Below are 144179 nucleotides of genomic sequence, written 5' to 3' on the forward strand. Positions count from 1 at the left end.
CTAGCAGTGTGGAATGCTGAGCCTTATAGTTCTACACGCCCCCCTCTCTCAGCAGCCCCCACCCTTCCCAGGCTCAAAAGTAAAGTCCTTTGTTCTCCCAGACTCTTGTGTAGATGCTAATTAGCCCAGCTACAAGACCCAAACCTAAGATAACACTCTTGGCTTTGAAGGTATTTTATTGTAGGAAGCCTGCTAATGTAAGGTGTGTAGTCGAGCAGGGCCACCTGGAGTGAAAGCAGACGTTATATTCAGGAAGCTTGTCTACACAGGCTAGTTGTCACGTGGCCATTTGCTCTGTTTAGCTAATGCAATATATCCTTTAGGGGAATTATAATAATATACACTTTATGCAGAGCACCAAAACTACGTAAAGTCATGAAATGGGCTTTTGGTGAATCGCCGTAACTTATGGCGATGGTCACAGATGCAATCGCATGATGCTAATAGTATTATCGCCACATGTGCTAAAGTGTGAGTTTATCTAAAATGGCGCTTTGGAGGCCAATCACTCCCACTGACATCACTAGTGATGTCAGTGGGGCCGGACCCAGACGGTAGGCGTTCCCATGGGAATGCCTCAATCTGGCAACCACGCCCCTGTCAGTCACCATCGACAGCACACCCCCTTTAGTGCGAGACCCATAACGACGGCTTGGCCGTCGTTATTCGGGTCTCGCGCATGCGCACGACGGAGCTCCCTCCGTCGTGCGCATGTGCATTTGGGTACCATCGACCCGCTTGCGAGCGTCCTGCACTCGCGAGCGTGTCTGAATAAGACCCTTAGTCTTTTGTTCCATTTTAAATTTCTGCCATTAATTAAACTTCGGCCTATATTAGGAGCACAGAGCATTTGCGCAGTACGAAGTGATGAGAAATCTGGAATATGATCTTTTACAGTGTACGACGCCTTAGGAAAACCCGCGAGTGGCATAACGAATGGGAACGTGGACCGGCTTGGATCGTACAGTGAATGCCTATCAGTGCAAGCCCCTCAGCAGAGTTTTCAAGGAGAATACTGTAAACTGCACGTGGAACAGGTCTGATGGGTTTAATCGTTGTATTACATCCCAGTGACAGCATGATTAAATTATTCTATCCTGATGATTAATATTCCATATGGTCATGTCAGCCCATTGTCACAGGGTTGCGGCTAGGTCCCCTTCAGTTACAGAACTCTGACGTCATCAGCTACTATCCACGTGGATATAGAGCAGGAATAGTGACCTATGGTGATCGAAGCGAGCCACTGTCCCCCAAGCGGGGCGAGCGTACAAGTTTCTACTATTGGTAGCCAGATACTACAGCTGAGACAAAATAACAGCACTGTCAGGGCATGGAATCACACTTCCGCCCTCACTCCACGACACGTTTGGGTTCTTTACCTGGAGGGGAACTAGGATCAACCGTTGTCATAGCAACCCACCAGATAGAATAGTGGAGACAGCCTTTGATAGCAGCAAGGCAGAAGTTGTCTTACTTATAGATTGCACGTTCTCCAGATGTTTGTTTCATATGCATTTTGCAACTTTGTCCTAGAAGTCGTAATTGTTGTCCCCCTCCCCCCTGTAATTATTTTAAAGGACGGAATACAGTTTGTGATTGGGATATGCGTTCCAGATTCTTGTAACAACCGAGATATTACATTGCTAGCCTCAATGGGTAAGTTACATTGTGTTCCTACCGGTCCTTACCGTTTATGTCTGGAGCTGCGTTATATGTTTGTACAGAATAAATAAAGAATTGCTGCTGCTGGTGCCACATTGCTGTTTAAGCTTCATATGGAATTGATGTTATGCTGGAGAGATGATTAGACTTGAAGCCACCATGGTCCATCTAATTGAGATAATAAAATATGTCCTAGTATTCTCCATATTATCAATGATCTTAGTATCATTGGCCTTTTGCAGCAGATCAAACTAGGCAAAAATTATTTATTTACATGATATATTCGTTTCATTTGTCTTCAGCAGATGGGTGATAACAGGAGTAAGTTGTGGCAGCTCAACCAGGTCTGGGGAACATGTGGTGGCCTCTATATGCCTTGTGGGTGCCAAGCTCAACCAGGTCTAGGGGGCCCTGGAGAACATGTGATGGCCTCTATATGCATCGGGGGTGCCAAGCTCAACCAGGTCTAGGGGGCCCTGGGGAACATGTGGTGGCCACTATATGCCTCAGTGCTGGCAGTTCAACCAGGTCTAGGGGCCCAGGGGTACGGCATGTAGCTAATATCCTGACGATCGGGATGCCAGCTGCTGAAATCCTATCCCCGGAATCCCTATTACCGAGTGAACACTGGCGCCATAATCCCGACATGACTGGGGACACCAATGCCGAAATCCCGGCAGCCGCCATCCCGATCGTAAGGAGACCGGGGCAAGGTAAGTATCAGCTGCAGGGACTTGGGATTAGGCTGCGGGAGGAGGAGGTTAGGGTTAGGCACTAAGGGGGGAGGGTTAGGCACTAAGTGGAGAGGGTTAGGCACTAAGGGGGAGGGTTAGGTTTAGGCACTTACCGGGAAGGTTAGGGTGCGGGGTAGTTAGTGTTAGGGTACAAAAAAGGAGGGTTAGGTTTAGGAGGTAAATAGGACAGGGGAACATTACTTACCATTCCCCTGTGGGGACTCGAACCATTGGTATGCCGCTGTCAGTGTACTGACAGCCAGCAAATACTCCTCATGTGGTGGCCTCTATGCCACAGGTTGGTGAACTCAACCAGGTCTAGGGGCCCAGTAGAACATGTCGTGGCCTCTATGTGCCACAGGGTGGTGAGCTGAACCTGGTCTAGGGACCCTGGGAAACAAGTGGTGGCCTCTATATGCCACATGGGTTACAGGGGTGGTGAGCATTAACCTGTTCTTGTGGCCCTAATTAGTTGGGGTGTTGGGACTGGATTATTACCAGAGGGAATCCTATGCATATACAGGGAGAATATAAACTCCACAGAGATGTGGACCAGGTCAGGAATGTAACTCATTCTCCCAGTTCTTCAAGGAATAAAGTAGCATTTTATAACTTTTTTCCACAGTAACATATTTAATTCATAACGTCTTGTTTTTTTTTTTTAAATCTCCAAACGTGAATACAGTTAAGTATTATGTTCTAAAGTATAATGACTACAGAGGGCATTTAATATGCGGAGCAGTTAGGTACCATTAGTTGCAGGACAATTAGGAGTTAATGCTTAGTTCATAGGTAGGGGTACCAGTTAATAGGGTGCATTTTATTGTTGCTAAGCGTGGAGTTGGGTCTTTATAGTGCTGGTTCAGACATGGATCTGCCTCTTTTGCTGTGTGTTCCCCTCCCTTCCCCAAATTTTCCTGTGTTGGCTTTTTAGGGTGGGTGAAGTACGGCAGTCCAGTGGCCATCTTGCTGCATGATTTAGGTACGCTCCCTTTCAATACACTGGGTAGGTTGATTTTATCTTCCTGAGGTCAGTGGCACTGACATTCTGGCAGGCCTGTGAGTGTATTGGCACAGGTGTCGGAAACCTATTTGCTTGCCGTTGTGAGAGGGAAGAGGGGCCCTTGCAAGCTGTTGTGACATCTCAATTTGCACGAGTGGTCACTAATAAGCTAGTAGTCCTTTCGATCACCACCATACTTTGGGGTAGATATATGAAGCAGTGAAAAGTGTGGAGAAGTGAGCCAGTTGAGAAGTTGCCCATAGCAACCAATGCCTATCATTTTATAGAATGTACTTGATACATGCAACCTCAAAGCTGATTGGTTGCTATGGGCAACTTCTCCACTGGCCCACTTCTCCAAGCTTTTTCCTGCTTCATACCTTTACCCCTTTGTTATTTTATAAAAAGTTGACCTTATGAATGCCACAAATGGTTATACATGTTTTCATTTTAGATACGTTTATATTATGTTATATTGGTTGAACCGCACTACAAGGGTTTCAGGCTGACATCTGCCGCTAGGGCGTTTGTGAAGAACAAACTATACAAAAGAATATAAGAACATGATTTTAAAGTGAATATGTTTGTACATTAGAGCAGAGTATAGTAGATTTATGGCCAGAGCCTATGTTTTGGTTAAGGACCCCACTAAACGGTTGCCAAGACTGATATTGGACTGGCTGCAATTGCGTTCAGCCACTCTCTGCAGTGTGATTGGCCAAGGGACAGTCCCAGCTCTGTCAGCCAATCATGCTGCACAAACACTGTTCAAACTGCTTCTATGTTCTTCAACAGTGGCACTTGAAAAATAAAGAGGCCCAGGAAGTTCCATTCATAGTATATTTAGGGAGAGATTTATCATACCTTTTAAAGTGCACTTCTATAAAATGAATGCTCGAATCTAATTGCTATCTGCAACACCAGTCTCCACTTGTCCTCTTTAGAAGGTTTGATATAATGGCTAAGGCCTTACTATATGAGCAGTGGACTTCCACAACACCGTTCTACTCATTTCTTGTTTAACTAATGTGGCAAGACCAGGGTAAGGGTCTCCTGGGGTAAACGGTTGCACTTGTCAGGCAGCAGCCAAGTAGCAGTACACCAGTTCAGGGCCTTGGTACAAAAATAAACAAAACATACAAGTAAATCCTGGCCTGTCCAGCTCTAACTAAACAAAATGGTTCCCTCTCTGAAAGTGGAGGGATATAATGTCTTTAGCGCAGCACTTATATTCAGTAATTAGTTACAGCGACTATCAACATGCTTCTGACCTGTTCCCCAGGCAGTGAGAGTCTGACACGCCCTTTATCAGCCTCTCACAGGAGGTCTGGAAATCAAGCCTGCTAATCTTCTTCTTTCTACCAGACAGAAGCTAAAAACCTGGGGCATATATATCTCCCTTGGACAACCTGTCCAGTGTATTTGTCAAGTTATTATATGTTACATGATTCTTCCCTAATTGTCCAGTACTAAGGAATAAGGGATCTATATAAATGCTAATTGTGGTAACAATATTTATTTCAATAGATCTATTTCAAATTAGGGGAACATCGTTCCTGGCCTCTCTACCTAATTTTGTAAACCAGAATGAAACCGGTTTCATAGTGGCGGAGACGGTCTGCTCCCGAGGCCTGTTTCCGGCTGATTCATTTGCCATCATCTGTCTGTAAGTATGACTCTAATGCCCATTACTGCTGGCAATGGTACTTTGTAATCTCCAGTTCTATAACCGTAACCGTGAACCGATGCCCTTTTGTATTCGGCAGGTGCCTCAGCGGCCTGTTAATCATCCTGCCGGTAATTGGATCCATTTACACTTTGGTTCTCAACTTCCAAACCTCATCATCTTCTACGCAGTGCAAGCCCATCCTTTCACATAGGAAGCAGAGAACGGAGGAGCAAGATAAGCCTGCAGGGACATCCAATTCTCCACTGGACGAGGATTACAGAAATGAGAAGACGCAAAGTAATGTATAGAGATTCCTCTATCTGCTTGTCGCACACAGAAAGGATTATGCAGTAGATTGCCTGGTGGTATTTACAGAACAGACACTTCCAGCGCAGCATTGTGACATTTAAAGCTACAATGTGTGTGATACTTAGGGGTATTCAATATGGGTGCGATAACATCGTCTTTTGCGTTAATATCGCACTTTTTAAAGTTTTTGCATTAATATCACTTGTTTTAGTTTTACACCGTATTCAATTTCAAAGACTTATCGCAGTTTTGAAATGTCTTTGTTAAAAAACGGTGATAACTTTTTACCATTGAATAAGTGTCGAAAAAAAGTGCAGAATTGGGGTTTAGGGGTGTAGGCTTAAAAAAAATAGCCTGCACCCCTGAGATTGACATTTAAAAAAGAACTGTGTCAAAAAAAAGTTTTTTAAAAAAATAGGGACACCCCAAAAAATTAATTTAAAAATTGGGGTGAAAAAAGAAATGGGAAAAAATTGTTAAACAATAGGGAATAGGTTCAGGGCTATTCTGCATGTATGCGGCAGGTGTTTTCTAGAATAGAATTATAGCGGCAGGTGCACAAATGCAGAATTTTTAAAAACTGACTTTAGGGACTTAAAAATATGCTAGTACCCATTTTCATGTACCCCAAATTTGATGGGACCACTTAAAAAAACGAAAAAAATAACCTAAGTGCTCTTCTGCATCACTTCTTCAATGTCGGAAAAAAAACACCTGCTGCGGCTATTTAAATCCCCGACTTTCAATTAAAGGCTAAAACGGGGGTACCCATAGTGTTCCCCCATGTTTTTACAACTTTAGGGGGGTCTTACAATTATTTTAAGGAAAAATTCGTAACTTTACGCAAATCCAACTTCAGAGTTTCCCGTTTTCGTTAATTTTATTTTGAATACGGGGATAAGCGGGAGCGCGCACCATATCTTTATGCAGAAAAAAACTCCGATATGAAACGTTAACTTCGCCAGGGAAGTTCACCTTTCATATTGAATACCCCTCTAAGACTATAATATCCCCAGTAGTACAGTCAGAAGGTTCTCAGGAGGGGATGTAGTCAGGAAGCCGATAATCTAAATCCCGACCGCCGGCTTCCCGAATGTCATATCCGGCAAGGTACAAAAGACAGTCATCGAAAACTTGACGCCCGTCATTAGACCTACGCCGGAAGACTGATGCCCGGCATACCGAATGAAGGTAAGTCAGGCGCGGACAGCTACGGGGGGTGGGATGGGAGGGTTAGGTTTTAGGGCTCCCGGGGGGGACTTAGGGTTAGGCACCCCCTCGAGAGAGAGTTAGGTTTAGGCTAGGGGAAGGGGGGTTGGGGTTAGGCACCCCCCCGGGAGACTTGGGTATAGGCTGCGGGGAGGGGGGGTTAGGGTTAGGCACTTGGGGGGAGGTTAGGGTTAGGCACCCCTAGGGAAGGATTAGGGTAGGGAATTAGATTAGCAATACTTACCTTATTTAGCGTTCGGGATCTTCACCTCTGCCGGGCTTCCGCTGTCGGGTTTTGAACCGCCGGCCGCCGGCGGTAATACCTACTACACCCCTCAGGAGAAGAGGTTACTTAGAAACTTCCAGCCAGATAAATGTGCAAAGTCATTTGTCTGTAGCTTTGCGTTTGAAATGTCACGTGTGTAAGACGGCATATGGGGAAACATTGGAAGAACATGTTATATGCAGTCAGATTGTTGATGGAGACAAAGTCGACATTTATGATATCAACATGGTTAATATTTCCACATCATAAATGTCGACATCTGGAGAAGGTTGACATGAGGAGAATAGCTACATATGAAACGTCAACCTTGTCAAAATGTCGACATTGGGGCTGGGTATTGGGGGACAGATTTACCTTAAAACCACAGTGCCGACATTCTCATGTAGACATTTTATAAGTATTGTCATGCTAAATGTCAACATGATGACATGTTCACTGTTGTCATAATGACCCATGTCGACGTTCTCATGTCAACATTATAAAGGTTGACCCATTATTATCCTGAATCTGAAGAATGCTGTTTATGACCTAGGGCCTGATTCAGAGCCGTTCGCTATTTGTGGTCGTTCGTTCAAAAACAAGGGGTGGCTATTCAAATGATCCGTTCGCAAATTGCAGTCTGTTCCCACCTCTAAGTCTGAACGAGCGAGCAAAACATACGCTCGTTTTTTTGATAAAAACGCCCCCTGGCCGCACGCACCATACGTCATGTCCGCTATTTATTAGATTAATCGAGTACATCGTACAGCGTATGAACTGCTCGCTATTCTTGTGGTTGGTGTTTTCAACCGCTATTTTGCGAGCAGTTCTGAGTAAAAAAAAAACAAGTGACGTGGTCAATGACGCTGCTGTATTAATTATGCACTCCCTTAAAACGCCCGTTTTGACCTTTAAGCACGCCTGCGTTCGGATCTCCACTCCCCGTTTTCAAGCACCTTCCCCTGTTACCACCCACATATGCCTCATTCTGTCACTCAAAATAGCAGGCCCTCGCTATATTGCGTACCAACGATTTTCGGCCGCACTGACTGGTTCGCGCATGCGCACTAAAAACCGTACGCATGCGCAGATGTGCGAACATCGCTCGGAACGAGCGTACTGCCGCTAGCGAGTGGCTCTGAATGAGGGCCCTAGTTTTCTGCAGTACTGTCTTACCATATGGGCACACTGGGCAGCTGTTCAGGGCCCCATGTTTCTGGGGACCTTTAGCAGGGCCGGGGTCATCTGACTGGTGCCTCTGGATCTTTTTGGGAGACAGGTAGAGAAATGCTGCCCGGCCGCTCGGGTTGTGTGTAATCCACAATCAGAACGGCCGGGGAGCATCTGTCTCTGACGGCCTCCCAACAGCAGCCCTATGCACAGAACGAGCGGCCACAATGACTTGCATAGGGCAGCCGGCTGAGAAGAAGGCAGAGAAAGATGCTCCCTGACGATTACAAACAAGCGACCGGGCCGTATGCTCTACCTGCCTCCCAACCAGCTGCCAGACAGACAGTGAGTAGCTGATTGGTGCGTGGCTGGAGCTGGAGTGTTGACAGCCATTCACTGTATGGAAGCATGTGGAGAGGTGGCGTGGCGCAGGACTGCAGGATGGGTAACATTTTTTTTTTATTAGGGATTTGGGGCCTCCTTTTATTAATGGGGGAGAGGGGGCAATGGGTGTCTGCTTTGGGGTATGATTTTATTAATAGGGGAAGGGGACAGTAGATGTCCAGTTATAGGGGCTACAGTGCATTGCTTTGTCCAGGGCGTACAATGCTGTTAAGCCAGCCCTTGTTTTATCACTTAGTAACGAAAGGGGCCCGGTGGTAGGGTAAAAGTCACAATGCCGGATTATGGTGGCATTCAAGTCCTACACCAATTATCTCAAATTGTGTTAAAGGCAGACCTAGTATTTTCTTTTAGGAGGGGGCAGTGTAGAAAGTTTCACCCAATTAAATTTCTTACACCCACTGCTCACATTGCAGAATAGCTGGTGCCATCCACCAATAAGTGTGCTACTGTGGCTACTCACTGGATTGTTGTGCCCGGGTGGCTGAGAAGCAGGCAGAGGGTGCAGTCTGAGTTCTGTCTGGCTGCTGCTGCAGTTGTGTTCATATTCCACCTTCTAGGCACACCTATTTACACTGGTGTCACTAGGGGGGTGCGGGCCGCACTGGGTGACACCAAAATAGCAGAGCACACATAAGGGGGCGTGGCTTTGTGAGGCCACTCCCCTTTCCACAGAGCCACACCCCCTTTCAGGCGCACGTGCGGAAGGCGCGCAATACAGCTGCTCCTGCCGCACCGGGTGCCATGGAGGTAAGTGACGCCTCTGCCTATTTATCCTGCATTTATTTACATGCTTGCTATGTGGGAGCTTTTACCGACAATATGCCTTCAACTCTAGATAGATAGCACCTCACATTCTGAATAGTATGCATTCACTTACAGTGGCAATGGCAACGCAGGATTTCTAGAGGGGGGTTTCCAAATGCTTGATTTTAGAGTGAGTGTGGCCAGTCCATGAAGAGGGTAGAATTAGCACTTAACCAGCGTTAATATATGTGTCACACAAAGTATATTGTGTGTCATAATTCCAGCATATAGAGGACCAGCAATCACTGTAACCAATTAGATGCAGCAGTAGGGCCATCCTGCCTGAGCTGAATGCTTTTATTTTAGATGTGAGCACCATTCCAGAGTATTAAAGCAAGTCTGGGAGTCTGGGAGAGCAGCAGAATAACCTAGCACTGCCCTGGTTATATATGTACATATTGGGTTCTATAGCATTGCTTCCCTAACAGTGAATGTTTTCCGGATCTCCTAGTTGGTGCACAGGTTATTTATTAATAGCTGATACATGTTAAAAGATCCACAGGTGGTGCTAATTATTTTATTTGTGCTACTGTGAAGAAAATGCAGCACTAGTAGAATTCTATTACATTACTATTTCTATTGTGGTCATCGTGTGGGCTGGGGAGGGGGGTTTCCCGGCAGACGGAAACCCCCCCTGCGTTTGCCTATGACTTACACTGATAAGCCCTATTAAGGGTGAAATAGTTTGTCTATAGGTGGGATCATGTCTCAGCAACATTCTGTTAAGTTCTAAATACCCAGTAAGTATAGAACTGTCTAAATTGCTGTTTTCAAACAGTTGGCTGTTCTTGGAAAGGTTATGATTGCTTCCATTTTTAAAGTAAAGCAAAATAACAATCATCATAATGATATCATTATAATACAGTAAGATCAAATGCAACAATTTGAACAATATAATTTTTGACTTCTTGTGCTGTTTGAAGTCCCCATAGATCGTGTGATGAAGAGCTTTGCCATACAAGAGAATCTCCCAGCTGTGATGACAGTCACCGCCCATCAGGAATATCCTGCTCTGAACGGAATCCGAGTACTCAGCCTACTGTGGATAATTTCGGGTCATACTAGCCAATTGGCAAGTGTGTTTAATATTGGTACGTGTGTTAGCTTTATAATAGAAATGAGTCCTTGATATGTTAGTGTGTTGATTCAGAGCATGCATAAGGCAATCTGTGGGTCTCCAGCCTCGCCCGACAGACAGGCCATAATGGAGCTTGTACATAAACAATAGCTTAAGACCACAGGCTGGCTCTCTCTGTTTTAGACAGTGACTTGGACCTTCTTTCCTTTCATAACAGAACAATGTTGTTTATTTAAGACACCATTATGTTTCCCGCTGCACACTGCCATATTTCTACAAAACTCCAGCACGGACCCCAAATTCCAGCAACAGCCTACCGACTATGAATTGACACTCTGCTGTCATGGGAAGAAGAGCAATAATTGCTAAGCAAAATAAAATCTTACACCTGTACGAGTATCTATCACTATGTTATATCTCCAAAACATGAGTTTATGGTGGGACTTGAGACCAAAAGAAGCACCTATGTCCAAGAACAGTATGAGCCTATCTAAAATGATTAAGGGTGTCATTAACGAGAACTGGCATAACCAAAATACCCAGGGCTGTGGTGGTTAAAATATAATGAGACAGATGACTGTGAGGAATAATAGCACAGCTCGATGGTACCTTTTAGAAGCCCTTACACTACTCCCATGGTTTTTCTGTGTTTGCTGAATGTAAATCCTAATTTATGTTCATATGTTGTGTGTAAGGACAACTGCACATGTCTGATTCACATATTCTATGCTCTAGGCTCAATTGTTCTCCTTTACTTTGCGGCCCAAACGATCGGGACCATGACCATATATAAATCATCGTCCCGATCGTATATAGTACATGACCATAGTCGCAAGCAGAGTGATTGACAGTTCAGGGGCGTTTGGGGAAGGTAACGTGGAGTGCCGCCAGAAATGCAGGCATGTCGCTGCCTGCGTCTGTGATTCCATACGCACAAAACATGGCTCTGGAGTCTCCGTTCTGGTGGCCATTCTGCGCGACTATAGGTTTACTCTGGAAGCCGTAAGGATGTACTTATGCAGCTGCATATTAGTGCGGAGTTGCTTGGATTCGGGATGGCGTCTGTGGGCGTCTCTATACAAATCCCGGTGTCTGTGACATTGGCATGCTTTGCATAACCTCTGCATACACACATGCAGCAGCAGCAATAGCGTACATCGCTGAATCAGGTCCAGTATTAGCAGATATGAGCAGTTTTCCCATTCTGAATGCTGCCCTGAATCCACACAGCATATCGGGGCCACAGAGGGATTTCTAGAGAATGTGGCGGGATTTCTGCACTACTGTAGTAGTCTGGCTGGCCCCGCCCCCGTTTGTTGGCCACGCCCCCCCAGTCAAGCCGATCTGGCTGCTCCCTCCCGGAAGGGGCAGCTAGATAGTCGGCAAGCATGCACTACTGTAGTAGTCTGTAGTACCTGCCATGTTTTATGCCAATATTATAGCTCTTTTCTTTTGGCATAAAATCGTAGGTTCTTTTTAATATCCATTCTGCAGCCCTGACATAAGCGCTACATTACATCCGCAATACAATGGGTGTATTTACAGTTTCACGTATATTAAAGATATGTGGACCTTAGTCATTTTTTTTTATCATTATTGTATTTTTTAAAGCCAGTCATCACCCTCATCTAGTTGATTAAGGTGAATGTTAGATTTTAAATATGGCCTCCACAAGCATTGGTTGTCTCTCACTAGAAACTTTGTGGGCCCCTTCCAAATTTTGTTATGGGCTCACAGATTTGTAGGTAAAACCTCCTTGGCCATTGTTCACCAGCAATGTCCATTGGCAGATATTCTCAAGTTCCTGTTTCTGTTGTAACATGGGCGCATTGAAAATTGTTCTATTCTGCCACCCATTGGCACAATCCTGCTGTGCTTAATGTTACATCTGGCACTGGCTGCCATGCTCAGTAATACCCCTTTTACACCAAAATCCCGGGTCCGACCCTGGAATTTGAACACTGGTCAATCCCGGGTCGAACTCGGCTTCAGACCCGGTCTACACTGCAACTTGACCCGGGTTATTCCCGGGTTTGCCCCGTTCACACTGAACCCGGGTAATCCCTGCTTTTCTCTATAGAAGTAATTAAAAATGGTCTGTTTTAAGGTCTGACAAAGATGGTCACAAAAGGCAACAAAAGAGAGGGGTGGGGAATGCTTACAGCATTGCTACAGACTGCTGTTCTGGCTGTGGCAGGCTGTGTATCAGCCTGCGTTTGTGGCTGCTGTCCTGGCTGTGGCAGGCTGTGTATCAGCCTGCGTTTGTGGCTGCTGGTCAGGCTGTGGTGCAGGTTGCTGTTCTGGCTATGGCAGGCTGTGTATCACCTGCGTTTGTGGCTGCTGGTCACAGGCTGTGTGCCTGCCTGCTTTTGTGGCTGCTGGTCAGGCTGCTGTTCTGGCTGTGGCAGGCTTTGTATCAGCCTGTGTTTGTGGCTGCTGGTCAGGCTGTGGTGCAGGTTGCTGTTCTGGCTATGGCAGGCTGTGTATCACCTGCGTTTGTGGCTGCTGGTCAGGCTGTGGTGCAGGTTGCTGTCCTGGCTATGGCAGGCTGTGTGCCTGCCTGCTTTTGTGGCTGCTGGTCAGGCTGCTGTGGTGCAGGAGGTTAGGCAGGCAAGCGATGGCTTCATGTGTATCTCTCTGCAGGGCACTGACAAATTACATCATCTGCCGGTGCCCCAGAAGCTCCAATCAGCATCTTTCAGAGCTAGCCGGGTCAAATAAGCAGGGTAGCACCCGTTCACACTGCCGCATGACACGGGAACAACCCGTGTTCAACCCTGCTCTCAACCTGAGTAAGATTCCCGGGTAAATCAACCCGGGAAATTTTTCTGGGAGCCGTTCACACAGAGCATCGACCCGGATCGACCTGGCAATAACCCGGGTTATTCGGTTGGTGTAAAAGGGGTATAAGTCAAATGACTGAATTTTAAGTATTCAGTGAAAGTGGTGATTAGGGGGTATATTTACTAAAGCGTTTTTAGAAGTGGAAATGTTGCCTATAGCAACCAATCAGATTCTACTTAACATTTAACTAACACCTTCTAGAAGATAATAGCTAGAATCTGATTGGTTGCCAGGGGCAACATCTCTACTTCTAAGAACTCTCACTTTAGTAAATTTAGCACGTTGCCTCTAGCAACCAAACAGATTCTAGCTAATTTCTTTTTTAAGGTGCTAGATAAATGTTAAATAGAATCTGATTGGTTGCTATGGGCCTATGGACATCTCCTCTTCTAAAAACCTGAACTTTAGTAAATATACCCCAAGGAGTCTCAGTTATGTTTTTTTTTTATGCAGATAATCCTTTTGAATGGAGATCAAGAGTACTAGAGAAACCGGTATATTTGTACACATTGAGTGGTCCTGTGTATCTCGGTGTGGACTCCTTTTTCTTCCTAAGGTAACAGCAATTTATGTGTTTTGCTTTCACTCTCTTTAATTTTATTTTATTGGTATAGAAGAATCTGAAATTACACTTTGAATAGGACACCGTCAAATACATCCCTCCAGACAGCATAAGGGGCCTACGTCTTTATGCAAATGTCGTGTCCAATTTGTAAACTGACACGCCACCTGTTACTTCCTAGGAACGCCCACTTACATTCTCCGTGCGTCCTATTCTCTGCTGGGTCTCTGTGCATAGGAAATAGGGACAAATGCGCTGTGCAACTCAGACACATGTGCAGACTTAAAACATCGGCTGTTTGTGTGCGATATCGACACTGCCCCACCTCAGAATCAGGTCCGAGGTGTGGTGAGGATGTGGAATGTTGTGTGGTGAGGATGTGGAATGTTATGTGGTGAGGATGTGGAATGTTATGTGGTGAGGATATGGAATGCTGCGTGGTGAGGATGTGGAATGTTATGTGGTGAGGATGTGGAATGCTGCGTGGTGAGGATGTGGAATTTTGGTGATGAGGATGTGGAATGTTGTGTGGTGAGGATGTGGAACTAATAATTTCTTCACTTTAGAAAATATTGGGGATACAACTGCAGATGTAGAGCTCAAAATAAATTCAGTTTTGGATGTCGTTCAGGTTTTTAAGTGTGAAATATTCAGCTGAGTAAAGTTCCAAGAATGTTGCCAACCATCTCCCATCCCTTCAGTCATTACAGATGAAGTTTATTGAACTAAAGTAATGTACAGCAATCAGGCTGAAAAAGCCATTCCCGGGGTTGGGTATAGGGATCCCAGCAGTTGGGATGCTGGCATTTAGAATACAGACAGCGGCATCCCGACAGTCAGAATCCCCACCCAATTAGGTAAGTGTCCTAACCCTTACCCCTAACCCTCCCCCTAACCATAACCCACCTTTCCCGCAGGCTAACCCTAACCCTCCCCCCCTAGTGCCTAACTCTAACCCCTAAACCCAACCCTCCCCTTAACCCTAATACTTACCATCAGGATTCTGCTGCCAGGATTCCGACTGTTGTCCCGGCTGGAGGTGGCGTTATCCAGGGTCTCCCCCGGTTACCGGCCTCCTGCTCCGCTCTAACGGGGAGACTTGTCAGTCTGCACCGCGGCCCGCATGGTACGCAGCTGAGGCGCCCTTCACTATGTGGCGCCTTACGCAGCTGCGTACCATGCGTGACAGGAGAACCGGCCCTGCATGTTGTATTGTCCAATATATGTTTTTCCATATATCGCCTATCTTCAATTCCCAAACAGGTTAAAACAAGACCCAGCGAATGTGAACCAGGCGAAAAGTGCAGGATGAATTGGGGGAATCACTCTGTACCCCAGAAAAAGATGGGATGACCTCGGAAATAATTATGGTAGTTTAGTATTAGCCCTAATTGGACTAGTTAGGGTAATTAAGTGGTGGTAATTGGTTGCTAATAGCGTCTTGGTAAAAGTGGTGAAGAATGGCATAAAGTAGTGTTTTTTGGAGCAGATAGGGCCGGCCCCGACAACATGAAAATTGTAATAAAATATAAAAAGCACCAGGTCAGGTGATGTTAATTAGGAGATCCAATAAGGTAGCAGTGTTAATCTCTTTTTGCCAGCAAAAGGTGTATTACAGAGAACAATAGGAAAAATAGAAAGTTAGGGGCGTCAAATTCAATACCGAGCTCTGCTGCTCCTTTCACACTTACAGTAAGTGGAGGAAAATTAGTGAGAGATCTGCCAGCATCGTAACCCCTAAAGATAATTAGTCAACACAGTGGTCTTGGTCATAAAAACCCAATTACTACTATCTGCTGTCATGTCTAGGACATTGGACAGCAAATGAATGAATAGATAGTAAGAGATGGGAACCACTGGGAGGTATAAGATATAGTGGAAATGTTTCCAATATTACAGGTAAGTAGTATGCTTCTTAGATGTAGATCATTTACAACCTAATATCATAGGTTTAGAGACTTTAAAGTGAAAAATAATGTTGAAGCATATTAAGGGCTCTATTTATTAACATTATTTTTACTAAAATAAAGTGAAAAAGGCTGTTTTCACACCCATTATTTTAGTATCACCTAAAGTTACTAAAGGGCAATTGGAGTAGAATTCGTAAAATTCTACTCCAACCCCTAAGTATCACTTATTTTTAGTAATCAGATCGCATTTCCCATAATTGTAATGGGAAATGTGATCTGGCCAGAGTTACTAAAAATAAATTGTAAAAAAATACCGGGGAAAGCCCTGTGATAATAACGCCACCTGGAGGTGGCGTTATCCAGGGTCTCCCCCGGTTACCGGCCTCCTGCTCCGCTCTAACGGGGAGAGCAGAGCCGGGAGTCGGTCCCAGTAATCAGCTGTGTGGTCTAAACAGACCGCAAGCTGATTACTGTAAAAAAAAAAGAAAAAAAAATTGTCAAAATTTTTTTTTTACTTACCTGACTCCATGGACCGGTGAACGGGCCTCCGGTGATGTCTCCCCTCCGGTCAGCTGGTCTCCCATAGTGCACTGCGGCCCGGTCATCAGGTGATCAGGTCACGGAGATCACTTGATCGGAGGCATGGAGGTCATCACCGGAGGCCCGGATCATGCAGGTAAGTGTAATTAAGGGGGAGGGAGGGTCGCGGGGGGGGGTTAGGAGTTGTGGGGGTGGGGCTTAGCGCCGGGGGGGAGGTAGCAGCGGTGGCTGGTCAGCGCATGTGCGGGCACTTTGTCACAGTATTTTTTGCGAAAATACCGTGACTAGTGTGCGTAGGGGATTCGCAGGGACAGAGCTTTATCACAAGCTCTGTCTCTGCAAGGGATTTGTAGTAAATCCCTGTTATATTGCCTGAATTCGCAATGCAATTTCAGTCGATAATATCACACTACAATCTGCATTCAATATGCGGATTGTAGTAAGTAGAGCCCCATATCTCAGTTAACAGTGTGATAGAAAAGTAGGGGCTAAAGATTCCACAACCAGGCTTCTGCTGCTCGGTCTCATGCAACATTGCAGAGTAGGAGGAGTGAGAGATCTGCTGGTGTAGTAGTCCAGAGAGAAAAAAGTTAAGAAGAGGTTCCCTTCATCAACCCCAATTTCTGCTGTTAGTTTGTCATACCTGCCAGCATTGGACAACAAATTAGTGAATTATCAGATTGGTATGGGAGCCTCTTAGAATTAAGACCGTAAAGTCACACTTAAACTGTTAATGTAATAATTATCACTGGTATATACAAAAGGTCATGTTAATGCGATCTCAAAATTGATATATTTGGTCGCAAGAATACATCAAAAGGGTATGTCTCATTTGAATGCGGCAATTTTATCCAGTCAGGTTGTATCTAAAACCCAATATATTCAGGCATCAGTAATATGTCGCTGATGGTGATTGAATCAACGTGTCATTATCAGTCCAACGCATAGGTAATCAGCATAACCAAAATAATGTTCTAATCTAGGATATCTATTAATATCAGCAAAAGTTGCTGTACATAAAAGAACATATTATACATCAAATAATAACCAGTGATAGATGGTCCACAATAATATATATCATTCCTATCAAAGAGCAATATGAATTAGCTGAAAATCAGTGTAATTCAGCTTATGTATCAATATAAAATAATCTCTGTATGTATGATGTAAAAAACCCTGTTCTTTATTGAAAGAAACAGGAAAACGCTAGGCAATGAGAGGGTGAATCCTAAATAGCCACCGTAGGTATTATCCTGACAAATAAATTAATCAGATTGGCATATTGGCAATGAAAGGGTAAATCCTAAATAGCCGCAGTGTGCTATTACCATGCCATGCAAATCAAATAAGGAGGTAACCTCCAAAGTACATTGTGTATGAATACATGACCTGTTGTTGGGGTGCCCCGTCCTGCGCAGTAACGGGACCACCCTGCTCCGTGCCGACGCGTGCTTCGCCTCATGGGCTTGATCACGTGGGATGCAGCTCAGTCTAGTTCCCAGTATCCAGGGTCTATGTACATTCCTATATGTACATAGACCCTGTACATATACATCATTCATATAGAGATTATTTTATATTGATACATAAACTGAATTACACTGATTTTCAGCTAATTCATATTGCTCTTTGATAGGAATGATATATATTATTTTGGACCATCTATTACTGGTTATTATTTTATGTATATTATGTTCTTTTATGTACAGCAACTTTTGCTGATATTAATAGATATCCTAGATTAGAACATTATTTTGGTAATGTTGATTACCTATGCGTTGGACTGATAATGACACGTTGATTCAATCACCATCAGCGACATATTACTGATGCCTGAATATATTGGGTTTTAGATACAACATGACTGGATAAAATTGCCGCATTCAAATGAGACATACCCTTTTGATGTATCCTTGCGACCAAATATATCAATTTTGAGATTGCATTTACATGACCTTTTGTATATACCAGTGATAATTATTACATTAACAGTTTAAGTGTGACCTTACGGTCTTAATTCTAAGAGGCTCCCATACCAATCTGATAATTCACTAATTTGTTGTCCAATGCCGGCAGGTATGACAAACTAACAGCAGAAATTGGGGTTGATGAAGGGAACCTCTTCTTAACTTTTTTTTCTCGGGACTACTACACCAGCAGATCTCTCACTCCTCCTCCATTGCATTGTTGCATGAGACCGAGCAGCAGAAGCCTGGTTGTGGAATCTTTAGCCCCTACTTTACTATCCCACTGTTAACTGAGATTTAATATGCTTAAACATTATTTTTCACTTTAAAGTCTCTAAACCTATGATCTGCATGATTATTTATATCTAAGAAGCATACTACTTACCTGTCATATTGGAAACATTTCCACTATATCTTATACTTCCCAGTGGTCCCCATCTCTTACTATCTATTCACTCATTTGCTGTCCAATGTCCTAGATATGACAGCAGATAGTAGTAATTGGGTTTGATGATCAAGACCACTGTTGACTAATTATCTTTAGGGGTTACGATGCTGGCAGGTCTCTCACTCCTTTTCCTCCACTTACTGTAAGTGTGAAAGGAGCAGCAGAGCCCGGTATTGAATTTGATGCCCCTAACTTTCTATTTTTCCTATTGTTCTCTGTAATACACCTTTTGCTGGCAAGAAGAGATTAACACTGCTACCTTATTGGATCTCCTAATTAACATCAACTGACCTGTTGCTTTTTATATTTTATTACATGTTTCAGTCCTTTTTATTTAATTGTTATATATATTAAAAGTTATGTTTTAAGTAATGAAATTTGAGCTTAGATATAAGTGAAGCTGTTTGAGTGCACCCCTTATAGAGATCTTCGTTCTTTTCTTTGAACCAACACATATTGCTTTTCATTACCCTATTCATTACTCTAGGTAGCACCACCATCCCACCTTATTTGAGGCATTATTTATACCGGGACCCACATTGGAGGTGGTTATAGCATTTTCATTACAATCAGGATATACCTTAATTTTGTTTACTAACATCCATCTTGGAGCAGTGCGGTGACATTTATCCCCCTCCTCTTTCCCTTCATTTTCGATACTTTTGGCGACCCTGGGCCAGATTCAGCAGCCTACGCAATTGCATCTACATACGCGGATTGGCCGTTTGTTCAGTACTGCGCATGCACCACACTGCGATTACAGATGCACATAGGAATCCATCGCAGAGCGAGCATTTTGGGGATGGTGACAGGGGAGTGGTCAGAGAAACACAGACATGCCTGTCCATTTGAACACCGTTGCCTGGGGTGCATAAGTTAGCCACTGCAATTGCCTAAGCAGCTTGAGAGCCCTCTGCCTGCGACGAGACTTGCAGATTCTGCGGCGGGTCAGACCTGCTGTTATTGTGCATGCTGGCCTGGTGTGCTTCCATGGTACCGATGTGTATGCAGGACTGAGAGGTGTTATGAGAAAGTAGCAGTGGGCGTCTCTATGCTGGCTGAGCTGTGCCAGGCATAGCATATTATCACAGCTGCATTGCAACAGATTACACAGCTGCAATTGCAGTTGCGATCCATACTGAATCAGGCCCCCTGTTCGCTAAGCTGTGACCGTTCCGGTAGCATTACAGTACCATGATAAGCATCGTACCACCTAAACCTCTGAGTTGGGTGTGGGTTGTCGAACACCCTGATCTATCTAGTGTCTTGGACATAGAACATGAATAAAACGGGAACTGTGAGCATAAGCTCTGTCTGTGCTATAGCAAGATGAGGCTGCAACATATATTGTTGGACGGACGTCTTTTCAACTATGGTCATGAGGCGAGTGATGAAGAAGAAGATGATGTCTCTATCCAATGAAGAATATAACTGTCAATCGTAAGATGAAACTAAATAATAATGGAGTGCATAATCCAATAATGATACTTAGGAGGATGAAGACAATGATGTTCGTAGTAGTCCTAAACTATATAATGTTTGGTAGCAAGACAAAGATTAGGATAAACACAGATAAGTGCAATAGAGGAGATGATTAGTCCCAGAAATATAGAGGAGTTTAAAGCCGAACCTGTAGCTCGGGCAGGACCACTGAACTGGTGGTTAGCACCATGTATGTGTCGTGCAGTATGTAGTGGTTACTCACACTTACCATGGATGCTGATCAGTTCTGTACTCTTGGAAGACGCTTGGGATGTGGATCAAAGACCCGAATGACCTGCTTGGTTCTCCAGTGAGTCTCTTCTGTAGTTTGCGGTGTCGAAGTAGTAAGAACAGTAGGCAGCTGGAACAATTTAAATAGAATAAGTCTACAAACAACTAGACTGCTCTTATACCTACTGTGGACCTCTGAATGTGACCTGGATCTCTGGTAGCTTGTTCTGGATTTCTGGCAGTTTCCTCTCCCGAAATAACAGACAGGTTGTCTGGAACTGTACCTTGCCACCAATAGAGCTGCTGCATAGGTTCTCGGAGTGTCCTGTGACAAATGCACCCTGCAGAGCCACCTGGAGCTTCCTAAGATGATGCTCCAGGCAGCACTCTTCTCCCTGGTGCCAGTGGGGCCACCCCCAAACGACAGGTGTTCTCATGGGAACGCCTTTGTTTGGGCAGCCACACCCCCAGCCTGCCCCCTCGCCATGATATAATGATGTCGCAAGTTCAGGGGGAAGGAACGGCACAGGGAGAAAAACCACCCTGCTCCAGCGCTGCAATAGAGGTGTGAAGTCTCTCTATACCGTCATCAAATTCATACATCTAATTTTTAAACTATAGCAAGTTTTTTTTTTATTGTTTGTAGCACATTGTATTACTTTAACTTATTGAAGTGCTTAAGATTTTTGAGTTTATTTATATAGTGTATAGTTCCTGCCCTGTTATACATTATTGGAATGTTAGAAATCATTAACGAGTTCTGTGACTACATAAAAGCACTGGACTGTAGCTGAGTGTATTATTCCTTATATATATACTGAGGTGATTATATCAGAACTCACCAATTATAAGTAGAGATGTGCGGTTTGTTTTTTTCTCGGATATGTTCAGACCTCAAAAACGGCATCATATTGGCTATCCGGCTGTCACGTGTTTTGGATAGCCAATAAAATAAATCCGAACTAACCCGAACTTGCGATAATTTGGCGATAAGAACCAAATAAAACCGAACCCGCACATCTCTACTTATAAGTAATGACATCAGAGTTCACTGTTTATATAAATAGTATAATCATTCATTTGTACAGAATTATTATTAATAAAAATCAGTTGTCTATTATAGTATTGTATTTCATATTAAACCATGAAAGATATAGCTGCAGTCTATATATTCTTTACATTAATTGTATATATTATTTAGTAATGGTTCCCTCTTTGCCACAATGTTTTACATTTTGCTCATATAAAAGTCACTTGTGCATAAGTGACACATTTATTACTTTAAGCTTAAATTCTTCTTTGCAATATTTACTAATTTCCTGGCAAAAATGACAGCACATTTTAATCTCCCAGTTGTCGAACGCTTGAACCCACCAATCGCCTTTGCACCCACTTATAAAGAGTCTTTTTTAATTATTAAGGTTTATTTGTGCCACCAACTTCAAACTTTCCCAGATACGGAGATGAAATGGGGACGGAATGTGTCCTGCTGTTACAGGGGGAAGTGATTATGTGCAATATGATAATGTCTAACCTAAAATGTCAGCAAACGTCAGTCTAACAGGGTCACCGTGGTTACTAGAAAAGACACACATAAGCTGCTGATTAGCCCTCTCCTGGGTAACCGTGACACCACTTGAAGATGGCATTTTGATAAATCTAGCAGAGCGGACACGGACATTAAAGACTTTCTAGAAAACACTAATTACTACCCTCCTTCCCCAAACTAAATTGAGAATGACATGAATCTGACTTTAGCACATCGGTCTTCACTACCCAAGCTGAATTAATTTATTTATTAGAGGTGTACGCCGAACCCTGTGGTTTTGGTTTTGGAGCCGGATTCTTCTTTGTGTACTGGTTTTGCAAAACCACCCTCACGTGTTTTGGTTTTGGTTTTAGATCTGTATTTAAGAGAAAAAAAAAACACAGCTAAAATGACGTAATTTTGACCAGTCAGCGTGCATGCCAAAAGCCGAGTTCGGATTTTAAATCCGAGTTCCGAGCAGCAGGAAGATCCGAACCGGAACTCAGTTCGACTTGGCAGAGCCGTAACCAGGGCTCTGAGCACACTGTGCCGGCCCCTCCCCCTTCTGCTCATGACATCATGCAGAAGGGGCAGAGCCACCGCTACGCAGTAGTACAGCAGTGCCTGGAGCGTCTTCTAGGAGCTCCAGGTACTGCTGTACTACCAGGTACCGTGGGCGCCGGGCAGCTGTAATTATGGCAGGGTGCGCCTGCCTGTAGCGTCCTGTAGCACTGCTGCAGTGATAGTGGCTGCAGAGTGGCGTTCCATGCACCCTCCAGCTAGGTTCGACTCGTAACCCCTAAATTTGGTTGTTGTCATTTCTCTTACAACCGGACCCGCTCATCAATATCATTTATTTTAATACTATGAAAACATTTACATGCAAAATGGTCCATGAACCAGGGGCCTAATTCAGGGATGTATGGAACTCCGATGTTAACGTCCATCTCCGATGGTTTTAGATCTGCACACGCGCAAAAGCCCCACTGCGAGTGAGCAGATCTCGTCCTGAGGCATTATTCGCTGTTCCCTGGACGCCGCACCCTGCTTGACAGGCTGCAGGCATTCCCGAGGTGGAGCTGGGCACTGTTTTCCAAAAACGGAGACGTGACACCTCTGTTTTGTGGGAGTACAGAGGATACTGATTTTTTTTTACCGCGGCAGTGGAGATGAAGCGGTCATTAGTCTTCGGATGCAGCCCTTGGATCTGCGATGTTGGCGGTAGGCGTCTTTTTACATTAGATGCCTCCTGCGTCATTAGCATAATTTTACACAGCCTCCGAATAAGGCCCCTAATTAGGTAGAGCATAGCTATTTTATTATTTATTTCTTTATTATTTTTAAAAAGCAAAGTCTATTCTTTTGACCCAATCTCCAATATTAAACATCTTTAATTGGCCAGTGGGCAGTGTGAATGAGCACAGTACGAGGAGAGCCTTGATAATCTGATTTTAATTGCAATGAATTTCGATCATTCAGAATTATTAGCTTTGGGGCTACAGGTTACGGGGTTGGTTTGGAAATGACTATAAATTGCCCTAAAAAATGAAATGTGTAGTTAGCTTTATTCTAAAAGGGGACAAGATAATGTTTATAGATTCGAGTTACCGGGCAGGATATATTAATAATTCTACAGGAGTATTCAATTAGTTATGATGGGCAACAGGTGCTGGTGTTCTGTCCATTATTCCGCCAGTGACAGCACATTATGGCTAACCGAATAGCCCCTTAATACTGAGTTACAATGTGTCCTTTACCTATACACAATGGATGCAGCCATTTTGTGGGATAACTAGCATTAAGCCATTTTGTAGGATGAACTAGAATTTTACTGTATTAGTCAATTGATGCAGCTATTTCCAGGGACAATGAATATGTGTATTCATCGATGCTGATTCTGCTGTATTTCCATTAGAGCTTAACACCATTATATTTTATTTTAGTGGATTTCTGGGTGCCAAATCATTTCTAAACGTGACTGAACAATCTGGAAATGAAGTAACTTTGGCTATGATGATGCGGTATGTCTACAAAAGATTAAGGAGGTAAGTTTCTGTCTCGTATGCGTAAGATAATATTTCAGGGATCGTGCTACAAAAGTTACATTTTGTCAAACAACATCCTTTAGAATTCAGTGTGTAATTCAGATTAATCTCCTGGCTCACTTTCACTCTGTATAGCAATTACACAATTATACCCCTTTTACACCAGAGCAAAAACCTGGGTTTTTGCTGGGTGTACCCAGGTCGCAGCTCAGTGTAAAAGGGTCCCTGAAAAATAACCCAGCTCAAGTGACTCAGCAATCCAACCCAGGTAGCTACCAGGGTTGGACCCAGGATGGATCCGGGTAATGGTGCAGTGTAAACGGTGCAACCTGGGTTATCTGACCTGGGTCATGCCTAAACTGAGCTGATTGGTGGTTGTGGGGCATTCACCTCCCACTTTTTATGACCTCACAGGTTTAGCAGGGCAGACCTGAGTTCAGTGTGAACAGAGCTGACCTGGGAGTAACCCAGATCGAAGGTGCAGTGTAAATGGGTCTGACCAGGGTTGGAACCATGTCCAAAAACCCAGGTCGGACCTGGGTTTTTGGTGGAAAAGAGGTATTAGTCTAATGGGTCTATTTACTATGCAGTGTTAGGAGACAGAGTGAAAAGTGATAAGAAAGTGATAAGGTGCCAGCCAATCAGCTCCCAACTGTCATCTCACAGACTGTGTTTGCAAAATGACAGTTGGGAGCTGATTGGCTGGCACCTTATCACTTTCTTATCACTTTTCACTGTGTCTTCTAACACTGCTTAGTAAATAGACCCCTAAATGTGCCACCACATGATGCGACTTTGAAGGGCGTTTAGGCCATTTTAGCGGAGGAAAATTATAGCATCCATGTTGTATGAGCACGAAGAGGCTGATTCTGGGTCACACGCAAAAGCGAAAGCAGTAGCGTGTATTGGTGGTTGCCCATCTGCGAGTTTATGCAAATGGCCCACAAACACCTTCCCTTGTGTACATCCGTGCAAGGACTGAGACGCCTACTTTTAGCACCCGTGCACGCTGTAATACCGATTGGTGCATCCTTATACGCTTCCATTGGTCGCACTGTCAAAGCTGTATATTTGGCTGAGACAAGATCAGTTTAAAATTGGATCGCAGCGACGCCATTTTGCGACTGGCCGCCAGACGCCATCTTGGAAATGAGATCGCAAGACGACATTTTTGCGAATGGCCGCCTAGGCGCCATTTTCAATAAACTCACTTTAGTACATGTGGCGATATTACTATTAGCATCATGCGATTGCATCTGTGACCATCGCCATAAGTTATGGCGATTCATCAAAAGCCCATTTCATGACTTTACGTAGTTTGGGTGCTCTGGATAAAGTGTGTGTATTATTATAATTCCCCTAAAGGATATATTTCAGAAATGGCTGTACAGTATGTCAAAATTGGATTGCATTAGCTAAACAGAGCAAATGGCCACGTGACAACTAGTCTGTGAAGACAAGCTTCATGGACATAACGTCTGCTCTCACTCCAGGTGGCCCTGCTCGAATACAGCAAGAGGGTCGTTTGTAGCACCTTACATTAGCAGGCTTCCTACAATAAAATACCTTCAAAGCCAAGAGTGTTATCTGAGGTTTGGGTCTTGTAACTGTGCTAATTTGCATTTACACAAGAACCTGGGAGAACAAAGGACTGTACTTTTGAGCCTGGGAAGGGTGGGGGCTGCTGTGAGAGGGGGGCATGTGGAACTATAATGCTCAGCATTCCACGCTGCTAGGTGTTCTCATACACACATAAATACGCACAATTGCGCTGTTAACTAGTCACATATTAGCGAATGCATAAGACCCTGTATGAAAACGCTGAATATTAGCTCCATGCACACGCATCTGCCCCAAGTTAACTAGCATCTTTACATCAAACCCCACATACTCACACATTACATATTTACATACAAGGTTCCATAAGCTTTAAGGTATAAGATTCGAGTATGCACATTTATTATAATTGCTATGAAATAAAGATTATTTCGTAACTAAGGTTTTATATGTGATAAGTAAGCCATGTTTGGTATTGTACTGATGCATACTCTCTCAACAGTATTCCGGTAATATCGATGGAGAGATCGCAACATGCATTCTCAAGTTATGGACCGCATAGACTTCAAGCAACAAAATGTACATTATATGAACAACTGGTAGGATTTGCATGAGGCGGGAAACCAGAGACCCCCAGTTGTTGGAGGCTGGATCGTGTCTATTTGAACCAACCTGTTAAATGCCTTGTAACATATGCCCTCTCCTTTAGGACCAATGGTATTAGCAACAAACTTCTCTATTGTGTTGTTTACTTCTGGGGGGTATAAATATGTGTGCTCTGACCCTGGATTCCTAGTCTTCGTGCTGAATGCTGATTGACAAGGGGTTTCTTGCTGATGCCTAACATCTGGACCAGAGAGCGCTGCGTATGTATAATTGTACTTAGGTCTGTATAATCTCTTTGTGCCAAGATTATATGAAGATCATAGCGTGTAACTGCTGTACTTTTACTTGAATAATACTTTGTGCTTTGGAACCACAGGTTCTAGGTCTGGAGTCTTTATTTACTGTATGACTGCGTATGCAAATTAGCGTAATCCTTAGAGGTTTATAGGAAGGATATTAGAAGGTATAGGCAGGGGTATTTATAAGGTTCAAAGGCAGTATCCTTAGTTGGGGGCTGATGGTGAAGTCACTTACCCACTCACACGGCACTTACGGTTATCGATTTCTCACCAAAGGGTGGAGTGGCCACATGCAGGGTTTACCTGCAACCGCTCGGTGCTGAGAGATCACTACCCGTTTTCGTGTGAGCCAGGGACGCTGACTAGAATCCAGGGACAAGAGAGGAAAAAGTTTGTTGTCCTTTGTTGATAGAACCTAACATTTAAAGGGGTGCCGCAGTATTGGACACGCGGCTGAGTCGCAGTTTTGCGCACAGTAAAGACGCACTTTTGTGTACGCAGCTAAAGGTTGTCATACGGTTGTGTGGTAGTCGCATTATTGTGTATGCGACTGGTCGCACAATAGCGTATACGTACTTCCGGTCGTGCTGCCACGTGTTTAAACAAAGCCGTTGAGGTTTACATTCTTTTCAATTGTTGTCAATATCTGGGTTAACGTGTATTTTTCTGCACAGGAAAAAAGTGTGTAACAGTGAGTATTTGTTGGTAGGGGTAACTTGTTCCCTAAAGTTAGAGGTACCGAATGACCTTTAAGGGCTAAGTGCTAGTCGCTCGGTAAGCAGCTTACCGTTCTATACACAGTAGCAGGTGTACATGTTGTCTTTGTTGTAGAGAAGGTGTGGAAGTTGCCTATTTAAATCTTATCCGGGTGGGTGGAGTAGCCTTCTTCAAATCTTCACAGGTGTGTGGGCGCTGCCGTTAAATCGTCCACATGTAAGTGAAAGTATCTTGACTGTCTTTCACCAGTTTAAATCTTTATTGAAAAACATAGGAGTTGTCTCAGAATGGGAGCCATGCAAACAACAGAGCATACTTGCCTACCCTCCCGATTTGGTCGGGAGCCTCCCGAAAATCGGGTGCTGCTCCCGACCTCCCGGGATGTCAGGCAAGTCTCCCGGCTGCCGCCGGCCCCTCCTGTCCCACCACAAGTCTCCCGGCAGCTAAGGGGTTGGTGACGCGATTTGCGTCATTTTGGGACCGCCCCCCGCTTCACACTGCCTGTAATATCGGCAGTGTGTAGCGGGGGCGTGGCCAGAATGACGCGCTCGCGTGGCTCCGCCCCCACCCCGCCTGCAAAAAACGTCTCATCTTGCCGGCCCCACCCCCTTCTGTTGGCCACGCCCCCCAGTAATGCCGATCTGGCTGCTCTCTCCCGGAAGAGGCAGCCAGATAGTCTGCATATATGCAATAGAGATGTTAGACAATGATGTGCTGCTAATGGAAGCGCCGTTTGGATCGGCCCGTCGTATTATGCATACTAAGTACGGTACTTATGCAATAAGGTATTGTGATGTATGGCTTAAAATGACGATGAAGAGTGTTAGACCGTTTCCCAGAATTGGTAGTTTTGATAAAGATGTATTAGAAAATGTCTGGGATCACATCAGTCTGATGCGCTCCCGAGATAAAAAGGTCAAATATTATGAATGTTTAAAGTTGTGGCAGCATGAAGGGGATGCGTGGCTTAAAAATGCACAAGCGATGCAAACTAGCGTTGCGAGCGCATTGCCAGAGAATACATCCGCAACGCTGAATTGCAGTGCGGGCAAGCCGCAAAATGGCGCGCATGTGCAGCAAGGTAGCATCGCGGAAGGTATTGCCAGCAGTTCACGTGCACCACCCCCACGTTATGTGGATGGAGGTGCAAGTACAGTTATCAAAAATACCCATAAAAATGTAACAAGCAATTTGTACCCTCTCTTAAGCAACTATAAAGAAAATGTTCATGATGTGGATGATGAGCCTATTGTAATGTCTGCCATTTCCCATGCTGTACAGATGATAGATGCTGCATCACCACAATCACGAGTGGTGCCGTCATCTCCATCAGTAACAGCAAGGGAAGTGTTAATGCCCTCTGCACCCGTAGAGGAAGTTGTTAATACCATACGTAGCAGTAACAGATTAAACCCCCAGCCAGGTAACAAGGTCAAAGGTAGCAGCGCTACCGGTCTGCATCCCATTCGGACAATAATTGTTCCGAATGGAAATGCAGATGCGAACGGGGTAGTGCCCACGATTGAAGTGGTAATGCATTGTCCTTGGAAAAGAGCAGAACTAAATTCCATCATAAATGATTTCCCCGATCCCAAAAAGGAACTAGCCAAATGTTAGAGATTTTTTAGGAATTTGGGTAGTTCTCATGAGCCAACTAATAAAGATTGGCGTGTGGTGTTAAGGGCCTGTCTACCACGCAATACCGACGTGACAAAAATTTGTCACGGATTGTGTATTGGATGGTGACGTTCCCTTAACAGACCAAGTAAACCAAGATAATATTACCCGGGTTCAGACCTCACAGCCTGGCTGGAGGGGAGTCACAATAGATACCCTCATAGAATCTGCCATAGAACATGATAAAAACAGCTCAAAGAAAAGAGAGACCCAGAGCGAAAAACTAATGGCTGTCAGTATCCAAGCTCTGGAAGGAATGACTGTAACATCACAGCCAGTAGACACACCTGCACCTGAACAGTTACATGTCCTCGCCAATCCCACACCACAGCAAACACATCCTTACCCCGCATATCATACACAACCACAGGTCCCATGCTACCCACAAATTTCATACCTCCCACCATACCCTTATCCTCCATATTCCTACCCATACCCACCATCTTTCCCTCTTGCTCAACTCCCACAACAATCCTTTTATCCGCCCCGTTCAAAAAGATGTTTTAACTGTCACCAAGTGGTACACATAAGTAAGTACTGCAAAGTGAAGAACACCACACATGAACACGGGTTTTCCATGGGTTCATAGGCAACCCCACTATCTTCTCCCAGGCCTTATATGACTGTTTACAATCTTTTCAACCTGCCAATGGATCTGTTCTAATGTAAAATGGGGACGATTTATTGTTGTATTTAGGTCATGTTTAAATGATATTTAACTGTTGTGCTTTATCTCTCACACACAGGACACAAGGTTGCTAAGGATAAACGGCAGCCATGACAGGCTAAGGTCAAATACTCGGAATATTATCCAACCCAGGGGCCCAGGCATTATTTAGAGCAGTACCTATTAATAACAAGATTTAATTGCAGGAACTTGTATGCAGATACTATGGGCTTTATTCAGAGGCGGCCGTACGGTCTCACCCCTTTGAGATACGAAGATGAATAAGAATAACAGAAATTGAAAGTGTTATTAACTAACATGTCTAATGCAAACTGTCATGACATCAAACCTGGGGAATTTGTTATGATCCAAATTTTTTTGTAGCTCAGGTTGTTTGACTGATCGGTGGAAAGGTCCGTATCTGACGATACAGCATCCTCAAAGGGTGGCCAGGGAAGATACATGGGTCCATTCCACTCACTATAGGGATGTTAACCAACTGGTGGAGATACAAGGCGGAGACGAGGCCGATAACGTGGACCTGTCAATTGCGAGCTTGTGCCGGAAGGATTAAAAAGGTGACGGTGAGATACCTGAGCTAAAGAAATGTGTAGATCAGTGCTCCCAGCAATGGAGTGGTCTGCTGTGGTCATCCTAGTTCTTTCTTCCAGAGTTTTTGTCGTGATGATCTGTTTGGGGATACCCAGTTTCTGTGATGGAGGACCGATAGAGGAGATGGGAGCTGATGGCATCGCTGATGGAGTGGAGTCAGAAGGAGTGCAATGCCAATCAGGGGAGTGTCTGACCAATCTTAGTACTGTTATTGTTAAGAGAGCTGTTATTCCGGATACTCGGGGATGGTGTTGAGGTTTATCATCTGAAGATTCCTGTATTTGTGAGCTTTGTGGGTCCCTAGTTGATGAGAATTGTATCCAACGGTGCCAGCCTAAATATAACCCGTACTGGGGTGGGTATCCTTTAGAGGATTATCATAGCATGGTAGGCAAAGTGGTAAATCAAACTGATTGCTGGGTGTGTTCACAGGGACAGCATAATGTAGGGTTGGTGCCATTTCCGCTGAATATCACGGAAATTTTAGAATTACAGAAAGGGAAAACATTGGATGGAAAATTCCTCTCATCCAAACCACCTCATTTCAAACTCTATCAACTCCAAGTAGATAGATCACTTTTGTGTTTAAACATAACCAACCCCAATAAACCTGGGATTTCGGAAGTTACAGGGAATAATCAGACGATGACCTTCTCACAAAGAGCTGATAATGAGTCCATAAACCATGATCTGTTATACTCAATTAAATCTAGTGGGAGACATTTTAGGTACCGGTATGCATTGAGTTCCACCAAAGAAATTTTTGGTAAGGTGCCAGATGGTTATTGTGCTAAAATAATACAACCAGAAACTTGCATGTACCAGATGGAAGACCCAGAAATAGGATTGTTTGCAAAGGAAATGTGCTTAATGATAATGATGCATACCATTCCTTATGTTCTACCTGATAATGTATATTTTATATGTGGAAGAAAAGCGTATAAGTGGCTCTCCCCGAGTTGCGAAGGTTTGTGTTACCTGGTAAGAGTAGTCCCAGAAGTTATGACCCTCACACATGTTGAAATGCTTGGTATACATAAAAACACACCGTCACCATATCTTCACACACAATATGAACACAGAGGCAAATGAAATATGATACCTGGTGACGTGCACAAAGCCACTCAGTTAATTAGTGAGACAACTGGCTTTCAAGTTTTAGTCACATTGGATCCCACCAGGATTGCTTCGGGGTACATTAAACTTTAGATATATTCAGGAACTTGCTAAATTGATAGATAATATCACCGAGATGTACGATGACACATTCAGGTATACAGGGAGAGAATTGCAAGCGTACAAGAAAGAACTGGTGCAACACAGGCTAGTGTTAAATTATTTAACTGCTGTTACTGGAGGGTATTGCATAACGTTGGCCACCCAATTTGGAGTAAAATGTTGCACCTATGTCACCAATGATACCAGCAACCCTAAGGAAGTGATAGACCGGAAGATGGATGAAATTCTGCAGCTAAAATGGGAATTTCATAAGAACCATAATGCTTCAGTGGCTGAAGTAAGGGAGAAGATAGAAGGATGAGTTTCATGGCTGAACCCAGTGAAATGGTTCTCAGGTCTAGGGGAATGGGTCCAGGAAGTGATTGCCAGCATCGGCAAATTCTTAATCCTTATACTGATTATCATCATAATAATTGGCATATGTGTCCGGTGTGTTCCTATTGTGTTGAAGTGTGGAAAATTTAAAAATAGTGTAAAACAAAAGAACGAAATTATGATAGTGGTCAGTATGAATACCGAGGTAAATACAGAACTGCATTACAACCCTGAACTAGGAAATACCATCATTTAATGTATTATATTTAGACATGCATAGAATGTATTATTGAAATGTTATTTTAAAACACCTCAAATAATGTAAGGTCTCAAATTTCCCCTCCAAGACTGCTTTTATAGGACTGGTGTATCCCCACACCTTTCACATGATATTCCAAGATCCGCGGTGTGCGTATAATAGTAGTTTTATGTCCCCACTCAGAGACACATTATTGATGGATTAAGAACCACCTTGAGCCATCCCATAATAACACTAAATAGTATATAAATGTAAGCCTAAATTATATTTTAAAATCAGATTGTGATAGCGTATTGTTCGCTATGAAAGGGTGGACTGTCAAAGCTGGATAATTGGCTGAGACAAGATCAGTTTAAAATTGGATTGCAGCGACGCCATCTTGCGACTGGCCGCAAGACGCCATCTTGGAATGGCCGCCTAGGCGCCATTTTAGATAAACTCACACTTTAGTACATGTGGCGATATTACTATTAGCATCATGCGATTGCATCTGTGACCATCGCCATAAGTTACGGTGATTCATCAAAAGCCCATTTCATGACTTTACGTAGTTTGGGTGCTCTGGATAAAGTGTGTGTATTATTATAATTCCCCTAAAGGATATATTTCAGAAATGGCTGTACAGTATGTCAAAATTGGATTGCATTAGCTAAACAGAGCAAATGGCCACGTGACAATTAGCCTGTGAAGACAAGCTTCATGGACATAACGTCTGCTCTCACTCCAGGTGGCCCTGCTCGAATACAGCAAGAGGGTCGTTTGTAGCACCTTACATTAGCAGGCTTCCTACAATAAAATACCTTCAAAGCCAAGAGTGTTATCTGAGGTTTGGGTCTTGTAGCTGTGCTAATTTGCATTTACACAAGAACCTGGGAGAACAAAGGACTGTACTTTTGAGCCTGGGAAGGGTGGGGGCTGCTGAGAGAGGGGGGCGTGTGGAACTATAATGCTCAGCATTCCACACTGCTAGGTGTTCTCATACACACATTAATACGCACAATTGCGCTGTTAACTAGTCGCATATTAGCGAATGCATAAGACCCTGTATGAAAACGCTGAATATTAGCTCCATGCACACGCATCTGCCCCAAGTTAACTAGCATCTTTACATCAAACCCCACATGCTCACACATTACATATTCACATACAAGGTTCCATAAGCTTTAAGGTATAAGATTCGAGTATGCACATTTATTATAATTGCTATGAAATAAAGATTATTTCGTAACTAAGGTTTTATACGTGATAAGTAAGCCATGTTTGGTATTGTACTGTTGCATACTCTCTCAACAGTATTCCGGTAATATCGATGGAGAGATCGCAACATGCATTCTCAACTTATGGACCGCAGAGACTTCAAGCAACAAAATGTACATTATATGAACAACTGGTAGGATTTGCATGAGGCGGGAAACCAGAGACCACCAGTTGTTAGAGGCTGGATCGTGTCTATTTGAACCAACCTGTTAAATGCCTTGTAACATATGCCCTCTCCTTTAGGACCAATGGTATTAGCAACAAACTTCTCTATTGTGATGTTTATTTCTGGGGGGTATAAATATGTGTGCTCTGACCCTGGGTTCCTAGTCTTCATGCTGAATGCTGATTGATGAGGGGTTTCTTGCTGATGCCTACATCTGGACCAGAGAGCGCTGCGTATGTATAGTTGTACTTGGGTCTGTATAATCTCTTTGCGCTAAGATTATATGAGGATCATAGCGTGTAACTGCTGTACTTTTACTTGAATAATACTTTGTGCTTTGGAACCACAGGTTCTAGGTATGGAGTCTTTATTTACTGGTTGACTGCGTACGCAAATTAGCGTCATCCTTAGAGGTTTATAGGAAGGATATTAGAAGGTATAGGCAGGGGTATTTATAAGGTTCAAAGGCAGTATCCTTAGCACCAAGGCAGGCGCAGTTTCTCCGTCTGACCATGGCCTCCTATTGCTGTGATTGTGCGCCTGGGAACGCAGCCGCTTGCATTGAGACACTCCCATAACACGCCCACAGAATGGCGCATTTTCACGTTCACTACTCACCACTACTCAATGTCCCGATTGCTACAGCACACGGTGTGTATGTCAGTGTTTAGCCGTTGTCGCCGGAAAAACGCTCTGTGCCACCTCTGCAGTTCGATGGGTTTGGAATTAAATAGGTCACATCCTGTTCAGTTTCTATATCAATTTTTATAAAGCTTACAAATAAAAAATGTGAAGTGTAACTTGGTTATCCATTTGCTGGTACCTTGTCATGCATTTTACCTTGTGCAGATCCATATTTTCCTCTATCAGTAGATTTTAGAACTATATTTTTTTCACAAAATCAGCTCTGAGTAGAGAAACATTCATTACGGCCTCATTGTATATGTAAAATGTTATATAAGTAGAATAATTAATACCTTTTTTCTATATGGCAGGTTACAGCCTCTTCACCTGGCCACCATTCCTTTATCGATTGGGCTGATCTCGTTGGTTAAGTGGGGAGCGTTTTGGGAACTCCCCAAACACCAATGGGATAGCTGCAGGCGCGTATGGTGGGCAAATATTTTGCTCATAACCAACTTTGTGTCTGTTTCAGATTCTGTGAGTTATTTATTTGAAATTCTTTCTCCCCCTGTTTATATCCAAATGCTTTTTTACACTGCTCTTTAGGGATCATAGTTAAGGAAATGAGGGCGTCATTTATCAACTAATGTTAGCATTCACAACGAGTGATAAAACTCGTTGCATATGATAATGGTGCTCCAGCCAATCAGCTCCCAACTGTCACCTGTTTGAAAAATGACAGTTGGGAGCTGATTGGCTGGAGCACCATTTATGAGGCACTTAGGGATCTATTCACTAAAGCCGCGTATCCACTTGCAGATATAAATGAGCGATTACGACATCGTGATCATTCAATCGCTCATTAATCGGGCATAAACCGGGCAGTTCAATGTCGGAAATATCCAGCGATGCGCACTCGCGTTGGTCGTTTCCGACATCAATCATCGCCTGAACATGCCGGTCAATCTGCCGATAACGACAGATTGGCCATGTTAAGGGATGAGGGAGGGTGCATGCACTGAATGACATATCGTTCAGTGTAGGCACTACAGGGGATGAGGAGCGACTGTACGCTTACGATGTTGTAATCGTACTGTCATACCACTATCTGCATGTGGATACGTGGCTTAAGCCTTGGAGAGAGATAAAATGGAGAAAGATAAGTCCCAGCCAATTAGCTCCTAACTGTAATTTTTAAAACCGATGACAGTTGGGAGCTGATTGGCTGGAGCACCATTTGCATTGCGCAACCAGTTTTAAAACTCGTTGTACATGATAAAACTGGTTGATAAATTATGCCCTCAGAGTGAAGGAGTGTTCTGTACACATAAGAACTTAAATTGCCTACAGAGTGACTGCAAAACTACTATATCAAACTTAATTTCATGTAGCCTGGATATGTCCATTTACTGTAATAGTTACTTTAATAGTATAAAACTAGTGTCACCTCCTTATAACCTCAGTTAAGTCATTTTGGGGCCCATTTAGTTTTGAATGCATTTGTGCTCCAGACCTATTCAAAGCGTATATACTGTACATAGGTATATTAATGCAGATGTAGCACAAGATACAATAGGTGTATCTCAAAAAGAGTAGCAATTGCACTAGGTATGGTGTACTTCAGGTGTATTATGGTCTGTAAACACGCCTAAACATAGCGCAGTGATGCCACTTGACAATGTTACATACGGTACTAGTCACTGCTAAAATTACATTACCTGCTGCGACCTACATAGCATCAGCAGCAGACCAGTTCCGTACCCTGGTTATTATTTATTACTGCGCAATCCAGTGCTGGTCACATAATTATTTGTAATGATTTTGCATACTGCTCATAGCTGTAGGACACGTCTGCTTTCCCTTATTATAGATGGATATGCACCTTTCTTTTTTTAAGGATTATTTTAATTTAAATATTAATGTTCAATTAAAACGGTTATTTGTATTTTTGGTAGACTTCACTGAAGGCATTTTATTTGGTCTCAGAAAGCAGTCAGCGCAGGTAGATTGCTGTTTTCCTGACGGACACTTTACCCTATACGTTCACAATATAATAATGCAGTCATGTTAGATACACAAGAGAGACAGATTATAAGCTCCATCTATAAGGTAAACTATGCATGAAAATTATTATTATGAAGATAATAAATTAATCAATCTGAAATTTTTATTTATCTGAAACAGTACAAGCATTGATAGTAAACATTGCACTTTCCATAGGAGAACATTTAAACGTGCTGTGGAACCTATGGATTTAAGCAACAGCCATAATTGCATTACTCAATTTATGTTCAGCTAATATGCACACATTAACCCAATCAATACTATCTCTCTATCTATCTATCTATCTATCTATCTATCTATCTATCATCTATATATCCATCTATCTCATATCTATATATCTATCTATCTTTTTATTTATAAGTCTGTTTATCTACATGATCTATCTTGCATCTCTTTAGCTCATATATATCTCATTTCTATCTATCTATCTATCTATCTATCTATCTATCTATCTATCTATCTATCATCTATATATCCATCTATCTCATATCTATATATCTATCTATCTTTTTATTTATAAGTCTGTTTATCTACATGATCTATCTTGCATCTCTTTAGCTCATATATATCTCATTTCTATCTATCTATCTATCTATCTATCTATCTATCTATCTCATATTTCTCTATCTATCTCATATCTATCTATCTATCTATCTATCATCTATATATCCATCTATCTCATATCTATCTATCTATCTATCTATCTATCTATCTATCTATCTATCTATCTATCTATCTATCTATCTGATATCTCTCTATCTCATATCTCTCTATCTCCTATCTATCTATCTATCTATCTATCTATCTATCTCTATCTATCTGATATCTCTCTATCTCATATCTCTCTATCTCATATCTATCTATCTATCTATCTATCTATCTATCTATCTATCTATCTATCTATCTATCTATCTATCTATCTATCTACATGATCTATCTATCTTTATCTCATATCTCTGTATCTATCTACCTATCTATCTCATATCTATCTATCTATCCATCTATCTATCTATCTTATATCTATCTATCTCATATCTATAAGTCTGTTTATCTACATGATCTATCTTGCATCTCTTTATCTCATATATATCTCATATCTCTCTATCTATCTATCTATCTATCTATCTCATATTTATCTCATATCTCTCTATCTCATATCTATCTATCTATCTTTCGTATATCTATCTATCATTCTGTTTATCTACAGGATCTATCTACACAAAAAAAAAAAAAAAAAAAAATATATATATATACATACTTGTATGTATGTGTATATATACAGTCAGGTGCATACATATTGGGATATTGACAGAATTTACATATTTTGGCCTCTATTCACCACCACAATGGCTTTGAAATGAAACAAACAAGATGTACTTTAACTGCAGACTTTCAGATTTAATTTGAGGGTAATTACATCCAAATCAGGTGAACGGTGTAGGAATTACAATGGTTTCTATATGTGCCTCCCACTTTTTAAGGGGCCAAAAGTAATGGGACTATCAACTCAAAAGCTATTTCATGGACAGGTGTGGGCTATTCCCTCGTTATTTCACAACAGTTGGCCAAATCAAGAACACTCTCAAGGAGGTAGGTGTATATGTGTCAAAGTCAACAATCAAGAGAAGACTTCACAAGAGTGAATATAGACGGTTCACCACAAAATGTAAACCATTGGTGAGCCTCAAAAACAGGAAGACCAGATTAGAGTTTACCAAACAACATCTAAAAAAGCCATTACGTTCTGGAACAACATCCTTTGGAAAGATGATACAAAGATCAACTTGTACCAGAGTGATGGGAAGAGAAGAGTATGGAGAAGGAAAGGAACTGCTCATGATCCAAAACATACCACCTCATCAGTGAAGCATGGTGGTGATAGTGTCATGGCATGGGCATGTATGGCTGCCAATGGAACTGGTTCCCTTGTACTTATTGATGATGTGACTGCTGACAAAAGCAGCAGAATGAATTCTGAAGTGTTTCGGGCAATATTATATGCTCATATTCAGTCAAATGCTTCAGAACACATTGGACGGCGCTTCACAGTGCAGATGGACAATGACCCGAAGCATACTGCAAAAACAACCAAAGAGTTTTTTAAGGCTAAAAAATGGAATGTTATGCAATGGCCAAGTCAGTCCCCTGACCTGAATCAGATTGAGCATGCATTTCACTTGATGAAGACAAAACTGAAGGGAAAATGCCCCAAGAACAAGCAGGAACTGAAGACATTTGCAGTAGAGGCCTGGCAGAGCATCGCCAGGGATGAAACCCAGCGTCTGGTGATGTCTATGCGTTCCAGACTTCAGGCTGTAATTGCGTGGAAAGAATTTGCAACAAAGTATTAAAAAGTGAAAGTTAGATTTAGGATTGTTTAGTTGGTCCCATTACTTTTGGCCCCTTAAAAAGTGGAGGCACATATAGAAACCGTTGTAATTCCTACACCGTTCACCTGATTTGGATGTAATTACCTTCAAATTAAATCTGAAAGTCTGCAGTTAAAGCACATCTTGTTTGTTTAATTTCAAAGCCATTGTGGTGGTGAATAGAGGTCAAAATATGAAAATTCTGTCAATGTCCCAATATTTATGCACCTGACTGTATATATATATATACACACACAACACATGGAAGGAAGACAAGCATAGGGCTCTGGATGCAGAACGTTCCTTACAGAGTGCATACATACAATAGAACTCCATGGGAAATAATAAGCGTCCTGTGTCATTATCATTTATTGCAGTGCGTTGGATGGGCCTGGTATCTCTCAAATGATTTCCAATTCCATCTCACGACACCTCTTCTTATCCTCCTGTATGTCAAGTAAGTGTGTCTTCAGGCGCATGTAATTATGTGGGCAGCAGCGATGTGTGTCCCCGGTGACAGTGTATATTAGTAACATAGATCACTGAGAACGTGGTGTCCGCTCGGCATTGGCACAGTATCAGTGAGCAATGTGTATGATATATACCTTCAGGCAATGGATTTATTGTACAGTATTTATAATAAGAAGCCAATGACTAATATGGGAGATAGACCTGAGACTCCTAAGAACGTCTGTTATTACTTCATTATAGAAATGTTACAGCTTAGATGTATTACGCTGCCCATCAATATACTTCACGGTCCAATGGCAGCATATAGATAATGTTTAAATAACGTGGATTAGGTCATCTTTACCATTGACATTTAGGCCTCTTATCCCCCAATTGATAATACCAAGGCTTGTCAATTATTAGTATTACAATTAGCATATATTTATTTTGTTGTAGCCTATCTAATTGTGAGCTGGATATTTCATGCCATTTGCAAAGGTCTCCGTTTGAGATCTAATATCTCTTTATGCAGAGTCTGAGAGCCAGAGTCTCATTCATTTTGACACTTATGGGTTGACTCTGATTTGGGTCTATGACAATAGCGCTACAAGCTCCTCCTGGTGTGCAATCATGCGTGTGAAAGACTGAGGAGGCCACTTTGAGCATCTTTAGATGCTGAAATACCGCTTTGTGCATCTATAGACGCCATCAGTGGTCGCACCATTAAAATTTGCACCAACCCCATGCTAGGTGCAGTATCTCCATCAGGGTACGGCCTCCAATGTGAGAGATTAAGCATCTGAGCTCGCAGCCAGTTCAGCAGCATGCCCACGTCACTCCTATAACGCCTATAAAACGGACCGCCTTTGTGCGTATCAATATCCAACTCCCAGTCACCATCCAACACTTAGATACCGTGCTTCTCAGTAGCCAACTCCCAGTCACCATCCAACACTTAGATACCGTGCTTCTCAGTAGCCAACTCCCAGTCACCATCCAACACTTAGATACCGTGCTTCTCAGTAGCCAACTCTCAGTCACCATCCAACACTTAGATACCGTGCTTCTCAGTAGCCAACTCCCAGTCACCATTCAACACTTAGATACCGTGCTTCTCAGTAGCCAACTCCCAGTCACCATCCAACACTTAGATACCGTGCTTCTCAATAGCCAACTCCCAGTCACTTAGATACCGTGCTTCTCAGTAGCCAACTCCCAGTCACTTAGATACCGTGCTTCTCAGTAGCCAACTCCCAGTCACTTAGATACTGTGCTTCTCAATAGCCAACTCTGTCACCATCCAACACTTAGATACCGTGCTTCTCAGTAGCCAACTCCCAGTCACTTAGATACCGTGCTTCTCAGTAGCCAACTCACAGTTACTGCCAAACACTTAGATACGGTTCTTCTCAATAGCCAATTCACCGTTACTACCAAACACTTCAAATACCGTGAATTTTAAGAGCCCCTCACCTCTGTGCATACACACCATGATCTGGGCAACACCTCTGTGCATACACACCATGCCCTGTGCGACACCTCTGTGCATACACACCATGCGCTGTGCGACACCTCTGTACATACACACCATGATCTGTGCGACACCTCTGTGCATACACACCATGATCTGTGTGACACCTCTGTGCATACACACCATGCGCTGTGCGACACCTCTGTGCATACACACCATGATCTGTGCGACACCTCTGTGCATACACACCATGCGCTGTGCGACACCTCACTGCATATACACCATGCGCTGTGCGACACCTCTGTGCATACACACCATGATCTGTGCGACACCTCTGTGCATACACACCATGAGCTGTGCGACACCTCTGTGCATACACACCATGCCCTGTGCGACACCTCTGTGCATACACACCATGCGCTGTGTGACAACTCTGTGCATACACACCATGATCTGTGCGACACATCTGTGCATACACACCATGCGCTGTGCGACACCTCTGTGCATACACACCATGATCTGTGCACACCTCTGTGTACAGACACACCATGATCTGTGCGACACCTCTGTGCATACACACCATAATCTGTGTGACACCTCTGTGCATACACACTAGGGGTGAGCGGGTTCGGATTTCTGAAATCCGAACCCCCCCCGTGCCCCCCCGTTCTGAGGCCGATTCGAGTCAGGCTCGACTTTTCCCGCCTGAAATCGAGGCAAAACGTCATCATCCCGCCTTTCCGGGTCTCGCGGGTTTTGGATCCTATATAAGGTACCCGCGTCGGCGCCATTTTCTCACTCGGCTGTGGACAGTGAAGAGGGAGGGTGGGAGTTAGGGCTGGCTGGGCTGTGTAGTGTAGTGCAGTGTAGTGTTGTGCTGTGCTGTGCTGCGCTGCGCTGTGCTGCTGTTGTCCATAGGGGCTGTGTCCACTCCTCCAAAGTCCATAGGGGCTGGCTGGACTGTGTTGTGCAGTCAGTTGTCCATAGTGGCTGTGTCCACTCCAAAGTCCTGTGCAGTGTCCCAATCCTAAAGGGGTGCTGTAGTGTTGTCCATCAGGGGTGCTCCATCCATCAGGGGTGCTCCCCCCAAGTGTAAAAAAAATAAATATTTTTTCTGTGTTTGTGAATTTTGTGCACAGTAGCCGCACGTGCATCAAAAAAGTAGTGCCAAGCGTGCGCCTGTGTCATAAGTAAAGGGCTGGCTGGCTTGACCGTTAAAGGGTGCTGTAACCCCCAAAGTGCACTCCAAACAAAATAAAAAATATTTTCTGTGTTTGTGAATTATGTGCACTGTAGCCGCACGTGCATCAACAAAGTAGTGCCAAGGGTGCGCCTGTGTCCCATTAGTAAAAGGCCGGCTGGCTTGTCCGTTAAAGGGTGCTGTAACCCCCAAAGTACACTCCAAACAAAATAAGAAAATATTTTCTGTGTTTGTGAATTGTGTGCACTGTGGCTGCACGTGCATCAACAAAGGAGCAGTGCCAAGCGTGCGCCTGTGTCCCCTAAGTAAAGAGCCGGCTGGCTCATTTCTTAAAGGGTGGTGTAACCCACAAAGTGCACTACTCTCCAGCAAAAATAAAAAAATATTTTCTGTGTTTGTGTGCGCCTTAGCCGCACGTATATATCAATATAACATAAATGGAGGACCAAACTTTCTCCGATAAAAATAAAATAGGGAAAGATCAAGAACCACTTCCTCCTAGTGCTGTTGCTGCTGCTAGGAGTTGTTCATCATCCCAGAGAGTAAGTAGGAACACCACTACTTTTACTAAACAATTGACCCTCCAACAGTCCCTAGCGAGGAGGATGAAATATGACAGCAGTCATCCTGAAACAAAACGTATAACTGAGGCCTTGACTGCTATGTTGGTGTTAGACGTGCGTCCGGTATCCGCCATTAGTGCAGTGGGATTTAGACAATTGATGGAGGTAGTGTGTCCCCGGTTCCAAATCCCGTCTAGATTCCACCTGCATCCTCAATGCAGCAGCGACAAGCGTGCGTCTGGGTGGTGTAACCCTCAAAGTGCGCTCCACAAACAATAAAAAAATTCTTCTTTTTTTTCTGTCTTTGTGAATTGTGTGGGCTGTAGCCGCACCTGCATCCTTAAAGCAGCAGCGACAAGCGTGCGTCTGTCTGTTAAAGGGTGGTGTAACCCTCAAAGTGCTCCAAAAAATAAAAAACTATTTTTTTTATGTGTTTGTGACTTGTGTGCGATGTAGCCGCACGTGCATCAACACAGTAGCAGTGCCAAGCGTGCGCCTGTGTCATAAGTCAAGGGCCGGTTTGGACATCTGGTCCGGACTGAAGGACATGCCAACAATTTCTGACAAGTCTACTGTCACTGCATATGATACTGTCCTCAAAGCAGCAGCGACAAGCATGCATCTGTCTGTTAAAGGGTGGTGTAACCCTCAAAGTGCGCTCCACAAACAATAAAAAAATTCTTCTTTTTTTTCTGTCTTTGTGAATTGTGTGGGCTGTAGCCGCACCTGCATCCTCAAAGCAGCAGCGACAAGCGTGCGTCTGTCTGTTAAAGGATTACATCGGTGACAGCATCCAAGTCAGACAGTCCGTACATGTACTGGTAGGAAAATGAGGCAATTTGGAGTTCCCCTGTACAAACTGGCTCTATTTTACTTGAGTTGCCCCTCCTCCAGTGTGCACTCCGAAAGAGTGTTTAGTGCAGCCGGGAACCTTGTCAGCAAAAGGCGTAGGAGGTTGCTTCCACAAAATGTGGAGAAGATGATGTTCATAAAAATGAATTATCAACTCTTCCAGGGAGACCAGTCTCCAGACCGTACAGAGGGACCTGTGGTGGTGGATTCCAGTGGGGACGAATTAATACTCTGTGAGGATGAGGATGTTCACCACACTGAAGAGGGTGAGGAATCGCTGAATGAGGAGGATGAGGACGACATCTTGCCTCCGTAAAGCCAGTTTGTGCAGGGACAGATTAATTGCCAGCTTGTTTTGTGGGGGTCCAAACGAACCAATCATTTCAGCCACAGTCGTGTGGCAGACCCTGGCGCTGAAATGATTGGTTTGTTAAAGTGTGCATGTCCTGTTTATACAACATAATTGTGGGTGGGAGGGCCCAAGGACAATTCCATCTTGCACCTCTTTTTTTTCTTTGCATTATGTACTGTTTGGGGCCTAGTTTTTCAAACTGCCATCATGTCTGCCACTGCAGTGTCACTCCTCAATGGTGACAGTATCATATGCAGTGACAGTAGAAATGTCAGAAATTTTTGGCACGTCCTTCAGTCCGGACCAGATGTCCAAACCAGCCCTTGACTTATGACACAGGCGCACGCTTGGCGCTGCTGCTGTGTTGATGCACATGCGGCTACTGCACATACATTTCGCACACAAACAGAGAAAAAATAATTATTTATTTTATGTGGAGTGCACTTTCGGGGTTACACCACCCTTTAACAGACTTATGGGACACAGGCGCACGCTTGGCGCTGCTCCTTTGTTGATGCACGTGCAGCCACAGTGCACACAATTCACAAACACAGAAAATATTTTTTTATTTTGTTTGGAGTGCACTTTGGGGGTTACAGCACCCTTTAATGGACAAGCCAGCCGGCCCTTTACTTATGACACAGGCGAACGCTTGGCACTACTTTGTTGATGCACGTGCAGCCACAGTGCACACAATTTACAAACATAGAAAATAATTTTTTATTTTGTTTGGAGTGCACTTTGGGGGTTACAGCACCCTTTAACGGTCAATCCAGCCAGCCCTTTACTTATGGGACACAGGCGCACGCTTGGAGCTGCTCCTTTGTTGATGCACGTGCAGCCACAGTGCACACAATTCACAAACACAGAAAATATGTTTTTATTTTGTTTGGAGTGCACTTTGGGGGTTACAGCACCCTTTAACGGTCAAGGGAGCCGGCCCTTTACTTATGACACAGGAGCACACTTGGCGTTACTTCGTTGATGCATGTGCGGCTACTGCGCACACAATTCACAAACACAGAAAAAAATTTTTTGGGGGGGAGCACCCCTGATGCACAGATCACCTCCTGGACAACACTACAGCACCCCTCTAGGACTACAGCCTTTATGGGACACTGCACAACACAGTCCAGCCAGCCCCTATAGACTTTGGAGTGGACACAGCCCCTATGGACAACTGACTGCACAACACAGCCCAGCCAGCCCCTATGACAGCAGCACAGCATAGCCCAGCCAGCCCCTATGGACAACAGCAGTACAACACAGCCCAGCCAGTCCTAGGTCCCACCCTCCCTCTTCACTGTCCACAGCCAGAATGAGAATCCAAAACCCGCGAGACCCGGAAGGCGGGATGATGACGTTTTGCCTCGATTTCAGTTCCGAGTCAGGCGGGAAAAGTCGAGCCTGACTCTGAAACGACTCGGATCGGGGGGGGGTCGGATTTCAGAAATCCGAACCCGCTCATCCCTAATATAAAGGCTATGGTGCTAATGTAGAATTGGTTGCAAAATAGACAGATATTGCTCTGAGAGAGTGTACGCAAAAATAGCGTCTTTATACTGATAGACAGAGCTCAAACTGCAACAGTCTCCATATTTTAAATGATTCCTCTGCCTACAATATCCAATTTTGTCGGTTAGATACCTCTTTAGCAGAGTATATGTGACATTGCCTGCATTATAAAAATGTCCTCTCTTCAGAGGACGAACTCTCTCTCGACAATACATGCCAAGAATTTAAGCATGCAGATGTAGTGACAAGGGCGGTGGAGAGAAGTTGCATTGAAATGTGTTCTTAAAAAATTCCACAACAATGATTTTATCCTTCAGACTTTTTGTAAATATGTACTCCTGTATTGCACTAATGCAAGTTTGTGCAGATCAACTTAAAACATTGAAATTAGCCCAAACATTGACCATGTTCATAGGATTACTCAGTATCTAATGGTGCATACACACAGTCAGATCTGTCAGACGAACAATAAACGATGAACGATTTTACCAACGATTCATGAACTATGAACTACGAACGATTTTTGACAGTATTAAAATGAATGAAAATCTGACAAATCTGACTGCAAACACATCAGATGTCATATATCGTTATGTGACTTGCAGGCCCACATGTCAGATTTTCTTTCAGATACTGTATGAACGATTTTTTAAATCGTTATTGTACAAATCTGAAGGAAAATCTGACCGTGTGTATGCACCATAAAGAGTGGTTCATAAAATGTATAAAGATACAACATATACATGTATAAACTGCTGTGTTTGTTTTGCAGAGTGAAACGCGTCACGCTTGCTGTAGTGGCGCTGATATTTCTTGCCTGTACTGTCACCACCACTTTGCTTTCATTCTTTTTAAAACTTTCAATCCGTTACCCAAGAGGCGAAAGGTACTTTTTAATAATGAGAATTATTGTTGTTGATATTGACCTCACATACAGTAGTCCTTAGTACTGGTGGGATGATATATTATATAAAGTGCTAGAATGGAGATACATCTCCATTCTAGCCCTTTATAGATGATATCATCACACTCAGTGGGCACTTTTTTAGGTCCACATTTCTAGTATTAGGTATGATCCCCCTCCTCTCGCCCTTTGCCTTCAGAACAGCACAAGCACCTGGATGTACTAAGCATTGCATCTGTGATGTGGTACATACTGCCTCTCTTCGGGTACATAGCGTGGTTGATTACCGTGGTATGTACCTAGAAATGCAGTGTACATTGCAGAGAACAGCTCTCCCAATAACAGCTATCCTTTGTGATACCCCCGGACAGAGAGAGTTTTGGGTTTAACACTCAGAAGTCCCCCTGGCATCCTTCTGTGATGGGAGGGATCCGATTGGTTCCCTCTCAGGGTAAGCGTCCCGGAAAGAAGCCCATAGGCTTCTATTGGGTAACACCACCTGAAGATGACGTTACCCACCGGGACTAAGCACAGGTATGCATCGCATTCCAGTGCTTAGTGGAAAATGCGGTAAAACCCCAGTTTCAGGGGTTTTACCGCATTTTACCCTATAGTACATCCCACCCAATATCTTTGAGGCATGTATTAAACAAGGTGCTGGGAACGTTCCTATTAGAGACTGTGGCCCATTGTGACATAATGGCAGTGATCGGCAGCATGGCAGACACTGGGGAGGGTACAAGGATGCGGAGGTGACGGGAGGCGTTTCTGACTGGTCACTTTGTTTGCAAAAATGTCGGAGAACGCACAGCCTGGCGTGGTCGCAAACGATGCGACTACGCCGGGCAAGTGGTTAACCCAAATAGTAATGTCCACAACAATCTGGTAATCCGGGTCACATCTTAGCCCTCGGGTGCACATTGGGGCTTTTAAAGTGTATACACAACTAGAAGTCAAATAGCGATGTTAGAACACTGATTTGTACATACACGTAGAACAAACTATGGGCCCCATTTAAGAATGAACGTAAATACCGGCTGCGTTTTTCGAGTTAGTATCTCTGTGATACAAATGATAATGTCACTAGTATTTATCAATACTTACCCCTCCGGCGAGGTCCAGCAAAGTCCTCCTTGTCGGCGAGCACCTCCGCTCAGCTGCTCGGGCTACTGTGTAATGTGCGTGCGTGCCGGTCCGGCAGTGCCTGGAAGGCTTCGTTGAAGCCAGAAGGGAAGTGCTGGGTCCCCATTTCCATCAATGGGGACCACATCACTCTCGCCTTCTAAAGATGGCGAAAACGATGCTGTGACAAACAGCGGTAATAACCGCTGTTTGTTGGATAAAGAAAGGATGACTATAACCCCTGTAGCGAGCGCTAAAGGGATTATGCTTCTTTATTATGGACCCTACAGTAGGTCTATTCCAAACAATGGATGCTTATGGACATATAAATGGTTTTATTTCACCACTGTAATATACTAAGGGGTCTATTTACTAAGCAGTGTTAGGAGACAGAGTGAAAAGTGATGAGGTGCCAGCCAATCAGCTCCCAACTGTCATCTCACAGGCTGTGTTTGAAAAATGACAGTTGGGAGCTGATTGGCTGGCACCTTATCACTTTCTTATCACTTTTCACTCTGTCTCCTAACACTGCTTAGTAAATAGACCCCTGAGTCAGGATGCTACTTCCCCTCCAAAGGGTAACTATAGCTCTCACTTTAGTGGGACTCTCTGCGTGGAACCACAAGTCTCAGCCAGTCTGCTTGTTGCAGTCTCTCCCGCTCAGTGGGTGACGCCACTGGACAATGCGACGCTTTTATCTACGTCCCACTAGCCCAGTGTCATCACCCAGCTCTGCTCTCTCTCCGGCTTCCCTCTGTCACCACTCCAGCTGCCCTTTTTTTTTTTTTATATTAACTTTGTGTAAAATGGCAGTGGCCTCTATGCCCTTCTCCAAAATGGCCTAACTTGAGTAGGATCTCACGGGCCATGAAACGGCTGTCATCAGAATCACCTGTGAGGTAATAGTTTGTGACCACAGCATATTGGACCTTATTCAGAGGCGGCCGTACGGTCTACGACCGCACGGCTGCCTCGATGTTTTGCTAGTGCGCATGCGCACGAGGGAGCCGGCTCCCTCGTGCGCATGCGTGAGACCCGCTACGACCGACAGCGCTGGTCGTAGCGGGTCTCTTTCCAAAGGGGGTGAGCTGTCGATGTTGATTGACAGCTCGCCCCGTTTGGAAGGCAGGCCGAGGGGGGTGGCAGCCCAAACGGAGGCGTTTCCATGGGAACGCCTGCCATTTGGGGGAGGCCCCACTGACATCACTAGTGATGTCAGTGGAGAGCTTCCGGCTCTGACAGAGCCAGAAGCTCTCCGGGGCTTACGACAAGTGAGACCCTACCCTAGGGTCTCGTCGTAAGCCTTGATGGTCGCTGACCATCGTGACCATCTCCCGAGCGGTCGTTAGAGCTGTGGGTGTTAACCCACAGCCTAACGACCGTAACAGAGGCGGGCGGCCAGGATGCAAGTGGCCGTCCAGTTTCTGAGCGACCGCTTGCATCCTCCGACCGCCTCTGAATGAGGCCCATTATCTCTGAGTAGGACAAGGTCTTTTTCGTTATACCTCACAGCTGCAGGGTGTCACATTTGCTCTGCTGAATACTGCAGAGGCACAGTCAAGCGGTTGCAACCTAACTGGAGATTACTGAGGGGCTGGACCCCTTTGGAATCTTGTGGCAGTACTGGGTCTACCATTAGGCAGCTCTAGGCAGCTGCATAGGGCCCCACAATCTGGGGGTGGGGGGTGGGGGGTCGGGCACCACCGAGTCTGCCCATCACATAATTAAGGATGTCTTGTTGTGTTCAATGCAGGCAGGCGGCTGAGGAACTTATAAGGATCCGCATCCGGGCTTCCAGGCACGGCTGTGGCCTCGCAGCCCAAACCCCAGTTTTAGTCACTCCGGGGGTCCGGACTGCTCCCAGGGGACCAGTCTGTGTGCAGTGTCGGCTCCCTCATTGTGTCAGGAGCCAATTGCTGCATGTAATACTGCAGTGCAGCACCCGACTCCTGTCACTGAGTAGTGCAGATTCGGCCCGTACCCCCTTGTGATGCCACTGCTGGTGTGTACTATCACTCTGCCACACCACCAGGGGTGCCAAGATGGGGAGGGAGTGGGTACTAAATACCTGGGCCCGGGCTTGCTGGAGGGGCCCACGTCCGGCGTTGCCCCCCTCCCTCTTACATCAAAGCAGCCCAGTAGACAATCCCAGGACATCAGCTGTTTCTGAGATACTCAAACTAATCATTCCACAGTCAATGTCACTTAAATCACATTTCTTCTCTATTCCGGTGCTTGGTCTGGACAACAACTTAACCTCTTGACCATGTCTGCATGCCCGTATGCATTGTGTTGCTGCCACATGATTTGCTGATTAAATATTTGTATCGATGAGCAGGTGTACAGGTGTACCTTAATAATGTGGCCACAACGTGTTTGGTAATTAGAATATGAAATAAATATTATATAAATAATAATATATATGCTGGCAGAAGGTGTGGTGAGAGAGAGACTCTGTATAACATTTTGGGGTTGATGTAGGGGCCTCAGTGCAGTTGCCATCGTTGGTACATCTGTATAAGGGGTATATATACTAAAGTGACAGTTTTTATAAGTGGAGACGTTGCCCATAGCAACCAATCAGATTATAGCTATTATCTTCTAGAAGGTGCTAGTTAAATGTTAAGTAGAATCTGATTGGTAGCTATGGGCAACATCTCCACTTCCAAAAACTCTCATCTTAGTAAATTTGCTCCCTAAGTGTCTCAAAGTTCGGTGCCCATAGGATTAAATCTCCAAAAAGTTAAATATGAAAAACTTCCAACCAACTCCTCACATATCCCCAGAATTATATAACTGGGTATAAAAGGTTGTCCTAGCATAAGAGAACTCTTATTTCACGCTTAACCCATCTATGCTCTGTTTTCTGTAGCCAATCACGCATGAACTACTGGGTGGAATATTACACAAAGCCGTACTGCCGATATGGACCCTTTTTGGTCGGTATAATCTTTGCAATTATGATTTCCAATAAGCAGAGCACGTACATTAAGAACAGGGTAAGTTGCTGCCATTATAACTATATACAAAGATTGATGTTATTCTAAGATTTGCAAAAACAACAAATTCAGAACTTAAAGTAAGAACTGACGACAGGTTGCCCTCTGGACGTCTCTAAGGATAGGAAATAAAGGTCTGTAAATTACAGTGTACTAGGGACCTTTGTGCTGCTCTCCTCTTTGTGTATCATGGTACCATAGGTATGAGCAGTAACTATGTAAATGTAGCAGTAACTCTGCTACATTTATATATCAGGAAATCCACTAAGCCGGAATGTGTTAGAGGAGCACTGACCTGTAAGCTCAATGTCTTTGTAAATGAAGGCCGGTGAAAACCTTTGTGAACCCACTGTATTCAGGGTACACATGATAAGCACGACACCATGGGCCAAATGTAGTAGTTTGTAAATGGCGGATGCCGACGCGATTCCGACGACGAGATAGTCATTAAATTTAAAGGGGCGATTAGTTTACAGGCAATACCAGGTTGATTTTACTTTAAACTAATTGGTGCTCTAAATGTAGTGACTATCTCTTCCGGAATCACGCCGGGTATTACATTTGGCCCCATGAATTATCTGTAACAGACACTCAAACAAAGGCCCAACAGAAAGCCTGACAATGGAACATGATGCGGTAAATAGGGTCACGGGTAACACATTAACCTCACACAGGGGCTGACGCAGAAATGAATGTAACGCTTGTTGGTGTAGCGGATTTTGCGCATGAACCCAAGCTGAGCGCACGCAAGTACAGGTGATGCAGAGATGCGTATTTCAGTCGCATCTGCCCTTGGGACGGAAGAGGCAGTTGTTGTTGTTGTAGCTAATTGAATTCCCCCCCAATATCTACCACGATGGAACTTGATGTATACTAGCTACACTCAAGGGCGGACTGGGGCTTTCATCGCACTGGGAAATTGGGCTGTGGCCATGCAACACAGAGTGTAGTCCAGGGGTCTTCAAACTTGGCCCTCCAGCTGCTGTGGAACTACACATCCCAGCATGCACTGCCACCTTTTTGATATAACAGCATGCTAAAACTATTAGCAGTGCATGCTGGGATGTGTAGTTCCACAGCATCTGGAGGGCCAAGTTTGAAGACCCCTGGTGTAGTCTCTCAACACCTCCGTCTAAACATGGCTGCTGAGCAGAACATCTGGAAGCGGAGTTGCTCAGACAGACCTCTAGATGGCAGGACCGGCTCATCAGGCTATATGGGACATGTTTGTTGGTTCATCTTTTTCCTATACCTTTTCTTAATCTATATGTTGTGTTTCCCATAGACGCACGCTGTCACGGGCTGGCTGTCTGCTTTGCTCATCATGGTCTTGGTAATAACCCTGGCTTTCGTTCTGGATGATAGTCCCAGTTCCTACTCCATTATGGCGGCTCTTTACCAAGGTGTTCACAGGTCTTTATGGGCAGTTGCTCTTGCCTTGATCCTCATTCTGTGTCACGAAGGATATGGAGGTACAAAAATTTGAATTAAAATGTTTACAATTTTTTCCTCCACCAAATGTACAGAGTAGAACGTAGAAGTAGTCTATATTATAGAATGATGCGCTGATAAAAATTATGCCGCGAGTTGGAGCATGTGCGTCGGACTTGTCCTCCTGCCACCCCCCCCCAAACTATTACAACAGAACTAGTCCTCCATAAAGTTTAAAATCACAATCCCTGTGTGCCCATGGAGGTCCAGTGTAGTGATCATTCAGAGGAAGTGCCAAAGACACTGGGCCTGATTCAGAGCTGAATGCTCTGACCAGAGCGCTCGCTCTGAATCAGGGCCCTCCTACCTTTTTTTGGAGCGTCCTCATGGACGCTCGCATAGCAGTGGGTTACCACCCACAGCTATAGCGAGCGTCCATGATGATGGTCGCGATGGTCTTGACCATCGCGACCATCGGACTTGCGACGGAGACCCCGCGGTAGGGTCTCGCTGCCGCAAGCCCTGGAGTGATTTTGGCTCTATCAGAGCCAAAATCACTCCCACTGACATCACTAGTGATGTCAGTGGGGCCGGCTTGAGACGGTAGGCGTTCCCATGGGAACGCCTCCGTCTGGCAGGCACGCCCCCGGCACGCCCACCAAAGGGGGCGTGCTGTCAATCAACATCGACAGCACGCCCCCTTTGGTGCGAGACCCGGAGCGATGGTGAGCCCGTCGCTCACCAGGTCTCGCGCATGCGCACGACGGAGCTCCCTCCGTCGTGCGCATGCGCAGTGGGGAACATTGACCCGCTTGCAAGCGTCCTGCTGCTCGCGAGCGGGTCTGAATGACCCCCACTGTCTAGACAGCTCGGCAATAACTGGAAGAACTGAACACCGGCCCAAGGAGGAGGTACAGAAGTTTTAATAAAGAGCGAGAGAGAGGGAATGGATAAGAGCAAGAAATAGGAGGGCAGGATAGCTAAAGGGGGAAAAAAAGAGCAAGACGGAGGAGTGGTGAAGAGAAAGAGAAAGCAAGGAAGAGACAGGATACCAAGAGAGAAAAAAGAAAGGTAGCAAACCCCCCCCCCCCCCCACACACACACACACTTTTCAGCACCGGATGTGGATTGAAAGATCTACAGTAAAAAGGTAGACAATGTCTAGATAGACTCCAGATGTTAGACAGACAATGTGTCAACAGGGACAAAAGGTCGACGGGGACTAAAGCTCAACATGTAAGAAGGTCAACATGCACGAATGGTTGACAGGGTCAAAAGATCGACATGCATATGGTTGACACATTTTTTTTTTTTAACCCTAATCTTCACCCTAACTCTCCCCTTGGTCCCTAACTCTAACCGTCCCTTCAAGCACCTAACCCTAACCCTCCCTCCTGGTGCCTAACCATTGGGGTAAGTGCCATATCCCTAACCATTGGGGTAAGTGCCTACCCCTAACACTCCGATAAGTGTCTAACCCTAACTCTAAAGAATGCAAAAAAAATCAGGTGTTGACCATTTATATGTTGACAATTTGCATGTCGACCCTTTTACCCTGTCGACTAGTTGCACCCGTCGACCTTCTTACATGTCGACCTTTAGTGTGTCGACCTTTTGTCCCTGTCGACCTTTTGCCTGTCTAACATCTGGTGTCTACCTTTTTACTGTAGATTTAGACCACATCCCTTCAGCCCATTGGATCCCATGTTTTAGCTATAACTCTACCCTGTCTACATGTTCTGCTGCTTTATGTGTTGTTCTCTCCTTCTGACTTGTAAAACCGTTGTTTATTTTCACTGAGTTTGGAGCTTACTGTACCTCTCTCTGGGCCTCATTTACCAACGAAGCTTAATACCAGCACCATTTTTCATTTAGTATCGCAGTGATACAAATGAAAATGCCACTGGTATTCATAATCACTTACCCCTCCGGCGAGGTCCTCTGCTTAGTTGCTGGCAGCCTAACGCTGCCAGTGATTGGCAGGGCCGTAACTAGGGTAGTGCGGCCGGTGCCATCGCACAAGGAGGGACATGGAGGGAGACAGAGGGGGGAATTAAATTGCAGATGAAGGGTGCGAATTGCTGTTGCCATCTTGTTTATACGCCGGCAATGTCAGCCCGTCTCGCACCCTTCACACCACTGGCTGAATGTTCAATTTCAAGCTCAGGAGGGAGGAAGGGACATAGGGCCTCATTTATCAATAAGTTTTATTAGTCACAACGAGTGATAAAACTTGTTGCGTATGATAAATGGTGCTCCAGCCAATCAGCTCAAAACTGTCATCTGTTTGAAAAATGACATTTGGGAGCTGATTGGCTGGAGCCCCATTTATCATACGCAACGAGTTTTATAACTCGTTGATAAATGAGGCCCAGAGAGAGAGAGCGCAGACACTACCTGTTGCAGACTTGCAGCATCAGCTTCTGATGGGGACGGGCAATTCACAGCATTAGGCTTCGCCCCTACCCAAACATCCGCAAATCCTGGCATTATGTCAGCAAGGGGGCGGGGCTTAATCATCAGCCATGGTCCAACAGTGACTGTGCTGTGATGGACATCGGAAGCCCGACATCGAAGAGTTGCCGGGCTTCCAACATTAAAAGATGCGTTGCGATGGGAACTAGCCATCGCATCGCAACAATTCAATACTATAACCATCGAATGGCCGATGTGTGTAGATGGTACCGATGTTTATGCATAAGAGCGACATTGGACGGATATGAGAAGGCAGCAGTGGGCGTCTTGTGTCGGCTGTGCTTTGGCAGGCATTAGCATACAGTATTTTAGCAACTGCGATCCAAAAGAGATTGCAGTTGTGATTTGCATTTGCGCCCGCTACTGAATCAGTCCCTGTATACTTCAGGATAATTATGTTTATGTCTAATGAAGTGTAAGTTTACAAGTGGTTCATCGAATCCTTACCGTTCCCACCGTGATTGGGGACACATTCCGACTACGATTTCAGTGCACAAGGCACAGGACTGACCTATTGTGTACACTCGTCCTACTTCATTTTAATATTCCAATGACTTTGTATTCAGCAGTTACATTGGCCTCATGAATAATTCTGGTAAAGGTATTTAGGTACCAGCATGATGTTTGGTAAAAGTGCTCTGGAAACCATGACCTGATCCTCTGCAAACATCTCTGCTGTCCTCCCTTCCTCTGCACTGCTGTTACACATATCCGCAATGGCGCAATCCGATGAAATTTTGAATAAAAATAACATTTTCAGAATATCCTCTTTAATGCTGACGCTTTTTCTTCATAGGTCACATAAATAAAATGCTATCATGCAGCATATGGAGCTTGCCGTCTAGGATCAGCTATGCTTGTTACATGGTGCACCCTATCATTATAATATTGTACTGTGGACTGCAAGAGACGCTGTTTCACTATCAGGACATTAACATGGTGAGTTATTGTTTAATCGGTATCCGTAACGCAGTAATGTATGAAATACGCTATTCTAATGCTATTCCGAAACCTAAACCCACTTTATTTATAAGCAGACGACTGCTCGTATCAGGAGAGATATTGCGCATTGCAGCTGAACAATCGCACATTGAAGAAAGCACAGACACAATAGAATTAAGGCTCTTACAATTTACATTTAAGAGCCACTTTGCACGGGGCATTGACCTGGTTATTTTTTGCGTCCACATGGAAAACTAAGACTTGCGGGTGGGTATGTTGGGTGCCAGACCCTCCCTTCTCATCCTGCGCCCCTGGCGAGTGCCAGCCCGGCTGAGTGGTAGCTATGGCTCTGCAGAAAAGACCCAGACAAGTAATCTTCTGTGTCTTATGAAGCTCTAACAAATTATGTTTGGGTGGACTTATGCTTTGAACATTAAAGTGTCTCAGTTTATCTCACACACAACTCCTGCACTACATACAAATACAAATCAAAATGTGTTAGTTAACTATTATTATTATTTCTCACTATTTATTTTATTTATTTATTACCAGTTATTTATATAGCGCACACATATTCCGCAGCGCTTTACAGAGAGAATATTTGCCCATTCACATCCGTCCCTGCCCCAGTGGAGCTTACAATCTATATTCCCTAACACATGCTCACACACATACACACTTGTGGTCAATTTTGAGGGTAGCCAATTAACCTACCAGTATATTATTGGAGTGTGGGAGGAAACCGGAGTACCCGGAGGAAACCCACGCAAGCACAGGGAGAATATACAAACTCCACACAGTTAGGGCCATGGTGGGAATTGAACCCATGACCTCATTGCTGTGAGGCAGTAACGCTAACCATTACACCGTCTGTGCTGCCAACCCAACTACGTGATTCCGTAGTATTGGTGAACTGTATGAAAATACTATTGTTCTACCTGCCCAAATATAACTAGGAGTGGTGCCAGATTAGCAACAGGCTGGCTGGGGCAATCACCCAGGAGCCCCCACACATAGCTACATCCAGGGCTAGATTTAAATTGGAGCAGATGGAGCTACAACTCCAGGCCCCCACATAAAAATAGGCCCATTATAATGGCAGAATGATGATGACCAGCTCCTAGTTAGCCACACAATTAGCCATAAATTATAAGTATTAAAATTGTGTTTCTATTTTTTTCACAAACTTATTACATTTTTCTATTTTTATGTATTTAGGGAGACAGTGGGGCTGATAGTGTAGGGGTGTACACTCCCACATGGCTCTGGCCACACCCACACATCACTGGCCACACCCTCACATCATTGGTAACAGCTCCTCCCCTTCTCAATGTAGGCCCTTGATTATTTGCAGACCCAGGCCCATAATACCGGCCTTGACTACATCACTAGTGTGTTGGGCATTGTGACATAGGCCCGTATTCAATTTGAGGCGAAGAGTCCAGACTTTTCGCCTGCTGGACTTTTCGCCTCCTTCGCCTGTTTTCCAGGCGGAAGAGTATCACGCGCGTGCCCAATTATCCCCGTATTCAATTTCAAAGGATGCGAAAATGGGACCCGGCGAAACTGGCAGCGGCGAAAAAATATGGGAAATTTTGGGAAAACATCCTATCACCCCCCTAAAGATGTCCAGACATGGGGGATCACTATGGGTACCTCCGTTTTTGCCTGCTGAAGGGAAGTCGGGTTTTTAAATAGCCGCGGCAGGTGCATAAATACGGCTTTGAGAAGGTGATGAAGAATAGCATTTAGCTATTTTTTGGGGGAAAAATAACTATGCCCATCAAATTTGGGGTACATGCAGTGGCGTATCTATAATGGGTGCCCAGGGGGGCCCTGCACCGCACCCATTTTTTTAAAACTTACCACCGCGGCCATTTTCCCAGTGTTCTGCACATGTGCAGTAGACTCCGGGCACACTCTAGTGCCCGGAGTCTACTAAGGCTCTGGTGGCTGGCCAGCTGCGTCAGTCGGCTGCCAGCCACCAGGGAGAGAGGAGGGGGCCCAGCACGGCAAGTGCACATGGGCCCCCTCCTCTCTTAAGATGCCCCTGGGTATATGAAAATAGGTGCAAGCATATTTTTAAGTCCCTAAAATGATTTTTTTAAATTCTTCAAAAATGCACCTGCCGCTACTCCCCGCAATGAAGAAAACACCTGCCACATACTTTGGAACCCCTCTGGATTTAATTTAGCTATTTTAGAAGTGTGGGCCTGATTCAGAGCCGGACGCAATTAGCGCTCGCTCGTCCTGAAAATAGGGGTGGCTATTCAAATGAACCATTCGCTGTTTGCGGTCTGTTCACGCCTCTAGGTCTGATCGAGCGTACAAAACTTGCGGTCGTTTTTTGGGAAACTACGCCCCATGGCCGCTCGCATCCTACGTCATGTCCGCTATTTATTAGATTAATCAAGTACATCGACCAGGCTATGAACTGCTCGCTATTCTTGTGGTTGGTTTTTGCTACCACAATTTTGCGAGCAGTTCTGGCTTAAAAAAAACCCAGTGACGTGGTCAATGACGCTGCTGTTTTAAATATGCACACCCATAAAACGCCCGTTTTGACCTTTAAGCACACCTGCGATCGGATCTCCACTCCCCGTTTTCAAGCACCTTCCCCTGTTACCACCCACAAACGCCTCATTCTGTCACTCAAATTATCAGGCATTCGCTATTTTGCGAGCACATGAATTTCGGCCGCACTGACTGGTTCGCGCATGCGTATAACAATCCGTACGCATGCGCAGTTGGGCAAACATCGCTCGGAGTGAACGAGCTGCCGCTTACGAGTGGCTCTGAATCAGGCCCTGTGTTCCCTATTTTATTTTTTTTTAACCAAAAATTTAAAATAGTTATTTTTTTGGGGTGTCCCGATTTTTTTTTTTTTTTTGTAACTTTTTTTAACACACATTGTTTTTACGGGGCATTCCCAGGGGTGCAGGCTATTTTTTTTTAAGCCTGCACCCCTAAACCCCAATTCTGCACTTTTTTTCACCAGCTAAAGACTGGAGCAAACTTATCCCCGTTTTTTATCAAAGACTTTTTGCACTAGCGATGTAATTGAATACGGGCCATAATGTGAACTGGGACTTCTGTGTAGCATAATGTGAATTGGGGGTACTGCAGTGTGTTTTGTGGTGCTGGGAGAACTTACACATTACACTTTTTAATAACATCGTCAGTATATCATTTTGGCAAAATTATTAGTAGTGGCTCCATCAATAAATTGCTCTGGGGCCACCACATACCTTACTCCAGCCCTGACTAGAGTGTATTATGGGTCTGATCCAGAGATGGACACTAATGCCATTGCAGCTGTGTTTCCATACGCAAAGCAGTTGCGAAAATATGCTAATGTCTGCAAAGATCTCCCGAGTGCGGCGTCGCTTGCCTGCGTATATATCGGTAACATTGACGCACATCGGTGGCCATCTTGCCCTTGTGGCAGACTGACCTGTCGCAGCCTTGGGAGCTCTACTGACACTCACAGTGGCTGATTTATGCACGCCCATGTAACAGCGTTCAGACGATCAGACACGCCTATTTTCTTATCACTCCTCGTTACCACCCCCCCAAACACTGACACTGAATACCTGTCACTCACTGTGTGATGGATTCCTATGTGCATCCGTAATCGCAGTGTGATCGCTTTGCACGCACAGTGCGCGCTTATACGCATGTGCTATGGAAAACAATCACTCGAATCCGTACATATCTCTAAAACAGGCCCTATGTCTGATAGAATGTAATTTCAATAATCTGTCCTCCAGTGTTTTTGTCTCGCATTTGTGTTTGGAACAAGTCACTTTTTTCCCACCAAGGAAACTGACTCACTCTCTCTCTCCCCCCCTCTCTCTCTCCCCCCCTCTCTCTCTCTCCCCCTCTCTCTCTCTCCCCCTCTCTCTCTCTCTCCAGTTCTACCTGTTTGTTGGACACTCCGTACTGACGTTCATCGCTGGACTGGTTCTCACAGTGTTGATTGAAAGACCATTCCAACAACTGCTCCTCAATTAGTAGTATAGAGTGTACATTCACGTCACATTAAACCACATTATCAGTCTGTAAATAAATGGGCTGTGTTGGACTACAGTAATGACTGCAGTGGATGTTACAGTACTATACAATATACAACAAACCAAGTAAAATGTTTTGTCATAGTTCCACAAGAAAATGCGCCTACGGGGCTTCTGTAACTATGGGGGTGATTCAGTAGCGCACACAGACAGCTTTGCAATTCCGTCCTTGCAAATATGCAAAATGCAGCAAGAGGTGTCTGACACACCCTGCTGCATTTGCGGGCACCAGCACTGCGGCCGAGGTCGCGATGGTGGACAGCGCTGGCCAGCTGTCCACCAAAAGTGGCCCGATGATACTTAATCTGCCGTACCCAGCTGTGTGCCCTTCCACGCCACATGACCTCCTCAGCATGACCTATCGGAGGAAGAAGAGGAGGGAATGTGTAATTTTACTAAGGTTTCTGGATTTCCGGCGCTAGTATTCTAATCGCCGGCATCCCCAATGTCGGGAGACTGAGCGTATCCCAATCAAGCATTTGCCATGTTGGGGCCGTGGGTTTGCTGTCTGCTAACAATATCTGTGTTTGCGTGGGCCGATAAGGAGAAAATGGCTTATTATCACGGATTTGGTTTTGCCTGCCCTCAAAATCCCTGATAAGTGCCGGCATCAGGGCTAATTGGATATAACCGGGTGAGGTAATTTACCGTGGCTAATTGGCAGTGGCGTAACTAGGGTATTTGGAGCCCAGGGCAAATTTGAAAAGGGAGCCCCCCCCCAACATCCCGAGATGTGCGCGCGCCGAAGGTGGGAAAAAAATGGGCGTGGTCACTTGAAAATGGGGCGTGTCGACATGACACACCCCTTTATTTTCACGCTGAACATTCCTATCCATATGCACCTTAACCCCAGTAGTACCCCATTTACAGTGCCCCCAGTATGCAGTTGTGGTCCCTCTTATGCAGGCCCATAGTAGTGCCCCTTATACAGTATCCCCAGTAGTGGTCCCCCTTATACAGCCCCCAATTAGTTCCCCTTACTCAGTACCCCCAGTAATAGCCTCCCCAAATGCAGTGCCCCCAGTAGCAGTCCCCACAATGCAGTGCGCCCAGTAGCGGTATCCCCTTATGCAGTGCCCTTTATATGGTGCCCCCAGTAGTAGTACCCCCCCTATGCAGTGCCCTTTATATAGTGCCCCCAGCAGTAGTCCCCCCCATGCAGTTTTCCCAGTAGTGGTCCCCTTATGCAGGCACCCTGTAGTGATCCCCCCTATCCAGTGCCCCCTGTAGTGGCCCTTCCTATTATTGCCCCCAGTAGTGGTCCCCCGAGTGCACTGCCTCTAGTAGTAGGCCCCTTTTATAATGCCCCAGTGGTAGTTCCCCCCCCCAAGTAGTAGTCCCCATTAGAGTAGGTCCTCCCAATTGGGCCCCCAGTAGTAGCCACCTCTCCCCCAGTAGAGGTCCCCCCAGTAGTAGCCACCCCTCCCCCAGTAGAGGTCCCCCCAGTAGTAGCCTCCCCTCCCCCAGTAGAGGTCCCCCCAGTAGTAGCCACCCCTCCCCCAGTAGTAGCCACCTCCCTCCCCCGTTGTGCAGATAGGTTAAAAAATAAATACATATATATATATTGTGACACAGTCAGATTAGGGGGTCCCTCTCCTGGGTAGGGGACTCCTTCCTTACACACTCAGCAGCCAGGAAACAGTACGCCAGACTGGATTCGAGTACAAGCTGGTCGGCGCCAGTCTTTATTGTGCAAAACAGAAACAACAAAAGAAACCATAAACATAAAACCTAGCCCTGGCCGGGCTCTAACTTTACAGGTGGTTCCCTCACTACCAGAACCTGGCAGGGCCTAATGCCCTCACCAGCAACAAAGGCACAGCACAACACTCACACTTAGGTTTCCAAGTGTCTCTGAGCAAACTCCCTGCCTGCTCTCCCAGGTGAGACACTCAGCCCTAAACACACAAGGCTTATATTGGCCACTCTCAGGTGGGAACCCTAACAAGCCTGTTACCAGGTTGCGAGAACCAAAACCTGGAGTGGCCGTGGGTGGAGCCCTCCCTCTCCTCTCACCCACAACCCCCAGGTCCCAAACCAGCTTTTCAAAAAGCCGAGACTCAAGCCTGCTACACTGCAGACTTTCTCCTGGGGGTTTAGAACACATAAGACAGGAATCTGGGACAAATGTACCTGCCACAGACCACTTTACCAGTGATCCTATCACAATATATATATATATAAAAATATACTTACCTGAATCTCTGCTCCTGGTTCTGCTCGCGACGCCGCTCCCGCCCGGGCTGGCGCGCTCAGCATTATGGGACAGACGTCATGACATCAGTCCCATTACCCACTGCAGGAGCCGGACGGAAGTGGGTGGGTAATGGGACTGCTGCAGTGGGTGCTGCAGCAGTCAATGAGAGTCTATCTGACTCTCATTGGCTGCTGTTTAACACACGCATCGCCGCCAGCGCTGGCGGTGATGCGTGTGTTATGCACAGCCTGAGCCCGCCTCCTGGCGCTATTGGGCAAGCGCTCAGGGGGAGGGAACGGGCTCAGGCGTGCAGCACAGGACCGGCGCTGGAAGCCTAGCGCCGGTCCTGTGTAAATGTGTAGCGCTGACCGCACTCACTGCGGTCGGCGCTACATTAGCTAACTAGTACCGGCCGGCGGTCCCCCCCCCCCGCGCTGCTAGTCTCACGGCGCCCAGGGCACATACTCCGCTCGCCCTGCCCTAGCTACGACACTATATACAATGATGCTTTGAGAGAAAGGGGGAATGCCGAGGTCATCGCTGGGGTCTCAGAAAAGAAACTGACCTGTTTACTAGATTGGGGGCTATGGATAGAGATTGCAATCAGCCCCCTCAGGACGACATGCCTTTTTAGTATCATACACTACTCAAAAAAACAAAACAAATGAAATGATATGAAAGCCCCTCACATATGTTTTGCTCTTGCTTTAATTTCTTTTCATGCTGGTAATACTCTTTGAGAAAATAGGAAGTGCAACAATGTTGTGCTAATTCATGGGCAGTTCATAAATGAATAAATAAAAGGCTTGCCAATGATCAAAAGTATTCAAAAAAAAATTAAACATCATGATTATATTGCAACACATCAATGAAAGGTCAACGAGGAAAGAAAGAAAACAAGTCTATATTGTATACATTACTACATTTATTCCATTCCATTGTATTATTTTATATCACTTAGCGGCTCATATGTGACCCATTTATATTTCCTCATCTCCAAGACTAGTTGAGAGGGGACATGCTATCAGTTCTAAGACATACAACATGTCTCGCACCACTTCAAACGCAGTCTGAAATCCCAATTATAATAGCAGACTGTGATCTCATTCAATATGACAAAAAATATATATATATATATATATAAAAATATACTTACCTGAATCCAAGCTGCTCCTGTCCGCGACGCCGCTCCCACCCGCCAGTCCGCCCGGGCTGGCGCGCTCAGCATTATGGGACAGACGTCATGACGTCAGTCCCATTACCCACTCCAGGAGCCGGACGGAAGTCCGGCTCTTGCAGTGGGTGCTGCAGCAGTCAATGAGAGTCTATCTGACTCTCATTGGCTGCTGTTTAACACACGCATCGCCGCCAGCGCTGGCGGCGATGTGTGTGTTATGCACAGCCTGAGCCCGCCTCCTGGGGCTATTGGGCAAGCGCTCAGGGGGAGGGAACGGGCTCAGGCGTGCAGCACAGGACCGGCGCTGGAAGCCTAGCGCCGGTCCTGTGTAAATGTGTAGCGCTGACCGCACTCATTGCGGTCGGCGCTATACTGGCTAACTAGGGCGGGCGGGCCAGTACCGTGGCCGGCAGCGCCCCCCGCGCCGCTGGTCCAACGACGCCCAGGGCACGCACCCCGCTTGCCCTGCCCTAGTTATGCCACTGCTAATTGGATACTGGCCAATGCATACTAGGTAAGAATGTCACTTTGTCTTGGTTCCGTGTAGCTGTGCTGCTATGTACCCACACTGCAGAAGACCCACAGACCCTGGCGCCTTTACAAGAAAGATTTGTCTTAATTAAACTTATATTAAAAGCTGCTTCCCATGTGCATTACATATCCAGTGGATTATGATAATCCCGTCACTTTGCCCCCCCATCTGTGATACTGTCTGAGCCGATCGCACCTTTGTGCGTACACTTCGGGTAACATGCGCCATAGGGGTTTTCACAGTTTTTCATGAATGTGCAGTAGCGAATAATCGCTCAACTATATGAACGTTGCCATTGCGTGCGGATCTCGCCCGACTCAGAAAACTATATGAACGTCCCCATTGCGTGCGGATCTCGCCCGACTCAGAAAACTATATGAACGTCGCCATTGCGTGCGGATCTCGCCCGACTCAGAAAACTATATGAACGTCGCCATTGCGTGTGGATCTCGCCCGACTCAGAAAACTATATGAACGTCGCCATTGCGTGCGGATCTCGCCCGACTCAGAAAACTATATGAACGTTGCCATTGCGTGCGGATCTCGCCCGACTCAGAAAACTATATGAACGTCGCCATTGCGTGCGGATCTCGCCCGACTCAGAAAACTATATGAACGTCGCCATTGCGTGCGGATCTCGCCCAACTCAGAAAACTATATGCACATTGCCATTGCGTGCGGATTGTTCCCGACTCAGAATCTGGCCCTTTATGTTTTTATGGCCCATATACGTTCCACATCAGTTCGTCACAGAGATCTATAATAATTATAGTTGGAGTAAAACATTGTAGTCGGCATCCTGACTGTCACGATGCTCCAGAATCCTGACCACTGACATCCCGATGGTGAGTATTACGTACTTGCCTACTTTTGAAAAAGCATTTCAGGGAGATTGTGAAAGCAGCACCTATGAGTGTGGCGGTAAAGTGGGCGTGTACTGCTACATCTGAGAGGCGTGTCATAAAATTGATTTACAATTTTACATACACATGTAAATGAGCCCCAAAGCACTTAGTAAGATCTACTTGTTGATGAAAACACACTGATACTTCTCAGAAAATACATGTAACCATTGGGATCATTGTGCCTTATACCCAATGCAGGGATATTATACTAATGATCCCATTTGAATGTATCTATCTCTGTTTTTTCTTTTATATAACAGTGTCATAATGGGGGAAAGGTGAAATGAGGGACATTGGTAGACTCTTCAGGGAGACAGGGAGATTGAGGGGAGGGTTAGGGTTAGGCTGCGGGAGGGGAGGGTTAGGGTTAGGCTGCAGGAGGGGAGGGTTAGGGATAGGGACGATATGTCAACATTTAAACATGTCGGCATTTAACCTAAAGGATGAATGTCAACATGATCAATGTCGACATTAAGACCATGTTGACATTCTCATGTTGACATTATGTCTGTCGCCATATCATACCACACCCCTATGGATGCGTACATGAATTAAATTATGAGTAAATAAAAACTTAGGGCCTGATTCAGAGCCGTTCGCTATTTGCGGTCGTTTGTTCAAAAACAAGGGGTGGCTATTCAAATGATCCATTCGCAAATTGCAGTCTGTTCACACCTCTAAGTCTGAACGACCGAGCAAAACATACGCTCGTTTATTTGATAAAAACGCCCCCTGGCCGCTCGCACCATACGTCATGTCCGCTATTTATTAGATTAATCGAGTACATCGTACAGCGTATGAACTGCTCGCTATTCTTGTGGTTGGTTTTTTGAACCGCTATTTTGCGAGCAGTTCTGAGTTAAAAAAACCCACTGACGTGGTCAATGACGCTGCTGTATTAATTATGCACTCCCTTAAAACGCCCGTTTTGACCTTTAAGCACGCCTGCGTTCGAATTCCACTCCCCCGTTTTCAAGCACCTTCCCCTGTTACCACCCACATACGCCTCATTCTGTCACTCAAAATAGCAGGCACTCGCTAGATAGCGTACAAACGATTTTCGGCCGCACTGACTGGTTCGCGCATGCGTACTAAAAACCGTACGCATGCGCAGATGTGCGAACATCGCTCGGAACGAGCGTACTGCCGCTAGCGAGCGGCTCTGAATGAGGGCCTTAGTGGTCATCGAAGCATTCTTTTTCAAATGTTGGGAATCGGGATTTCACATGACATGAAAGTAAATTCCACACAAAACACAGCTTTACATAAAGACACAACATGAAAGCTATGAAACATGATGATGATAATGTTACACATTTAATAGTTCATAGCTGGGCATACACTATACAAGTATCTATCAGATATCTGTCCAATCTGGCTGGTTGGAAAACCTGATAGTGTGTGGGAGCAAATTACGTTTTGCTATATGGTCCCAAACATTGGAAAACGACCAAAATCTAAAATTTGTTTGATTTAACCAATTTGTCTGAACGACCATTTTTGTCTGTTTTCCAGTGTTTGCGAGCAAATGGTCGATGGTCGTATGATTGATAGATGGTAATGGTTGGGTAGGACTGCGCTCTACTGTGTGAGTAGATGTGGTGTGTAAATAGGCTGAAGGGTGTGGTTGATGTGTTTGTGGGGTGCTGCACTTTCCCGATCGCAGGAGTACCGGGTCCTGCGTATAATTTAGATAGAGAAGGTGGGGGACGGAAGGTGCGCTCGCCCTGTGGGTGCAATGATACTTGGGGAGTGTTGGATTGTGTATGTGGTTGCTAGTGTGGTTGGTGTGGTTGTGTGGAGAGGGGTGGACCATATGAATGAGAGAGGCGGACACAAGGTGGGAATAAATTGTTTTATTGGAGTAGTCACAATGCTTCTCCTATGTGGTCTCGGGCACAAGGTGGGTGTGGTGGTGGGTGAGAGAGAGGGAGAGACTGGGGAGGTGGGTCGACCCTTTCAGGGGGCGCCTTGCCGTGCGGTTCAGTAGACCGGCACAGTACCCCTGCTGGACCTTTGGTCGACAGTCTTAGGAGTCTCGGTGGGTGGGAGGGGGGAGAGAGATGGGGGTGTGTGAAGCAGCAGGTATGGTAGGTGGGTGTATATACCTGGCAGCGTCCCGCGTGTATATCAAAGTCTCGAAGTCTGATACCTAGGTATCAGACTTCGAGACTTTGATATATACGCGGGACGCCACCTTCCGTCCCCCACCTTCTGTATGATTGATAGATGTCCAACAGATAATTGTATAGTGTATGCCCAGCATAAGTAAGGAGCCCGATATATATGCCAGATCATCTCAGTCTGCCCATTCCGCTCCTGCTCTGACTGCTGTTTGTCCTGTCCCTCCTCCCCCCACTCCGCTCCGGCTCGACCTACCCACACCGATCCGTCCCAGCTACCACCCACTGCTTCGTCCACTTCCCCCAGCCATGCTGTACTCTGTACCATCCCCACCACTCTCATACTTACCCTGTTCCAGGTAGCCGGCCAGATCCTACTCTTCGGTGGTGCTAGGTCTGTCCCGTCTCCCTAACAGTTGGAGCCGTTGGATAGGCAGCGCAGTGCTGCACCCACGGCGCCTTCATGTTGGAGACTGTACAGACCTTACACAATTATTATTATATATATGTTTAACTTTTCAAGCATAAGGAAAGAAATAAGTGAGTGAGGATGGCATCGCATGCACAGTATAGGTTGTCCATGCTGACCGGGCTGCACAGGGGTTAGCAATTTCCCATCGCAGTGCTGGTGTCTTTGGCTTGATCCAGACCAGGAGACCCTCTGTTTACTGTGCTAAGCATGTGGAATTTTACATTGGCTAAATGCAAAAATTAATAAGAGCAAGATTATTTAATAATTTAGTAAAACATCTGCCTTCACACCCTGGTAAAGAGCTTATGAAGGACTCTAGTGAAGGTAACGCTGGGCTTCTATTGTTTAACAGTTGCCTGCTGTGGTGCAATGGTCAGTTTTTATATTTATTTACTAGTTGACAGTTACTTATATAGCCCCCAGCATATTCCGTTTACAATTGGGAAAAAAACTGTAATAGCAGAGTACTAAAACCAGACTGGGTAATAAAATGCAGACAGAGGGCCCTGCTCACAAGCTTACACTACTGTATAATATGGAGACAATGCTTTATTATGTTTTATGCTATTAAACAACGAATGCAATAAATTATGCTTTGAATGTTCTATTTAAATAAAGTTTTCTTTAAAAAAAAACAAAAAAATCCTTATTGTGTTTCGGTTTTACTTGCACTATTGGTGGACAAATGTGATAATGCTGACATTATGGTCCTAATCTGACTCATGGTCCAGCCCCTGCAGCCAAGGTGAGTGCAGAAGAGCCCAAGTTAACCGCACTCAGGGCCTGATTCAGACCCGGTCACAAGCGGGGTAGGGAATTTGTCCCGATTGCCTGTCGTTGTAGTGTGTACCCTTACACACCGTGCATGTTTTACAGATTTCATCAGTGTCACAATTTTTTAAATGTGTTAGCCAGTAATGACTACACCTGTGCGCCAACTGGGAGGTCTGGAAAACATGCCCTGTTAGGGGTCCCAGAGAACTGGAGTGTTGGGAAACACTGTTTTAGAACTACAGCAGATGTTGAGTAACCATGATGAATTCTTTAATTTGGTTTTTGGTGGACAACCTTTTACAGACATTAACTTGCATCAGGTGCTTGGGATGCGCAAATACAAATCCTACACGACATACTGTACCTTAAACATGCGTGTGAGAATAAATCAGGCACATTTCTAGGCACCATGGTTGTCTTGCGTCCTCAAGTCTCCACTGTAGTTGATGATATGTCCTATTGGTATAGAACTAGGTTTACAATAGGCACCAGCAGAATTGTGAAGTGGAGTTTAGGCCACATCGTGATCCTGAAACAGGCCTGTAGGTTTATTAGGGAACAGCGGTAAATACACAGTGGTGTAGTCTCACCTCTATGGGATCTAAGAACACGAATTTGGCATGGGTTCCCGCATGCACACTAGTGTACTGGCAGCCATCTTGGTAAAGGTGCCCAGTCGGCATCACTGTAGGGAGGAAGCAGACAGTGCAGGAGTGCAGTCCTCTCCAGCAGTAGTCATTTAATACATGATCATCTCCACAACTCATCTCTCCACGCATAACAGTTCACAAATACAGTATATGATGAGCTCAACTCAAAGTACACCAATACAAGTTCAAACTTTAACTTAGGGCCATACAATTTAGTCAAGGGCGGCTTAAGAGAGGAGGGGTCTCATGTGCAGTTGCCGTGCTGCCCACCCCCCTCTTGCCGCTGCAGTTGCCGAGTATACACTGGCCCTGTGCCGGAGTCTACGGCGTCTGCACAGGTCTCCGGAAACATGGAGCCTACGCCATGTTTTCGGTGACTTCTCTATTGCTCATGCCCAGATTTTCCCATATATATCTGCGTTTCCGGCACTGGAGAGGTCAGTATAATGTATGGGTGCAGGGTGTGTGGTTGTGCATTAAAAATGCGGTTGATGATAAAAATGCGCCCCATAATCTCCTAATATTTGTCCAATAAATTACTGAAATCTTTCCCACCTTATCTGCTATATAATCGAGAATCCATTTCAATTTATGTTCTGGAATTTTAGTTTGTTTAATTAGTAATATGAATATCATACAAACATGGAGACGGCGAGATTCATGTAAACCTGCGCATCACTGGAACCATCTGCTGCACATTATTACCCTGCAGAAATCTGTTCTGTCCTCTTCTGTCCTAGCTAATGTATGATTGCCTATATAAGAGCTATGGGCCTGTTTCAGAGCCGGACGCAATTAGCGCTCGCTCGTCCTTAAAATAGTGGTGGCTATTCAAATGAACCGTTCGCTCTTTGCGATCTGTTCACGCCTCTAGGTCTGAACGAGCGAACAAAACTTGCGGTTGTTTTTTGGGAAATTACGCCCCCTGGCCGCTCGCATCCTACGTCATGTCCGCTATTTATTAGATTAATCGAGTACATCGAACAGGGTATGAGCTGCTCGCTATTCTTGTGGTTGGTTTTTGCTACCACAATCTTGCGAGCAGTTCTGGCAATAAAATAACCCAGTGACGTGGTCAATGACGCTGCTGTTTTAATTATGCACACCCATAAAATGCCCGTTTTGACCTTTAAGCACGCCTGCAATCGGATCTCCACTCCCCGTTTTCAAGCACCTTCCCCTGTTACCACCCACATACGCCTCATTCTGTCACTCAAATTATCAGGCATTCGCTATTTTGCGAGCACAAGAATTTCGGCCGCACTGACTGGTTCGCGCATGCGTATAACGATCCATACGCATGCGCAGTTGGGCATCGCTCGGAGCGAACGAGCTGCCGCTTACGAGTGGCTCTGAATCAGGCCCTATATATATTACCTTTACCTTTATGTCTCCGTAGTTTAAAACAAACCTATTACTTGACAAAATATTGTGATACCCCGGTGGCTTATGGGGGTGCAGTGGGAGCAATGCTTTCAGAGTTGAGGTACCTTGATGTAGAATGGTTCTCTTCTGAAAATACTTGCTGCCACCAGGGCCGGGTTTCCCATAAGGCAACCTAGGCGCTCGCCTAGGGCCCCGCAAGTCCCAATGGGCCTGTGAATGGGACCCTTTTCCCCCAAAAAATCTTACCTATCAAAACGCTCCCAGAGGAACATTGCGCGGGTACCGTGTGATGTCATGCAGACCCGCCTATACTCCCACCGCTATCTGCACTGTCACAGAGTGACTGTGCACAGGAGAGAGGAGGAGGGTGACCGACTCACCGGGTCCTCCGCCCAGCCCCATCCAGCTCCAGCCCACCTCCTGCCCAGCAGCCTCTGCCACTGACTGCCAGGCCTTCAGCTTGCCACCAGCAGCACTCAGCAGCACCCAGCGAGGAGGAGAGGGACAGGCAGAGGAAGAGCTGCAGAGTCTGGCTAAGTTAGACATTGACCAAGGATCCGGATCTCAGGGAATCACAGCAGCCAGGCAGGTAGGGTAAACTAGTGTGCTATCTCAACTACTCTAATATAGATTGATTTATGTTGGATTTATTTTTATGGGAGGTGGGATCTGGGAGGTGGACAGGACTGCCTTATATTACAACATATAGTAATATACATTATGATGATCATGATTTAGTATTATTAGTACATCAATCCAGAATGATGGTATTTTCATGCTGTGTTCTTGTAATACACTTTTATATAATGCAGTCCTTTCCACTCCCCACATACCATAAAAATGAAATCCTATAGCATACCTGTACCTCCCAAATGTCCCACATCCAATGGGACAGTCCCGTTTTTCTGGGACTGTCCCGCTGTCCCACCCGCGGGCCGCAGGGGGGAAGTTGGGGAGAGCACAAACCGCTGCTCTGCATAGCAGATCAGCGGGTGTCCAGGAGGAGAACAGATGCCGTGCGCATGGCATCTGTTCTCATGTGTACGGACTGCCAGGGGGCTGCCCAGCATCTCGGAGAGTGCTGGGCACGCCCCCAAAATGATGAGGAAGGGGGAAGCCTTGAGACTCCGCCCCAGTTTTAATAGGATCCACCCCTTTCCCATAAGCCACGCCCCCTTTTTGGACGCGCGTGCCTACGGCACGCTACCTGTCCCTCCTTGCGATTTTTAAATGTTGGGAGGTATGCTATAGTGTATTTAAAGAAAAAAGGGGGGGGATGTAATGGTGAGGACTCATCCCCATCATTGCACTAAGCTGTGCATAGTCACACACAATACTGGGCATGTCCACACCACAACCCCCACTGTAGATGCCACCTTGCAGCCACCTTTTAATCCTTAGCACTCCTTCTGTTGTATTTATAGTACTGAAGGTGCCCATCTAGCCAATTACACTGAGCGATTCCACGATTACGACATCGTAATCGTGCAATCGCTCAGTAATCGTGTTCAAATCGGGCATCCAAATGTCGGAAACGACCAGCGATGCGTGCTCCCGCTGGTCGTTTCCCACATCAATCTTCGCCCGAACATGTAGGCCAATCTGCCGATAACGACAGATTGGCCATGTTCTGGGATGATTGATGTGCCTACACTGAACGATCAATCGTTCAGTGTAGGCACTGCACCCCTAGGGTGATGGTCCGATTACGATGTCATAATCGTACCGTGTTTCCCTGATCTACTAGTGGATGGGTGCCTTAAGAGGGAAAGCCTTAGGGTATTGGGTTTAGTTTGGGTTATGGTATTAGGGATAGGGTATTAGGGTTGGTGTATCAGTTAGGGTCAGATTAGGTGTTTGGGTTGAGGTATTAGGGATGGTGAAGGGTTTAGCGGTTAGGGTATTAGGGTTAGAGGTTATGATTAGGGTGAGGTTTGAGCTTAGGGTTGAGTTAGGGGCAGGATTAGGGTAGGGATGCTTTGCGTGAATCAGGAACGCAAATAGAGTGCTATGGATTGTTTGGCCCCAAACTGGTATAAATCTGGCTCTTGCTGCCCCATCTGGCAGAGAGGCAAGGTCTATCTCCAGGTTAACAGAGATAGAGACAAAGATATGATGCAAAAAATTAATATGGTTATTTTAGCTATATTAAGGCCTAATTCATTCACAAAATATATAATCAAAGTTGTATCCTACACTGTAACAAAATTATTACATTTAACAATTATGCAAGAAATAGTCTCTGTAGTATAAAGCATTAGAGTAGCCAGTTGGTGCACAGTAAACGTTGGCTAGAGTAACTCTTCAAGTTCTGCATACTAACAAGAACAGTTGCAGCACTGTCTGTAATGAATGTGCGAGATGGATTCAATGTAACGGTCTCTGAAAAGCAGATGACTTTGTGGAGCTTAGACATGCGTAATATATCGCGACTGGAAGTTTCTCACCATGCACCATGTTTCTGGGATAGCTTCCCCTTTAATTCCAGCCTTAGCAGGAATGTTGGTGGCTCTCCAAACTTCTCATCACTTCTCTGCAACCTCTCTGTCCACCTCTTTCTTTCACTTAGTATCTTTCTGAGGGCCTCATTTATAAACTAGTTTTATCACAACGAGTGATAAAACTCACTGCATATGATAAATGGTGCTCCAGCCAATCAGCTCCCAACTGTCATTTTGCAAACAGATGACAGTTGGGAGCTAATTGGTTGGAGCACCATTATTATACGCAAAGAGTTTTATAACTCGTTGTGAGTGATAAAACTCGTTTATAAATAAGGTCCTGAGGCCCCCATTTACTAACGAAGGCAAATACCAGCGGAATTTTTCGTTTAGTATCGCTGTGATATAAACAACAAATTCACTGTGATACAAACAACAAATTCACCGCTTCGACAAGGTCCCGCAAAGTCCAGCGAAGTCCTCGTTCTTGGCGAAGTCCTCCTTTGGACTGCTGGCTGCCTAACGTTGCCAGGGCTCCGGTGTTATGCGCATATGCGATGGTCCATCTGCAACTGCATGACAGGGGGACGCAGCAGTGCCTGGAATCTTAGGTTACCGCTGATTGTTAAATCCGGGAACGAGGACATAACCCCTCTAGCGAGTGATTCGTTGATAAATAAAGTCCTCTCTCAGGATCTCTCAGCCTGAAACCACTGTTTATTCTCTGCTGCTGTTCTCACAATGACACCCTCCCTTTGCTTTTCTGCCCACTTCCGATGGCGCCACCTCCGGATCAGAGTCCTCTCCCCTGCTGTCACTTTTGAGCGCTACAGAGGATTGTGGGGGCTGTAGTCTCCTGCAGCAGTGCAGCTCCCACACAAATGAAAGTGATTCATGGAGGGGGGTTTTGTTGATTCTGCACAGGAAACATTTTTTTTAATACATTTGTAGAATATTGAACCAACCTCTGATGTGAACAAGCTTCTTAGTGAAACACACGTCATCTATCTCTGAGGGCTGAACTGCCGGGCCTCTGTATGGCGCCCACGTGACAGCACCTGAACGCTGCAACTCGGGACCATGCTCCCGCACACCCGTTCTCACACTGCTCACCCAGCTATACAGGTATTTCTGCCGGCTCTCTCATCCAGGGATCTCCGGTGTGTTCGCCCTGCAATGTGGTCTCACAACAGGGGATAACCGGAGACCGCATGGACAGAAGAAGCCGATCCTATTCTCCTTGCTTCTGTTCTGAACTTAGGGGGTCTCGCTCTCCCTCTGCTCTGTTCAATACCAGTAGGTAAACAGGGACAGAGGTGAGGGGTCTTCCTCTAACAAATCAGAATCCTTTGACCTCTTTATCTTGCCTTTATTCAAGTAAGCAATATCAATTGTTTGCTATTTTTTGTAAATTAGCTGATATCAGTTTTGCAACATAGTAGAGGCAATTACATTTTGATGACTATTGTGGTTAGAATTGTTATATGTCATAGGTGACAGGACTTGAGATAGGAATATATGAATCTGCATATACCTGATCAAATGCTTTTGGGAATTAATTTGCAGTTAATAGAGATTTATTACAATGGTGTGATATTTGCAACAGTCAATTTACCATGTACACAGATTACAAAAATTAAGGTATTGAACTGATGCACAAAATAAAAACAAATCTGGTATATGGTGTAATGTCGTTTAAATACTATTATTTGAAAAAATTGGCAACAATAGTTATTTCACTCTTTGTCTTTTGGAATACCTGATACTTGACTAAAAGCAACAATGTGTTTATATTGAAAGCTATGTGGTTTCTTTATTAAAAAATATTTTGTTGCTATAAACACCACAAGTATTCCTACACTACCTTGATCCAGAATAATACTATTCATGTATTAAATACTCTCTCCAGAATTGGAGAAGACCCTTGCAGCGATATATCTGTTTAAAAATCGCTTGCAGGATCGTTTGAAAATAAGCAAAGCGTTTTTGTTGTTTAGTCCATTTTATATTTTTTGATTGTATTAAAAGCTTAGTTTTAGACCGTATTGTCAGACAAGAGTGCACCAAAAAGGAATTCTTATTTTGTAGTTAAACCATTTTTTCTTGAATGGTTCAACACCCACTGTATAAAAGAAAGTAATACCTCATGACTGTAGGGTATCACAATACTATAGTGATCTTGGCTCTGAAGATACCCCTAGACAGCTACGCTGATGGAAATGCCACATTGTAGTCTCAATATTATTTAGAGTCATACGTTGTGGAAATAAATGTTTTTATTATTCAAGAGGCCTGAGGGAGTTGGAGAATGTACAGTATGTAGTTGAAGGCAGGGAAAGGAAGATTTGATTAGTAGTAAATGTAATTTCATTTTTTGATTCAGAAGTAAGTTTATGAGGGAAGGGGGGAGGGGAGCAGGGAAGGCATTTACAAAAAATGTTTTAAATCATTTACATCAGTCCTTGCCACAGAAGAATCCTTGAGCGCTATGCCAGCTGCTGCTGCTGGGAGTGGATATTTACTCATGCTCTGCCCTCCTCCCTAATAAAATTGTTTTGGAATAAAAAATGAAATTAAATTTGCTACCAATTAACCCTTCCTGCCCCTGCCTTCAACTACATACATACTCCAACTCCCTCAGGCCTCTTGATTAATAAAAACATGTTTCATTATGTGCCATGTTGGAAGTTGAACTGCCACATGTATGTGACACCCACTGCTGCCGCTTAGCTTAGTCAGCCAGCTAGCTTGGTGCAAATTTTGGGCCTAAACCAGATGAAAACAATATTGTAAGCTGTGAGGTGGTCAATATTGACTGGAAACAAATGGAAATTTATGTTATTGAGGTTAATAATATTGTAGAAACAAAAAAATCCCCAAATTATGTGATTTTAGCAGTTTTTATACATTTTTGAAAAAAAAAATACAGAACCAAATCCAGATCCAAAACACGAGGAGATACAGATCCAAACAATGGGGGTCGGCACACATCCCTAATCTTATTATTCTTGTTATTTATTTAGCACCACCCTATTACTAGGCACTATACGGAAAACGCTGAATCATTTACTGCCCCTGCCTGTCCAATTAGAGCTGACGGTCTAAATTCCCTGCCACACACTTACTAGCATGGTGTTGGAATGTAGGGGAAGCACATACTCATACATATATAGGATCTTAGTTACAATCTAAACCCATGGCCCCAGTATTGTGAGGCAACAATGCTAACCACTGTGCAATGTACAGTTATAATGGGGAATGTATAAAGAAAGTCAACTCTGATACAGATTGACTGATATTGAGATGGAAATATCTCTCCTCCCGTTACACAACAGGTCAGTTTTGGGTGTTTTTGGTCTGCACAAGAACCAAGCGTACACAATTACGGGCAGTGCAGAGCGGTTTGTAACTGAACTGTGATCAGGGCCACCGACAGCTGCATCGGACCCAGGTGACGGGGCGCGGCCAAAACGTAGGAGGCGTGGCCACGCCCCCTTAGGGGGAAAAAATTTAAAAATCATTTTTGCAGTCGGGCGCACAGCCAGTGGGGGGCGTGATCAGTGTGATCGCTCCCCCATAGGTATAGGAGACTGCTCCGGCTACTGCTTTAGCAGCCACGAACAGTCTCCCAGTGCAGCCCAGCACACAGCAGCGTGTGCTGGGCTGCTGTGACGTAAGAGGGAGGGGGAGCAGTGCTGGACCCGGGCCCCCGCCGGGCCCCTCCAGCAAGCCCAGGACCGGGTAATTAGTACCCACTCCCCCCTCCTTTTGCCGCCCCTGACTGTGATGGGGCGTTCTCATGTCGGCCACGTTCAGTGAGTGTGTGTCTGTGCCACTGCGCACTATGCTGAGTTGTACGGAAGAGTAAATATGCTGTTAATTCCTTTGCAACTATAATAGAGCTGTGCTAGAGCGCACTGATGATAATGATGATAAAACAAGCGTATAGATAAGGGGCCTCCTGGCCACATAGCTGCGTACAACTGTACATACAGGCAAATATATACACATTTAGCCCCCATTTATTAATGTCATTACCTCCCATGATCGCATTGCATCATGTGATCATAGCACCCGGATGTATCATCCGAAAGGAGCCCGTTACATCGATGTGCCCGGAGAGCTACTGTGGCTGACTGCACTTGCACGGCCGCCATTGCCGGGGAGGATTCCGGAGGACCCCTCTGCCAGTTAATTATGCACAGTGTACCCCATTGGCTACAGTGGCTAATGCCATCTTCAGATGGTGCCGGCTACGGGGGCCAATATCTGGAATGCATCGCATTGGTAAATTTGGCGGCATCGCGTCCCCCATAGAAACCTATGGGGGATACGGCTGCCAGCGGGAATGGAGGGATCACAGTAGGTATCGGAGATATCTGCTGCGGTCCCTCCTTCATACATCCGGGGGATACTAAATATTTGTGGTTATAGCTCTAATCATACTTACCTACTCTGCCAAAATGGTCGGGAATCTCCCAAAAATCAGGTGGTGCCCCCGGCCACTCTAAAGACTAGGCAAGTCTCCCAAAACCGGACGCTGCCGGCCCGCACCCCTCATTGCCGACGACACCCCCCCTGTGACTGCCCACTTGCTGTGCAAAAGTTGGCAGTCCGGGGAAGGGGGGTCTCTGTACAGGTGGGGGCGGGGCCACAATGACATGATCGAGCCACCACGCCCCCTGCACCACTAACATTGCCCTTGGTAGAGAGCCTACATGGTTCAGCCTAAAAGTCAGTAAGTAAGCCCCAAATATACAATGATAAATGGGTCCTTTAGTGTACTATTCACTCAATGCTGAGACAGTTACAATCAACTTGCGATCAGCTCGGCTTCACCTATAAAATGTGTATTTGCTCCACTTTAGTTACTGCTCCATAAAATTCATTATTTTTTTTTTTGCACACAATGATGTTGGATCTGCCACATCCTGAACCCTGAGAACCCAGCACCAGTCTGTTGGAATGGGATTGCATTGCACCATCTGCTGGTCATAAAGTGTACTCCATCTGGAAAGCTTAGCCCAAGGTTTTCATGGTGGTGTCTCTGTAACAAATGCTCTTTGACTAAATCAGATTAATAAAACATGACATGATAAAACGGAATTCCATGGAGGCTGTGGACTATACAGAGGACATGGAATTTTCCATTGTCCTGGGTCACTCATAGTTACCAAGATTTAGTATTATATGGTCTTGCTACGGAGAAGCAGGAAATCTTTGTGCCTGGGCAGTTGTTGTAGAGGGGAGAGAGGCAGTTTTTGGCACAAGGGGGAGTGAACAGTGGTCAGTTGCGATGCGGACAAAGCATTTGATAGAGTTTATTAGTCTCATTTACACCGAATATTTCAGCATCAAGGTTTTGGTTTAGGAGTCGTACATATTTTCAAAACATTATATAAATCACCTTAGCCTTTTTGACTGTTAATACATTAAACACTAGAAATTTTATGTTATATAGAGGGACCCGGCAAGGATGTCCATTGTCCCCATTATTGTTTGATTTAGCTATTGACCCTTTAATAAAACAAATTTGAAAATATGCAGGGATGGCAAGGGATAAAAATTGCTGGTCAGGAACTTAAAGTCCGGCGTTTGCGGACGATTTATTATTATATTTTAATAATCCCAAAAACTCAATAGTATTGGTAATGGAGAAATTAAATATCTTTCTCTCTATATCTGGCTTCTTAGTTTATTTTGTGAAAACGGAGGCATTTGCTTTTTTCCCTGAGACACGCAGAGGATGGAATTATAAATTCCCATTTAAGTGGGTGACATCAACATTGACATATTTGGGGGTCAAAATCCCATGCCATTTTTTTAGATCTTTATAGAGCCAATTACAATAATATATTGGTACAAATGGCAAGAGACTTTAAAAAATGGGGAACTCTGCCATTGTCTTATATACAGTATTCACAACGCATCACTTTTTCCACATTTTGTTATGTTACAGCCTTATACCAAAATGGAATAAATTAATTTTTGACCTCAAAATTCTACACACAATACCCCATAATGACAACGTGTAAAAAGATTTTTTGCAAATGTAATTAAAAAAAAAACCTAAGAATTCACATGTAAATAAGTATTCACAACCTTTGCTCAATACATTGTTGATGCACCTTTGGCAGCAATTACAGCCTCAGGTCTTTTTGAATATGATGCCACAAGCTTGGCACACCTATCTTTGGGCAGTTTCACCCATTCCTCTATTCCTCACCTCTCAAGCTTCATTAGGTTGGATGGGAAGCGTCGGTGCACAGCCATTTTCAGATCTCTCCAGAGATGTTCAATTGGATTCAAGTCTGGGCTCTGGCTGGGCCACTCAAGGACATTCACAGAGTTGTCCTGAAGCCACTCCTTTGATATCTTGGCTGTGTGCTAGGGTCGTTGTCCTGCTGAAAGATGAACCCTCGCCCCAGTCTGAGGTCAAGAGCACTCTGGAGCAGGTTTTCATCCAGGATGTCTCTGTACATTGCTGCATTCATCTTTCCCTCTATCCCGACTAGTCTCCCAGTTCCTGCCGCTGAAAAACATTCCCACAGCATGATGCTGCCACCACCATGCTTCACTGTAGGGATGGTATTGGCCTGGTGATGAGCTGTGTCTGGTTTCCTCCAAACATAATGCCTGGCATTCACACCAAAGATTTCAATCTTTGTCTCATCATGGTCTGAGAGTCCTTCAGGTGCATTTAGGCAAACTCCAGGTGGGCTGCCATGTGCTTTTTACTAAGGAGTGGCTTCCGTCTGGCCACTCTACCATACAGGCCTGATTGATGGATTGCTGCAGAGATGGTTGTCCTTCTGGAAGGTTCTCCTCTCTCCACAAAGGAATGCTGTAGCTCTGACAGAGTGACTATTGGGTTCTTGGTCACCTCCCTGACTAGGGCCCTTCTCCCCCGATCGCTCAGTTTAGATGGCTGACCAACTCTAGGAAGAGTCCTGGTGGTTCAGAAATTCTTCCATTTACGGGTGATGGAGGCCACTGTGCTCATTGGGACCTTCAAAGCAGCAGATAATTTTTCTGTACCCTTCCCCAGATTTGTGCCTCTAGATAATCCTGTCTCGGAGGTCTGCAGACAATTCCTTGGACTTCATGCTTGCTTTGTGCTCTGACATGCACTGTCAAGTGTGGGACCTTATACAGACAGGTGTATGCCTTTCAAAATCATGTCCAATCAACTGAATTTACCACAGGTGGAGTCCAATTAAGCTGTAGGAACATCTCAAGGATGATCAGTGGAAACAGGGTGCACCTGAGCTCAATTTTGAGCTTCATGGCAAAGGCTGTGAATACTTATGTGCATGCTTAGTGTTTTTTGTTTATTAAATTTGCAAAAATCGCAAAAAAACTTTTTACACGTTGTCATTATGGGGTATTGTGTGTAGAATTTTGAGGACAAAAATTTATTTATTCCATTTTGGAATAAGGCTGTATCATAACAAAATGTGGAAAAAGTTACGTGTGGTGAATACTTTCCGGATGCACTGTAGGGAGATGCCATATTTTCAAAATGGTTAGTTTTCCCCGCTTATTATATATAATACAAATGTTACCAATAGGTCCTAAAATGGTTAAATAGAGAGCTACAAAGATTTATATGGGCAAATAAGTGCCCAAGAATATCATTGTGGAAATGACAGTAATTAAATGAGTTAGGAGGGGTAAATTTACCATGAAAAGATACATTATGGCTTCAAATTTTAGATTTGCCATAGATTGGATAGGGGAAGCAAATAACTATACAAATCATAAACTAGAACAAGCATTCAGCTGAGGAATAAATCTAATAGCATTATTACACGTGCACCCTGCATCCGTTCCAAGGGATACAAAACAAAATATCCTTTTGGTAACAACTTGTAAAGCTTGGAGACAATTTAGAACAAGTTTAAAGGTGTCTAAATCACAATCTCTTTTTCTTCCCCTAATAAATAATCCCACTTTCCCCAGAGGAAGAACATCTGGAGATATGAGGAAATGGGCGTTAGGTGGTTTAAAGTATCTTTATCAGTTAATAGATATTAAAATAATGAAACCATATAGATATAGTCAGATACGACAAAAGCATCCCAATCTTAATATCTCCGTATTTTCACATTTACAAACGCAAAGTTATTTACAGAAGGTTTTGAGATCATTACCGGACATGGGGCGCTATTTACTACAATCCGCATATTGAATGCGGATTGTAGTGTGATATTACCGAGTGAATTCGCATTGCGAATTCAGGTAATATCACAGGGATTTACTATAAATCCCTTGCAGGGACAGAGCTTGCGATAAAGCTCTGTCCCTGCGGATCCCATCCGCACTCTAGTCGCGGTATTTTCGGAAAAAATACCGCGACTAAGAGCCCGCACATGCGCCGACCGACCACCGCTACTACCCCCCCACCAATGCTAAGCCCCGCCCCCCGGCGCTAAGCCCCGCCCCCCGCAATCGCGGACCCCCCCTTCCCCCCCCGCGACCCCCCCTCTCCCTTCATTACACTTACCTGCATCCTCCTGGTTTCCGGTGATCTTCTCCGGGCTTCCCGATCATGTGATCTCCCATACTGCACTGGGGCCCGATCACCTGATGACCGGGCCCCAGTGCACTGTGGGAGACCAGCTGACCGGAGAGGAGCCATCACCGGAGGCCCGATGCCCGGTCCCTGGATTCAGGTAAGTGAAAAAAAAAATTTTTAATTTTTTTTTTCTTTTTTTTACAGCAATCAGCTTGCGCTCTCTTTAGACCACATAGCTGATTACTGGTACCGGCTCCCGCCTCTGCTCTCCCCGTTAGAGCAGAGTGGGAGCCCGGTAACCGGGGGAGACCCTGGATAACGCCACCTCCAGGTGGCGTTATTATCACAGGGCTTCCCCCGGTATTTTTTTACAATTTATTTTTAGTAACTTGCACACAGATCACATTTCCCATTACAATTATGGGAAATGAGATCTGCTTTACTAAAAATAAGTGATACTGGGGGTTGGAGTAGAATTTTACTAATTCTACTCCAATTGCCCTGTAATAAATACAGGTGAAACTAAAATAATGTGAAAAGGGTGTGAAAACACCCTTTTTCACTTTATTTTAGTAAAAATAATGTTAATAAATAGAGCCCATGGAGAGATACAATAAACTGGATAATATGATTAGGTCTCGACCTATAGAAGCCTTCCTCACCCTCTAATCTATATACATTTATAAGACCTAGGATAAATTTAGATACAATTACAGGAGGATTGGCGAAGTGGAAAGAAAACTTTCCAGATATAGGTCTGTGAGAAATGACAAAATCTATAAAACGTATGAAAAAAAGTTTTAGTGTCAATATCATGTTTGGAGATGAACTATAAGATTTTACATAGAGCCTACTGCACACCTAGTATGAGGTTAAGAATTGGAAAGTCTGAGAACTCCAATTGTTACAAATGTGGTACAGTGGACGCAGATATATATCATTGTTTATGGGAATGTCAACATATTAGACAATTTTGGGAACAAATATATCTATATGTAAAGAATAGCCTTAACATTTTATTTTGTAGTTACTCCAGAATGGGTATTTTGGGATAAATATACTTCAACTTTGTTAAAAAAGAATGAAAAGATTTTGTTAACAAAAATAGCGGCTACAGCAAAAAAAAAAACTATACTCTCGAAATGGATTGAATCTAGCACTTCGACAATTATGTTTATGCTACCCAGACTGTTGTATTTGTTTAATATGGACTGGACTATCACTTTAATGGATAAGGAAAAGCTAACAGACAATTTTTTTTTTAAATTTGGCTACCTTATATACCTACATTATCTCCAAATATGAAATTAGCTTTAAAAAAAATAGTTTCCGATTAACAACTTGGTATAATACAACGGTATTAAAGGGAAATACACCCTTTTAAGATATATAATCAGAAATCAAGATATAATGGAGAAAAGTCACTGGAAAAGAGATATGGAGAAACGTGTAATAAATTGGAAAGTTGGAAAAATAGATGTGTAAACTTGAATATAAAATATATAAAAATATTTATACAATGTTTAAAGATGGTGATGGAAATTGTAACAGATATATTGTGATATATTTTAAAGTGAAATAATTTTGCAGATGAATAATAAAGAGAAATTAAAGAAAAAAATAAAGGGGGAGTGAACAGGGCCGTATTCACAAACTGTTGGGCACAGAACAAATGACATGGGCAGGACCCCCGCAGTTAACTGCCTCTCTATCAGTAACTGGGGATGTAGTCATTAGAATGTCGATATGTGAAATGTCAGAATGTCGACATTAGGGTTAGGCTGAGGGCGGGAGGGTTAGGGTTAAGATGTGGAGGGAAGTTAGGATTAAGCTGCGGAGGAGAGGCTAGGGTTAGACATTAGAGCAGGCCTGGCCAACCTACGGCTCTCCAGTTGTTGTGTAACTACAAGTCCCAGCATACCCTTCCACTGATCAGCTGGTAAAGCATGCTGGAGAGCCACAGGTTGGCCAGGCCTGCACTATAGGGAGGGTTAGGGGTCAGGGTCAAGGGAAGAATACTTATTAGAATGCTGGATTATCAGAGGTCGGTGCCGGAAGTGACAGTCACATGACCACCGAAAGCCGCTGTAGCTGCCAGGAGCAGGTAAGTGACCAATGGGTTACCAGGGATTTTATGCCGACATACTGACATATTGACATTTCATTGGTGTCATGTTCAGTGTCGACATTATGACAGTCATAGGACACCCCAGTGTCTGGGATCCATCATATTGCCAGACAAACTTGCTTGTATATATAAATGCTTTATAGATCATAATAAACTCTGTATATGGATAGATAGATATGTGTGTTCCGTATATCCAGTTCTCAGCGCACATTGAAGTCCACACCGCTTATATTTACAAATAACAAAACTAAAATATACAGTGCTGATAATGTATTCTAAATAAAAAAATGTGCATAATTCAATAGAATAATAGATTTTACCATATCTGCAAAAGACAGATTTCTATTTGACAAAAGGTATAAACAATACAAATATAAAAAAAATACACAATGAAGAACAAATGAAACATCTTGATGGTATAATTTACATGAAATGCATTTGTAGCACAGATTATACTCGGGAGACCTCCACTTAGTATTAACAAACTGTAATGGTTGTTCCGCAATAGGGAATAGTCTATAAAATGAGATATAGTTCTGTAATTTACATCCATGGTATTTAAGTCACAGATTAGTAGTACCGTGAATTAGTAGCTATATGCAGATGATCCACCGTAATAGATGGTATATTCCGATTGGTATGAAATTAGGCCATAGCAGCCACATATTGGGGATAACTTTCCTGTATAACAGAAGGCAGAAGTACCTGTTACAGTATGTTAGACAATTCCTCCCATATGATCAGGTATGTACTAGGGGTGAGCTAGTTCGGATTTCTGAAATCCGAACCCCCCCGAGCCCCCCCGATCCGAGGCCGATCCGAGTCAGGCTCGACTTTTCCCGCCTGACTCGGATCTGAAATCGAGGCAAAACGTCATCATCCCGCCTTCCGGGTCTCGCGGGTTTTGGATTCTATATAAGGTACCCGCGTCTGCGCCATTTTCTCACTCGGCTGTGGACAGTGAAGAGGGAGGGTGGGAGTTAGGGCTGGCTGGGCTGTGTAGTGTAGTGTAGTGCAAAGTAGTGTTGTGCTGTGCTGTGCTGCTGTTGTCCATAGGGGCTTCTGTCCACTCCTCCAAAGTCCATAGGGGCTGGCTGGACTGTGTTGTGCAGTCAGTTGTCCATAGGGGCTGTGTCCACTCCAAAGTCCTGTGCAGTGTCCCAGTCCTAAAGGGGTGCTGTAGTGTTGTCCAGGGGGTGCTCTGTCCATCAGGGGTGCTCCCCCCAAGTGCAAAAAAATAATAATTTTTTTCTGTGTTTGTGAATTGTGTGCACAGTAGCCGCACGTGCATCATCAAAGTAGTGCCAAGCGTGCGCCTGTGTCATAAGTAAAGGGCCATCTGGCTTGACCGTTAAAGGGTGCTGTAACCCCCAAAGTGCACTCCAAACAAAATAAAAAATATTTTCTGTGTTTGTGAATTGTGTGCACTGTGGCTGCATGTGCATCAACAAAGGAGCAGCGCCAAGTGCGCGCCTGTGTCCCTTTAGTAAAGGGCCGGCTGGCTTGTCCGTTAAAGGGTGCTGTAACCCCTAAAGTACACTCCAAACAAAAAAAAAATATTTTCTGTGTTTGTGAATTGTGTGCACTGTGGCTGCACATGCATCAACAAAGGAGCAGCGCCAAGCATGCGCCTGTGTCCCATAAGTAAAGGGCCGGCTGGCTCATTTCTTAAAGGATGGTGTAACCCACAAAGTGCACTACTCTCCAGCAAAAATAAAAAAATATTTTCTGTGTTTGTGTGCGCCTTAGCCGCACGTATATATCAATATAACATAAATGGAGGACCAAACTTTCTCCGCTAAAAATAAAATAGGGAAAGATCAAGAACCACTTCCTCCTAGTGCTGTTGCTGCTGCTGGGAGTTGTTCATCATCCCAGAGAGTAAGTAGGAACACCACTACTTTTACTAAACAATTGACCCTCCAACAGTCCCTAGCGAGGAGGATGAAGTACGACAGCAGTCATCCTGAAGCAAAACGTATAACTGAGGCCTTGACTGCTATGTTGGTGTTAGACGTGCATCCGGTATCCGCCATTAGTGCAGTGGGATTTAGACAATTGATGGAGGTAGTGTGTCCCCGGTTCCAAATCCCGTCTAGGTTCCACCTGCATCCTCAAAGCAGCAGTGACAAGCGTGCGTCCATCTGTTATAGGGTCGTGTAACCCTCAAAGCGCGATCCACAAACAATAAAAAAAATCTTTTTTTTTCTGTCTTTGTGAATTGTGTGGGCTGTAGCCGCACCTGCATCCTCAAAGCAGCAGCGACAAGCGTGCGTCTGTCTGTTAAAGGGTGGTGTAACCCTCAAAGTGCGCTCCACAAACAATAAAAAAATTCTTCTTTTTTTTCTGTCTTTGTGAATTGTGTGGGCTGTAGCCGCACCTGCATCCTCAAAGCAGCAGCGACAAGCGTGCGTCTGTCTGTTAAAGGGTGGTGTAACCCTCAAAGTGCTCCGAAAAATAAAAAAATATTTTTTTTATGTGTTTATGACTTGTGTGTGATGTAGCCGCACATGCATCAACACAGTAGCAGCGCCAATCATGCGCCTGTGTCATAAGTCAAGGGCCGGTTTGGACATCTGGGCCGGACTGAAGGACGTGCCAACAATTTCTGACAAGTCTACTGTCAGTGCATATGATACTGTCCTCCAAAGCAGCAGTGACAAGCGTGCATCTGTCTGTTAAAGGATTACATCTGTGACAGCATCCAAGTAGGCATGTCAGACAGTCCGTACATGTACTGGCAGGAAAAAGAGGCAATTTGGAGGCCCCTGTACAAACTGGCTCTATTTTACTTGAGTTGCCCCCCCTCCAGTGTGCACTCCGAAAGAGTGTTTAGTGCAGCCGGGAACCTTGTCAGCAAAAGGCGTAGGAGGTTGCTTCCACAAAATGTGGAGAAGATGATGTTCATAAAAATGAATTATCAACTCTTCCAGGGAGACCAGCCTCCAGAACGTACAGAGGGACCTGTGGTGGTGGATTCCAGCGGGGACTAATTAATACTCTGTGAGGATGAGGATGTACACAACACTGAAGAGGGTGAGGAATCAGTGAATGAGGAGGATGAGGATGACATCTTGCCTCCGTAGAGCCAGTTTGTGCAGGGCCAGATTAATTGCCAGCTTGTTTTGTGGGGGCCCAAACGAACCAATCATTTCAGCCACAGTCGTGTGGCAGACCCTGGCGCTGAAATGATTGGTTTGTTAAAGTGTGCATGTCCTGTTTATACAACATAAGGGTTGGTCGGAGGGCCCAAGGACAATTCCATCTTGCACCTCTTTTTTTTCTTTGCATTATGTACTGTTTGGGGCCTAGTTTTTCAAACTGCCATCCTGTCTGCCACTGCAGTGCCACTCCTAGATGGGCCACGTGTTTGTGCTGCCCACTCATGTCGCTTAGCATAGTCATCCAGCTACCTCGGTGCAACCTTTTGGGCATAAAAACACTATTGTAAGGTGTGAGGTGTTCAGAATAAACTGGAAATTAGTGGTAATTAAGGCTATTGAGGTTAATAATAGCATAGGAGCAGAAAAACCAACACATTCTGTGATTTTAGCTGTTTTTATGCTTTTTTAAAAAAAAATACAGATCCAAAACACAAAACCCAGAACCCAAAACACGGAAGGGTGGTTTTGGCAAAACCAATCCAGATCCAAAACACGAAGAAAGATCCAGATCCAAAACCAAAACACAAAACACGAAAAGTGGCCGGTGCGCACGCCTAGTATGTACCAACCAATCAGCTCCTAACTGACACTTGAAAAATCACAGGTAGAAGCTGATTGGTCACTCTCCAGGGCTTAGTACAACTTTCCCACTATGAGCCGTATTCAGTTAGAGCGGACCCGCAATACTTTTCCTCCTTCCAGACTTTTCGCATACATCGTGTCTTTTGTAGGCGGAAAAGTATTGCGGCGTGCCCGCTTTACCCCGTATTCATTTTGAAAGTACGCGAAAACGGAACCTGGCGAAACTTGAACAGGTGGAAAGTACTGACAGATTTGGGGAAATCAGCCTGACACCCCCCAAAAGGTGCTCTGACATGGGGGTTAGCTATGGTGCCCCCGATTTGGCTTGCTGAAGGTAATTGGTGTTTTTAAACGGGCTCAATAGCTGCTAAATAGCGTTTTTGTATAAGTGGTGCAGAATAGTATTCTGGAGGGTTTTTTGCAGAAAATAACTTATCCCAGCAGATGTGGGGTACTTGAAAATGGGGGTCAGCATATTTAAAAGTTGCTAAAGTTAAGTTGAAAAAAATTGTGGAAAAATCCACCTGCAATCAAATAACCACCTGGGGCATACTTGGGGACCCCCAGAGTCAAGTTCGCTAGTTTTTATCTTTGTCCCCCAACATTTTTTTTTCACACCCAAATTCAAAGTGATTTTTTGGGGTGTTCTTAAGTGTTTTTTGAAAAAATTTTTTGACACAGTTTACCTTTGGGGGACTGTCTGAAGGCTGCAGGGGCGTTCCGGCGACGTTGCACCCCAAAACCCCAATTCTGCACTTTTTCCCGCTCCCCATTCATAGGCGAAACTTTTTCGCCTATTACATTGCATTGACTTTCCGCCTAGGCGGAAAGTCTTTCAAATTGTATACGGGGTAAAACCAAAACAGGCGATAATGACGTCATCGGCTTTTCGCCTCAAATTGAATACGGGCCTATGAGCCAGAAGGGCTGATTCTGAACCGGATGTAGCCGCACCCGTGTCTGCATCCAACGGCTTCCCCCATCTGCGACTTTGTGCAAATGCCGCTACAAAGCCCATCCCTGGTGTACATCCGTGCATACAAATGTGCCAGGACTGAGACACCCACTGTCAGCGGGCCTGATTGAGACTGTATGCAAACCAGATGGTTTACGTACAACTCCGATGGCGGGTGTACTGCGCATGCACAGAATAGGTCCAGTGTCATTACACACAGTGCCCCATAAGCCACATCGATGGGCAGGGAGGTGCGGAGATGGGCAGCATACCTGAAAATAGGGGCGCATTGCCCCCATTTTCTGGGAGGGCCAAGGCCAGTGTCTGCGTCTTCTGTTCCAGATATACTGGCCACGGCAGCGCAGATGAGGTGACTAATCTGAGTAGCCTTAAGGGCCCCCACACAGGGTGCGATTTGCAAATGATCCGATGTCATTTGCGATTTCCCCTAAAATACTGAACAAATCATATTGTGCCTACACATGGAACGATTGTACAGGCGACCAAATGATATAGATGGCTCGTTAACAATTGCAAATCGTTAATGATATATTGTTTGCATCAAACAACCTCACGATGCATCTGTTGGAATTTAAATAATGAGAGGGCTTAACTAGGGGATATATAAACCAGGCGCCATTTTAGCTCTGTGCATTTCTGCTCTGGGACTAGTGAGACTTGGTGTATACCTGCTGAACGCTGTACGTTACTATTGTGCTCTGCTTTGTTTTGGGCTTGCGTTTAACAAAGTGTGTTCTATACCAGAGGTTCTCAAACTCGGTCCTCAGGACCCCACACAGTTCACGTTTTGTAGGTCACCCAGCAGGTGCACAGGTGTATTCATTACTCACTGACACATTTTAAAAGTTCCACAGGTGGAGCTAATTATTTCACTTTCGATTCTGTGAGGAGACCTGGAAAACATGCACTGTGTGGGGTCCTGCGGACCGAGTTTGAGAACCTGTGTTGTATACTACATTCTGTGGTGATGGATTCCTATCGGTATAAGCTTTTGCTATATGAAGCTAAAGGTGATGGAAAGGAGGAGGATGAGGTCCTGCTGGATGAAGGAGTGGCTGATGAGGAGGGAGACTCGCTCCCACATGCTGCTGCTGATGGAGATTAGGGAGAACAACCCAGACGACTACCGCAACTACCTGCTAATGGATGATGCCACCTTCCAGGAGTTGCTGCATCTGGTGACCCCCTATATCTGGAGGCAGAATACCAATATGAGGAGGGCCATTCTTACTGAGGAGAGGCTGATTGCTACCCTGAGGTTCCTGGCTACAGGAAGCTCCTTTGAAGATCTGATGTTTGGGACCCTCATTTCCCCCCAGGCTTTGGGCCTTATCATTCCGCAAAGCCATTGTGAATGTCCTGAAGTACCAGTATTTTAAGGTGAGTAAAAACACTACACATGTTTTTCTGGTGAAATAAAATGTTTTTTTTTTTTTTTTATTAAAATGTAGAAAAAAACAACCAACATGGTTGTATATATGTAACGCATACATGCCGACAATCAGCCCCCTCCTTCCGGGAGGGAGCTGATTGACGGCTAACAGCAGGGGGCGTGTCCGGCCAGATGTGACACGTTGTTGGTGGAGCCGGGGGCGGAGCCACACAATTGCATCATTGTGCCCACCGCCCCTTCTTCACAATGCCATTATTTTCGGAAATGAGGCCTTTCCGGGGGGGCCGGGAGCGGTACCCAAAAAATCGGGAGGGTAGGCAAGCCTGATGTAACGTGGCAATCTTTATGGCTGCATATTGAAATCTGGCTACCAACATGGCTGCATTATATTAAAGTGTTAAACAAAATGGCTTAAATTGTTAATATAAAAACTGCATTGTCAACAAGTTTTATCTGTCCCAGTAGCTATGCTGCTCTATGGTATATGGTGGGTCGGATGGCGGATTGAATAGGCCAAGAAACACACGGCGCAAGTACAGATTGTGGCCCCGGCTTCCAACAATCTGTCCTTATGCCATGTGTTTAGTGACCGTGTCCAATCTGCTTCATCACCATCGTATACCATAGAGTAGCTATTGGGAGAGATAAAACTTGATACTGCAGGCAACAACATCAATAAAACTTTATCTCAATAGATTATCCTTTCCAGGAATAAAATGTGCTAACAAACACACATAAAACTGCATTATCAACAAGTTTTATCTGTCCCAGTAGCTATGCTGCTCTATGGTATATGGAGGGTCGAATGGCGGATTGAATAGGCCAGGAAACACACGGCTCAAGCAGGGCCGGCTCTAGGGGTGTTAGACCTCTGCGGTCGCACAGGGGCGCCACCTATAGAGGGCGCACCCCTCCCCAACATCCCAACAGTATTGTCCTGTTGTTCCACCCGTGGGCCGAAGTGGCCCTTGGGTGGTCAAATTGGTAGGTTGGGGACCCCCACCGCCGCAGCTGTGCAGCAGTGCCGGTGTCACAATCCAGTGAAAGTGATCCTCTGTGGAGGACGGTGAGCCGGGGGGTTCAGGTGACTATCGGAGTGACTGTGGCTAGGTCTCCTATTTGCGGCCGAACCCAGGTTTGGCTAGACCTGCCCAGAGGCGCGGAGTCTAACTCACTTGGTGGTTTTCTCCAGTGACCCCTCCAATTGGGATTTGGTTTTCTGCTGCACCAAGTGAGCAGGTCGCGGCCCTCTGGACAGGTACCTGGGAATGGCAGAAGACCGGAAACTATATTACGTTAAGTTATTGCTAGAACACTGGAGATACACTGGAACACAATTAGAAATCCTGATCACCGGCTTGCATGAGATTACTGAGAATGTACTAAGAATCACTAAGAAATCCAGAAGCTGACTAGCTCAGCAGCTCAGGGAGATGTGGACACAGGCAGGTACTGGAGTTTGCTAAATATGCAGGAAAACACAAACATATACTAGGGATTGCACATACAAGAGTAGAGTGGACTCAAGGAATATATTGGGAATGCTAGAAATGTGGTACTGGACAAAGGCCAAATACTGGGAGAGCTAGAAATGCTGGTACTGGGCAAAGGTAAAATACTGGGAATAATTATATATGCAGGTGCAAATTGCACAGACAAGACATATAGAGAAGATAGGCATACACTGGGAGAGTGCTAACTGCAAGTGCAGATTTGCACTGACAAGACACAGAGCAGATTGACACAGACATGTGCTGGGAGGACCAGCTGTGAGCTAATTAATACCAGCAGGTAATCTGACACTTCAGTGATACACGGTAATAGCCACAGGAAAGCTGCAATAGAATTAGCAGCACATATACAAAGACACACAGGGAAGGGACATGAAACACTGAAGTACTGTGAGAAAGCTAAGTCTCAGAGTAAGGTTTAGCATGGAAGCTAATACAGGAAACTCCGAAACTGTGAGCAGGCTGAAGCAACACGCAGAAGAATTTAGCACAGAGCAACAGTGGGAGTAACACAGGCACTTGGAATAACGAAGTTGAACAGCGTCTTCCTGGAGTTCTGGAGGCAGATTTATACCCAGGGGTAGCAGATTACTGGAGCACAGCATCAGCTGACTGAAATCATGCTACCATAGGTTAGGAGTACTGTCACATGAGAGGAACTGTCATGGCGGCGCCTATGATGGGAACTCCGATCCCCAGCACACACAGCCGACCATGGAAGCTCGCAAAAAGCACCTAAGGCAGAATACTCAGCCCACATCCATCACTGCACCAGGCATCTGACCGCAAGGAAGTCAGGGGAAGCCGGCAAGGAGGTGAGAGAGGCCGATCCTAGGCTGAACCCTGACAGCCGGACCCTGGAGACTATGAACAGATGCTGTGCGCATGTGTGTGACATCCATTCAGTGATGGGAGAGGGCTGGGGGAAGTCCAGCTAGTGAGGCTCCCCCCATCCCCCCAGCCTGACGTTATTTGGAGGTGGGCACGCCACCTAATAACGTCATGAAGGGGGCGTGGCCTATATTAGGCCACACCCCCATTTTTGGTCGCACGTTGCTAAGCCGCGCGTGAAGATAGGGCGCACTGGAGAGGGCCGGCACTGGATGCTCCGACCCCTGGAGCCGGCCCTGGGCGCAAGTACAGATTGTGGCCCCGGCTTTCAACAATCTGTCCTTTCGCCATGTGTTTAGTGATTGTGTCCAATCTTCATCGTCACACCGTATACCATATAGTAGCTATTGGGAGAGATAAAACTTGTTGAAGTTTTTAAGCGCAAATATAAAAAATAAAATAAACAATTCAAAAATGCAAAAGTTGAGGTGGCTCCTTATCCTATTCCAGCATGGCTCTGTACGAAGCCTCTGAGGATGTGGAGGGGTAAGTGGGTTGGGGAGTAGGGTAAATGGGTAGGGGAGTAGGCTGGGATGGGGTTGGACCCATGAGTGTAGTGGGCTGGTAGGTGGCTGGCCGGTTTGAATGTGATGTGGAGAGCCCTATCCTCTGAACTGGCTGTAGAGTTGGCTGGGGCACAGGCTCGTCAGTAAGCCTTGTCGTACTGGCCAATTGTTTCATTTTACCCTTAATCACTGTTTCATATATGATGTGTTCGGCGTGGATCTGCTGTCCGGGATCCATAGCACGGATCGAAATGGCGATATGGGTGCCCATATTATCAAACAGATCGGGCGGTTTTAGGAGGGCCTCCTCCACTTGCTTCATTATTCCTGATGAAGACTGACAGGTAGGGGCCTTGCGCCTATATCTTCGCTTGGTAGGAGGCTGACTGGATTCTACCTTGCTCTCGGTGACGGTAGCCATTTGTTCAGGTCAGGTGTACTAGACTGTTGGAGGGGAGAAAACATTTACATAAATAACATGTTATAATATGGTTTTTTTTTTCAAATTTTATTCTCGTTTCCCTCAACGGTGGAGGAGTGGCAATCCATTGCTGAGGTATTCGATCGGAGGTGGAACATTTCCTAACTGTGGCAGAGCGATTGACAGAAAATATATCCGCATTACCCCACCTGCCCACAGCGGATCGTATTATTACAATTACAAGTGATTTTTCAGTATAGTACTCATGGCGGTGGTGAACGCCAAATATTTATTTATTACCAGTTATTTATATAGCGCACACATATGCCGCAGCGCTTTACAGAGCATATTTGGCCATTCACATCAGTCCCTGCCCCAGTGGAGCTTACACTCTATGTTCCCTATCACATGCGCACACACTTACACACCAGGGTTCATTTGTGTTGGGAGCCAATTAATCTACCTGTATATTTTTGGAGTGTGGGAGGAAACCGGAGCACCCGGAGGAAACCCACGCAAGCACAGGGAGAATATACAAACTCCACACAGTTAGGGCCGTGGTGGGAATCGAACCCATGACCTTAGTGCTGTGAAGCAGTAATGCCAACCATTACACTGTCTATGAGTTTATATTTGTTGATGTAGAGAAAAATGTCCATGCTTCGCATAGAGGGTACTTTAAAAATACCCCTTCTATGAGACTTCCCTCCAAACGCCTGAATTGCCATCTACAGCGGAAACTAAGCACCACAATAACTTTGTGTTTGTTGCTGCTACATGAACACTTAATGAAGCCGTACGCCCAATGGGCCTGACTAAAGAAAGGCACATCTATAACTACAGGCTATCCAGGGCAAGGCGGATTGTTGAAAATACCTTCGGCATTCTGAGCAACCGGTTCAGAATATTCCATACGGAAATAAATTTGTGTGTGGACAAAACTGAGTTCAGTCGTCTTGGCATGCTGTGTCCTACAAAATTCTCTGAGAAAAAAAGCCACCAGCCAACTATTGATTAATAATTGTCGCTAGTCGCTATTTAGCGCTGCAAGTTGTTTAAGAAAGAATTGCTTTCCAGTCCAATCGTGTAATTCCAAAGCACAAAAAGTTATTTATGTAAAGAAAAAGTAACACGATGAAAGATTTAACAATTACAGTAAAAAGCAATCAATAATAGTACAAGCTGATACATACGCATGCACACTGGTCCCAGTATACAGTCATCAATCCAGAAGTCTCTGTTCATCAGAGGATGTCTGTACACTGGAATCGGGTCACTGCTTATATACCTTACAGAGTTCTACGTTAACAAAGGAACTATGGGCCTGATTCAGAGCCGGACGCTCTGAAAGAGCGCTCGCTGTGAATCAGGGCGTTTTTTGTTCGTATTTTTGGAGCGGCCACCTGGCCGCTCGCATAGCTGTGGGTGACCACCCACAGCTATAGCGAGCGGCCATGATGATGGTCGCGATGGTCAAAACCATCGCAACCATTGGGCTTGCGACGAGACCCTTGTGGTAGGGTCTCGTTCATTGCAAGCCCCAGAGAGCTTTTGGCTCTAACAGAGCCCCCAAATGGCAAGGGTTCCCTCGGGAACGCCTCCGTTTGGGCAGCCACCCCCCCGGCCCTCCCACCAAATGGGGCGAGCTGTCACTCAACATCGACAGCTCGCCCCCTTTGGTGCGAGACCCGGATTGCCAATCTCTAGCCGGGTCTCGCACATGCGTACGACGGAACCGGCTCTGTCGTGCGCATGCACTGTAGGCCAACATCGACCCGGTTGTGAGCGCTCAGTGCTTGCGACCGGGTCTGAATCAGGCCTTATATTACAGGTTTCCATTGGTTCTTGCTTCTGGATAATCTGGTCCTTGGTTGATTCATACGGTGTCATCAGGGGCATGGCTCAGTTCTCCCACGGTCTCTTTGTGTAGTTTCCCGCCGAGCAACTGGTTAATACTAGCTACAACACTGCATACTGATAATAACATTCTATGCAATAACTCCCTATCATCCATAACTAGCGGACGCAAGATGCGACTCCTTTGCCGATAGGAACAGGAGTCTGCAAATAAACAGGGATTTAGTATGATACCAAACATGACATGTCCACTGTGTTCTAAACCTTAGATCTCGCTTCATTACATATTACATCATAATTATTAGCTAAAAATACCTTTAATAACTCTGGTTATTAACTATAATGTGTGGGAACCATCTTACACATATGCTCCACATATGTGCATCTGTGTGTTGAATTAGCAACTATATACAAATGAGCGTCCATGTGTAAGTATGTGCATACGCATATGAGCATCCGTGTATATAAGTATATATACATTTATATGTGTGTGCGTTATGTGCATCAGTGTATGTGTGTGTTGTGAATACGCAGTTTAGCGCATCGGATTGTGCGATGCAAACTAGCGTCGTGAAAATGCATCGTCAGACCATAGACGATTAGATCGTCAGATAATAATTGTAAGCAATCATATTCAATTATTTGACTTCGACACAACAGAGGACATCAGGCTCAGCTGTACCAGACGACCCGGACCAACCAGGGGAGACAGTACAAATGCCTTCTGTGGCACAACATGTCAATCTAGAGACAACGGGGACTGCGTGGGCTAAAGAGGTCAAGGATCAATACATGGCCTCATTTAATGGAGTGGGGGCAGTGCCATGGGAGGAGGCCGGTCTTCAATGAACAAATGTGGACAATTTGCAACTGGTCAAAGGACTTTATTAACAAAACTTTGTCATGGTGTGTATGCACTGTGGGCCTGATTCAGAGCCGCACGCAAAAAGCGTGCGCTCGCTCTGAATCAGGGCGGCCACATGTTTTTTTAAATCCAGCCTCCTGGCCGCTCGCATAGCTGGGGGTGACCACCCACAGCTTTTGCAAGCGGCCAGGTGATGGTCGTGACCATCGCGACTATCGAGCTTGCGATGAGACCTTTGTGGTAGGGTATCGTTCCCGCAAGCCCCAGTGAGCTTCTGGATCTAATAGAGCCGGAAGCTCAGCACTGACATCACTCGTGATGTCAGTGGGGCCGCCCCCAAATGGCAGGCGTTCCTTCGGGAACGCCTCCATTTGGCAAGCCACCCCCCCGACCCGCCTACCAAATGGGGCGAGCTGTCGATCAACATCTCTCCGGAGTCCCACGTCAGCGCTGTAAAACGCCTGGAAAATGGCTGCCGTGGCCATTTTCCCGTCATTTTACGCATGCGCAGTACAGGGAAAATGGTCACCGCGGCCATTTTCCCGGTGACCTGCACGTGCACAATAGACTCTGTTTACACTCTAGTGCCCAGACTCTATCAGTGCGGTGCTGTCAGCGCTGCGCTCAGTGCGCTGCTGGACGCCGGACAGAGGAGGGGGCCCGTGATGGAGACTGCGCACGGGCCCCTTCCTCTCTAGAAACACCCCTGGTGGGTGGCTCTGAGAGTGAAGATGGAAAAATAGGCGCTCCTAGCCCGTCATCATTGCCCCACTATACAGTGGCGAGATCACAGGCATTGTATAGTGGGACAGGGCTACGATGATGCGATTTTGCGCAAACCACGCCACAAGCTCTCCCGGACCGCCCACTTGTGCACTGAAAGAGGGCGGCTGCAGGCGGATTGTGAGCGGCTGACAGGGGAAGGGGGGGGAGGGGACTTGTCTGCTTTTCCGGGCAGTCGGAAGCCCCACCAGATTTTCAGGGGCCTCCCGGCCATTCTGGGAGTGAGGCAAGTATGCCTCTATCCTATGTATGAATTTGTGAAGTGCCTGTAACATTTAATGCAAATCACAATAGTGAATGCACAGAGCACATCCACTGTTACAGTCTGAGGACCTGATTCAGCAAGTATCGCAATACCGATTCCGCACGTCGTCTCACTGAGAAGATATGCCAATGATTGCAATCGCAATGCCATACACAGCCCCAGAGACGTCACTTACCTCCATGGAACCCGGTGCGGCAGGAGTGCGCCTGAAAGTGGCGTGGCTTAGTGTGAAGGGGCGTGGCCTTGTCTCACGAAACCACGCCCCCTTATGTGTGCCGATCTTGGGGGCATTGCCGCCTTCCTTTCTCGGCACACAGTGGGCTCCCCAGCGCTCCTGCAGCTGCTTGGGCAGCCCACATCTCTCCCTGCCTCTCTCTATGTCACGGAGACACCTTCCCACGGAGTGACAATAGCTCTGCTATTTTGGTGTCACCCCCTCGGATGGTGTCACATAGTGCGGCCCGCACCCCCTGCACCCTCCTAGTGACGCCAGTGAACAGCCCAACATAAGGACGCCCACCTTACCTTACACACATCCGTAATACTTAGCAAGACTGCGGAACCATCGGTCACACCGAGTACAATCACCCTCACGCACGCTTACACAAGCTCTGACCTTACTCAGAAATTGCTAACCTCAGCGCCACGGTATGAGTCCTCAGGCTGCGTATGGCATCGCAGTGCCTAATGTATGCACACCCCTGCAAATACCCTGGCATGCCTGTGTTTCACAGACCATCCCACCCTCGTCACCACCTACAAACGGCACTTCCTTTCAATCACTCTGCGATGGGTCTGCGCAGTCACTGCAATCGTGATCACAGTGGCTGGTTCGCACACGCACACTGCGAAGCATACGCATGCACAGAACGCAACAATCGGCCGATGGCATGTGTCATCGAAATAGCGATCCTTGCTGCATCAGGCCTTGAGTTGGCCGCTCAGTGTGCAGAACACACACACACACGCACAAAGGACTGGCACACTACTGGGCTGATAAATGAGGTCTCAGTGAATCACTGAGCAGTTCTTGCTGTCTGGTATGGGCAGCACAATTCCAGCACTAACCTTTTATATCCAAGCAAAGGTGTTACACTTCAATTAAATTAGCAGCCAAGCTCTGCAATGCAGCAAGGACAGATGAGCACCGGGTCTAATCTGAGCTCAATATGTACAAAGATAAAAGTGTCTGTACATAAACGGTGCACTGAGAAATAATATATCCCTTTTATTAAATCACACATTAAAATGAATTAAATATTTGTATTACATTTGAAAGAAAGTGTATAAATGGAAATTGTTCACAATAAAATGTTTCTCAACTGGGTGCCTGGCTGCTGTCTTCTATTTTATATTTTTTACTGTATTATGTAAGTAATGGAATAGTCCTAATATTGCTACAAGGGAATCGGCATGATTTACCACCGGACTGCCTAACCCCCCCGGGAGCCCTAAACCTACCCCCCCTCCGCGGCTGTCCATGCCCGGCGCCCGGCATCCCTTCAATCGGGATTTACACGCCTGTCATTTAACCCTCGCCGGGATTATGCAGTCGGGAAGCCGGCTGTCGGGATTAGGTCCGCCGGATTCCTGACTGCATACCGCTACAAGTATAGTAAAGGACAGAGCTACCTGAGAAATTGTCTATTATATAAACTTCTTTACTAAAGTTCCGGGTCTGACCCGGAACTTAACCCTTTCATACTGTGGCGCCGACCCAGGTTATTCCCGAGTCGGAGCCGTTCACACTGGAGCCGGGTCTGCAGTGACCTGGCTCTTCCGGCGTTGCAGTGGATGCTTGGAGATGACATCATACCTCCCCTGCTTGTACCAATACATGTAACACAAAATATACTAAACATACTCTTACCTCACACTGTGTCACTAATGATAATGCAGGCTGCCACCAGTGTGTACTACTTGTAGACATGACTAACTGGTCAGTAGACTATTAGGTCTTCCGCTGGCCTGTTACCGGGTCCGCTGTTATGCTGCAGCTGCCTCAGTGGTGAGGAGGGTGTATGCAGGTCTCTGCAGTGGACAGTGTGGCAGCCACTTGCCCGTGCTTGTTCTCCCGCGCTTTCTGCTCTTCGGCGGTGGTGGGGGTGGCGACAGGGACAGAGAAGGGCCAGCGCATCACAGGGTCATACATAATGACGCTGCCTCGGCGTCAATGATTACTGTGAAACATGCACAGTGGTGGTGCACTAGGTGACGTTTCCTCGGGGGGACATGGATAACCGGGCACACTCTGGAGAGGTAACTACTGTATTATTTTGTTTTACTTAGTACAGTGCTGGCCGGCGTGGTCTCTACTTCAAATTTAGCTAGTCGGTGCTGCGGCCCCGAAGTGCTTTGGTTTTGTGCCCTTCCAGACTCGGGGCCCCTCGGAATCTCAGGTGTCCCCTTAGTCCCCCACTGTTGCCAGGATTACCTGCCCCCACCGATGCACTAGAGATATATCACTCATTCAATGGAGAGGGCGATATATCTGTCAGTGTGTACCCAGCTTTACTTTTCAATAGTAATCAGACAAGTAGTTGTTGTTTTGTATATACAAATAAAATGATAAGATATTATAGGGTTACAGCTTTGGAAATAGCTGTTATTTGTTCGGAAACTGTAGCACTTGATGATTGTTACAAAGTGTATGGTATTAGCAATAGTCACATCGTGTACATGCTCAGTAGACTCATTTGTAAGCTTTTATATGTAATACATGCTATTATTCTGGGATGTCACTATCAGGTTAAGGAGATTTATATATATCTAATGCTGGGTACACACCTGAGCGATGGATCCAACTGATGGACCGACCAATCCATTGATTTGGTAAGTGTTCTGCACAAATTGTGTATATAAAGTGTACACTTGCCAATCCATCGCCCGACATTCCTGGCCTCAGGAAGCGGAAGTGACGTCAGTGTCCACAGTTACTGCGCCGGTAATGGGTTGGTCAGTGGGTCGCCCGTACACTCATGCTGATCCACATATATATCGGCATCAGGGCCGACCACAGAAATATCGGGTGCACATACCCACCGATGCACTACCGATATATCATTTCATTGTCGATCAAACAAACGATATATCCACAAGTGTGTACCCAACTTTAGTCAGACTATACGTCTCACAATTGATTGCATTTTATATGGTGTTTAGCAATTACATCAATCCAGTGGTTAGTATATTTTCAGCGAGGCTGTATACATTTGAAATACTCCCCAAGCTTTTAGTAAAGTGTCTTATTGATCACCCTTAGATGCCAATAGTTTCACAGTTTACATTAGCACAATGGCGTTTTTTTTGTATTTTGGCCTTGTAAAAGTTTCACAACGCAATGCGCGTCAGTATTTCAGCTGCGAGCCCGTGTCTATTGACAATTATGTAATGTGGATATGTCCAGTGCTAAGGGGAACTACTGCGCACTGATAAAGCTGCCAAACGATCGTCGCTGGAGTGTATGGCGCGTCTGTGTCTCAGTTAGTTAGTGTAGTATACTGGCTGTGATATCTATGGGGTCTGTTAGAGCCGAAATACAAAAAACACCATTGTGCTATTGCAAACCGTGCTCAATAAGAACATCTACTTTAAACAAATATCCCAAGACAATTATTGGCTAATCAGCTTGGTATGCAGTGGGGAAGCCGGCGGACCTAATCCCGAAAACTGGCTTCCCGACTGCTTAATCCCGGCGAGGGCTAAATGACAGGCATCTAAATCTAGACGCCTGTCTTTTTACCGATGCCGGGAGACCGGCGCCCGGTATCCTGATCGAAGGGACGCTGGGCACTGAGCGCGGATAGCCGCGCTTTAGGTTTAGGGCTCTCTGGGGGGAATTTAGGGTTAGGCATCCCCCCGGGAGGTTAGGCTAGGGGGAGGGGGGTTAGGGTTAGGCACCCCCCAGGGGGATTTAGATTTAGGCGGCGGGGAAGGGGGGTTAGATTAATGCACTTAGAGGGGGGATTAGGATTAGGCACTGGGGGGAAGGTTAGGGTTAGGCACCCCTAAGGGAGGGTTAGGGGAGGGAATGAGGTTAGTCTATACTTACCTTAGAGAGGATCAGCATTTTCACCCATGTCGGGCAGCCGCTGTTGGGATTCCAACTGCCGGACTTGCGTCAGCTTTAACCTCCCCCTCCCTGCAACCTAAACCTAACCCTCCCCCCTTAGTGCCTAACCCTAACTCTCCCCCTAGTGCCTAACCCTAACCCTAACCCTAATGCTTCCCCTAACCACGCTACTTACCATCGGGATGCCGGCGCAGATATTCTGACAGGTGTCGGGATTCTGGCACTGGCATCCCGCCCGCATCCCAGTGTAAAGCTGGGTACCTACCAGTGGCGTAAGTTCATCCCAGACGTCCGGAGGCAAGTTATAATTTGGTGCCCCCCCCTGTCACAGCCGCTGACACTGTAATGTAGCAATTTGCATGCAGACAGGCTATAGATAGACAAAGGCAACAGCTGATGGTCTGACATGGAGCTCTCCACTAGTGTATGGCAGCTTCTCAGGTGCCGGGAAGAGGTGCAATGTATTGGGCGGCCGTGACGGTACACTCCGGGTACATAGTTACAGCCCTAAGTGGGGTGAATATGTTGTGGACAATAGAGGAGGTGCCCCTTCAGAGCTAGAGCCCGGCGGCAGGCGCCTCCATTGTCTCCCATAGTTCTGCCCCTGGTACCTACATGAACAATGTAACAAACAATGTGACGACCGTTCCAATTTTACTAATCCTAGAACACATAATATCGAGCTCGCACACTATGCAATCTTCCGGACGCCGGTACGATATATCGGTTCGGGGGATTGTATCCAATTGATAATTTCTCCTGTACACTGTGGGCCTGACTCAGAGACGTATGCTATGTCGATGTTTCCTCAGCCTGAGCGATTATTGGCTCCCTTTGCATGCGTCAGAGTAGGTCAGAGCATGCGTCGAGGTACATTACCGTGGTCACTCGCAGAGGCTATTTACTCACAGTGTGATTGACAGGCAGGCCACCATTTGGGGGACGTAATGGGGGAGGGGTGGGAAAAACACAGATGTGTCGCTGCTGCCTTATGGGCATGTCCCTGTAGTCCCGTGTGCATACAATGCGGCTCAGGCATCTCAGTTCAGGTAGACGTGCTGCTTGTCCATAGACTCGCTCGAGCGGCCTTTATTGAAGAATCTGCGAATGCACTGCGAATGGGTACGCGATTGCTGTGCTTTTGTGATGGCTCCGGCGGGCGTCTCTGTTCACTTTTGTTCGGCTGCTAGACTTGCACACTTCCTCACATCCGCAGCCTTCAAAATCGCAGCTGCGATTGGCATAGGGTACATCTCTCAATCAGGTCCAGTGTGTATCCAGCTTTAGATTAACATCTGTATCCTGATACATTGTAGTAAACTGACTAAATATCTAGTAAATAATTGATTGAGAATAGATCATTTCTCATGTAGTTCTGTTCTTTACAATACTTATATTTGGAACGTAGCAATATTAGGACTTAATTACTCTATTACTAACATACATGATGCTAATTAAGAGACCCAAGACAGACACACAGTTGAGAATTATTTTATTGTCACCAAATTTCTTTCTATACATTTTCTTTCAAGTTTAATGCAAATATTTTGGTGCTTGTTTTTAAACATATGTAATATAAATATTAAATGGTTTTAATTTGTGAATTAATTAAAGTTATATTTTTTATTTATCAGTGCACCATTTACAGGCACTTTTTCTTTGTACATATTGAATGATACCTCTTGTGTCTGTGGTAGCATCAGGAGCACTGAGAGGGGGACCTCAACTCTTTACCCGGGCCCGGTCCTGTTGGAGGGGCCCCGGCGGGGGCCCGCATCCTGCAGTCCTGCCCCCCGATGTGGTACTTTGGGCAGGGAGAGAGAGGACTGACTATTGCTGCTGCAGCAGATTTTCTCCCCAGCCCAGCACACACACTGCTGTCACGCTGTGTCATTCAACTATATGACCCAAAGTGGGTGCTATGATTATGTAGCATTAGTGACATCGGCACAGAGACGCCTTGACGCGGCCCAGGGCTTAAACATATCTTTGCTTATATATGCAAAAAAGATATCTGGATTTCTATTATCATGTAGTATTTAAATTAATATTGTTGGCCTTCTGCAGTGTACTGGGGGGAACATTATTCATTTTATTCTTGTCCAGATTAAACCCCTCCCATTTCATGCGCCTGTGAAAGACCATTAGGTTGGTTTGAGTAGCCATTATATTATATTAAAATTAACCTTGATCTGACACTGAGCAATTTAAGTTTTAAAACAAATGTATCATATAAAGAGTGTTGTCGAAGCTGGTTTAGTGGCTGAGACAGAATCAGTGTAAAATTAGCTTATAGCGATGCCATCTTGCGAATGGCAACCAGACTCCATATTAAAAATAAGAATCTGCACAACACCATTTTGCGAATGGCCGTCCAGCGCCATTTTAAGTTATAACTCACGAGCTAAGTACATATGGTGATGTTTTAATAATCCTTTCAGAAACCATACCCTGATGTATACAAGCCCATTCTGGGGACAACCTTGCATAGAAAAATACCAAAACAAACACAGTATCAGTTAGTAACTAGAAAAACAGCTTCCTGAGAAAAGTAATTAGAAAAAACAATACACCAGGAACTGTGGGTGTTTTTGCATGTAAATTAAGAAACCTCACATGTAGGCAGGTATAGCTATGGCAATTGAAATATAACCCAGACAATGATCTGCACAATTGAATTTGTAAATAGGCAGAAGAAAACCTTTAGTTTCACTGTCAGACAGGCTGGCACCAGCAAACAGCTGGGGGTCTCCACCCTGTTTGGGTGTGAAACTCATTACTAATAACACATTGCATTGCAGTTTAAAAATGTTAGTAAGGGATGAGATATATATATATATATATACAGTCAGGTCCATAAATATTGGGACATTGACAGAATTTTCATATTTTGGCCTCTATTCACCACCACAATGGTTTTGAAATGAAACAAACAAGATGTGCTTTAACTGCAGACTTTCAGATTTAATTTGAGGGTAATTACATCCAAATCGGGTGAACGGTGTAGGAATTACAACAGTTTCAATATGTGCCTCCCACTTTTTAAGGGGCCAAAAGTAATGGGACTATCAAGTCAAAAGCTATTTCATGGACAGGTGTGGGCTATTCCCTCATTATTTCATTATCAATTAAGCAGGTAAAAGGTCTGGAGTTGATTCTAGGTGTGACATTTGCATTTGGAATCAGTTGCTGTCAACTCTCAATATGAGATCAAAAGAGCTGTCACTATCAGTGAAGCAAGCCATCATTAGGCTGAAAAATCAAAACAAACCCATCAGAGAGATAGCAAAAACATTAGGTGTGGCCAAATCAACTGTTTGGAACATTCTTAAAAAGAAAGAACACACCGGAGAACTCAGCAACACCAAAAGACCTGGAAGACCACGGAAAACAACTGTGGTGGATGACAAAATAATTATTTCCCTGGTGAAGAAAAACCCCTTCACAACAGTTGGCCAAATCAAGAACACTCTCCAGGAGGTAGATGTATATGTGTCAAAGTCAACAATCAAGAGAAGACTTCACAAGGGTGAATATAGAGGGTTCACCACAAGATGCAAACCATTGGTGAGCCACAAAAACAGGAAGACCAGATTAGAGTTTGCCAAACAACATCTAAAAAAGCCATTACAGTTCTGGAACATCATCCTATTGACAGATGAGACAAAGATCAACTTGTACCAGAGTGATGGGAAGAGAAGAGAACTGCTCATGATCCAAAACATACCACCTCATCAGTGAAGCATGGTGGTGGTAGTGTCATGGCGTGGGCATGTATGGCTGCCAATGGAACTGGTTCCCTTGTATTTATTCATGATGTGACTGCTGATAAAAGCAGCAGAATGAATTCTGAAGTGTTTCGGGCAATATTATATGCTCATATTCAGTCAAATGCTTCAGAACTCATTGGACGGCGCTTCACAGTGCAGATGGACAATGACCCGAAGCATACTGCAAAAGCAGCCAAAGAGTTTAAGGCTAAAAAGTGGAATGTTATGCAATGGCCAAGTCAATCCCCTGACCTGAATCCGATTGAGCATGCATTTCACTTGATGAAGACAAAACTGAAGGGAAAATGCCCCAAGAACAAGCAGGAACTGAAGACATTTGCAGTAGAGGCCTGTCAGAGCATCACCAGGGATGAAACCCAGCATCTGGTGATGTCTATGCATTCCAGACTTCAGGCTGCAATTGCCTGCAAAGGATTTGCAACAAAGTATTAAAAAGTGAAAGTTAGATTTAGGATTATTTAGTTTGTCCCATTACTTTTGGCCCCTTAAAAAGTGGGAGGCACATATAGAAACCATTGTAATTCCTACACCATTCACCTGATTTGGATGTAATTACCCTCAATATAAATCTGAAAGTCTGCAGTTAAAGCACATCTTGTTTGTTTCATTTCAAAGCCATTGTGGTGGTGAATAGAGGACAAAATATGAAAATTCTGTCAATGTCCCAATATTTATGGACCTGACTGTATGTGTAATATAAATAAATAATATAATTATATATATATATACACATATATACATATATATATATATATATACATACATACACACACACACACACACACACACACTAGAGATGTGCAGGCTTGGATAGGTTCAAATTTGCACGCCGAGTTCGGATTTTTCCCTCCAAAAAACGTGACTCAGAAAGAGGCAAAACGTCATCTTGCATGGACAAACATCATCATTCCTGGACTTGTGTCCAGGAATGATGATTTTTGTCCATGCAAGATGATGTTTTGCCTCTTTCTGAGTCCCGTTTTTTGGAGGGAAAAATCCAAACTCGGCGTGCAAATTCGAACCTATCTGAGCCTGCACATCCCTAATATATACATATATTAAATCCATCATAAATAGACTCACATGCATAAACACCACACATTACGCACAGTTGCGCTGTTTCACTCTACAAATAAATGCACCACGCATATTAGCAACTTTATGCAATATTCTCTTACACTTACACAAATTACATGAAAGGTTCCCTAATATTAAAGTGTAGTATTCAAGGTTTACTCAGTGATTATTAATGTTGTGAAATAAAGATTATTTGATATCTAAGGTTTAGCACATGATAAGCCAACCATGTTTGGTAGCATACTGATCTACTCTGTCTCAACAGCTTTCTGGTGTCATCGGTGAGAAGATCGCAACATGCATTCTCAACTTATGGACTGTAGAGAGATAAAACACCAAAATGTACTTTGTAATGTTAGCAGCTTAGATTTGCATGCAGGGGGAATAAGGAGACAATAGGCTGTCGGAGGCTGACCTGTGTACATTTGAATCAACCTGTTAAATATCCTGTAACAGATGCACCCGCACTGGGAACCAATGAAACCATGCCAAACTTTTCTATTGTATTGCTTATCCCTGTAAGGGTATAAATGTGCTTACAGACTCCAATCTGGAGTCTTCATGCTGATGCTGTTGATGGAGGATTCTTATGGATGCCGGTAACTGGTCCCAGTGCGCGTGCGTATGTATAACTGTACCTTGGGCCTGTATCATTTCTTTGCGCTAAATTGTCTTTAGATCACGCGTGTAACCTACTGTTTTCATGTTGAATAATATACTTTGTGCTTTGGAAACACATTTTCAAGGTCTGAAGGCTTTTATTTTACCGTATGACTTCGTACGCAAATAGCGTCAATTTTAGAAGGTATAGGCAGGTTTTAGAAGGTATAGGAAGGATTGTACCAGAGGTTTAATACCGATATAACAGTGTATTTGAGGATAGACCAGCGCTGGCAGCCATCACCTCCTACACAAACACGTCACATGGCGTCTTAAAGCAGCAATTTGAGCTTTCAATAATTACCTTTATTGAGTTTTATGCCCATCTTTACAAGCATTGAATATAACTACATATATACAACTCTAAAAACAACATAAGGAGAAAATTAAAACAAATGTAATAATAGACACAATAATAAAAAACAAAAAGGTCATTTGTTCTAAATACTCTACTTTTACGCTAAAACCATTTCCCCCTTCACTGTCAATATGTTATCTCAAGACCATCCAAATATCATCTGGTGCTGTCCTTGTCTATAGGGAATTGTGTATGTCAAATATAGTTAAATAAAATAACGCTGATATTACACTGACCTTTCTGTTTCCTGTTTTAATAGAAAAAAAAACCCTATTCAGGTTTTATAGCAATAATTATAGTTTTGGTATTAAATTCTTCTCAAACATACCCTGAAATTTTATTAAATGTAAACCCAATATTGGAAACATTATAACCTTTCTGTATATCAACAGAACATTTCATGAGTAATATTAGATACAGTACAGTATTATTTCTCAATGATTTTCTTCTATCATTTGTGTCAGAGGGTTCTGTGTCATGTGTTTATTTCCTTGCCTGGATTTCATGTCTGCCGAGGTTTAAATAGTTGATAAATAGCATCTGAAGAAACACTATTGGAGATGAGAGTGCTACATTGTGTTGTATTAGTCCCTGACAACAGAGGACCAACTATCTCAGGGTCTTCTTTATTAAGGATTGGGAAAGCCAATAGAAGTCCCTGACCTGACACGGTACATTTACTAAAGGTTGATTTTGATTGATTTAAAATTGATGGCAATCCATCAAAATCGATCAACATCAATGTTGTGTTTCTGGTGCTAAATCACACATTTACTAACAGTCAATTTTTTTTTTTTTAATGTATTCGTAAATGTGTGTTTTAGCACCAGACACTTAACATCAAGGCTGATTGATTTTCATAAATTTTAAATCAATCATAATCGATTACAATCAACCTTTTGTACATATACCCTGACATATTTCTGGGCCTAATTCAGACCCGCCCGCTCGCGAGCGCTGAGTGGGAACGCCTGCTGTCTGGGGCCAGCCCCACTGACATCACAAGTGATGTCAGTGGGAGTGCTTTCGGCTCTGATAGAGCCAAAAGCACTCCAGGGCTTGCGGCAACGAGACCCTACCACAAGGGTCTCGTCGCAAGCCCGATGGTTGCGATGGTCTTGACTATCGCGACCATCTTCCTGGCCGCTCGCTATAGCTGTGGGTGGTCACCCACAGCTATACAAGCGGCCAGGAGGTTGCTCTACAAATGAAGGACGACCCTGATTCAGAGCGAGCGCTCTGTCAGAGCATCAGGCTCTGAATCAGGGCCTGTGTTCATAGAAAAAGGAACAAAAGTACCCTAGGAAAGAGGCACAATCTAATCTATACTAATATAATAAGAATGTTGTCCCTGTTTGTTCCAAGTTGGTGGAAAAACTGCTGAACTGATTCTCATGAAATCGGCATCATTGTGTAGTGGAAACTCCTGGGAATAACCTGCACATTGTTTCATCTCGGTCAATCAAGTTAAAGCTGAGCAATAATAAAAACAACATTTTTTTTACATCATCAATGCAGGAGATAGGTGTGCACCATGCGTGCGGCCGGTAAGGGGTGGGGGGAGAGGTGCTTTGGGCCCGTGGTCACTTAGATAGGATAGGCTACATGGCAGTCTGTGCACAGGGCACACAGTGACATTGGGGAGATAGGTGTGGCACCATGCGTGCGGCCGGTAAGGGGTGGGGGGAGAGGTCCTTTGGGTACGCAGTCACTTGGATAGGATAGGCTACATAGTAGTCTGTGCACAGGACAGACAGTGACATTGGTGTGAGTGGTGGGTAAATAGGATAGGTTACATAGCAGTCTGTGCACAGGGCACACAGTGACATTGGTGTGAGTGGTGGGTGAATAGGATAGGCTATACAGCAGTCTGTGCACAGGGCACACAGTGCCATTGGTGTGAGTGGTGGGTGAATAGGATAGGCTATACAGCAGTCTGTGCACAGGGCACACAGTGCCATTGGTGTGAGAGGTGGGTGATAGGATAGGTTACATAGCAGTCTGTGCACAGGGCACACAGTGACATTGGTGTGAGAGGTGGGTGATAGGATAGGCTATACAGCAGTCTGTGCACAGGGCACATAGTGAGTGGTGGGTGGATAGGAGAGGTAACATAGCAGTCTGTGCACAGGATACACAGTGACATTGGTGTGAGTGGTGGATTAATAGGAGAGGTTACATTGCAGTCTGTGCACAGGACACACAGTGACATTGGTGTGAGTGGTGGGTGAACAGGAGAGGTTATATAGCAATCTGTGCACAGGGCACACAGTGACATTGGTGTGAGAGGTGTGTGAATAGGATAGGTTACATAGCTGTCTGTGCACAGGGCACATAGTGAGTGGTGGGTGAGTGGTGGGTGAATAGGATAGGCTATATAGCAGTCTGTGCACAGGGCACACAGTGATATTGGTGTGAGTGGTGGGTGAATAGGATAGGTTACCTAGCAGTCTATGCACAGGATACACAGTGACATTGGTGTGAGTGGTGGGTGAATAGGATAGGTTACATAGCAGTCTGCACAGGGCACACAGTGACATAGGTGTGAGTGGTGGGTGAATAGGAGAGGTTACATAGCAGTCTGTGCACAGGGCACACAGTGACATTGGTGTGAGAGGTTGGTGAAGGGGCTGCTGCCACCAGTCTGTATTGTGCTGCTGGTCATGTGGGTCACTCCCGCGACAAGGCCCCTATGCAAAGCAATACAACTACACCACCTAAAATAATGAAAATGTTGACAGAAGCAATTTAATCATGGGCGAAGCCGTGGGCAACAGCCAGTGAAGAATAAAGTTAAAACGTACTAATTTTAATCCAGGTTACATTAAAAAATATAAAAAGAAACATATAAAAACACAATTAGACACTATTGTTGAATAGAACACATATAAAAGAGAACAATGTATTTCCCTTCTATATCAACAATTGATATAACGACAATGACTTTCAGATATGAAGTATATATTGAGGGTTTTGAGTTACCCTTTCACTTATGTGTGCAAAGTACTGAAATATACACCTGTCATACAGTCATCAGCTGATATTGTAACAATTAAATTCAGGTGTTAGGTATATATTTAGGGTTAAAGTTATTCTAGGGGGTAAATTTACTAAGAATCGAGTTTGGTCGAGTTTTGTTTTTGTAAAACTCGATTTGCATCGCCAAAACTCGGGTGAGTTTTTTTTTTTTTTGCAAATTTACTAAGAAGTGAGTTTAGCTGAAAGTGAGTTTTTCAATGGTGAAGCAAATCGAGATATCTCCCCCGAGTTGCAAGTGAAGATGAGATTACTCACCCGAGATTGCAGTGTTTTCTCTCAGCAAATCTCTCCTGAGCTAGCAGCCTGCACATGTCAGTGAGATATGTGTTGGCTGCTTTTGTGTTAGGATCTGTAAAAAAGGGTTACATTTTATTAAAAAAATTATGTGAGGTTCCCCCCAAAAAGACTAACCAGCCCCAGACTTGTCAGCCTGTCCTTGTTCTTAAAATTACAGGGAAAAAAAATGTGTAGGGTTCCATTGTAATTTAAGAACCAGCACCAGGCAGCAGGGCCAGAGCTGGTTTTAAATATATGGTTAAAATATTTGCGTGAGGTTCACCATATATTTAAAACCAGCTCTGGACCCTTTCTAGCGGGGGACTGATGCCACAGCCAGTGGGAGCCCTTTCACCGGGTCCCCCAGCCAGAGCATCAGCCCTGACCGCTAGTAAGCCCAGACCAGGGATCCCTGGGGAGTTGGAGACCCCTCCAATAAAGGGTTCTCCCTCTCCAGGGCACCCCTAGCCTCGGCTGATAGCCCGGGGCTATCTCCGCCACCTGTGGGCTGTGGGTGGAGGGTTGAGAGTATAGGTGTAGTGTGTCAAAACTAGTATATTTCACATTGTCTTTACAGTGGAATTACAGGTCCCTGCAAGCCTCCCCCGCATGCTGGTACTGGAGAACCACAAGTACCAGCATGCAGGGCATTACAGTGGAACCCTACACATTTTTTTCCTTGTAATTTTAAGAACCAGGACAGGCTGACAAGTCCTGGGCTGGTTAGTCTTTTTGGGGGGGACCTCACATAATTTTTTTAAAAATAATTAAAAAATAATTTAACAAATTAAAAATAAAAAAATAAAATAAAAAAAACACAATGAGTTGTGTATGTTTCAGCCAAACTCGCAGGTGAGTGTTTAAAATGTCAATTTGGCAGAGAGTTTGCAGGCATCTCACCCGAGATTCTCATCTCGATTCTTGGTAAATTTGCAAGATGTATCTTTTAGGTGAAAAGTACTTCACAGTTTGGCCAATGGTGAGAAGATTCAAGTTTGCTAGGTCACCCCAGCTTTGCGAGTGAGATGACAGAAATCTCTCTGTAACTCACACGAGTTTGCCTTTAGTAAATTTGCGAGATGAAAAACATGCCTAAACTCACCAAACTTGATTCTTAGTAAATCTACCCCTAGGTGTCGCCCTGGACTGTCCTTTGCTCCCCACTTACATGGCACGATGAAGAGTTGCACGTAACAAAATATTAAAAGGGTCACTTCTCTCTGATGACGTTACTGAGGGCCCCAATTCATCAGTAAGCTGGGAAGTGACTTTGCAGACTTGTAACCTGTAGTAAGTTCCCATTGTTCCCCAACCAATAGACCCTTCATCAGCTGGGACTGTAAACTCCTTTAAACATGGAATTGGATGGAAAGTCCAATTTGTGTTCTATGTTGTTTTTTTGTAACCAAGCTAAGGGGTCTATTTATGAAGTTGAGAAAAGCCCTTTCTCCTGCGTTTTTTCTCGAGAAAGGTTTTTTTTCAGCTTCATTCATTTTAAAGAAACGTTTACACCGGAGAAATTAGTGTTATTAGTAACTGCTAAATATTTTTGAACCCTGGATAGCAATTATTATACTGAACAAGCTCCCACCACAACTTCTGATACTGGTAGACTACCATGGATCTATCATCATTTCTGTAAAAAAGAAAAAAAATGTTTTCCCTTTGTTACCTTTCAACCTTGCTCCAATTTCAAAGTGTGTCCCTTGTTTTATTATTTTTTGAAACCGTGCCTTCCTGAGCTCTATATTTGGATGTGTCTATCACCTCTGTCTCCCCTCTACGCGGTACATGTTCAGCTCTTGAAGTCTTTCCAGATATGCCTTTGATTGTTTTCTATTCCATTAATGTAAACGTTGTGTGGTCTCTTCTGCTTGTGGAATAAAGAAGATTTATAACCCGGTGCATGACCATGAAGACTCTTTTCTTGTTGTGTGAGTTTTGTAGCAAAATGATTTAAAAAACTCTGTCATTTCAACTTCATCTATAGGAGCAAATAGTTTTCCATGGCTTAGAGGCAGCTTAGACATCCACTTCAATGCATGTTGAAAAAAAACTCTTTATCCAAAACAATTATCAGTGTCAGCTCAAACCCGGAACATTGGCCCTCATTCAGAGCCGCTCGCAAAAAGTGTGCGTCGCTCTGAATGAGGGCGGCCGCTTTTGTTTTAAAAGCCAGCCTCCTGGCCGCTCGCTAAGCTGTGGGTGACCACCCACAGCTTTAGCAAGTGACCAGGTTATGGTCGCGATGGTCAAGACCATCGCAACATTCGGGGCTAGCGACGAGATCCTTGCAGTAGGGTCTCGTCTACCGCAAGCCCCAGGTAGCTTCCTGCTCTAACAGTCACCACTGGTGATGTCAGTAGGGCTGCCTACAACGGCAGGCGTTCCTTCAGGAACGCCTCAGTTTGTGTGGCCACCCCCCCACCCCGCCTACAAAACGGGGTGAGCTGCTGTCGATCAACATCGATAGCCGCCCCGTTTGTAGTGAATTCCGGGGCTTGCGCACGCGCACTGTGAGCGCTGTGCATGTGCAGGACCTCACCATCGACCCGCTTGCGAGTGCATAGCGCTTGCGAACGGGTCTGAATGAGGGCCATAGACTCAGAGTTGCATGCAAGTCCGTTCTGTGATGGATTTTGTGATTTTTAGCACTGCACATGCTCCATAACTGAGCATACGAGTCAGCTCGCCATCAATGGTGCCACAAGGTGGTGCAGGGTGTGTGAGCCACACCCAGGTGTCACCCTCCCAGGGGTGACACCAAAGTGCCAACTCCTGCTCAGTGACAGGAGCCGGGTGCTGCACTGTAGTGTTACTGACACAATGAGGGAGCCGGCACTGCAAATAGACTGGTCTCTGGGGACAGTCCGCTTCTCCAGGACCCCCGAAGTGACTAAAATTGGGGTTTGGCCCATGAGGCCATGCCCCCTACCAATGAGGCCATGCCCCTACCCACGAGGCCATGCCCCCTGTGCACTACAATCCTATCTGCACCACTGGGAGGAACGCCACTGCTGGCAATTTCAAATCAAGCACATCTCACTCCCGTCTGTAGGTAGAAGGATTTACCTGGGTGAAGATAGAGCCAAGTCACATCTGAAGAAGGTCGCTGGCTCTTATTGAGCGAAGCTCTGTGAAGTTCTTCAACCTTGGCTTGTTAAAATCTGCAATGATCCAAAGTCAGCCAATAGTGAGCAAACATGGGGAGTGAATCAGAGCTATCTAGAAGAGTCAGTCGAATAGTTTGCCGCGTCTAAGCTTTGCCCTATATTAGCCGAGAAGAGCCAGCTCGGTTGGACAGCAGAGAGGGAGTAATGAAGAGCTCTAAAGGACTAAAGGAGGAAGATGCTACACCAAAAAGGAGCCAACGTGGAGACAGAACAGAAGATAGTATATATAACGAAAAGAAGACACTGAAGTCCTGGTGGCAGGATCTAGCACTTGCCCGCTTGCTGTACAGGTCATAAATACAACAAAAGGGGAAGCAAAACCTCAAATAATAGCAATCTTCAGTGTTCCAAACAATCTAATCAATGCAGATAAAATCACATACAATATGTACAGAGTGGTTATAACTCAAAGCAAACAGTTTCAATCATGCAAATAATTGGTAGGATCACTAAAAGTTGTCTCTGAGTGTTTGGTAAAAAACACAATACATACTGTACTTGTATTAATTTAATAATAGTGAAAAATGTGAGGATATCCACAGAAACAGTTACAGGTGAGAAGGAGGAAACTAGTTACTTAACCAGGATGAAATTGTGTCCATCAAGGACTAGAAAATGTTAAAGGAGTTGTCTCATCGCCATCTTGTGTACTTTTCCATAGTGCCGGTGCCCAACCCTGTGCCAGTCTCACAAATGGCTGTCTATGAGCGGTAATAGGAGCTCCGAGATGGTAAATGGGGGAATAGGAAGGCAGAAAATGTGATAAGCTCGGTTGTTAGAGCCTCCTATTATTGTTAGAGCCTCCTATCACAGCAGTGACTTAATAGCTGGAAGTTGCAGAGGTAAAATGCAGTGAGGTCCATGTCTGGAGTCTCCTATCCCAGCATAGGTAGCAATCGGTAGCAACAGAGATTAATTTAAGGAGCTCCCTGGCTCCACCTCTTACACCTGTAGTGATAGAACTCACTTGCTGTGCAGGTGAAGGCTGTAGCAAGTTAAGACTAGAAGAGGAGGAAGTCTTGGGCTAGCACAGGACTGTTTTGGTGCTGCCCAGGTGAAGACCTGGGAGGACAAAGACTTGGGGCTCTATTTACTACAATCCGCATATTGAATGCAGATTGTAGTGCGATATTAACGACTGAATTCGCATTGCGAATTCAGGCAATATCACAGGGATTTACTACAAATGACTTGCAGGGACAGAGCTTGCAATAACACTCTGTCCCTGCGAATCCCATCATCACACTAGTCACGGTATTTTCGCAAAAAATACCATGACCAAGTGCCCGTGCATGTGCCGACCGTCGCTGCTACCCCCCCTGGTGCTAAGCCCCGCCCCCTGGTGCTAAGCCCTGCCCCCCGTGATCGCGGACCCCCCATGACCCCCACGACCCCCCCTCCCTTAATTACACTTACCTGCATGATCTGGGCCTCCGGTGATGTCCTCCATGCCTCCGGTCAGGTGATATCCCATACTGCACTGGGACCCGATCACCTGATGACCGGGCCGCAGTGCAGCATGGGAGACCAGCTGACCGGAGGGAGGACATCACCCGGAGCCCCGATCACCGGTCCCTGGAGTCAGGGAAGTAAATTTTTTTTTAACTATTTATTTATTTCTTTGCAGTGAAGCAGCTTGTGGTCTGTTTAGAGCACACAGCTGATTACTGGGACAGACTCCCGGCTCTGCTCTCCCCGTTAGAGCAGAGTAGGAGTCCGGTAACCAGGGGAGACCCTGAATAACGCCACCTCCAGAAAGCTTTATTATCAGAGGGTTTTCCCCGGTATTTTTTTCACAATTTATTTTTAGTAACTTTGGTCGGATCACATTTCCCATTACAATGATGGGAAATGCGATCTGATTACTAAAAATAAGTGATACTTAGGGATTGGAGTAGAATTTTACGAATTCTACTCCAATTGCCCTGTAATAACTATAGATGATACTAAAATAATGTGAAAAGGGTGTGAAAACATCCTATTTCACTTTATTTTAGCCAAAATAATGTTAATAAATAGAGCCCTTGGAGATAGAGGGTAGGCAGCACTGCATCAGGAACATGTAAGGCCTCTTTGGAGCCCTCAAATTTCTTAATGCCTTCAGATTCCTTCAGGGCCTTCCTCCCCCCATCTCCAATGTGCCACATATAAAGTTTCCCAAGTGCCCTACAGTAAGCACAGTGCTCTCTGCCAGTGCCACAGCAGAATGACATAAGGTTGGTGCCCCATCTTCTCAAGTTTCCCATGAGGAGGCTGTACTGTTCTCACAGAAGTTAGGAAGGGTCCACTCCCCACCAATGTTTGCGTCTACAGTTTAGTACAGTTCAGTAGTTGCTAGGCCTACTACGCTTATAAATCACTTAGGTCTGGGTGAGGTTAGGATGTTGGTCCTTCCTTTATTAGTTGCACTAGCCTCGCTAGCCAGCGACCGATTTCAGGTCTGGAAAGGCAATGAACTAAGGTGCACATCCCATGTGTGTTCTTGACAAAACTGGTGCACTTTTCCTGCAAAAAAAAACGCAATTCATGTAAATAAGTAATCAATATAGTTTCAATAGTACAGATTCTGTTAGGCCAAATTTAAGTTAATCTAACGTAGAAATCCTCTCTAGAACCTTGGAATTAGATCACCATTTTCCTGATGTCCATTTATGTAATATTGTATTGTCATCATTGGTGTGACGGTGTCACCGGGGTCGGTGACACATATCGTCTGCTGTGAGCTATAGACAAAAGCTGGTATCTGATCTACTTGCACCAATGATGCCAACCTGAAAGATAGATACTAGGCTATGTGCTCCCAGGTTCCCCTGCATTAGTAGAGAAAAAGCGATGTTACTCCTATTGGGCCAGAGGTGGCACTATTGTCGTATAGATGGAGACGACTCAGAATACAGATGGAAATTTGCATTAATTTCCAAATATAATAAGCCGGCAAAATAACCTCCACTTTAGGTGAGGCTCAGAATCTGGCCCATTGTCTCCTTCCTACTAGGGTGCTCCAGAACCTTGTTCCACAAGGGTTTCCACAATGTGAAGATAACTGGTGGCATGAAATGTATGTTGACACTCCTTTCACATGTACACAGGGATCGGTCTGATTTCAGATATTACTGGTTCACAGACGACCCTGAGATGACCACTTTGGTCACAAGTGTCCGGCTGTTACCATTTCCATGGCTGCCATGTGCTGTAAATTGTAATGGCTACAGATCTCGATTCACTTTAATGTATGTTTTTACAGAGCTGTGGAAACGATGTGTCAATGGGTATGAAATACCGGCGGCTTGCCTGCCTTTCCGGGGGGCTGGGAGCGGCACCAGATATTCGGGAGGCTCCTGGCCAATTGGCAGGGTAGGCAAGCCTGCCCCAAACCCCGCTACTTACCTTCGGGATTCCAGCGGTCGGCATGCTGGCGCCAGGATTCTGACAGGTGTCGGGATTCCAGCGCCGACATTCTGTCCGCCAGAATCCCCACGGTCAGGTTATTGATCGCATCCTATATTTTCAATGGGTGCAAGCAGCTGTACATGCAGTGGGGGTTTCTGAGTACCTAGAAACCCCCTCTGACTAACCACAATCCGGGCCCCACCCCCTCGTGGCATAATGCCGTGATTCACAGATGATATTTTGGCTCCACCACCTCCAATACAGCTGCAAATCTTGATATTTTGCTGTGAGGGGCTCGGGGCCTGTCTAGATATATAGATGGATATATACAGTTACACTTACAGAGTAAAGATGCAATGCAGCAGATCTTGTTAGAGACGGGGACAGGTAAATGGTGTCATTAAGCCCCTCCCTCTCACAACATACCGTGATGCACAGGTTTATTGGAGATGGTGGAGCAGGGTGTGTGGTGTGGGCCCCTCTTGACTCAGGGGCCTGTGTGCACTGCACACCCATGAGAGAAGCTGCCGTCTTCCTAACCCCTTTCTCTTGTAGATGCTGTTCCTATTTCACTTTCTGAGAATTGTTGATGTAACAACAATGTGTCATTAAAATGAACTGTCAAAGGCTGGCCACTCATTGATGCACAGGATTTACTTGCTCCTTAAGCAATTCTGTTTAATAAACCTAATCCGATGTGTTTCAGTACGTTTCTCCATTATGCAAATCAGAATCAGTGTCTGGGCGATAATAATCACAGTATAATTGCAATAAATCTAATTAATATTATGCAGTAGCCTCATAAAAATTAGTCATGGCACTGCAGAACTGAACTAACAGCCATGTCCTGGAGATAGATTGATATCTGGTGATTTCCATGATGTAACTGCTGATATAATTTAATTTTAGTTCTACCTTTAAAAGTTTGAGCTGCAGGAATTAACAACATAATTAATATTACTGATAACGATTATACGCCAGATTTTCTCCTATGCTATATTTAATTATAAATTACTTTTATTTTGTGAACAATTTTGGGGAATCGGCCTGTTTATCATGCTGGAGAGGATATAGTTTAATGGCTATTACCTGCCATGTTCTATAACAGCATTTCTGGTTTAGGCCATACATGCCGACTATCCCGAAAGTTCCAACGAGTTCTCCCAGACTCCCAGGAGAGCAGGGAACCCTCCAAGATCCCTTAGAGGAGGATGCAAAATTAGGTGTAATACCCCCTGTTTCCAGCACGGAATCAGGAATGTTGCAGGATCAATACTGTGTGCCTGTCCTCCCACCTCAAATCTCTGAGTGATAAATGGTGCGCCAACCAATCAGCTCCCAACTGTCATTGGTTTGAAAAATGACAGTTGGGAGCTGATTGGCTGGAGCATCATTTATCATACGTAATGAGTTTTATCACTCATTGTGAATGATAAAACTGGTTGATAAATGAGGCCTTAAGCTTTCATCAGTAGCATGTGGGGATGTGATTGGCGAAGACTCCCATCCTGGGCATCCACCCTGAGCCACGTCAATGACAGCACAATAAGCCACACTGTACACTGTAAGGCCACAGTTACAGTATATTTCTCTACATTCCATTTTATATATAGTATACATAGACTGATGTCTGCTCAGAAGCCTTTTGGCTTGGTCCATTAGCATATGAACAGACATGGCGTACAGACATAGTGCCGTTATCTGGACATTAGACCAGAGGTTCCCAAACGTGGTCCTCAAGGCTCCCCAACTGTTCAGGTTTTAAACATATACATGGTTGAGCACAGGTAGTTAAATCAAAATGGCTGAGGTACTAATTAAGTATGAATGATATTCTTGTTATCACTCGTTAGGGTCGTAACTAATCTTAAATGGTGCTCCAACCAATCAGCTCCTAACTGTCATTTTACAAACATATGTCAGGAGCTGATTGGTTGGAGCACAATTTAAAATGAGTTACGAGTGATTACAAGAATATCACTCGTTGATAAAGCTGGGCGCAAGTATCATATCTACCACCTACATGGATATTGTCACGGACTGAGGAACTTGGAGTTGTGTACCCGAACTGGGGTGTTGGACAGAGATACCTGGATCAACAGATGGTTTGAAACTGGATGGTTTAATATAATTTCTGCTCATACAGTTGAAATAAAAGAAGATTGTAGTCGAAGATGAAATTCTTGAGTCCTCAGAGCAGAGATAACGCAACTAGAAAATGCAGAACAAGATTGTAGGATAAAGGCTCTAATTAGTCGTTGAACTTGGAAAAGGAACTGTAGACTTGGAACTTGAATGAACTTGATCTCCAGACTGGAGTATCGTGGACTGAACTGAAGAACTTGGATTTGACTAAGGACTGGAGTTTTGTGGATTGAACTTGTGAACTTGGAACTTGACTCCAGACTGGAGTAACGTGGATTGAACTTGAGAACTTGGAACTTGACTCCGGACTGGAGTAACGTGGATTGAACTTGAGAACTTGGAACTTGACTCCGGACAGGAGTAACGTGGATTGAACTGTATGCTGGGAAGCACAGGTTTCACACCAGGAGCTCAGGAACATAGGTCATGCAGGAGCAATGAACATTGTTGTACTGGCAACCAGCATGTGTTACAGGGAGGTCCTTTATAGCACCAGGCTGGAGCGGATTGGCTAAGGCAACTAGGAACTGCTGCTGACTGGATGCATCGGTATCACCTGACCTGGCCCAAGATGGCTGTGCCCAGGTCCTGGAGAACTTGAATTCTGGTGCGCTGCGCGTGCATGGATCTGCGGCAGCGGGACACAGGCAACAGCTGGGATGTTGCAGCCGATCCTCCAATGGAGGCCCTGCACCGGAGCTAGCCAGAGTAGCAGGCCGATGGCACGGCAGAGTGCGACGGCACAAATGCACAGGAAGGTACAAGGGTCTGGGGCGGAGGTCTCTGGCACGGTTTGTGACAGATACCGACTAATGGTCAGATAAAGGTACATGGATTATGGTATAGTACATAACATAGCATAGTGATGGCTTTAATGATAATGGTAATTGTTATTGTGTAATTATGTGATTTAGTTTTGTGGTAGTTTGTGTGATATAGGCAACATGCAGTATACACTGTTTATTTTAGTTTTAGAAAGCTGTAACAACAGTTTTAGTAATTAGGTTGTATTTAAGAGATCCGGTCATAATCGAGGCAGTCGGGATGCCGGCGCTTAGAATGCTGGCGCCGGAAACCCGACACCTGTTAGAATCCTGGCTCCGGCATCCCAACTGCCAGAATCCTGGTGCTAAGTACTGGGCTTGGGGGAAGGATTAGGGGCTAGGTACTAGGGGGTTAGCGTTAGGCACTAAGGTGGAGGATTAGGCACTAAGGGGAAGTGTTAGTGGCTAGGCACTAAGGGGGAGGGTTAGTGGCTAGGCACTAAGGGGTAGGGTTAGGCACAAAGGGGGAGGGTTAGACACTACGGGGAGGGTTAGTTTTAGGGTGCGGGGAGAGGTTAGGTTTAGGCACTAGTGGGGAGGGTTAGGTTTTTTTCACCGGTGAGGGAGTGTTAGGAGTAGGGAGACCCTATTTACCCGTATTTAACTAGATATTTTTGATGGAATTGGAATAATTAAATGTAGAGAATAGTGGGATCAGCTTATGTATTATACAGTGTTTTATAGTTATTACATTCTGGAATACTATATAACAAACTTATAGTCATTTGTAAGATGTATATTTCAGGTTAATATTAGATGGTATCTGTTTTAATACTGAAGATTTTGCTACAGTGTGGAGTTGTGAAACCAATATGGCTGCCACCATGTGCCCCTTATGTAGTGCACTCAGTAGTGCCCCTTATGTTGTGCCCCCAGTAATGCCCCTGGTAGTGCCCCTTATGCTGTGCCTCCTCCCAGTGTAGAACAGGCCTGACTGCAGCACTTACCTCTCTCTTACTTCTCTTCACGCTGGCCGCTGGGCACCTCTCCAGCATAGACACTGCCGCTGACTGGATCTAACCAGATGCAGCAGGTGCAAGCTCCACTCATTGCGGGTGACGCGATGACGTCACCCGCGCACCCAGGAACTGCATCACTGGGAACGCTGGCCTCTGAAGCGATCAGAGGCTTCTTTAGTCTCTGAAAGCTTTAGAAACCAGGGTTCCCAGTATTAAATACAGTAAACACTGCGCGATCGAGAGCTGAGCTCCGATCGCGGCTGGGGTTTGGGCCACATGATATTTGCATTTGGGCTCACACAGTCAGGCCGCATAAAATGTTTATTTGGGCCACATGTGGTGATCTCTATCTCTCTCTGCCTGCATATATCTGCCTGTACTTTGTCTATATTCTTCCTGTATTAACCCTAGGCTACATCTGCCTACATAAATACTCTATCTGCTTGCATATAGCTGCCTAATAACCACTATATATACAGTATATATATTTATGTAGTATCGGAGTTATGGTCGCAGCCCTCCGCCAGTCTGCATAAGCAGAAGATTACTCAGACTGGCCGATGGAACAGCTGGGTCCAGGAGGTCTACATCCGGCAGCGCAGATCCTGGGCTCAGCATGCCTACAAACAGGGGCGACACACCCAGCGTTTTGTAGAACGGTCCCGGTCAATCATGCTGCAGCAACAGGGGAACTGCAAGCGTTAACGTAGGACCCGTTCTGCACATGTGCATTCCGGGTTCTGTGCATTTGCAGATCCCCAATCATTGAGTGTGTACATAAACCATCGGGTTTGTGTACAAATCCGAATTAGGCCCATAGAGCTAAGAAATACAGGCAGGTACTTATCCACCATGCGATACCATCAGGGAGGCATCTGATTGGCTCCAAATTTATTCTGCAGTAGGACAACGACCCCAAACATACAGCCAATGTCATTAAGAACTATCTTCAGCTAGGGGTGAGCGGGTTCGGATTTCTGAAATCCGAACCCCCCCGAGCCCCCCCGATCCGAGGCCGATCCGAGTCAGGCTCGACTTTTCCCGCCTGACTCGGATCTGAAATTGAGGCAAAACGTCATCATCCCGCCTTCCGGGTCTCGCGGGTTTTGGATCCTATATAAGGTACCCGCGTCGGCGCCATTTTCTCACTCGGAAGTGAAGAGGGAGGGTGGGAGTTAGGGCTGGCTGGGCTGTATAGTTTAGTGTTGTAGTGTAGTGTAGTGTAGTGTTGTGCTGCGCTGTGCTGCTGTTGTCCATAGGGGCTGTGTCCACTACTTCAAAGTCCATAGGGGCTGGCTGGACTGTGTTGTGCAGTCAGTTGTCCATAGGGGCTGTTTCCACTCCAAAGTCCTGTGCAGTGTCCCAGTCCTAAAGGGGTGCTGTAGTGTTGCCAGGGGGTGCTCTCTCTGTCAGGGGTGCTCCCCCCAAGTGCTAAAAAAATATATATTTTTTCTGTGTTTGTGAATTGTATGCACTGTGGCTGCACGTGCATCAACAAAGTAATGCCAAGCGTGCGCCTGTGTCCCATAAGTAAAAGGCCGGCTGGCTTGTCCGTTAAAGGGTGCTGTAACCCCCAAAGGGCACTCCAAACAAAATAAAAAAATATATTTTTTGTTTGTGAATTGTGTGCGCAGTAGCCGCACGTGCATCAACAAAGTAGTGCCAAGCGTGCGCCTGTGTCATAAGTAAAGGGCTGGCTGGCTTGTCCGTTAAAGGGTGCTGTAACCCCCAAAGTACACTCCTAACAAAATAAAAAAATATTTTCTGTGTTTGTGAATTGTGTGCGCAGTAGCCGCACGTGCATCAACAAAGTAGTGCCAAGCGTGCGCCTGTGTCCCATAAACAAAGGGCCGGCTGGATTGACCGCTAAAGGGTGCTGTAACCCCCAAAGTGCACTCCAAACAAAATAAAAAAATATTTTCTTTGTTTGTGAATTGTGTGCGCAGTAGCCGCACGTGCATCAACAAAGTAGTGCCAAGCGTGCGCCCGTGTCCCATAAATAAAGGGCCGGCTGGATTGACCGCTAAAGGGTGCTGTAACCCCCAAAGGGCACTCCAAACAAAATAAAAAAATATATTTTTCTGTGTTTGTGAATTGTGTGCACTGTGGCTGCACGTGCATCAGCGAAGGAGAAGCGCCAAGCGTGCGCCTGTGTCCCATAAGTAAAAGGCCGGCTGGCTTGTCCGTTAAAGGGTGCTGTAACCCCCAAAGGGCACTCCAAACAAAATAAAAAAATATATTTTTCTGTGCTTGTGAATTGTGTGCACTGTGGCTGCACGTGCATCAACGAAGGAGCAGCGCCAAGCGTGCGCCTGTGTCCCATAAGTAAAAGGCCGGCTGGCTTGTCCATTAAAGGGTGCTGTAACCCCCAAAGGGCACTCCAAACAAAATAAAAAAATATATTTTTTTGTGTTTGTGAATTGTGTGCACTGTGGCTGCACGTGCATCAACGAAGGAGCAGCGCCAAGCGTGCGCCTGTGTCCCATAAGTAAAAGGCCGGCTGGCTTGTCCGTTAAAGGGTGCTGTAACCCCCAAAGGGCACTCTAAACAAAATAAAAATATATATTTTTTTGTGTTTGTGAATTGTGTGCGCAGTAGCTGCACGTGCATCAACAAAGTAGTGCCAAGCGTGCGCCTGTGTCCCATAAGTAAAAGGCCAGCTGGATTGACCGCTAAAGGGTGCTGTAACCCCCAAAGGGCAGTCCAAACAAAATAAAAAAAATTTTTCTGTGTTTGTGAATTGTGTGCACTGTGGCTGCACGTGCATCAACAAAGGAGCAGCGCCAAGCGTGCGCCTGTGTCCCATAAGTAAAGGGCCTGCTGGCTCATTTCTTAAAGGGTGGTGTAACCCACAAAGTGCACTAGTCTCCAACAAAAATAAAAATTTATTTTTTGTGTTTGTGTGCGCCTTAGCCGCACGTATATATCAATATAACATAAATGGAGGACCAAACTTTCTCCGATAAAAATAAAATAGGGAAAGATCAAGAACCACTTTCTCCTAGTGCTGAAGCTGCTGCCACTAGTCATGACATAGACGATAACATGCCATCAAAGTCGTCTGCCAAGGCCGATGCCCAATGTCATAGTAGAGGGCACATACAATCCCAAATGACAAAGTTCAGGAACATGACCTTGAAAAAAACATTTAAATCATCCGAAGAGAAACGTAAACTTGCCAATATGCCATTTACGACACGGAGTGGCAAGGAATGGCTAAGGTCTTTCCCTATGTTCATGACTAGTGGTTCAGCTTCACATGACGATGGAAGCCCTCCTCCCACTAAAATAATCAAATGAGTTAAGCTGGCAAAAGCACAGCGAAGAACTGTGCTTTCTAAGAAGATATCACAAATCCCCAAGGAGAGTCCAAGTATGGTGTTGGCTGCGATGCCTGACCTTCCCAGCACTGGATGGGAAGAGGTCGCTCTTTCCACCATTTGCACACCCCCTGCAAGTGCTGAAAGGAGCACCCACAGTCCACTTGCTGATATGCAAATTGAAGATGTCACTGTTGAAGTACAACAGGATGAGGATACTGGTGTAGCTGGCGCTGAGGAGGAAGTTGGCGAGGAGGATTCTGATGGTGATGTGGTTTGTTTAAATCAGGCTCCGGGGGAGACAGTTGTTGTCCGTGGGATGAAAAAGCCCATCACAGTCATGCCTGGGCAGAAGACCAAACATTCCACCTCTTTGGTCTGGCAATATTTCTATCCAAATCTGGACAACAACTGTCTTGCCATATGTACCATATGTAAAGGTGGAATAAGTAGGGGTTGGGACGTTAACCACCTAGGAACATCCTCCCTTATACGGCACCTGCAGCGCGTTCATAAAAAGTTACTGTCAAGTTCAGAAACTTTGGCTAAGACCGTAAGCAGTCAAGGGACACCTAAATCCCGTTGTCCTGTTGTATCCAAGCGCCTGCAAACCACACCGTCAACTCCCTCCTCGTCAATTTCCTCCTTAGTCAGGATCGGAAGTAGTCCTGCAGGCCATGTCACTGGCATGACTGACTCTCCAATCCGGGATTCCTCTGGAGGATCCTGCATTGCTACGCCTCCTGCTGCCGCTGCTGCTGTTGCTGCTGCTGGGAGTCGTTCATCATCCCAGAGAGGAAGTAGGAACACCACTACTTTTACTAAACAATTGACCCTCCAACAGTCCTTAGCGAGGAGGATGAAGTACGACAGCAGTCATCCTGAAGCAAAACGTATAACTGAGGCCTTGACTGCTATGTTGGTGTTAGACGTGCGTCCGGTATCCGCCATTAGTGCAGTGGGATTTAGACAATTGATGGAGGTAGTGTGTCCCCAGTTCCAAATCCCGTCTAGATTCCACTTCACTAGGCAGGCGATACCGAGACTGTACAGAAACGTCAGAAAAAGTGTCCTCAGTGTCCTGAAAAATGGCATTGTACCCAATGTCCACTTAACCATGGACATGTGGACAAGTGGAACAGGGCAGACTAAGGACTATATGACTGACAGCCCACTGGGTAGATGTATCACCTTACGCAGCAACAGCACCAGCGTCACCAGTAGCAGCATCTCAGAAACGCCAGCTCGTTCCAAGGCAGGCTACGCTGTGTATCACCGGTTTCAGTAAGAGGCACACCGCCGACAACCTCTTAGAGAAACTGAGGGAAATCATCGCCCAGTGGCTTACCCCACTTAGACTCTCCTGGGGATTTGTGATATCTGACAACGCCACCAATATTGTGCGGGCATTACATCTGGGCAAATTCCAGCACGTCCCATGTTTTGCTCACACAATAAACTTGGTGGTGCAGAATTTTCTGAAAAGCGACAGGGGCATGCAGGAGACGCTTTGGGTGGCCCGAAAAATTTCTGGCCACTTTCGCCATTCAGCGACTGCGTGCCGAAGACTGGAGCACCAGCAAACACTCTTGAACCTGCCCCGCCATCACCTGAAGCAAGAGGTTGTGACGCGGTGGAACTCAACCCTCTATATGCTTCAGAGGATGGAGGAGCAGCAAAAGGCCATTCAAGCCTATACATCCACCTATGACATAGGCAAAGGAGGGGGTATGCACCTGACTCAAGCGCAGTGGAGAATGATTTCCGTGCTGTGCAAGGTTCTCCAGCCCTTCGAACTTGCCACACGTGAAGTCAGTTCAGACACTGCCAGCTTGAGTCAGGTCATTCCCCTCATCAGGCTTTTGCAGAAGCATCTGGAGAAAGTGAAGGAGGAGCTAAGACGGAGCGATTCCGCTCGGCATGTGGGACTTGTGGATGAAGCCCTTCATTCGCTTTGCCAGGATTCCAGGGTGGTCAATCTGTTGAACTCAGACCACTACATTTTGGCCACCGTGCTCGATCCTAGGTTTAAAGCCTATGTGGTGTCTCTCTTTCCGGCCGACACAAGCCTGCAGAGGTGCAAAGACCTGCTGGTGAACACACTGTCAGCTGAAGCGGAATGTGACGCGTCAACAGCTCCTTCTTCATTTTCTCCCGCAACTGGGGCTGCCAGGAAAAAACTTAGGTATCCTAAGCAACCCACTGGCTGTGAAGCAGGGCAGGCAGGACCAAGTTTGGACATCTGGTCTGAACTGGAGGACCTGGCAACAATTTCTGACATGTCTACTGTCACTACATATGATACTGTCACTATTGACAGAATGGTGGAGGATTACATCGGTGACAGCATCCAAGTAGGCATGTCAGACAGTCCATACCTGTACTGGCAGGAAAAAGAGGCAATTTGGAGGCCCCTGTACAAACTGGCTCTATTTTACCTGAATTGCCCCCCCTCCAGTGTGTACTCCGAAAGAGTGTTTAGTGGAGCCGGGAACCTTGTCAGCGAAAGGCGTAGGAGGTTGCTTCCACAAAATGTGGAGATGATGATGTACATAAAAATGAATTATCAACTCTTCCAGGGAGACCAGCCTCCAGAACGTACAGAGGGACCTGTGGTGGTGGATTCCAGTGGGGACGAGTTAATACTCTGTGCGGATGAGGATGTACACAACACTGAAGAGGGTGAGGAATCGGTAGATGAGGAGGATGAGGACAACATCTTGCCTCCGTAGAGCCAGTTTGTGCAGGGACAGATTAATTGCCAGCTTGTTTTGTGGGGGCCCAAACGAACCAATCATTTCAGCCACAGTTGTGTGGCAGACCCTGGCGCTGAAATGATTGCTTTGTTAAAGTGTGCATGTCCTGTTTATACAACATAAGGGTGGGTGTGAGGGCCCAAGGACAATTCCGTCTTGCACCTCTTTTTTATCTTTGCATTATGTACAGTTTGGGGCCTAGTTTTTCAAACTGCCATCCTGTCTGCCACTGCAGTATCACTCCTAGATGGGTCACGTGTTTGTGCCGCCCACTCGTGTCGCTTAGCATAGTCATCCAGCTACCTCGGTGCAACCTTTTAGACATAAAACACTATTGTGAGGTGTGAGGTGTTCAGAATAGACTGGAAATTAGTGGAAATTAAGGTTATTGAGGTTAATAATAGCATAGGAGCAGAAAAACCAACACATTCTGTGATTTTAGCTGTTTTTATGCTTTTTTAAAAAAAAAAATACAGATCCAAAACACAAAACCCAGAACCCAAAACACGGAAGGGTGGTTTTGGCAAAACCAATCCAGATCCAAAACACGAAGAAAGATCCAGATCCAAAACCAAAACACAAAACACGAAAAGTGGCCGGTGCACACCTCTATCTTCAGCGTAAAGAAGAACAAGAAGTCCTGATATATGGAGTCCCAAGTGATGATATTGGGGGTCATTCAGACCCAGTTGCAAGTGCTGAGCGCTCGCAACCGGGTCGATGTTCCCCCACTGGGCATGCGCACGTCGGAGCCTGCTTCGACGTGCGCATGCGTGAGATCCGGCTAACGACGGGCGCTCCGTCGCTAGGGGTCTCGCACCAAAGGGGATGAGCTGTCGATGGTGATTGACAGCTCGCCCCATTTGGGAGGTGGGCAGGGGCATGGCCGGCCAAACGGAGGCATTCCTGAAGGAACGCCTGCCATTTGGGGGCGGCCCCACTGACATCAGCAGTGATGTCAGTGGGGAGCTTCCTGTTCGATCAAAGCAGGAAGCTCCCTGGGGCATGCGAGTGCCAAGACCCAACCTTAGGGTCTCGTCGCAAGCCCCGATGGTCGCGATGGTCTTGACCATCGCGACCATCACCCTGGTCGGTCGCTAGAGCTGTGGGTGGTAACCCAGAGCTTAGCGATCGACCAAGAGGCGGCACTACAAGATGCAAGCGGCCGCCCTCATTCAGAGCGACCGCTTGCATCTAACGACTGCCTCTGAATAAGGTCCGTTGTCCCCACGGAGCCCTGATCTCAACATCGAGCCTATCTGGGATTACATGAAGAAACAGAAGGATTTGAGCAAGACTACATTTTTGTGTCGAACTTTTGACCCTGTTGACCTTTTGTACCTGTCGACATTTTTACATGTGGAACTTGTGTGTCTGACCTTTTGTCCCTGTCTAACTATTGACTGTCTAACATCTGGTTTTTATCTAGACATTGTCTATCTATTTACTGTCTATCTGTTATACCACACCCGAGCAATGAGGCCGCACAGATCGCAGGGCTCTGTGGATAGCTCACACCCGGTCCATGCATCTGGCTAGCAGGGTGCCTGTAACAGCACCCTGCTGCCAGAATCTATGCCTGGAAAGTCCTTAGGTAACTGTAGTTATAGGCAAATATTTCTGTATAACTGTAGTTAGGGCGCTGTTGGGGTGCACTCTTTAGATTGAAGGGAACTATGTCATTGATCCACCAACTTCACCAGAGGATCGTAGCATTTTGCTGGGCTGCAATGACACAATTTAATGTGCATGATCCTCGCACGATGTATATACTGTATATAAACAATAGAATACCAGCTCTGTTTCTGTTATTGAGGTATAATACTGGTTTTGGAATACTGCTGATAAATATAAAATACTATTGCTACACAGAAAGGGGAGCGATAAACTATGTTCTAGAAATGTGTCCTAAAATCAACCGCAAGCTCCGGAGTGATTTTGGCTCTATCAGAGCCAAAATCACTCCCACTGACATCACTAGTGATGTCAGTTGGCCGGCTTCTGACGGGAGGCGTTCCCGTGGGAACGCCCCCGTCAGGGAGGCACGCCCCCGGCACGCCCACCAAAGGGGGCGTGCTGTCAATCAACATTGACAACACGCCCCCTTTGATCGGACACAACGAGCGAAGGACTTTCCTTCGCTCGTCGCGTCTGGCGCATGCGCACGACGGAGCTCCCTCCGTCGTGCGCATGCTCAGTCCATAACATCGACCCACTTGCGAGCGGACAGCCGCTCGCGAGTGGGTCTGAATCAGGCCCAAAGACTGGAAAATAAAGATGTATTTATTTCAATATGTAGGCAAAAACCACTTTATATATTCTGAATAAACACTACACTATACTACAAAATTAAATACCTATTATAATTTTTTTGATGCAACCGACACATCACTAAACAGGAGACCTGCTCTGGTTATATGGTACAATACAGGGAATCGGCATGACATACCACCGGACTAAAGCCCGGCGCATGTAATACCAACGCCAGAAGACAGAAGAATGAAGATCCCAACAGGGTAAGTATTTAAGCTACCTCTAACCCTCCCTTAGGGGTGCCTAACCCTAACCTCCCCCCCATGGGTACCTAATCCCAACCCCCCCTCCCCGCACCCTAAACCTAACCCTCCCGGGGGGTGCCTAACCCTAACCTCCCCCCTAATGCCTATCCCTAACCTTCCCTGGGGGGGTGCCTAAGACTAAGTCCCCCCGGGTGTCCCTAAACCTAATACCCTTATCCCCGTTCTAAGTGTATACTTACCCGGCAGAGAGGACGTTCGTTCCTCAGTGTTCCGGCGTCAGGATTAACATAGGCATCAGTATTTCGACGCCTATGTTAAATCCCTTGCCGGGATTGCGCTGTCGGGATTGAGGGCCTCATTCAGAGGCGGTCGGAGGATGCAAGCGGTCGCTCAGAAACTGGGCGGCCGCTTGCATCCTGACCGCCCGCCTCTGTTGCGGTCGTTAGGCTGTGGGTTAACACCCACAGCTCTAACGACCGATAGGGTGATGGTCGCGATGGTCATTGACCATCGCGACCATCGGGGCTTACGACGAGACCCTAGGGTAGGGTCTCACTTGTCGTAAGCCCCGGAGAGCTTCTGGCTCTGTCAGAGCCGGAAGCTCTCCACTGACATCACTAGTGATGTCAGTGGGGCCTCCCCCAAACGGCAGGCGTTCCCATGGGAACGCCTCAGTTTGGGCTGCCACCCCCCCCGGCCCGCCTTCCAAACGGGGTGAGCTGTCAATCAACATCGACAGCTCGCCCCCTTTGGAAAGAGACCCGCTACGACCAGCGCTGTCGGTCGTAGCAGGTCTCACGCATGCGCACGAAGGAGCCGGCTCCCTCGTGCGCATGCACACTAGACAAACATCGAGGCGGCCGTGCGGTCGTAGACCGTACGGCCACCTCTGAATACAGCCCTGAGACTCATAACCACATCCCCAATACACTTCCAAATATACAGATATGGTAATGATTACCATGACCCTACCAGGTATCAGATATCAACACTAACAGAAGACAGAACTAAACGACCTCACACGCTCACCCCTAATTTATATATTATCAAAAATACACAAAAGATTACAAAAAGCTCTCAGAAGACCCATCGGCAGCCTCAACCAACACCTTCACAGATGATGGGCAAAATTCTACAGCCAATGGTCAGGAAAATTCCGAGCTATCTGAGGCACACCTGCAAAATACAGAAAATGGGATCTGCAGATACTGCGCCCCCAAGTCAGAATGCGCCGCCAGAGAGACAAAAATACAAGTTCACCTTACTTCTAAGTAAACACAGAAATACAATAATAAAGTCCCGCACAGGTGCTCTCCTGATTACATGTGTCCCAAGTCCTTAGAATGTGCAAATCCTTAATAGAATTCTTAGGGATCTTTCTACTAAAGAGATAAAGAGATAAAGTGGACAGAGATAAAGTACCAACCAATCAGCTTCTAACTGTCACTTTACAGACTATGGCCTGTATTCAATTTGGAGCGAAAAGCCGCTTTCGCGTGTTTTTGGCAGAAACGTTTCGTCGACGACATTATTTCGCCAGGCGGAAAGTCAATGCAATGTAATAGGCGAAAAAGTTTCGCCTATGAATAGCAGGCAGAAAAAAGTGCAGAATTGGGGTTTTGGGGTGCAACGTTGCGGGAACCCCCCTGCAGCCTTCAGACAGTTCCCCAAAGGTAAACTGTGTCAAAACATATAAAAAAAACACTTAAGGACACCCCAAGAAGTCACTTTGAATTTGGGGGCAAAAAAAAAATGTTGGGGGACAAAGTTAAACACTAGCGAACTTGCCTCTGGGGGGGTCCCCAAGTATGGCCCAGGTGTTTTTTTAAAATAGGTGCTTGCGGCAGGTGGATTTTTCAAGTTTTTTTAAACTTAACTTTAGCAACTTTAAAATATGCTGACCCCCATTTACAGGTACCCCACATCTGCTGGGATAAGTTATTTTCTGCATAAAAAATCTCCTGAATACTATTCTGCACCACGTATAGAAAAACGCTATTTAGCAGCTATTGAGCCCGTTTAAAAACGCCAAATACCTTCAGCAAGCCAAATCGGGGAGTATCATAGGGAACCGCCATGTCAGAGCTTCTTATGGGGGGTGTCAGGCTGATTTCCCCAAATCTGTCAGTACTTTCCGCTTGTTTAAGTATGACCTGTGACATGACACTGTCTTCCACAATCTCACCTTTATAGCAGAGTTTGGCTGTTCCTCACCCAGTTTTAAGCCTCCTACACAGCTGTTTCTGTTTCAGTTAATGACTGTGTTTCAACCCACGTATGAAAATGACGATCATTATCACCTGGTTTGGTATGATTGGTTAATCATACACCTGACTAAAATCCCTGGCTTTGTGCAAGTTGGGATGTAGTCGCCATCTCGGCGTGTTGGGTTAGGGTAGGGGTTAGGGTTAGTGCTAGCATACTTACCTATGGCTGTTGGGATTCCGCTGTCGGTATTCTGACCAGGGGCATACCGATCACCAGCAATCCATACCCAACCCTTACAAGTGTACCTAGAAGAATTGATGCTGTTTTGAAGGCAAACGGTGGTCACACCAAATATTGATTTGATTTAGATTTCTCTACCACTCATTTGCTTTGCATTTTGTTAATTGATAAAAAAAAAACTATTAACACTTCTATTTCTGAAAGCAATCTTACTTTTGCACACTATTGTACATAAAGCTTTTCTGTTTTGTATACATATATGGCATTAATATTGCCATGCTGCTGGTACCATGTATGATATGGGTAAAACCGAGCGCGGGCATATTTCTTTTCTGTTGGTTTCAAAATTTTGCCTTGTGCTATCATGGCAGCTTTCAATTAAGGCTATAAAAAGCCTAGTTGGGTGTGGCTAACAGCCAGGCCCTGTATAGATGTGTCCCTCTATCTAGGAGGTGAGTACATTTAACTGCAATGTAATGATGTGCTAGGCATATATGCTAGTGTTAGGGACCTGCAGAAAAATGGGGTCCCTTGATGCTGGGCTGCAGGCTTAAATGCTTTGATCAAATCATGACAAAATCCCCTTTGTTTTATTTGCTGCACACACATAAATTTGCAGTATATTATTGTTAGCGCCGATAACAAAAGTTTTTCTGTTTTGTATACATATATGGCATTAATATTGCCATGCTGCTGGTACCATGTATGATATGGGTAAAACCGAGCGCGGGCATATTTCTTTTCTGAATGACTGTTTCAACCCACATATGAAAATGACGATCATTATCACCTGGTTTGGTATGATTGGTTAATCATACACCTGACTAAAATCCCTGGCTTTGTGCAAGTTGGGATGTAGTCGCCATCTCGGCGTGTTGGGTTAGGGTAGGGGTTAGGGTTAGTGCTAGCATACTTACCTATGGCTGTTGGGATTCCGCTGTCGGTATTCTGACCAGGGGCATACCGACCACCAGCAATCCATACCCAACCCTTACAAGTGTACCTAGAAGAATTGATGCTGTTTTGAATGCAAACGGTGGTCACACCAAATATTGATTTGATTTAGATTTCTCTACCACTCATTTGCTTTGCATTTTGTTAATTGATAAAAAATAAACTGTTAACACTTCTATTTCTGAAAGCAATCTTACTTTTGCACACTATTGTACATAAATCTGTAAATGCTTTCTGTGAACATCCATTTTGCACTTTGCTATTTCTTACAGGATGATCTACAGCAGTATACAGTTAATATTTAGCTGGCTTGTAGGGCAACATCATTTGAATGCCCATTGCTCTGCAATACAGTTATACCTCTTTTCCACCAAAAACCCAGGTCCGACCTGGGTTTTTGGACATGGTTTGAACCCTGGTCAGACCCAGGTCAGACCCATTTACACTGCACCTTTCATCTGGGTTACTCCCAGGTCAGCCCTGTTCACACTGAACTCAGGTCTGCCCTGCTAAACCTGTGAGGTCATTAAAAGTGGGAGGTGACTGCTCCACAACCACCAATCAGCTCATTTTAGGCATGATCCCGGTCAGATAACTCGGGTTTCACCGTTTACACTGCACCATTACCCGGGTCCATCCTGGGTCCAACCCTGGTAGCTACCTGGGTTGGATTGCAGGGTCACTTGACCCAGGTTATTTTTCAGGGACCCATTTACACTGAGCTGCGACCTGGGTAGACCCAGCAAAAACCCAGGTTTTTGCTCTGGTGTAAAAGGGGTATTACATTGTGTAAACTTCAAGAAGAGTTACTGGCATCCATCGACTATAATGGGATGAAAGATTATTCTCATTTTTTCCATTTTTTAGGCGACTCGGAGAAAGAGATGCTAATCTAACCCATGCAATCAGCTTTTACAGATTAATCTAAGGTGATTACGTTACAGTAGCATTGTGTGTTTTCTAAGCAATTACTCTCATGAAATAAGTTCAATTGTTAGCTTGTTTTAGGCTTAATATTACAAACACTGTTACTGCTTCCTGGATTTTACAGTGAAACCAATTAGAGGTCCAGGATAGTGACTTCTGTGAGGCAATGCGATTTATAAAATTTGGTGGTCTATTTACTAAGCAGTGTTAGGAGACAGAGTGAAAAGTGATAAGGTGCCAGCCAATCAGCTCCTAACTGTTATTTTTTCAAACACAGCCTGTGAGATGGCAGTTAGGAGCTGATTGGCTGGCACCTTATCACTGCTTAGTAAATAGACCCTTTGGTGTTAATGGACCTTGGGGTAGATGTATCAAACCTCTTAAAGAGAGATAAAATTGAGAGAGATTACGTACCAACTAATCAATTAGCTCCTAACTGCCATTTTACAGTGTTTGAAAAATGACAGGAGCTGATTGGTTGGTACTTTATCGCTCTCCACTTTATCTCTCTCCACCTTTTGATAAATCTCCCCCCCTTATCTTGAATAAATAGCACAAAGGACCAACAGGTGGTAGGACATTCCTGATTACATCACCTGCCTGTTCTAGAAGGTAGATCCCATCAACATGCTCGCATACCTCCCAAAATACTGTAGGTATTGTCAGGTCAAATAGGGTGTGAGGGGCATGCCATGACGTCAATGGGTTATGGCCGTGTCACTGATGGGCAGTGCCTATCGTTTTTCAGCACTAAGATGTCCATTCTTCCTCTCTTGTCCCTTTGCAATGAACTTTTACCTGCCGCTCCCACCTGGATCTACAGCTCTGTCATCGCCCAAAAGGCCGGGGTGAATAGCTGGTAAGTATGCTCCACAGATCAGATATCCTAGTGGCCAACTGAATATACATTTAATGCTTTCAGTCTGTCTAACACTCCAGCATACCACTTTCTATTTTTGCTGTACTAACCTTAGAGTAAACGGATTAGCCAGTTGAATGTCTGGGGTAACAACTTTGGTGATAGTACAGCCGTTTGTAGTTTACTGCAATAAGAACAAGGGGAACTCTAACACTAATGGTCACAAGTTATTGAACTTGCACGCCTCAAAACGTATGAAAAAGGCACTTAGGCACAAAATACGCCCCAGCGCTAAATTGCCAAAACTCTGCCCCCCAATTCATACAGAAAGGCTCACTTTTTACCTAAACTCCACCCCTTTCACGTCCCGCTGATTGTAACTGTCTATCGAATATCAGCACCATTGGGAGGTTTCCCCTAAATGGTCGAGGAAGTATAGTTGCAGAATAGGTCAGTGATGGCTGGAGTTTGTCTGCCAATCTAGCCACCATGTCGGGAGTCTTTATTTTACACAAGCCACCATGCTGGGAGTCTTCTTTTTACACTAGCCACCATGCCGGGAGTCTTCTTTTTACACTAGCCACCATGCCGGGAGTCTTCATTTTCCACTAGCCACCATGCCGGGAGTCTTCTTTTTCCACTAGCCACCATGCAGGAGTCTTCTTTTTACACTAGCTACTATGCCGGGAGTCTTCTTTTTACACTAGCCACCATGCCGGGAGTCTTCATTTTCCACTAGCCACCATGCGGGAGTCTTCTTTTTACACTAGCCACTATGCCGGGAGTCTTCTTCTTACCCTGCCATCATGCCGGGAGTCTTCTTTTTACACTAGCCACCAACAATGCTGGGAGTCTTCTTTTTACACTAGCCACCATGCTGGGAGTCTTATTTTTACCCTAGCCACCATGCCGGTAGTCTTCTTTTTACACTAGCCACCATGCCAGGAGTCTGCGTTTTACCCTAGCCACTATGCCAGTAGTCTTTTTTTTACACTAGCCACCATGCCGGGAGTCTTCTTTTTACCCTAGCCACCATGCTGGAAGTCTTCGTTTTACACTAGCCACCATGCCGGGAGTCTTCTTTTTACACTACCTACCATGCCGGAAGTCTTCTTTTTACACTAGCCACCATGCCGGGAGTCTTATTTTTACACTAGCCACTAAGCCGGGAGTCTTCTTTTTACACTAGCCACCAAGCCAGGAGTCTTCTTTTTACACTAGCCACCTACCATGCTGAGAGTTTTCTTTTTACACTAGCCACGATGCCGGGAGTCTTCTTTTTACACTAGTGACCATGCCGGGAGTATTCTTTTTACACTAGCCACCCACCATGCCAGGAGTCTTCTTTTTACATTAGAAATCCACCATGCCTGGAGTCTTTTTTTACACTAGCCACCATGCCGGGAGTCTTCTTTTTACACCAGCATCCCACCATGCTGGGAGTCTTCTTTTTACACTAGCCACCCACCATGCCGGGAGTTTTCTTTTTACACTAACCACCATGCCGGGAGTCTTCTTTTTACACTAGCCACCATGCCGGGAATCTTATTTTTACACTAGCCACCATGCCGGGAGTCTTATTTGTACACTAGCCACCATGCTGGGAGTCTGCTTTTTACCCTAGCCACCATGGTAGGAGTCTTCTTTTTACACTAGCCACCATGCTGGGAGTCTTCTTTTAACACTAGCCACCCAAAATGCTGGGAGTCTTCTTATTACACTAGCCACCATGCCGGGAGACTTCTTTTTACACTAGCCACCATGCCGGGAGTCTTATTTTTACCCTAGCCACCATGCCGGGAGTCTTCGTTTTACACTAGCCACCATGCCGGGAGTCTTATTTCTGCCGTAGCCACCATGCCGGTACTCTTCTTTTTACACTAGCCACCATGCCAGGAGTCTGCTTTTTACCCTAGCCACCATGCCGGGAGTCTTCTTTTTACACTAGCCAACATGCTGGGAGTTTTCTTTTTACACTAGCCACCAAGCCAGGAGTCTTCTTTTCACACTAGACACCATGATGGGAGACTTCTTCCTAAACTAGCCACCATGCTGGGAGTCTTCTTTTTACACTAGCCACCATGCCGGGAGTCTTCTTTTTACACTAGCCACCTACCATGCCTGGAGTTTTCTTTTTACACTAGCCACCATGCCTGGAGTCTGCTTTTTACCCTAGCCACCATGCTAGGAGTCTTATTTTTACACTAGCAACCATGCCGGGTGCATTATTTTTACACTAGCCACCATGCCAGGAGTCTTCTTTTTACACTAGAGACCATGCTGGAAGACTTCTTTTTACACTAGCCACCCAAAATGCTGGGAGTCTTCTTTTTACACTAGCCACCATGCCGGGAGTATTCTTTTTACACTAGCCACCATGCCTGGAGTTTTCTTTTTACACTAGCCACCATGCCTGGAGTCTTCTTTTTACACTAGCCACTATGCCAGGAGTCTTCTTTTTACACTAGCAACCTACCATGCTGAGAGTTTTCTTTTCACACTAGTCACCATGCCGGGAGTCTTATTGTTACCCTAGCCACCATGCCGGAAGTCTTCTTTTTACACTAGCCACCATGCCGGAAGTCTTCTTTTTACACTAGCCACTATGCCAGAAGTTTTCTTTTTACACTAGCCACCATGCTGGGATTCTTCTTTCTACACTAGTCACCATGCCGGCAGTCTTCTTTTTACACTAGCCACCTACCATGCTGAGAGTTTTCTTTTTACACTAGCCACGATGCCGGGAGTCTTCTTTTTACACTAGTGACCATGCCGGGAGTATTCTTTTTACACTAGCCACCCACCATGCCAGGAGTCTTCTTTTTACATTAGAAATCCACCATGCCTGGAGTCTTTTTTTACACTAGCCACCATGCCGGGAGTCTTCTTTTTACACCAGCAACCCACCATGTTGGGAGTCTTCTTTTTACACTAGCCACCCACCATGCCGGGAGTTTTCTTTTTACACTAACCACCATGCCGGGAGTCTTCTTTTTACACTAGCCACCATGCCGGGAATCTTATTTTTACACTAGCCACCATGCCGGGAGTCTTATTTGTACACTAGCTACCATGCTGGGAGTCTGCTTTTTACCCTAGCCACCATGGTAGGAGTCTTCTTTTTACACTAGCCACCATGCTGGGAGTCTTCTTTTAACACTAGCCACCCAAAATGCTGGGAGTCTTCTTATTACACTAGCCACCATGCCGGGAGACTTCTTTTTACACTAGCCACCATGCCGGGAGTCTTATTTTTACCCTAGCCACCATGCCGGGAGTCTTCGTTTTACACTAGCCACCATGCCGGGAGTCTTATTTCTGCCGTAGCCACCATGCCGGTAGTCTTCTTTTTACACTAGCCACCATGCCAGGAGTCTGCTTTTTACCCTAGCCACCATGCCGGGAGTCTTCTTTTTACACTAGCCACCAACAATGCTGGGTCTTCTTTTTACACTAGCCAACATGCTGGGAGTTTTCTTTTTACACTAGCCACCAAGCCAGGAGTCTTCTTTTCACACTAGACACCATGATGGGAGACTTCTTCCTAAACTAGCCACCATGCTGGGAGTCTTCTTTTTACACTAGCCACCATGCCGGGAGTCTTCTTTTTACACTAGCCACCTACCATGCCTGGAGTTTTCTTTTTACACTAGCCACCATGCCTGGAGTCTGCTTTTTACCCTAGCCACCATGCTAGGAGTCTTATTTTTACACTAGCAACCATGCCGGGTGCATTATTTTTACACTAGCCACCATGCCAGGAGTCTTCTTTTTACACTAGAGACCATGCTGGAAGACTTCTTTTTACACTAGCCACCCAAAATGCTGGGAGTCTTCTTTTTACACTAGCCACCATGCCGGGAGTATTCTTTTTACACTAGCCACCATGCCTGGAGTTTTCTTTTTACACTAGCCACCATGCCTGGAGTCTTCTTTTTACACTAGCCACTATGCCAGGAGTCTTCTTTTTACACTAGCAACCTACCATACTGAGAGTTTTCTTTTCACACTAGTCACCATGCCGGGAGTCTTATTGTTACCCTAGCCACCATGCCGGAAGTCTTCTTTTTACACTAGCCACCATGCCGGAAGTCTTCTTTTTACACTAGCCACTATGCCAGAAGTTTTCTTTTTACACTAGCCACCATGCTGGGATTCTTCTTTCTACACTAGTCACCATGCCGGCAGTCTTCTTTTTACACTAGCCACCATGCCGGAAGTCTTCTTTTTACACTAGCCACCATGCCGGGAGTCTTCTTTTTACACCATGCCAGGAGTCTTCTTTTTACACTAGCCAACTACCATACTGAGAGTTTTCTTTTTACACTAGCCACCATGCCGGGAGTCTTCTTTTTAGACTAGTCAGCATGCCGGGAGTATTCTTTTTACACTAGCCACCCACCATGCCAGGAGTCTTCTTTTTACATTAGCCACCCACCATGCCGGGAGTCTTTTTTTACACTAGCCACCCACCATGCCGGGAGTCTTCTTTTTACACTAGCCACCATGCCGGTCGTCTTCTTTTTACACTAGCCACCATGCCGGTAGTCTTCTTTTTACACTAGCCACCATGCCTGGAGTCTGCTTTTAACCCTAGCCACCAAGCTAGGAGTCTTATTTTTACACTAGCCACCATGCCGGGAGTCTTCTTTTTACACTAGCCACCATGCTGGGAGTCTTCTTTTTACACTAGCCACCCAAAATGCTGGGAGTCTTCTTTTTACACTAGCCACCATGCCCGGAGTCTTCTTTTTACACTAGCCACCTTGCTGGGAGTCTTATTTTTACCCTAGCCACCATGCCGGGTCTGCTTTTTACGCTAGCCACCATGCCAGGAGTCTTCGTTTTACACTAGCCACCATGACGGTAGTCTTCTTTTTACACTAGCCACTATGCCAGGAGTCTTCTTTTTACACTAGCCACCTACCATGCTGAGAGTTTTCTTTTTACCATAGCCACCATGCCGGGAGTCCTCTTTTTACACAAGCCACCCACCATGCCGGGAGTCTTCTTTTTTCACTAGCCACCCACCATGCCGGGAGTCTTTTTTTACAACAGCCACCATGCCGGGAGTCTTTTTTTTTTACACTAGCCAACTACCATGCCGGGAGTCTTCTTTTTACACTAGCCACCCACAATGCCGGGAGTCTTCTTTTTGCACTTGCCACCATGCTGGGAGTCTTCTTTTTACACTAGCCACCCACCATGCCGGGAGTCTTATTTTTATACTTGCCACTATGCCGGGAGTCTGCGTTTTACCCTAGCCACCATGCTATGAGTCTTCTTTTTACACTAGCCACATTACCGGGAGTCTTCATTTTACACTAGCCACCATGCCGGGAGTCTTCTTTTTACACTAGCCACCATGCCGGGAGTCTTATTTTTACACTAGCCACTATGCTGGCAGTCTTCTTTTTACTCTAGCCACTATGCCGGGAGACTTCTTTTTACACTAGCCACCATGCCTGGAATCTTCTTTTTACACTAGCCACTATGCCAGGAGTCTTCTTTTTACACTAGCCACCTACCATGCTCGGAGTTTCCTTTTTACAATAGCCACCATGCTGGGATTCTTCTTTTTACACTAGTCACCATTCCGGGAGTATTCTTTTTACACTAGCTACCATGCCGGGAGTCTTCTTTTTACACAATCCACCATGCCGGGAGACTACTTTTTACACTAGCCACTATGCTAGAAGTTTTCTTTCTACACTAGCCACCTACCATGCTGGGAGTTCTCTTTTTACACTAGCCACCATGCCGGGATTCTTCTTTTTACACTTGTCACCATTCCGGGAGTATTCTTTTTACACTAGCTACCATGCCGGGAGTCTTCTTTTTACACTAGCCACACACCATGCCGGGAGTCTTTTTTTACCCTAGCCACCATGCCGGGAGTCTTCCTTTTACACTAGCCACCATGCCGGGAGTTTTCTTTCTACACTAGCCACCATGCTGGGAGTCTTCTTTTTACACTAGCCACCATGCCGGGAGCCTTCTTTTTACACTAACCACTATGATGGGACTCTTCTTTCTACACTAGCCACCATGCTGGGAGTTTTCTTTTTACACTAGCCACCATGCCGGGAGTCTTATTTTTATACTTGCCACTATGCCGGGAGTCTGCGTTTTACCCTAGCCACCATGCTATGAGTCTTCTTTTTACACTAGCCACATTACCGGGAGTCTTCATTTTACACTAGCCACCATGCCGGGAGTCTTCTTTTTACACTAGCCACCATGCCGGGAGTCTTATTTTTACACTAGCCACTATGCTGGCAGTCTTCTTTTTACTCTAGCCACTATGCCGGGAGACTTCTTTTTACACTAGCCACCATGCCTGGAATCTTCTTTTTACACTAGCCACTATGCCAGGAGTCTTCTTTTTACACTAGCCACCTACCATGCTGGGAGTTTCCTTTTTACAATAGCCACCATGCTGGGATTCTTCTTTTTACACTAGTCACCATTCCGGGAGTATTCTTTTTACACTAGCTACCATGCCGGGAGTCTTCTTTTTCCACAATCCACCATGTCGGGAGTCTACTTTTTACACTAGCCACTATGCTAGAAGTTTTCTTTTTACACTAGCCACCTACCATGCTGGGAGTTCTCTTTTTACACTAGCCACCATGCCGGGATTCTTCTTTTTACACTAGTCACCATTCCGGGAGTATTCTTTTTACACTAGCTACCATGCCGGGAGTCTTCTTTTTACACTAGCCACACACCATGCCGGGAGTCTTTTTTTACCCTAGCCACCATGCCGGGAGTCTTCCTTTTACACTAGCCACCATGCCGGGAGTTTTCTTTCTACACTTGCCACCATGCTGGGAGTCTTCTTTTTACACTAGCCACCATGCCGGGAGCCTTCTTTTTACACTAACCACTATGTTGGGACTCTTCTTTCTACACTAGCCACCATGCTGGGAGCCTTCTTTTTACACAAGCCACCATGCCTGGAGTTTTCTTTTTACACTAGCCACCATGCCTGGAGTCTTCTTTTTACTCTAGCCACTATGCCAGGAGTCTTCTTTTTACACTAGCAACCTACCATGCTGAGAGTTTTCTTTTCACACTAGTCACCATGCCGGGAGTCTTATTGTTACCCTAGCCACCATGCCGGTAGTCTTCTTTTTACACTAGCCACCATGCCAGGAGTCTGCTTTTTACACTAGTCACCATGCCGGGAGTCTTATTGTTACCCTAGCCACCATGCCGGAAGTCTTCTTTTTACACTAGCCACCATGCCAGGAGTCTGCTTTTTGCCCTAGCTACAATGCCGGGAGTCTTCATTTTACACTAGCCACCATGCCGGTCGTCTTCTTTTTACCCTAGCCACCACGCCGATAGTCTTCTTTTTACCCTAGCCACCATGCTAGGAGTCTTATTTTTACACTAGCAACCATGCCGGGTGCATTATTTTTACACTAGCCACCATGCCAGGAGTCTTCTTTTTACACTAGAGACCATGCTGGAAGACTTCTTTTTTCACTAGCCACCCAAAATGCTGGGAGTCTTCTTTTTACACTAGCCACCATGCCGGGAGTATTCTTTTTACACTAGCCACCATGCCAGGAGTCTTCTTTTTACACTAGCCACCATGCCGTAAGTCTTCTTTTTACACTAGCCACTATGCCAGAAGTTTTCTTTTTACACTAGCCACCATGCCGGGATTCTTCTTTCTACACTAGTCACCATGCCGGCAGTCTTCTTTTTACACTAGCCACCATGCCGGAAGTCTTCTTTTTACACTAGCCACCATGCCGGGAGTCTTCTTTTTACACCATGCCAGGAGTCTTCTATTTACACTAGCCAACTACCATACTGAGAGTTTTCTTTTTACACTAGCCACCATGCCGGGAGTCTTCTTTTTACACTAGTCAGCATGCCGGGAGTATTCTTTTTCCACTAGCCACCCACCATGCCAGGAGTCTTCTTTTTACATTAGCCACCCACCATGCCGGGAGTCTTTTTTTACACTAGCCACCCACCATGCCGGGAGTCTTCTTTTTACACTAGCCACCATGCCGGGAGTCTTCTTTTTACACTAGCCACCAAGCCGGGAGTCTTATTTTACACTAGCCACCATGCCGGGAGTCTGCTTTTAACCCTAGCCACCATGCTAGGAGTCTTATTTTTACACTAGCCACCATGCCGGGAGTCTTCTTTTTACACTAGCCACCCAAAATGATGGGAGTCTTCTTTTTACACTAGCCACCATTCCCGGAGTCTTCTTTTTACACTAGCCACCATGCTGGGAGTCTTATTTTTACCCTAGCCACCATGCCGGGTCTGCTTTTTACGCTAGCCACCATGCCAGCAGTCTTCGTTTTACACTAGCCACCATGACGGTAGTCTTCTTTTTACACTAGCCACTATGCCAGGAGTCTTCTTTTTACACTAGCCACCTACCATGCTGAGAGTTTTCTTTTTACCATAGCCACCATGCCGGGAGTCCTCTTTTTACACAAGCCACCCACCATGCCGGGAGTCTTCTTTTTTCACTAGCCACCCACCATGCCGGGAGTCTTTTTTTTTACACTAGCCAACTACCATGCCGGGAGTCTTCTTTTTACACTAGCCACCCACAATGCCGTGAGTCTTCTTTTTGCACTTGCCACCATGCTGGGAGTCTGCGTTTTACCCTAGCCACCATGCTATGAGTCTTCTTCTTACACTAGCCACATTACCGGGAGTCTTCATTTTACACTAGCCACCATGCCGGGAGTCTTCTTTTTACACTAGCCACCATGCCAGGAGTCTTATTTTTACACTAGCCACTAAGCTGGCAGTCTTCTTTTTACTCTAGCCACTATGTCGGGAGACTTCTTATTACACTAGCCACCATGCCTGGAATCTTCTTTTTACACTAGCCACTATGCCAGGAGTCTTCTTTTTACACTAGCCACCTACCATGCTGGGAGTTTCCTTTTTACAATAGCCACCTTGCTGGGATTCTTCTTTTTACACTAGCCACCCACCATGCCGGGAGTCTTATTTTTATACTTGCCACTATGCCGGGAGTCTTCTTTTTACACTAGCCACTATGCTGGGAGTATTCTTTTTACACTAGCCACCATGCCAGGAGTCTTCTTTTTACACTAGCCACCTTGCCGGAATTCTTCTTTTTACACTAGCCACCATGCCGGGAGTCTACTTTTTACACTAGCCACTATGCTAGAAGTTTTCTTTTTACACTAGCCACCTACCATGCTGGGAGTTCTCTTTTTACACTAGCCACCATGCCGGGATTCTTCTTTTTACACTAGTCACCATTCCGGGAGTATTCTTTTTACACTAGCTACCATGCCGGGAGTCTTCTTTTTACACTAGCCACCCACCATGCCGGGAGTCTTTTTTTACCCTAGCCACCATGCCGGGAGTCTTCCTTTTACACTAGTCACCATGCCGGGAGTTTTCTTTCTACACTAGCCACCATGCTGGGAGTCTTCTTTTTACACTAGCCACCATGCCGGGAGCCTTCTTTTTACACTAACCACTATGTTGGGACTCTTCTTTCTACACTAGCCACCATGCTGGGAGTTTTCTTTTTACACTAGCCACCATGCTGGGAGTCTTCTTTTTACACTAACCACCATGCCAGGAGTCTTCGTTTTACACTAGCCACCTACCATGCTGAGAGTTTTCTTTTTACACAAGCCACCATGCCGGGAGTCTTCATTTTACACTAGTCACCATGCCGGGAGTATTCTTTTTACACTAGCCACCCACCATGCCAGGAGTCTTCTTTTTACATTAGCCACCAACCATTCCGGGAGTCTTTTTTACACTAGCCACCATGTCGGGAGTCTTTTTTGATCCCCAGCCACCCGTCACGCCTGGAGTCTTCTTTTTACACTAGCCACCATGCCGAGAGTCTTATTTTTACACTAGCCACCATGCCGGGAGTCTTATTTTTACACTAGCCACCATGCCGGGAGTCCGCTTTTGATCCTAGCCACCATGCTAGGAGTCTTATTTTTACACTAGCCACCATGCCGGGAGTTTTATTTTTACACTAGCCACCATGCCAGGAGACTTCTTTTTACACTAGCCACCATGCTGGGAGTCTTCTTTTTACACTAGCCACCCAAAACGCTGGGATTCTTCTTTTTACACTAGCCACCATGCCGGGAGTCTTATTTTTACCCTAGCCACCATTCCGGTAGTCTTCTTTTTACACTAGCCACCATGTCGGGAGTCTGCTTTTTACCCTAGCCACCATGCCTGGAGACTTCGTTTTACACTAGCCACCATGCCGGGAGTCTTCTTTTTACACTAGCCACTATGCCAGAAGTCTTCTTTTTCACTAGCCACCTTCTATGCTGAGAGTTTATTTTTACACTACCCACCATGCCGGGAGTCTTCTTTTTACAGTAGCTACCCACCATGCCAGGATTCTTCTTATTACACTAGACACCATGCCGGGAGTTTTATTTTTACACTAGCCACCATGCCGGGAGTCTGCGTTTTACCCTAGCCACCATGCTAGAATTCTTACTTTTACACTAGCCACCATGCCTGGAGTCTTATTTTTACACTAGCCACCATGCCGGGAGTCTTCTTTTTACACTAGCCACCATGCTGGGAGTCTAATTTTTACACTAGCCACCATGCTGGGAGTCTTTTTTTTACACTAGCCACCATGCTGGGAGTCTTCATTTTACACTAGCCACAAAACTATGCCAGGAGTCTTCTTTTTACACTAGCCACCATGCCGGGAGTCTGCGTTTTACCCTAGCCACCATGCTAGAAGTCTTATTTTTACACTAGCCACCATGCCTTGAGTCTTATTTTTACACTAGCCACCATGCCGGGAGTCTTCTTTTTACACTAGCCAGCATGCTGGGAGTCTTATTTTTACATTAGCCACCATGCTGGTAGTCTTATTTTTACATTAGCCACCATGCCGGGAGTCTTCTTTTTACACTAGCCACCATGCCGGGAGTCTTCTTTTTACACTAACCACCGTGCTGGGAGTCTTCGTTTTACACTAGCCACCATGCCGGGAGTCTTCTTTTTACACTAACCACTATGTTGGGAGTCTTCTTTTTACATCAGCCGCCCACCATGCCGGGAGTCTTCTTCTTACACTAGCTACCATGCCGGGAGTCTTCTTTTTACACTAGCCACACACCATGCCGGGAGTCTTTTTTTACCCTAGCCACCATGCCGGTAGTCTTCCTTTTACACTAGCCACCATGCCGGGAGTTTTCTTTCTACACAAGCCACCATGCTGGGAGTCTTCTTTTTACACTAGCCACCATGCCGGGAGCCTTCTTTTTACACTAACCACTATGTTGGGACTCTTCTTTCTACACTAGCCACCATGCTGGGAGTTTTCTTTTTACACTAGCCACCAAGCCAGGAGTCTTCTTTTTACACTAGCCACCTACCATGCTGAGAGTTTTCTTTTTACACTAGCCACGATGCCGGGAGTCTTCTTTTTACACTAGTGACCATGCC

General features: G+C 45.3%; 1 protein-coding gene across 1 annotated transcript; it reads left to right on the plus strand.

The window, feature by feature from the left end:
• The first annotated feature begins 10173 nt into the window (after window positions 1-10173).
• Window positions 10174-58729, plus strand: LOC148519509 (O-acyltransferase like protein-like). The gene is made up of 10 exons (XM_088476476.1): window positions 10174-10324; window positions 13609-13711; window positions 23767-23868; window positions 34235-34400; window positions 38674-38753; window positions 45473-45586; window positions 49599-49725; window positions 51011-51197; window positions 54428-54570; window positions 58489-58729. Exons 1-10 carry the CDS (start codon window positions 10174-10176, stop codon window positions 58585-58587), a joined length of 1272 nt encoding a protein of 423 aa, XP_088332602.1. The 3' UTR covers window positions 58588-58729.
• Window positions 58730-144179: the final 85450 nt, after the last annotated feature.

Source organism: Taudactylus pleione, unplaced genomic scaffold (genome assembly GCF_031769625.1).
Source record: "Taudactylus pleione unplaced genomic scaffold, aTauple2 ptg000189l, whole genome shotgun sequence".
In the NCBI taxonomy this organism is placed as follows: domain Eukaryota; kingdom Metazoa; phylum Chordata; class Amphibia; order Anura; family Myobatrachidae; genus Taudactylus; species Taudactylus pleione.

Coding starts and splice junctions, on each gene's coding strand:
- LOC148519509 (XM_088476476.1), top strand. CDS start 10,174: ATGAAGAGCTTTGCCATACAAGAGAATCTCCCAGCTGTGATGACAGTC. Junction 23,869..34,234: donor GTCTACAAAAGATTAAGGAG/GTAAGTTTCTGT, acceptor TCTATATGGCAG/GTTACAGCCTCTTCACCTGG. Junction 54,571..58,488: donor ACTATCAGGACATTAACATG/GTGAGTTATTGT, acceptor CTCTCTCTCCAG/TTCTACCTGTTTGTTGGACA.